This window comes from Malus domestica, chromosome 13, assembly GCF_042453785.1.
Source record: "Malus domestica chromosome 13, GDT2T_hap1".
Taxonomy (NCBI): Eukaryota; Viridiplantae; Streptophyta; class Magnoliopsida; order Rosales; family Rosaceae; genus Malus; species Malus domestica.
This window is the reverse complement of record NC_091673.1, coordinates 8,167,694-8,307,923: the sequence shown is the minus strand read 5'-3', so window position 1 is coordinate 8,307,923 and position 140,230 is coordinate 8,167,694. Positions and strand designations below refer to the sequence as shown.

The 140,230-nt window shown below is 38.4% G+C and overlaps 14 protein-coding genes, 1 long non-coding RNA gene and 4 other non-coding genes across 24 annotated transcripts in view; 12 read left to right on the top strand and 7 right to left on the bottom strand.

Annotated features, from left to right (window-relative positions):
* Positions 1 to 173, bottom strand: part of LOC103452136 (flavonoid 3',5'-methyltransferase-like) — a 2,927-nt gene extending 2,754 nt beyond the window's left edge. For both annotated transcript variants that reach the window (XM_008391631.4, XM_008391632.4), the window contains exon 1: positions 1 to 173. This exon is cut by the window's left edge and continues 96 nt beyond it. The gene's annotated coding sequence lies outside the window, so the exon portion shown is untranslated.
* A 16,689-nt stretch (positions 174 to 16,862) lies between these two features.
* LOC139190775 (uncharacterized) lies at positions 16,863 to 19,895 on the top strand. Its single transcript, XM_070811247.1, has 5 exons — positions 16,863 to 17,364; positions 17,447 to 17,853; positions 18,286 to 18,341; positions 18,446 to 18,642; positions 19,276 to 19,895. Exons 1-5 carry the CDS (start codon positions 16,863 to 16,865, stop codon positions 19,893 to 19,895), a joined length of 1,782 nt encoding a protein of 593 aa, XP_070667348.1.
* Positions 19,896 to 32,240: 12,345 nt separating this feature from the next.
* LOC103452132 (probable arabinosyltransferase ARAD1) lies at positions 32,241 to 35,779 on the bottom strand. The gene is made up of 4 exons (XM_008391625.4): positions 35,056 to 35,779; positions 34,111 to 34,407; positions 33,918 to 34,013; positions 32,241 to 33,370 (listed from the first exon to the last, which is right to left on the bottom strand). Exons 1-4 carry the CDS (start codon positions 35,566 to 35,568, stop codon positions 32,945 to 32,947), a joined length of 1,332 nt encoding a protein of 443 aa, XP_008389847.1. The 5' UTR covers positions 35,569 to 35,779; the 3' UTR covers positions 32,241 to 32,944.
* A 584-nt stretch (positions 35,780 to 36,363) lies between these two features.
* LOC103452131 (uncharacterized) lies at positions 36,364 to 44,145 on the top strand. The gene is made up of 21 exons (XM_008391624.4): positions 36,364 to 36,838; positions 37,025 to 37,110; positions 37,203 to 37,304; positions 37,512 to 37,618; positions 37,701 to 37,801; positions 37,961 to 38,048; positions 38,461 to 38,549; positions 38,896 to 39,035; positions 39,137 to 39,293; positions 39,403 to 39,538; positions 39,732 to 39,828; positions 40,270 to 40,399; positions 40,748 to 40,807; positions 40,955 to 41,073; positions 41,223 to 41,347; positions 41,638 to 41,862; positions 42,658 to 42,818; positions 43,265 to 43,428; positions 43,560 to 43,642; positions 43,734 to 43,819; positions 43,899 to 44,145. The coding sequence occupies exons 1-21, from the start codon at positions 36,626 to 36,628 to the stop codon at positions 44,040 to 44,042; spliced, it is 2,613 nt and encodes an 870-aa protein (XP_008389846.1). The 5' UTR covers positions 36,364 to 36,625; the 3' UTR covers positions 44,043 to 44,145.
* Positions 44,146 to 44,774: 629 nt separating this feature from the next.
* LOC103452130 (putative F-box protein At4g17565) lies at positions 44,775 to 46,117 on the bottom strand. The gene has a single exon (XM_029091326.2). It carries the CDS (start codon positions 46,017 to 46,019, stop codon positions 44,802 to 44,804), a length of 1,218 nt encoding a protein of 405 aa, XP_028947159.1. The 5' UTR covers positions 46,020 to 46,117; the 3' UTR covers positions 44,775 to 44,801.
* A 2,282-nt stretch (positions 46,118 to 48,399) lies between these two features.
* LOC103452128 (large ribosomal subunit protein uL22y) lies at positions 48,400 to 51,121 on the top strand. The gene is made up of 7 exons (XM_008391622.4): positions 48,400 to 48,508; positions 48,643 to 48,679; positions 48,806 to 48,846; positions 50,110 to 50,340; positions 50,432 to 50,534; positions 50,623 to 50,690; positions 50,815 to 51,121. Exons 1-7 carry the CDS (start codon positions 48,506 to 48,508, stop codon positions 50,878 to 50,880), a joined length of 549 nt encoding a protein of 182 aa, XP_008389844.1. The 5' UTR covers positions 48,400 to 48,505; the 3' UTR covers positions 50,881 to 51,121.
* LOC114820814 (small nucleolar RNA snoR74) lies at positions 49,272 to 49,413 on the top strand. Its single transcript, XR_003768291.1, has one exon. It is a non-coding gene; the product is annotated as a small nucleolar RNA snoR74 (small nucleolar RNA).
* LOC114820813 (small nucleolar RNA snoR74) lies at positions 49,455 to 49,597 on the top strand. The gene has a single exon (XR_003768290.1). It is a non-coding gene; the product is annotated as a small nucleolar RNA snoR74 (small nucleolar RNA).
* Positions 49,637 to 49,779, top strand: LOC114820812 (small nucleolar RNA snoR74). Its single transcript, XR_003768289.1, has one exon. It is a non-coding gene; the product is annotated as a small nucleolar RNA snoR74 (small nucleolar RNA).
* Positions 51,122 to 52,278: 1,157 nt separating the features above from the next.
* On the top strand, positions 52,279 to 53,229 carry LOC139190591 (signal peptidase complex subunit 1-like). Its single transcript, XM_070810966.1, has 3 exons — positions 52,279 to 52,433; positions 52,676 to 52,716; positions 52,839 to 53,229. The coding sequence occupies exon 3, from the start codon at positions 52,839 to 52,841 to the stop codon at positions 53,124 to 53,126; it is 288 nt and encodes a 95-aa protein (XP_070667067.1). The 5' UTR covers positions 52,279 to 52,433; positions 52,676 to 52,716; the 3' UTR covers positions 53,127 to 53,229.
* Positions 53,230 to 53,344: 115 nt separating this feature from the next.
* Positions 53,345 to 56,358, bottom strand: LOC103452126 (small ribosomal subunit biogenesis GTPase RsgA 1, mitochondrial). Its single transcript, XM_070810961.1, has 5 exons — positions 55,519 to 56,358; positions 54,826 to 55,047; positions 54,528 to 54,722; positions 54,216 to 54,409; positions 53,345 to 53,674 (listed from the first exon to the last, which is right to left on the bottom strand). The coding sequence occupies exons 1-5, from the start codon at positions 56,176 to 56,178 to the stop codon at positions 53,488 to 53,490; spliced, it is 1,458 nt and encodes a 485-aa protein (XP_070667062.1). The 5' UTR covers positions 56,179 to 56,358; the 3' UTR covers positions 53,345 to 53,487.
* A 20,619-nt stretch (positions 56,359 to 76,977) lies between these two features.
* LOC103414469 (F-box/kelch-repeat protein At1g67480-like) lies at positions 76,978 to 80,694 on the top strand. Of its 4 annotated transcripts, none has more exons than XM_070810963.1 (4): positions 76,978 to 77,218; positions 78,374 to 78,444; positions 78,562 to 79,403; positions 79,625 to 80,694. In XM_070810963.1, exons 3-4 carry the CDS (start codon positions 78,919 to 78,921, stop codon positions 80,253 to 80,255), a joined length of 1,116 nt encoding a protein of 371 aa, XP_070667064.1. In that variant the 5' UTR covers positions 76,978 to 77,218; positions 78,374 to 78,444; positions 78,562 to 78,918; the 3' UTR covers positions 80,256 to 80,694. The 4 variants fall into 4 exon arrangements, with proteins under 4 accessions (XP_070667064.1, XP_017182047.3, XP_070667066.1 ...); XM_017326558.3 differs by having other exon boundaries at positions 77,118 to 77,438; XM_070810965.1 differs by lacking the exon at positions 76,978 to 77,218 and adding an exon at positions 77,260 to 77,308.
* Positions 80,695 to 80,990: 296 nt separating this feature from the next.
* On the top strand, positions 80,991 to 84,232 carry LOC103414336 (nuclear pore complex protein NUP54-like). Of its 2 annotated transcripts, XM_070810962.1 has the most exons (10): positions 80,991 to 81,135; positions 81,190 to 81,547; positions 81,647 to 81,700; positions 81,958 to 82,017; positions 82,124 to 82,234; positions 82,728 to 82,793; positions 82,871 to 82,957; positions 83,343 to 83,444; positions 83,538 to 83,687; positions 83,872 to 84,232. In XM_070810962.1, the coding sequence occupies exons 1-10, from the start codon at positions 81,053 to 81,055 to the stop codon at positions 83,986 to 83,988; spliced, it is 1,188 nt and encodes a 395-aa protein (XP_070667063.1). In that variant the 5' UTR covers positions 80,991 to 81,052; the 3' UTR covers positions 83,989 to 84,232. The 2 variants fall into 2 exon arrangements, with proteins under 2 accessions (XP_070667063.1, XP_008350955.2); XM_008352733.4 differs by having other exon boundaries at positions 81,053 to 81,547.
* LOC103414334 (mannosyl-oligosaccharide glucosidase GCS1-like) lies at positions 84,177 to 92,048 on the bottom strand. Its single transcript, XM_008352732.4, has 22 exons — positions 91,645 to 92,048; positions 91,495 to 91,568; positions 90,922 to 91,173; positions 90,460 to 90,625; positions 89,828 to 89,914; positions 89,650 to 89,718; positions 89,437 to 89,533; positions 88,970 to 89,052; positions 88,371 to 88,478; positions 87,738 to 87,859; positions 87,447 to 87,554; positions 87,287 to 87,360; positions 86,874 to 86,999; positions 86,542 to 86,609; positions 86,196 to 86,345; positions 86,071 to 86,121; positions 85,819 to 85,875; positions 85,321 to 85,470; positions 85,139 to 85,230; positions 84,908 to 85,017; positions 84,761 to 84,824; positions 84,177 to 84,681 (listed from the first exon to the last, which is right to left on the bottom strand). Exons 1-22 carry the CDS (start codon positions 91,945 to 91,947, stop codon positions 84,540 to 84,542), a joined length of 2,553 nt encoding a protein of 850 aa, XP_008350954.1. The 5' UTR covers positions 91,948 to 92,048; the 3' UTR covers positions 84,177 to 84,539.
* Positions 92,049 to 92,972: 924 nt separating this feature from the next.
* On the bottom strand, positions 92,973 to 97,495 carry LOC103414337 (receptor protein kinase-like protein ZAR1). Its single transcript, XM_008352734.4, has 2 exons — positions 95,754 to 97,495; positions 92,973 to 94,010 (listed from the first exon to the last, which is right to left on the bottom strand). The coding sequence occupies exons 1-2, from the start codon at positions 97,264 to 97,266 to the stop codon at positions 93,376 to 93,378; spliced, it is 2,148 nt and encodes a 715-aa protein (XP_008350956.1). The 5' UTR covers positions 97,267 to 97,495; the 3' UTR covers positions 92,973 to 93,375.
* Positions 97,496 to 102,673: 5,178 nt separating this feature from the next.
* Positions 102,674 to 102,756, bottom strand: TRNAL-UAA (transfer RNA leucine (anticodon UAA)). The gene has a single exon. It is a non-coding gene; the product is annotated as a tRNA-Leu (tRNA).
* A 16,758-nt stretch (positions 102,757 to 119,514) lies between these two features.
* Positions 119,515 to 124,221, top strand: LOC103403146 (U-box domain-containing protein 6). Its single transcript, XM_008341973.4, has 6 exons — positions 119,515 to 120,082; positions 120,719 to 120,811; positions 121,010 to 121,195; positions 121,393 to 121,500; positions 121,665 to 122,854; positions 123,265 to 124,221. The coding sequence occupies exons 2-6, from the start codon at positions 120,761 to 120,763 to the stop codon at positions 124,055 to 124,057; spliced, it is 2,328 nt and encodes a 775-aa protein (XP_008340195.3). The 5' UTR covers positions 119,515 to 120,082; positions 120,719 to 120,760; the 3' UTR covers positions 124,058 to 124,221.
* Positions 124,222 to 130,748: 6,527 nt separating this feature from the next.
* LOC139190349 (geraniol 8-hydroxylase-like) lies at positions 130,749 to 132,889 on the top strand. Its single transcript, XM_070810462.1, has 2 exons — positions 130,749 to 131,957; positions 132,091 to 132,889. The coding sequence occupies exons 1-2, from the start codon at positions 131,061 to 131,063 to the stop codon at positions 132,694 to 132,696; spliced, it is 1,503 nt and encodes a 500-aa protein (XP_070666563.1). The 5' UTR covers positions 130,749 to 131,060; the 3' UTR covers positions 132,697 to 132,889.
* Positions 132,890 to 138,163: 5,274 nt separating this feature from the next.
* Positions 138,164 to 140,230, top strand: part of LOC139190746 (uncharacterized) — a 3,651-nt gene continuing 1,584 nt past the window's right edge. The window contains exons 1-2 of the long non-coding RNA XR_011575110.1: positions 138,164 to 138,690; positions 139,388 to 139,446. This is a non-coding gene — a long non-coding RNA (uncharacterized lncRNA). The remainder of the gene's footprint in view (positions 138,691 to 139,387; positions 139,447 to 140,230) is intronic.

The window sequence follows — 140,230 nt, the reverse complement described above, 5'->3', positions numbered from 1 at the left end:
CTTCAGTTTCTAGTTTTCTATAGCTGTGAAATATGAAGTTGGGTGCGTTGTGCATTTTATATTGGGAATTTGGGAGAGGAAAGGCGTAGGTGGCAGCTTGGCCAAAAAAGTAAAGGGAGTAGGATTCTTTTTTTTTTTTTTTTTCCTCTCCTTCCATTCATTCCTATTTGAACGATCACGGTTAAATCATATCAACATCTTATAGTAATTTTTTTATAATAAGAGAAAGATAAAATAAGAGAATATGAGACGAGAAAATGAAAGGGAATGGAAAGAGAAAGTAAGAGAATCATAGTCTAAAGAAAAGAGCATGTCAGACTTTTGGGTGGATTGGGCCTCACTTCTTTATTTGGAGAGATTTTTTTAGTGACCGTTACTCGAGGTGGTACATCATGTATTCTTATATAAATGATGTGTTATGTGTGTTAAAAGATTAATAACTTAAAAATTAAAAATTTTCATCACTTACATAAAAACACGTGATGTATCATCTGTGTTCTTCCGTTATAAGTCAAAATAAATTTCTCCTTTATTTGATGGGTGTGGCTGGTTAGGCTGTTTCACATTTATGGCTCACAGTCTTTGCATGTGTGTGTGTAGTTTTTTTGTCTTATTTATTTATTTATTTTTGAAAAATATATGGCTGGTAGAGAATGACGGTTCAAAGTCGTGTATAAATATATCGTTGTTGTATATATGTTAATTTATGCTCGCCAAACCTCACTCTTTGTGTGTGAAGCAATTTTTTACTAGTTTTTTAGAATTGGAGAGGAGAGAAACTGTGGGAATGGAGAGAGGTTTATGTTTTTACTTTGGGATGTGATATCTACACACCATTTTTTACTTCTCTCACACCCTTTTAATTTTCGATCGTTGGATCAAATGAATTGAAGAAGATCAAATGACATAAATTAACAAGAAGTGTGAGAGAAGTAAAAATGAATGTGTGAATAGCACACCTCTTTACTTTTTATATTTTAGAATTCGAGACACGATATAGTGACATGTGGACGAGAGAGTAAAAAGAATAAAATTGATTTATATGAAAGTACATCGTATTTTTATCATCTTTTGATTTACAAATTTTTTTTTATTAGTATGTAGGATAGGGTTTAATCCATCCATCTTCTCTTCGAGACTATTCTCCAAGTTTATTTTACTCTGTTAATAGGGACCATTGTAATTTGAATATATACTTATTGAGGAAGTAATATATACTTAATGAGGTAGTTAGGTAATATAATGGAACTACCTAATCTGAGTAGTCATCTGGTTACGCCATTAGCATATTAATGCAGACTATTCGCCAGCATATTTTTAGTTGGGATGTATAATTTGCTTGTGGAATTTAGTGTTAGTAGTACACCCACCCTCCCACCCCCCCCCAAAAAAAAAAAGAAAAAAGATTATCCCAAATAACAACCAGGTGCATTTTCATTTTCACCACAATTCATCATCTTTGTCCGAAAATTAAAATACAAAATATTCCAAAAAGGAATTAAAATAATAATTCTAGACTCCTCTCCATGCACGTAGAAGACTTGTATAGTATAATGCACTGTTATAATAGCATTTCGTGCAAATAATATAAAAATATATTTTAAAAATTTTAACGTATTCTTGTATTATTGGCTAGAAATTGTTAATTCTAATTTGCTCTATATCTGTTTTGAGTAGTGCAGGAGCATTTTCATGAAGAACCCACCACGTGCGGCGTTAGAGCAAGTCCACCCACGCGCGTCGCCCGACTAGATTTCAGGGCACGGGCCCGTGCGAGGTAGAAAACCCAGTGACTGTTGGGAAGCCGTGGCTTCCCATGGTCCGTTCGATCCCAACGGCTCTTTAATACGAGCCGTCCGATTTGCAATGGTAATATAAAAAAAAAGCTGATTTTATATCAACCGTTCGATCTGAGATCAACGGTTGATATTAATCTGCTTTATAAATTAAAAAAAATAGTTTTAAAATTAAGAAAAGTTACCGTTGTGACACGTGGCACAATCTGGAGTTTTGGAATTCAAAATTTTTAAAATCCAACGGTAGAGATTAATTATTTAAATAAAAATTTAAAAAATTGTAAAAAATCCGAAAAAAAATTTGTAAAAAATTGTTTTTACTTTTCTATGAATACCACTTCTTCTCCATCTACCTTACACGACAATTTCATATTTTCTCAACTACTTTCAATCAAATTCCTATCTTTCTCTCAAAGTTTCAATCTAATTTTTTTTCCACAAAATGACTACTGATGTCACAGCCCGTCCCGAAAATTTTATATCGGGAGCGTGAAATGACGGATTTACCCTTAGCGGGTATTAAGGTGTGTGTGTGTGACGTTATTTGGTTTAACTTATTATACGTTTTGGATTAAAATTTTGGCTTTTGTTAATTTTGTGGTTAGGGAATTAGATGAAATGGATGGTGAGGATTGGTGTTGGACACCTCACACACTCCCTGTCCTCTCCCTCTTTCCCGTAACTCTCTCTCTCCTCCCTCACGATTCTCTCACTCTCTCTCACCTATATCGTACGGACCTCACCCAAAACCCTCCAAAACTCCGTGGATCGACGCAAACAAGGTAAGATTCTTTATCCTTGTGATGTTCTGAGTTGATTGGTACTAATTTTAGGAAGTGAAACCCTCGGAATCGTCGTGAAACCCTAACCCCGAAAATGTGCACTGTTCATGCACACGTGAAATGTTGTGTTTCAGGGAATTCTAAGCTTATAGTGAGCTTAGTGAGGTCCCAAGGAAGCTCGGAGTGCTTCGTTTGAAGGTTTTGGACGTCGGGATCACTAGGTTCGAGTTTGGCCGGTTTTTCTTGGATTTTCCCGGTGAGATTTAGTTGTTTTTAGAGCTTTAAAGTAGTATATCGTGAATCTGCATGTGTGGGGCTTCATTTTGATATAAAATACGAAGAAAATGGTTGAGAAACGAAGGAGAACAAGAAGTTTCAAATTTGGTCGAAAACCGGCCACCGGAAAGTTCAGTCCGGCGAGCCGAGGTTAGGGATGATGTGCGTGGGGGCGCGTGTCCCCGTGCCTATCCCGACGCGTGGGGGCGCGTGCAGCTTCCAAAAATTTTTCTAAAAATTTCTCGACGTCCGTGACGTCGAGTAGGTCGATGTGGTATATTCATATACCTAAATTGAACATCGTATGAGAAGTTATTTCGAATTGTTGGTTATGTGTTTAAATTAACGTTTTTATAGTTGTTTCGCAATAGGTGACACCTATCCCGAGGAAGAGCGCATCCAGGGACGTCACGGGGGTTACGATCCATCGACTTATCAGTGAGTGGGCAGTTTTGTTTTCGTGTTACCGATATACTACTGTTTTCCCAGAAAATGCGTTTATATGAAATTATAATTCTAAAATGCCATGCATGCATATTATGAGTTATGAATTGATAATTGATGCATATATATGTGTGAATTGGTGCCGTGGACGCACAGGTGAGTATCAGGTGAGTTTATATGGTTTATATGAATGAATGATGATGTGATTGCGTTGTGAGCTCATAAACTGCACCTTTGGTATTAGTGCTTATAGTATTCACCACACCGCACGCTCGCCTTGGATCCAAGTAGGTGGATGTCGTACAGACCACTAGAGGTGGTTCCGACATGCCAGTCGTACAGACCATTAGATGGGTTCCGACTGGTGGGTGACTTTAGATTATGTGCACAGATGATTGATGAGAGAAGCACTAGAGCGTATTATTTTACCATCTTAGTCGTACAGACTACTTTAGGTAGTTTCGACTTATGTGCAGTGTAGTGCCGTACAGGTCACAGTTGGTGACTCCGGCAGGGCCGTACATGTCACAGTTGGTGACTTCGGCTTGATGGGATATTGAGCTATAGAATCAGCCGTACAGGACCACTGCAGGGTCTCCGGTTGATTTATTATTTCACCTGAGTTATATTGATGCATTCATATTATATTTTGGCATGGCATGACATATTCTTTCTGAGAGGTTATGTTGATAGATGGTAAGCTGAGTTTTGATGATATATATATATATATATATATATATATGTTTATATACTATTTTTCTGGGAAAGTATATAGGTTTTACGGTGAGGGGTTAGAAACGTTTTAAATAAATGTTTTTTTGGAAAATCTTTGGTTTTACTGACCCACTCACCTTTGTTTTGCGCCCCTCCAGGTTCTAGTTAGCAGTTGGTGGCTCACGAGGTCTTTTTCGGCATTCTGACAGACGTTCTGCATGTAGGACTCACCTGCGGGTGTTGTACTTTAATTATGGTCCTACTTGACTGCACTTATACCTACGCTCTGAATTCGTGTGTTTTACTTTATAACTCTCTCTTGTATGCTAGTAGGTTATGCTGCTAGTGGTTGGTTTAAATTCCTTCATATTTCTATTATATCTTGCTTCCGTGTCGCACTTTTGGCTACGTCACACTCACGTGACGGCCAACATGCCTTGATTCTAGGATCGGGGTGTGTCAACTGATGCAGGTACGAATTGGTCGCTTCTTGAAGATGTTGCGTTGTGCACTAGTTGGGTTGAAGTTACTTATAATTCCCTTACGGGTAATGAGATGCATTTGCGAGAAATGTGGAGTTTAATTCATACCAAATTTCTTAAGCAAATAGGTGGGAAAAGAACCAAAGAATCGATGTCCAGTCGTTGGAAAATACTTTGCCATTCCTTTAGTACGTGGAGAGATGCCTTGACACAAGCTAGTAGTAATGTTCGAAGTGGGGCAAATAATGCGGATGAGGTAAGAATATATTATAATTATTTGTTTGTATTATTATTTTGTTACCTAATTTGATTATAATTATTTGTTTGTATTATTTATTTGTTACCTAATTTCATTATTATTATTTGTGACCTAATTTCATTATTATTATTTGTTACCTAATAATTTCATTAGTATTATTTGTTTGTATTATTTATTTGTTACCTAATAATTTCATTAGTATTATTTGTTTTTGTTATTTATTTGTGACCTAATTTCATTAGTATTATTTATTTGTGACCTAATTTCATTATTATTATTTGTTTGTATTATTTATTTGTTACCTAATAATTTCATTATTATTCATTTGTAGCAACTTCAAGTACAAGCATGGTATGCTGCCAAAATCAAATCAAGAAACAAATCATTCAACCGGTGGGAATGTTGGAATATTGTTAAAGATTGTCCTAAATTCAAAGTTGTGCCTGTTGGTCCAGAAGTATGCATGAACAACACCCCTCTACACAGCACCCTTCCACACTCTACACCCGATCATGGCTTCCATGTTGATGAAGAAGAATGAGAATAAGTGCCTGAAATGCCCATTCCTGAACAAGCGTCGGGGTCGACCCGTTATCCAATTAGGCCTCAAGGTAAGAAGGCTTCAAAGAGGAAAATGAGTGCTTCCAAGAATGATTATGGAAAGTACATGCAAGAACTTGCTCGTCAAGGTGAATTGACGTTGGCGCGGGAATTGGCGAAATATGAGGCTGAAAAGGCTAGAGATGAGGCAAAAGCTGCAACTATTCAACAAGCATTTCAAGCTAAACAGAGGGAAAGAGAGCTACTTAGGCAAGAAAGGGAGTTGCTTAGAGAAGAAAGAATTGCACAACGAGATCGTGACATTATGAACACGCGTTTAGAAGGGATTTCTCCAAATTCTAAATATTTTTGGTAGTCGGAGAAAGCAGATATGGTGCAAAGGAGGCGTGCAAGAGAAGCGAGATCAAGACAAGATGGTCCTAGCACAACAAGACAAGATGATCCTAGCACCACAGATTGGTTAAGTGATGATGAATAGGGTACTTTTTGTAATCGGAGCCCATAATTTTCCAATCACTTTGGGTTGTAATTTATTATTTATGTTGTTTCCAATTTATTGAAGTTAGTACTTTATTTAAAGTAAGAGTACATTTATTTAATTTCGTAATATATTTATCCTAATAATAGAATCTTTATTCATCAAATTGTTCACGTATAATGAAATTATAAAACACACCAAATAAAAGTAAAAAACTCACCAAATGGAATTACATAAACACACCAAATAAAATTATATAAACATACCAAATAATAAAAAACTCACTACAAAAAACACACCAAATAAAATTACATAAACATATCAAATAATTCACACCAAATAAAATTACATAAACATAGCAAATAATAAAAAACCAACTACAAAAAACACACCAAATAAAATTAAATAAACACACCAAATAAAATTAAATAAACACACCAAATACAAACAAACATACTAAATAAACTTAAGTATCTTCAGCTTGTTTCAATGCCCACTGGTGCTCTATCAAGTCAATTTGCCGATCATTGTGTATAGATGACCTTTGAAGTGCAGTATATCGTTGAATGACCCTTTCATTGTAACATCCATCCCTTTCTAATGGCTCGTGTTGCATGGGTTATTCGGTGGCATCATGCGCACAATATATCCGTGTTCTTGAATTGTTCATCGTGTCTGGCTCTGGCTTATATTTATCAACCGCATCATAATCGAACTCATCTTCCACAATCATGTTGTGAAGAATGACACACATCATCATGATGGATCGAAGTGACTCTACATCGAACATTCTGGCAGCACCCCTGACGATCGCCCAACGAGCTTGAAGGATACCAAAACAACGCTCCACATCCTTCCTGCACCCCTCTTGACATCTTGCAAAGTGTTTTTCCTTTGCACTTTGCAGACGTGGCACTGTTTTGACAAATGTTTCCCACCGTGGGTAAATGCCGTCAGCTAGGTAGTATGGCCCGTCGTACCTACGTCCGTTGATGACGTACGTGACTTTTGGTGCCTTTCCTTGCAGGATGTCGTTGAACACTGGGGATTGGGCAAGGACGTTGAGATCATTTTGAGCCTTCGGAACCCCGAAAAAGGCATGCCATATCCATATATCAAAAGATGCCACTGCCTCCAAAATGATAGATTTTGCTCATTTTCTGTCCCCATATGCGCCTTGCCATGCACTTGGACAGTTTTTCCATGTCCAGTGCATACAATCGATGCTTCCTATCATCCTAGGAAAACCTCGCATCTCGCCCTTCTTCAGAAGCCTTTGCAAGTCCATGTGAGTAGGTTTTCGGAAGTACTCTGCGGTGTACAAAGATTCGACTGCTCCGTAAAACCTCATCAGGGCCTCAAGAATGGTTGATTTCCTTATCCTCGTTATCTCATCCACTTGGTCTACAGATGCTCCATACGCAAGCATCCGCAACGCAGCAGTGATTTTTTGCTGAGGCAGGAGACCCATAACACCACAAGCATCATTCTTTTGCACAAAGTAAGAATCATGGTTGCAAACATCAGTCATGATTCTGTTGAACAAATGTCGTTCCATTCTAAAACGGCGTCTGAAGTACGTATCAGGAAATGCACTGTTATGGACAAAGTAATCGTCCAACAGCTCTTTACCTCGTCGTTGCCTGCTTCTATTAAGGTTTCTTGAACGGCTGGGCCTGCATATCTGAGCAACAGTCTAGATGACTCGACGGGAATGTGAGGCTCTGGCCATTCTTGTTTCGTCATCTCTCATTCTACGCTCCTCATCCTCTTTCATCTCATTTTCGGCTATCTGAAGGTTGAACATTCTTTCAGATTGGTTAAACAATTCTTCCTCTTGTTGATCGATTTCCCACATCATCCTTGATGAAGAAGAAGACATTGCAAAGATGGATGGTGAAAAAGAAGCATAAACTATGAATAATGAGATAGAGATGTTGAGAAAATTGGTGTGAGATTTGTGAGGATGGATGGTGGATTATATGGACGATTCAGAAAGGATTGGATTGTAGATAAGGCCACGTGGCATGCCGTCATTCGTTAAAAATCTGATCGAAATCTATCCTCAAAGATTCTGAAAAGATAATGACTTGTGGCACGATCGTATTGGATAAAAATCTTATCGAAATCGATCTCCAATAATTATCTTTTCGGATAATGACACGTGTCACAATTTTGAACGAGTTAAAATATGATCGAAATCTTTAGACAAGATTCTCAAAAGATAACGACATGTGGCACGATGACATTGGATAAAAATCTTATCGAAATCCATCGCTAAATAATTGTTTTTTTTATAAAATGACACGTGACGCAACGAGAACAATTTAAAAAATCTTATCCGAAATTACAAATAATTTTATTTTGTATTATTTAAACAAACAAAAAAAAAACTAATATTTTATTGCCTATTTCCAGGGGGAGGGCTCCAAGGATGGAGATGCAAATGGCAATTACTGTTCATTAAGGGCAGTTACTATTCATTAAAGACAGTTACTGTTCAATAGTGGATTGCCAGGGGAGGGCTCCATGGGTGGAGTTGCTCTTAGTAGAGTCATACGTGATACTGGTGGATTTGTTCTACAAGCGAAACAATGGCCCTATTCCTGTCCTCCGTGACATTGAAAGGTTAACAAACACTTGCCCTTTTAACAAATAAAATAAAATAAGTAAAATAAATAAAATAAGACCGAGTCATTGATATATGGAGGACCACTCGTCCGGATTGCCCCCCTTGGCGACTTCGCCCTTCTCTTCCAAGTTCTAGCCTTTAAGCCAAGCCAGTGCCCAGCTTCAAAGCCAACTTTCATAGCTTACCTGAATTCCTCCAAAACTTGATAGCAACAATATATTAGCACAGAGCTTAGCTGAATTCCTCGAAGTTGCTCCTTAATCTCAATTGAACCTCCAAATGACACGATTGAAGTCAAGAACACTTGAAACATGAGATTACAAGCTAGTTTCTAAAAATTCCCGAATTAAAAAATAAAATTCAAAAAATCTGATTGCATGCCCAATTTAGCTGAGCTTTGCGGAGAAGAAGAGATTGAAGAGAATATGAAGAACTAGATTGCATTCTAGTTTAAAAACCCACGTGGCTTACTACACTCTGTATTTTTGGACTTTGTAATGTGGTGCAACTAGATTGCGCCATGTGTATCCCACAACTCTCATCTATCTCGAGTCTAATGAAACATAAATAACCTTTACTAGGGTATTTTGGTGGATAAAGAAACACAGCAAACTGTTTCACATAGAGTAGTCTGATTTGATTATTTTTTCTCTCATACTATACAATGAACCAACGTAACATAAATGTCTTAACTGGTTCGATTGAGACCTTAAACTAGTAGTAACTAAACTACATTTCATTAGTTTTATCATTTCCCCTCAAAACCAATTTTGAAGATGCATAGTAATTTTTCTTCATTAAAAGAATTAGTCATCTTTTAAAGGAATTCGTGAATACGAGAGGTGTGAAAGTTGTAAGTTAGTGTATAAGCTTCATATCTGCCTTTAGAGTTACCGATTGCAACCACTTCGGTGTATAGAGTATTTTCTACTATAACTATTGTGAAAACAACACTACATATCAATGGTTAATGGATATCATAGTTGTTTACATTGAGAGATATGTTTTTGCTTTTATTGATAATGAGCATATTTTGTGACATTTTTATAGCATAAAATCTCGTTGACAACAATTATAATTTATTTGTATTGATAAATTATGAGCGACATTAATATTGTCTAATATATATCTAAAAGAATTGAGTAATGCTAGGGAGACCAAAATTTTTAAACCAAATTGCAAACCAAACGATGTGTCACCAATAAGAAACAAGCACATTAATTGATACTTAATTAATAATTCAATCATCTATAACCATATCATTTAGTTTACGAATTTGGTTTAAATTTTTTTATCTCCTTAGCATTACTCAAAAGGATTTAGTTGTCTACATTTTTTTATGACCTTTTGCCCTTTTATATCTTGCCCCTCCCCTCAAGGATTCCTGGCTTCGCCACTGGGTGAGGGAAGAAAAAAAAAAGAAAAATTTGGTCTGTGTGAAATTATATTATTACCCGTGACTTTATTTTGTGATATGACCATATTATGTTCTCACCCTCTTTTGATTGACAACAAATTTTTTGTTAATAGGTAGTTTAGATTAGAAAGAATATTGTATATAAAGTTTGATGAATTTTCATAGGGGTAATGAATATATCAATATAGAGGGAGTTTAATTGATTTTGTAAATTCACGTGGATCTGATTTGAATTTTTCATAGATTTTAAGGAAGTTTGTGAGACTTCTCTCATGAATTTTGGGGCCCTTATCAGTAACGAAGCCAGGAATCCTTGAGGGCAGGGGCAAAATATAAAAGGGCAAAAGGTCGTAAAAAATGTAGACAACTAAATCCTTTTGAGTAATGCTAAGGAGATCAAATTTTTTAAACCAAATTCGCAAACTAAATGATGTGGTTGTAGATGATTGAATTATTAATTAAGTATCAATTAATGTGCTTGTTTCTTATTGGTGACACATCGTTTGGTTTAAAATTTTTGGTTTCCCTAGCATTACTCAATCCTTTTAGATATATATTAGACAATATTAACGTCGCTCATAATTTATCAATACAAATAAATTATAATTGTTGTCGACGATATTTTATGCTATAAAAACGTTGCAAAATATGCTCATTATAAATAAAAGCAAAAATATATCTCTCAATGTAAACAACTATGATATCCATTAACCATTGATATGTAGTGCTATTTTCACAATAGTTATAGTAGAAAACACTATATACACCGAATTGGTTGTAATCGGTAACTCTAAAGGCATGTAAGAAGCTTATACACTAACTTACAACTTTCACACCTCTCGTATTCACGAATTCCTTTAAAAGATGACTAATTCTTTTAATGAAGAAAAATTACTATGCATCTTCAAAATTGGTTTTGAGGGGAAATGATAAAACCACACTAGTAATGAAATGTAGTTTAGTTACTACTAGTTTAAGGTCTCAATCGAACCAGTTGAGACATTTATGTTACGTTGGTTCATTGTATAGTTTGAGAGCAAAAATAATCAAATCAGACTACTCTATGTGAAACAGTTTGTTGTGTTTCTTTATCCACCAAAATACCCTAGTAAAGGTTATTTATGTTTCATTAGACTCGAGATAGATGAGAGTTGAGGGATACACATGGCGTAATCTAGTTGCACCACATTACAAAGTCCAAAAATACAGAGAGTAGTAAGCCACGTGGGTTTTTTAACCAGAATGCAATCTAGTTTTTCATTTTCTCTTCAATCTCTTTTTCTCCGCAAAGCTCAGCTAAATTGGGCATGCAATCATATTTTTTGAATTTTATTTTTTAATTCGGGAATTTTTAGAAACTAGCTTGTAATCTCATGTTTCAAGTGTTATTGACTTCAATCGTGTCATTTGGAGGTTCAATTAAGATCATTTGGAGGTTTAATTGAGATTAAGGAGCAACTTCGAGGAATTCAGTTAAGCTATGTGCTCATATATTGTTGCTGTCAAGTTTTGGAGGAATTCAGGTAAGCTATGAAAGTAGGCTTTGAAGCTAGGCACTGGCTTGGCTTGAAGGCTAGAACTTGGAAGAGAAGGGCGAAGTCGTCAAGGGGGGCAATTCGGACGAGTGGTCCTCCATATATCAATGACTCGATCTTATTTTATTTATTTTTCAATGAAAGCAAACGACGCCGTTCTACTTAAGGGGTTTTTCATTTTCCCAAGGTCCAAAATGACTATGTTTTGGCTTGAGTTTTACAAAAGATGAACCACTGCTCGCAGCGCCCACGCATCAACAAAAATCAAGGCTTCATTTTTGGCGAAAGGAGGGGCGGATACTCGCTCCTGGGCTTCATTTCCGGCTAGGGGAGGGGCGACCGCCACTCCTTGCCCCTCTGTAGCTTCGCCACTGGCCCTTATTGTATATAAAATTTGATGCACTTTCATAAAGTCTTGCTTCTCTCAAATTCAGGTCTATCCTATATAATCTTGTGGTATTCAATTAAGATTTTTTGAGCCTCACAAACATTGATAAGATTTTAAAGACCTTAAGTGCATTTATAAAAAAAATAAATAATAAAAAAAATTATCATTGCAAATCCAATCAATATCTATAAGATTTTGTTGGATTTTATCTTTCCCACTTCTAATTATATAAAGTAATGCTACACTTACAATATTTTTCTACCACATTTGTGCCACCTCTTTAATAGAGGTAGGGCCTACCAACAATCTCACCTCTTTTAGAGATATAGTACAAATGTGGTATGAAAATGATGGTAAGACCATGAAAGTAGCATTTTTGTAATCATATACTCCACCATTCAGCATAATTAAGACAAAGAGTTTCACTAGTTACCACAACAACTTCCTCCACCACCTTACCATGACTATCTCTACTACCTCCACTGCCACAAATGTCAGTATTGCCACTACCGTCGTCATTGCCATCATCATCATCATCACCACCCTATAGCCATCACCACACGTCATAATCACCATTCATAATAAAAATTTGAAAAATATCAATATTTATTAATAAATTAGTAATTAAAAAAAATTCATTCACAAACTTCTATTGTGAGTGTCTTAATAACATCACATAACAGTATTTTGTCACCTATACTATTTTATTTGGAGTTACCATCCAACTTCTCTTGGAGACCATCCTCCATGTTTACTTTACTCTATTAATAGGGACCATTGCAACTTGAATATTGTCGATGCAAATTTCTGCCGTCTTCAGTATTGACAAAAATGCACCTGCAAAACAATCAACACCTTTGATCAAAGACCTAAGCCTCACACGCCCACGAGGTGTGAGGGGGGGTTAGGTTAACGGATCTCCGATGCCTAAGTTAGTTTCTCTGAGAGAGTAAAGTGTTTAAGGCTTTTTAGGGTTGCAAAAACCCTGAAAATTTGGTAGAATATGAGGTATTTATAGGCATAGGGCCGGCCATATAGTGTTTAATGGAGAGATATTATTCTCAAGATATTTAATAGGAAATAATATTTTGAGATAATGGAGTAATTATCCCTAATTGATTTAAATTATGATTACTTACTTGATTGAAGTCAATCTTCAATTGAGAATGTATTAAAGATAGGATTTGGGTAATTAATCTTTATCTTTAATTTCATGTCAATGGCAGGTGAGTTGTGGGCAATTGTGTTCAGCTGCTGAGTCCTCCAGGGATGTGAGCTGTGCGTGAGAGCATCTGAGAAGTCTGCTCATTTATTGAGGGCAATCTTGTCTTTCTTGAATAAAAGTTCACATGTCACCTCTAGAATTTTTGAGATTATTTTAAGCTCCACAAATATATAATTATTGAGGAAGTTAGGTAATTCAATGGAATAACTTAATCTAAATATTCATCTGGTTACGCCTTTACCATATCAATGGAGATTATTCGCATGCATATTTTTGGTTGGGATGTATAATTTGCTTGTGGAATTTAGTGTTAGTGGTACACCTAAACCCCGACTCCCATTATCCCAAATAACAACCCGGTGCATTTTCATCACAATTCATCATCTTTGTCCGAGAAATTAAAAACACAAAATATTCCAAAAGGAAAATTAAAATAATAAGCATTTTTAGTCAAAATGGTATATGAGATTTGAAATCCATAGAAATGGTTCCTAAAATTGTCCATTATCAATCATTTTGGTCATTCGGTGAAAAATTATGTTTAGACAAAATGATTAGACAAAGATATCCTCAATTTAATAAACAATAGGCCAAAATGATTAGACAAAAAAAATGAGGGAATTTTGTATTTTAATTTCTCGGGGAAAGATGATGGTGAGGGGTTATTGGGATCATATTTGAAATCAGCAAATTAACCCCCCACCATCATATTCGATGAATTTTCGTCCACTTTAGCGTAAAATACTAGCACGTGATTCACTTTTGAAAGTAAAGTCGTGTCAGTATTGACAGCGAAGTGAATAAAGCTTTATTGAATTTGACGGTGGGGGGTTAACTGACTGATTTTAAATAATTCAAAGGGTTAATTTGTCAAAAAAATAATTCAAGCGGTAAACTTTAATTGAGATAATAGTTTAGGAAATCAAATGACATATTACACATCTAGAGGCTTGTTTATGAAGAAACCGTTTATCTTTGGCGGAGCAGGTATAAGGCCTCGTTTGACAGTTCGGACTATACTGACTATTTTAGTCGGATATGATAAATAGTCATCGGATAGTACTAACTAAATTAGTTTGGCGTTTAGTGCAATATCAGACTAATGATTGTATTATTTATATTGTATTTGGTACTATATCAAATAAGAGGAATTCAAAGTATTATTACTTTTAAATTGATGATTAATAGAAAAAAAAAAGGAATTTTTTTTACAGTTAATAAATTCACAACCACCAAATGGATCAAATTAAAAAGAGAAATTTTATTTAAACCCATGTAATTGCTTTATACACCCAACTTAAATTTTAGATGTTAAATGTCTATTTTACCATATTGCATAATTACCATTATGTCACAGCCCGTCCCGAAATTACATTTATCGTTGATGTGAATTGACGGAATTGCCCTTAAAGGTTGCTAAGGTATGTGTGACATGTTTATTTGAATATAGCATACCTTCCTAAATTCTTGGAAAAAGTTAAGTTGGATTAAAAATTGTGCGCATTTTGTGTGGTTAGGGACTTAAGAGGACCACACATACACAATTAGATTTCTCTCTCTCTCCCACACGTTCTCTCTCTCCTTTCTCTCAGTTCATTCTCTCTCTCCCTTCGAACTCGTACGGACCACACCCAAAGACCATCAAAACATCACAGATCGTCGTGTTTGAGACCATCATCATGCTCTTGGAGACCACACGAACTCTCTGGTACCCATTTCAGGTAAGGAATCGTTCAATATCACGTTGAAAACTCAAACTCCGAGTTGAGCACTATTCATGAACTTTTGAATGGTTACGTTATAGGACAATCCAAGTTCACAATGAGCTCTAGAAGGTTCTCACAAAGCTCGGAGTGCTTCGTTTGAAGGTTTTGAACGTCGGGATCACGAGGTTCGAAGGTGGCCGGTTTTGGTAGAAATTTCGCGACATGATTTCGAAGGTTTTGAGGCTCCAAAGAGGTATAACCTTCTTCCTCTCATGATTTGTGACATTTTGGTGAAAATTTCATGAAAAATGGTGCAAAATCGAGCAAGAAAAGGGCATGTATAGGTTTGCCCAGTTTTCGGCGCCGACGAGATTTTCCGGCGTCTGGAGGTAGGGGATGACGCGCGTGGGGGCGCGTGCGGCGATGAAAAATTATTTTAAAAATATCTTGACGTCCGCGACGTCGAGTAGGTCACTGTGGTATATTCATATACCCAAATTGAGCAATGTATGAGAAGTTATTAGCTAGTTTTGCCTATATGTTTTAAAATAACGTTTTTATAATTGTTTCGCATATAGGTGAGACCTATCTCGAGGACGAGCGCATTCAAGGGCATCACGGGGGTTACGATCCTTCGACATACCAATGAGTGGGCAGTTATTTTCTATATATGCCTATATACTACTGACTTTTCCCAGAAATTGAATTTAAATGAAAGTATTTTTTAAAATGCCATGCATACATATTATATGAAATATATGAACTAGTATTTGATGCATATATGTGAAATGGTGCCGTGGACGCACAGGTGAGTATCAGGTGAGTTAGTTATTGTTTATTGTTTGATGTGATTTATGTTGAGAGCTCATAACGTGCACCCCCGGTGTCAGTGCTTGTATTATTCACCCCGCACCACACGCTCACCTTGGATCCAAGTATGTGCATGTCGTATAGGCAACTAGAGGTGGTTCCGGCGTGTCGTACATACCATTAAAGGTAGTTCCGACTTGTAGGTGACTTTAGATTGTTATACAGTTGTTGATGAGAGAAGCACTAGAGCGTATTCTTACACCACTCTTGTCGTACAAACTACTTTAGGTAGTTCCGATTTGTGTGCAGAGTAGTGTCGTACAGGTCACAGTCGGTGACTCCGGCTGGATTGGATATTGAGATATAAAATTAGCCGTACAGGACAGCTGCAGGGTCTCCGGTTGATTCCATATTTCCCTTGTTATATTGATGCATCCTTATTATGTTTTGAAGCATAGCATGGCATATTTTCCTGAAAAATGTTAAAGACTTGTGATTCGAATTATTTGTTGTTATATATATACTATTTTTTCTGGGAAAGTATACAGGCTTTACAGTGAGGGGTTAGAAGTGTTATTAAATGAAATATTTCCAAAAAGCTTTGTTTTACTGACCCACTCAATCTTGTTTTGCGCCCGTCCAGGTTCTAGTTAGCAGTGTTGGTGGCTCACGAGGATTTCCACGGTGTTCTGACAGACTACTTAAATGTAGGACTCACCTTTGGGTGTTGTAATTTAGGAATGGTCCTACTTGACTGCACCTAATACTTATGCTCTGATTATGTGTGTTTCACACTTAAACTCACTCTAGCATGTTATTCAGATATTATTGCTAGTAGATGGTTTTTATTCCTTTGTATTTCTTTTACCTTTTTGCTTCCGCGTCGCACTTTTGGTTACGTCACGCCCACGTGACGGCCATCATGCCCTGATTTTAGGATCGGGGTGTGTCAGTTTGGTATCAGAGCCTAGGTTTGCAGTCCTGTATAAATTGTGAATGCTCTAATGATCTTTTGGTGTCTACTGTCAGAACTATGCCGCCTCGTAGGGAATAACGTCGTGCTTCTGAGCCTAATCTCCCTGACATAACTCAATTAGGGGAAGCGATGGCCCATGCCTTTCAGACTGCAATCCGTCCTCCTCAGAGAACACCCCTGGAGACTGTGTATAATATGAAATTAAACCACTTCATTGGTAATGAGGGTCATGAAGGAGCAGAAAAGTGGTTAGACCGTATTAAGAAGACCTTTCAGGTGATGCAGAGTCAAGGGAATATTTCTGCTAGTAGATGGGTTGAGACCACTACTTGGTTTTTAGGACGAGAGCCTGCAGCTTGATGGGAAAATCAAACTCAGTTTATGTCACCTGAAGCGGTAGTTGATTGGGAAATATTCAAAGAGAATTTTAAGAAAAGATTTGTTCCCCCGGAGTACATTGATCATAAGAAGCAGGAGTTCACTCAATTGAAGCAAAAGAAAATGTCGGCGAATGAGTATTATAGGAAGTTTACAGACTTATCCTGCTATGATCCAGATACAACTGGTAATCATGTAGAGATGCTTCGCCGTTTTAAGCAGGGAACTAAGAGGAAATGGCGGACGTTTGCTAGTGCGATTCCTTGCTCCACTTACCATGAGTTTTCTGAGATTTTGGTTCGGATGGAGGATTCCGAAAACCTTTATAGTAATAGTGAGGAAGATGAAGATAAGAATGATAATCAGAGGAAAGATGACATGGGTAAATGTATCTCCACTCAGGGACCCCGTAAGACAGAGAATTTCAAGAGAAGTGGAGTGAGCTCGAGTTCTTCCAGCGGAGGATTTAGTGTCACAGGCCCGAGGAGAGGTGGAAGATTTACTGGTGGACCCAGGTTTCAGAGACAGAGAGACTTTGGTGGTGCTGGTGGTTCAGGTCCTCCGTTGTGTCGCCGTTGTAATTTCAGACATCATGGAGAGTGTAAGAGAAGTGGCGGTGGTTGCTACACTTGTGGACAGTTGGGACATAGAGCTGCACAATGTCCCTAGAGTCAACAGAGGCCTCAGCAGTCTCCTATGCCACCTCCAGCGCCGATTCAGCAGAACTTTGGATCAGGCAGTTATGGTCAGACAGGTCGTGGTGGTGCTTACCACTATTAGGGTGATGTTGCTCCCTATGCTTCCGGACAGTATCAGTATTCCCAGGATTCTTATTTTCAGATTGGGTATTCCCAAGATCCTAGAGGTTATACTTCATATCCTTCCATGCCAGCTAGCGGATCTCAGTGGTATCAGGAAGGTTAGCCCCGACATGGAGAGGTTGTTGCTAACAGTGCAGGACCGTCTAGGCAGTCTAGCCAGACAGGACAGGGACGTACTTCTCAGGGGCTAGGTAATCAAGGTAATAGAGGTCGTGAAGGACGATAGCAAGCTCATGGACGTGTTAATCACATCTCACTGCAAGATGCTCAGAACCAGCCGGACTTGATTATGGGTAATTTAAATACCCTTGGTCATTTTGCTAGAGTTTTGATTGATTGTGGTGCTACACATTATGTGATTTCTCATACATTTGCTCAAATGACACAACCTCATCTTACACCTCTAGGATTTGATTTAGAGTTTGTTATGCCTAGAGGGGACAAATGTTATGTTGATAGTGTTTATCCAGGGTGTCCAGTGATGGTAGATGATGTAGTTATGCCAGCTAATCTTATTTCATTAGATATTGTGGATTTTGATGTAATTTTAAGGGCAGATTGGTTACATTATAATCGTGCCCATATAGATTGTTACGGGAAATTAGTTACTTTTCATCGTCCTGGACTACCAGAGGTTACTTTTGTGGGTGAAAGAAGTGGGGTGAGACATGGTGTTATTTCTGCCACGAGAGCAAAGAAGTTGTTATAAAAAAGTTGTCAAGGATACTAAGCACATTTGGTGTTAAATGATGTTGTTCCTAGTAGTGTGGAGGAAGTTGGAGTAGTTAGGCACTATCCTGATGTATTCCCAGATGATTTGCATGGATTGCCGCCAGACAGAGATGTGGAGTTTTCGATTGATTTGCTTCCAGGTACGGATCCTATATCTTTGACTCCATATAGAATGACACCAGCTGAATTGAGAGAGTTGAAAATTCAGTTACAGGAATTAACTGATAAAGGTTTCATTCAACCTAGTACTTCACCTTGGGGGAGCTCCGGTGTTGTTTGTAAGAAAGAAAGATAGAACTTTGAGATTATGTATTGATTATAGGCAATTGAATCGGGTAACGATTAAAAACCGTTATCCATTGCCTCGTATAGATGATTTGTTTGATCAGCTTAAAGGTGCATGTGTGTTCTCTAAGATTAATTTGAGATCTGGCTATTATCAGTTGAAGATTAAAGATGAAGATGTACATAAAACGACTTTCAGGACCCGTTATGGACATTATGAGTTTTTGGTGATGCCATTTGGTTGACTAATGCACCTGCAGCTTTCATGAGGTTAATGAATGAAGTATTCCAGCAATATCTTGATAGGTTTGTCATTGTTTTTATTGATGATATTCTGGTATACTCTAAGTCGAAAGCAGATCATATTCAACATCTTAACTTGGTATTAAAGAAATTGAGGGAACATCGGTTGTATTCCAAGTTTAGCAAATGCCAGTTTTGCTTGACTCAAGTGGCATTTTTGGGACATGTAGTATCGGTACAAGGAATTCAAGTAGATCCTCAAAAGATAGCAGCAATGGAGAATTGGGAACAACCACGAACTGTCACTGAGGTACGGAGTTTTCTTGGTCTAGCAGGTTATTATCGACGGTTCGTTAAGGATTTTTCTATGATTGCTTTACCACTAACGAAGTTAACCAGGAATGATGTTAAGTTCGAGTGGGACAAGAATTTTGAGCAAAGATTCCAGCAGCTGAAATATTGCCTCACTCATGCTCCAGTATTGGTACTTTCTGACGATAGTGGTAACTTTGAGATTTACAGTGATGCTTCCTTGAATGGTTTGGGATGTGTCTTGATGCAGCATAATAGAGTGATCGCCTATGCTTCTCGACAGTTGAAGATCCATCAAAGGAATTATCCTACTCACGATCTTGAGTTGGCAGCCATTGTTTTTGCTTTGAAGATTTGGAGGTATTATCTCTATGGTGAGAAATGTAAGATCTTCACAGATTACAAGAGTCTACAGTACCTTTTTACTCAGCATGATCTTAATCTTCGTCAGCGAAGGTGGATGGAGTTACTAAGTGATTGTGACTGCACTATTGAGTATCACCCGGGTTGTGCAAATGTGGTAGCTGATGCACTGAGTATGAAACCTCAAGGTCGACTTAATGCTTTGTATGCTTGTCGTGTTCCTCTTCTTGCAGATTTAAGAGCTATTGGAGTAAAATTGGAGATAAAAGAACGAAGATAAGCTTTTCTTGCTAGTTTCCAAGTCAAGCCAATTTTGGTCGATCGTGTACTTGAAGCTCAGATGGTTGATGAAGAGATCCAAGAAATGATCCGATTGAGAAATGAAGGGAAAAAGAAAGACCTCAGGATTCAAGAATCGGATGGCATGCTTATGCAAAAGAGCAGAATGTATGTGCCGAATAACGAGGAACTAAAGAAGGAAATTTTGGATGAAGCACATTGTTCGGCTTATGCGATGTATCCAGGAGGAACTAAGATGTACCATACCATTCGACCATTTTATTATTGGCCGGGTATGAAAAGGGAAATTACAGAATATGTAAGTAGGTGTATTGTTTGTCTGCAAGTCAAAGCAGAAAGAAAGAAGCCTTTTGGACGGATGCAACCACTTCCCGTTCCTCAGTGGAAATGGGAAAATATAACTATGGATTTTGTGTATAAGCTTCCACGTATACAGAATGGATTTGATGGCATTTGGGTGGTTGTAGATCAGCTTACCAAGTCAGCACACTTCATTCCAGTAAGGGAAAAGTATCCCCTGAATAAATTGGCTAAGTTGTTCATCACGAAAATTGTGAAGTATCATGGAGTTCCAGTGAATATTATTTCTGATCGAGATCCAAGATTTACTTCTAAGTTTTGGATAGCTTTTCAGGAAGCTCTTGGTACGAAATTGCTTTACAGCACTGCTTATCATCCTTAAACAGATGGACAATCAAATAGGACTATTCAGACGTTAGAGGATATGCTGAGATCTTCAGTGTTGGAATTTGGTGATTCTTGGCATGATCGCCTAGACTTGATGGAATTTGCCTACAATAATAGTTTTCATTCGAGCATTAGTATGTCACCATTTGAGGCACTTTATGGTAAAGCTTGTCGTACGCCATTGCGTTGGTCAGAGGTTGGCAAAAGAGTGCTAGAGGGCCCAGAAATTGTGGATGAGACTACTCAAAATGTTCAGCTGATTAAGTCTAACCTGAAAGTGGCATAGGATCGACAAAAGAGTTTAGCAGATAGACATGCCACTGATCGAGTATATGATGTGGGTAATTTGGTATTCTTAAAATTGTCACCTTGGAGAGGTGTAGTGCGGTTTGGAAAGAAAGGCAAGCTAAGTCCTAGGTACATAGGACCTTATGAGATCACTAAAAAGATTGGTGAAGTTGCTTACAGATTGGAGTTGCCTCCGGAGTTATCTAAGGTACATAATATGTTTCATGTCTCGATGCTTCAACATTATGTTTCAAATCCTTCACATGTGATTCCTCCTCAACCTTTGGAGATTAATCCGGATTTGACGTATGATGAGGAACCAATGACTATCTTAGATTGGAAAGACAAGGTTCTAAGGAATAAAACAGTGAGCTTGGTAAAAGTATTGTGGAGGAACCACTCAGTAGAAGAAGCTACTTGGGAGACAGAAGATCGAATGAGAGAGATGTATCCGAGGTTATTTTATGAGTATTAGTTGATTGATTGGTTGTATGAATTTTGAGGATGAAATTCTATAAGGAGGGTAAATTGTCACAGCCCATCCCGAAATTACATTTATCGTTGATGTGAATTGACGGAATTGCCCTTAAAGGTTGCTAAGGTATGTGTGACATGTTTATTTGGATAAAGCATACCTTCCTAAATTCTTGGAAAAAGTTAAGTTGGATTAAAAATTGTGTGTATTTTGTGTGGTTAGGGACTTAGAAGGACCACACATACACAATCAGATTTCTCTATCTCTCCCGCACGTTCTCTCTCTCATCTCTCTCCCTTCGAACTCGTATGGACCACACCCAAAGACCATCAAAACATCACAGATCGTCGTGTTTGAGACCATCATCGTGCTCCTGGAGACCACACGAACTCTCTGGTACCCATTTCAGGTAAGGAATCGTTCAATATCACGTTGAAAACTTAAACTCCGAGTTGAGCACTATTCATGAACTTTTGAATGGTTACATTATAGGACAATCCAAGTTCACAATGAGCTCTAGGAGGTTCTCACAAAGCTCGGAGTGCTTCGTTTGAAGGTTTTGAACGTCGGGATCACGAAGTTCGAAGGTGGCCGGTTTTGGTAGAAATTTCCCGACGTGATTTCGAAGGTTTTAAGGCTCCAAAGAGGTATAACCTTCTTCCTCTCGTGATTTGTGACATTTTGGTGAAAATTTCATGGAACAACAACAACAACAACAAAGCCTTTTCCCACTAAGTGGGGTCGGCTATATGAATCCTAGAACGCCATTGCGCTCGATTTTGTGTCATATCCTCCGTCAGATCCAAGTACTCTAAGTCTTTTCTTAGGGTCTCTTCCAAAGTTATCCTAGGTCTTCCTCTACCCCTTCGGCCCTGAACCTCTATCCCGTAGTCACATCTTCGAACCGAAGTGTCAGTAGGCCTTCTTTGCACATGTCCAAACCACCGTAACCGAGTTTCTCTCCTCTTTCCTTCAATTTCAGCTACTCCTACTTTACCTCGGATATCCTCATTCTTAATCTTATCCTTTCTCGTGTGCCCACACATCCAACGAAGCATCCTCATCTCCACTACACCTACATGTTGATGCTTCACCGCCCAACATTCTGTGCCATACAGCATCGCCGGCCTTATTGCCGTCCTATAAAATTTTCCATTGAGCTTCAGTGGCCTGCGACGGTCACACAACACACCGGATGCACTCTTCCACTTTATCCATCCAGCTTGTATTCTATGGGTGAGATCTCTATCAAATTCTTCGTTCTTTTGCAAGATAGATCCTAGGTAGCGAAAATGGTCGCTCTTTGGTATTTCATGATCTCCGATCCTCACCCCTAACTCATTTTGGCCTCCGTTTGCACTGAACTTGCACTCCATAGATTCTGTCTTTGATCGGCTTAGGCGAAGACCTTTAGATTCCAACATTTCTCTCCAAAGGTTAAGCTTCGCGTTTACCCCTTCCTGCGTTTCATCTATCAACACTATATCGTTTGCGAAAAGCATACACCAAAGAATATCATCTTAAATATTAAGTTTGTGATCTTCGCTAGATTGCTCCGGTCATTAGTGTGGATAAGTATGTAAATGGATAGAGACAGGAAGCAACCACAAGATGTACGTGGTTCACCCAGATTGGCTACGTCCACGGAGTAAAGGAGTTCTCATTAATTGTGAAGGGTTTACACAGTACATAGGTTCAAGCTCTCCTTTAGTGAGTACAAGTGAATGATTTAGTACAAATGACATTAGGAAATATTGTGGGAGAATGATCTCGTAATCACGAAACTTTTAAGTACCGAAGTGTGGTATCGTCTTCACTTGCTTTATTTGTCTCATAGGTAGATGTGGCATCTTCTTTGGAAGTACTCTTCCTCCCTCTAGGGGTGGTATCTTTAACTGGTGGAGATGCACAAGGTAATGTATCAATTTCACTTGACGCTTACTTGTAGTTTCAGGCTTGATCAAGCGCGATACAAACCATGTAGTAGGAGTCCCCCAAGTCGCTGAGCTAGGGGATCTGCTGAAAGAGGTGACAAACAAGGTAAGCAATCAGAGCTCCAAGCAATCAGTCCCAGATCAGAAGTTTGATTTCGAGTTCCGGCTGATTGTTATCCTTCTCCTTATCTTGCAGGCAGCATGAAGGATAAAGAGAAGAAAAGGAGAAAATGTGATATGAGATACTTTTGCTTTTGAAGAAGTAACTTTCCACAGGCTTATTCTTGAACTGGGCTGGAGGGTTTTTTGGTTTCCGTCAGAGTATAAGGCCGACTTAAGAATTTGAGGGTCAAAACAAGTCCATCAAATCTAGAGTATGTTCGACCCTGCTGATATGGGATACTTTTGCTGTTGACAAAGTAGTGGATGTATCGGCACGTGTTCTGTTGCGCTTGTCTCCACATGCTTCCTTGTATCCTTCTCACTTTCCCTATTTGTTCCTCAGGCAGATGTGGTATCTTCTCGGGGAGCATAAGATGCTGAAGATGAGTACTCGAGAGCAATGCCAGGTAAGTAATCAGGTAAGGGGTTCCAGGCAGTCAGTTCCAAACTGGAAGCTTGATTCCAAGTGCTGACTGATTGCTCTCTTTCTCCTTGTCTTGCAGGTAAGAACAAGGCCAAAGGAAAAGACATGGAAAAAGCATGATATGGGATACTCTTGCTTTTAACCCTGATGATATGAGATATTCTTGCTCTGGTGTAGCTTGTTTGCAGAGGTATTCTCGGGGGGAAAGAAAGTTGAGTATTTCGAGAGACTTCGTTGGGAGTGCCCTCTCAGATATGAGGAAGGGTTGAGCATTTTTGCAAGTCTGCCTGTCCATTGAGGATGGAGGTCGACATATATAGGAGTCTCCCTAACAACAAGGAGTAATGCTATTCCTTTACCCTGCTTAGTCATAGCACGGTAGTGGGAGCTGCTAGCTTCACGTGTTTTAACTCTGTCAGAGCACTTTGAAAAAGTGGTCTGTGGTATCTGGAAAGCTGATGTTACGTGTGAAGATTACAGACAAGCTTTATCCAAGGAGATCTGGCTCTCGAAGTTGAGAAAGTGGTGTGAGGATTACAGACAAGCTTTATCTAAGGGGCTCTCGAAGTTGAGAAAGCGGTGCCTCTTCGGTTTTCGAACAAGCAATCCTGTTGGGGATTTGTCTCTCAAGATTCGGAGAACGGTGCCTCTTCAATTTTTGAGAAAGCAATCCTGCTAGGAGTCTGGCTCTCGAGATTCGGAGAGCGGTGTCTCGTCGCTTTTTGAGAAAGTAATCATGTTGGGAGTCTGGCTCTCGAGATTCGGAGGACAGTGCCTCTTCGATCTTGAAGCAAGCAATCTTGTTGGGAGTGTATTCTCGAATGTGAGTAAAGGTTAGGCCTGTTTGCTAGTCTACCTTGCCACGGAGCACAAAGGTTGACACACAGGGACTTTCCAATTATCTAGCAGTGGTCCTATTCCTTTACCCTTGTGGGTAATAATATGGTAGCTAGACCTTCAAAATTTATGTGTCTAAACTTTGTTAGTGCTGTTTCTTTGCTATTCTTTTACCCTTCTTGGTCATAGCGATATAATGGGAGCTGCAAGCTTCACGTGTCTAAACTTTGTCAGAGATTTTTGGCAAAGTTATATGTGGTACCCGTGAGCTAATGTTGCATGTGGAAAGTGGATGATTGAACAGTAACATTCACATGCTTTCTACTTCACCAGAAATCTTCGACAGAATGCCCGTAATTTCTGCAAAGTTGAGTATGCATGTGACAGGTGCTGACAAGGTTGAAAAAGCAGGTGCCTCTTTGATTTCTGAGATTGGCCCTCGTGGTCTCTAGCCCAGCTTTTGAAAAAGCAAGCGCCTCTTCGATTTCTGCGATCGACCTTCGTGGTCTTTGAGCAGCCCAGCCTTTGGGAAAGCAAACGCCTATTCGATTCCTGAGATCGGCCCTCGTGGTCTCTAAGCAGCCCAGATTTTGAGAAAGCAAACCCTTTTCGATTTCTGAGCAGGCGCCTCTTCGATTTCTGAAGCTCCGTCGAGTGCAGATTTTTATAGAGGCTGGTATTAAGTTCCAAAGCACACTTGAATCTCCACCAGTAGAAGCTCCCTTCTTACATTTCTAAGATCTTGATTTGTCCGACCTTTTCTCTCTTCAACACATTTGAAAATGTATGGCCCCTCCGACCGTCGTTTTGACTTGAACCTTGTTGAAGAGGCAGCCACGCCTTCTCCAGACAACATATGGCGCCCATCCTTCTTATCCCCTACTGGTCCTCTTACCGTTGGGGATTCCGTGATGAAGAATGATATGACCGCTGCGGTGGTGGCCAGGAACCTTCTCACTCCCAAAGATAACAGACTACTTTCCAAACGGTCTGATGAGTTGGCTGTTAAGGATTCTCTTGCTCTCAGTGTTCAGTGTGCAGGTTATGTGTCTAATATGGCCCAACGCCTATTTGCTCGAACCCGCCAAGTTGAATCATTGGCGGCTGAAGTGATGAGTCTCAAACAGGAGATTAGAGGGCTCAAGCATGAGAATAAACAGTTGCACCGGTTCGCACATGACTATGCTACAAACATGAAGAGGAAGCTTGACCAGATGAAGGAATCTGATGGTCAGATTTTACATGATCATCAGAGGTTTGTGGGTTTGTTTCAAAGGCATTTATTGCCTTCGTCTTCTGGAGCTGTACCGTGTAATGAAGCTCCAAATGATCAACCTCCGATGCCTCCTCCTTCTAGGGTGCTGTCCAGTACTGAGGCTCCGAATGATCCCCCTCCGGTGCCTTCTCTTTCTGGGGCTCTACCGACTGCTGAGACTTCTCCTAAGCAACCTTTGTGAAGGCTCCCTTTTGTTTGTTTATTTTGACTCATGTATATGTACATATTTGTAACTTATTGGAGATATCAATAAATAAGCTTTGTTTCATTTCAACGTATTGTGTTAAATACACCAAAGTCTTCTTCACTAAGTTCTTTGAATTTTTCTTTTGTTGAAGCTTGTATGTTGAAGCTTTGTGAGTGGAGCATGTAGGTTGAGGTAGTGTTCCCTTAATTTCCCGAGTGGGGAAAACTTCTCGATTGGAGACTTGAAAAATCCAAGTCACTGAGTGGGGTCGGCTCTATAAATCTTAGAACGCCATTGTGCTCGATCCTGTGTCATGTCCTCCGTTAAATCCAAGTACTCTAAGTCTTTTCTTAGAGTCTCTTCCAAAGTTTTCCTAGGTCTTCCTCTACCCCTTCGGTCCTGAACCTCTGTCCCGTAGTCGCATCTTCTAACCGGAGCGTCAGTATGCCTTTTTTGCACATGTCCAAACCACCGTAACCGATTTTCTCCCAGCTTTCCTTCAATTTTGGCTACTCCTACTTTACCTCGGATATCCTCATTCCTAATCTTATCCTTTCTCGTGTGCCCACACATCCAATGAAGCATTCTCATCTCCGCTACACCCATTTTATGTATGTGTTGATGCTTCACCGCCCAACATTTTGTGCCATACAGCATCGCCGGCCTTATTGCCGTCCTATAAAATTTTCCCTTAAGCTTCAGTGGCATACGACGATCACACAACACGCCAGATGCACTCTTCCACTTCATCCATCCAGCTTGTATTCTATGGTTGAGATCTCCATCTAATTCTCCGTTCTTTTGCAAGATAGATCCTAGGTAGTGAAAACGGTCGCTCTTTGGTATTTCCTGATCTCCGATCCTCACCCCTAACTCATTTTGGCCTCCATTTGCACTGAACTTACACTCCATATATTCTGTCTTTGATCGGCTTAGGCGAAGACCTTTAGATTCCAACACTTCTCTCCAAAGGTTAAGCTTCGCATTTACCCCTTCCTAAGTTTCATCTATCAACACTATATCGTCTGCGAAAAACATACACCAAGGAATATCATCTTGAATATGTCCTGTTAACTCATCCATTACCAACGCAAAAAGGTAAGGACTTAAGGATGAGCCTTGATGTAATCCTACAGTTATAAGGAAGCTTTCGATTTGTCCTTCATGAGTTCTTACGGCAGTCTTTGCTCCTTCATACATATCCTTTATAGCTTGAATATATGCTACTCGTACTCCTTTCTTCTCTAAAATCCTCCAAAGAATGTCTCTTGGGACCCTATCATACGCTTTTTCCAAATCTATAAAGACCATGTGTAAATCCTTTTTCCCATCTCTATATATTTCCATCAATCTTCGTAAGAGATAGATTGTCTCCATGGTTGAGCGCCCTGGCATGAACCCGAATTGGTTGTCCGAAACCCGTGTCTCTTGCCTCAATCTTCGTTTTCAAAATCCTATTGAAAAGGTCAGTGAGCCATGTTATACCTGTCTCTCCCAAGGCTTTCCACACTTCAATCGGTATATCGTCTGGGCCCACTGCTTTTCTATGCTTCATCTTCTTCAAAGCTACAACCACTTCTTCCTTCCTGATTCGACGATAAAAGGAGTAATTTCTACACTCTTCTGAGTTACTCAACTCCCCTAAAGAAGTACTCATTTCATGTCCTTCATTGAAAAGATTATGAAAATAACCTCTCCATCTGTCTTTGACCGCGTTCTCTGTAGCAAGAACCTTTCCATCCTCATCCTTAATGCACCTCACTTGGTTTAGGTCCCTTGTCTTCTTTTCCCTTGCTCTAGCTAGTTTATAGATATCCAACTCTCCTTCTTTGGTATCTAGTCGCTTATACATATCGTCGTAAGCCGCTAACTTAGCTTCTCTCACAGCTTTCTTCGCCTCTTGCTTCGCTCTTCTATACCTTTCACCATTTTCATCAGTCCTATCCTTGTATAAGGCTTTACAACATTCCTTCTTAGCCTTCACCCTTGTTTGTACCTCCTCATTCCACCACCAAGATTCCTTTTGGTATGGAGCAAAGCCTTTGGACTCTCCTAATACCTCTTTTGCTACTTTTCGGATACAACTAGCCATGAAATCCCACCTTTGGCTAGCTTCCCCCTCTCTATCCCACACACACTGGAGGTAGGGGATGACGCGCGTGGGGGCGCGTAGCACCGTGCCCTTCTCGGCGCGTGGGGGCGCGTGCGGCGATGAAAAATTATTTTTAAAATATCTTGACGTCCATGACGTCGAGTAGGTCACTATGGTATATTCATATACCCAAATTGAGCAATGTATGAGAAGTTATTAGCTAGTTTTGCCTATATGTTTTAAAATAACGTTTTTATAGTTGTTTCACATATATGTAAGACCTATCCTGAGGACGAGTGCATTCAAGGGCGTCACGGGGGTTACGACCCTTCGACATACCAGTGATTGGGCAGTTATTTTTTGTATATGCCTATATACTACTGACTTTTCCCAGAAATTGAATTTAAATGAAAGTATGTTTTAAAATGCCATGCATACATATTATATGAAATATTTGAACTAGTATTTGATGCATATATGTGAAATGGTGTTGTAGACGCACATGTGAGTATCAGGTGAGTTAGTTATTGTTTATTGTTTGATGTGATTTATGTTGAGAGCTCATAACCTGCACCCCCGGTGTCAGTGCTTGTATTATTCACCCCGCACCACACGCTCACCTTGGATCCAAGTAGGTGCATGTCGTATAGACCACTAGAGGTGGTTTCGGCATGTCGTACAGACCTTTAGGGGTGGTTCCGACTTGTAGGTGACTTTAGATTGTTATACAGCTGTTGATGAGAGAAGCACTAGAGCGTATTCTTACACCACTCTTGTCGTACAGACTACTTTAGGTAGTTCCGATTTGTGTGCAGAGTAGTGCCGTACAGGTCACAGTTTGTGACTCCGGCTGGATTCGATATTGAGCTATAGAATTAGCCGTACAGGACAGCTGCAGGGTCTCCGATTGATTCCATATTTCACCTGTTATATTGATGCATCCTTATTATGTTTTGAAGCATAGCATGGCATATTTTCCTGAAAAATTTTAAAGACTTGTGATTCGAATTATTTGTTGTTATATATATACTATTTTTTTATGGGAAAGTATACAGGTTTTACAGTGAGGGATTAGAAGTGTTATTAAATGAAATATTTCCGAAAAGCTTTGTTTTACTGACCCACTCAATCTTGTTTTACGCCCCTCCAGGTTCTAGTTAGCAGTGTTGGTGGCTCACGAGGATTCCCACGGCGTTCTGACAGACTACTTAAATGTAGGACTCACCTTTGGGTGTTGTAATTTAGGAATGGTCCTACTTGACTGCACCTAGTACTTATGCTCTGATTATGTGTGTTTCACACTTAAACTCACTCTAGCATGTTATTCAGATATTATTGCTAGTAGATGGTTTTTATTCCTTTGTATTTTTTTTACCTTTTTACTTCCGCGTCGCACTTTTGGTTACGTCACACCCACGTGACGGCCAGCACGCTCTGATTTTAGGATCGGGATGTGTCACATTAAGTACCAAATAAAATTAATAATAAAACTCAAATTTATCAATAAACTCACACACTATAATTAAACCCTAGCATCACTTTTTGTTCATCCTACATAACCCTAATAGCTGTTATAGAGAAAAACAAGTTTTTTTTTTTAATTTATTTTATTGATAGATGGTGATTTTGAAGTTTTAAATCCTCCAATTAAGGTATGACTCGATTTATGGATATTTTATTTGTTTGATTTAACTTTTTTTAGAGTTTAGAAGATGAGCATTTGGGTTTCAATTTTTTTTCTTCAATCTCTCAAAGTACCCTTTGTTACACTTTCTGCAACAACAAATTGTTGCAGACACTCTCCCGGTGTCTGTCTGCACCCCAAAACACACTCCAATACGATTTCTGCTACTGCTGCTGGTACATGTATGGATGCTGCTGTCCTGTGTCCACATGCCTTCCAATACGATTTACATTTTTCTTGTAACTAATCAATGTTTGAAGACACTGATTTAGGAAATGAATCATCTACAATCACTCCAGATAAAGAATTAAATAGCTAACAAATCCACCTTACCTGATACCTGATACCTTTTCAAAAGCTAAAATCATTGGATGGTTGCACAAGTCATTAATAAAGTTAAGAGTCAAATGAGTGTAAAGATAAATTTGCATATTGAATTAGGTTTGTAAGGGTATTTTAGGTAGTAAATTTGGGTTTAAAGATATATTAATAGTTTAGTTAAAAATCAAATAGGTGCAAAAAGTAAGTTGGATGTAGAAAAAGGTTACATGGCTTTAAATAAAATTTCCCAATTAAAAAAGAACAAAATATTGGTTGGCATTTTTAACTTTGATATTTCACTTTGTATTTGTCCCCTGTTTAAATCAAATTACTAAAAATAAATTTAAAAAAAATTGAACTATATATGTTTGGGCTTTTTAGGGTCAACAATATCTCTTCCTCAGATCCCTCTGTCGCACCACCCCCACAAACACCCTCACTCATTTCCTTACCTGTTCTTGGCCCAAAGAGGCTTGAAAACACCGTCAAGCAGATGGAATTTTAAAACCCAGAAACTAAAGAAATTAAAAACCTAGATGAAATCTTTTCGAATTTTCAAATCCTATCATCGATTCCCAATCAAGGTTCTAAAACCCAGATGAAATTGTTCCAAATTTGTGCGTTGGTGGTGCGAGTCGTCTCTTTATGGGCATCACCAATTATCAGATAACAAAGGTGACATGGAGAATAGAGATGGGGAGAACAAAGTTTGCCAGAGGAGACCGGAAGAACACAGCGAGAGAAGGAGACGAAGCAAACGGCGGGGACGACGTGAGAGAGTGCCCAGGTAGGGCGAGAGAGAAGAAAGGGAGCCGACTAATTAATACGCCCATTTTGGACTGGTTTACTAAGAGGGTATATGCCATATAAAATAAATGGATCGGATTAAATTAGTCCAGTCCAATTTAATACGGGAGGGTGCTAAACATCCGACTTTGTATTAATAATTATATCCGGTGTTATTAAACGGCGTACCGGCCTAAGTGTCTAGATGCGGTTTGGTGGAGAAGTCCTTGGAACTATCAATAGGCGACATTAGGTAACTACTCCTACATTTTTACAGATTAGCGGACTTACAATTTCTTTTTAATCTCTGCATCGTACATTTTGATTACGCGAAACAGGAAACTACCGAGGCACATTGTGACAGCCACTTTACAAGTAAGTTAATTAACTGTCCTCTTATCAACATTGATTTTTCCAACTAAAAGGCGACTCAAAATCAACAAGGTTCTTCGCTTTGTGAGAGTTGTGGGGAATGTCTGTGGTACACAGCCTTATTCTTGCTTTCCAAAGAGGTTGTTTACACGACTCGAACCCATGGTCTTTTATCACAAAGGAGCAACATTTCGGTTGAACCAAGGCTCGCCCTCCTCAGATTAATTCATTACTGTAAGGAACACTGTATAATTTAGCTACAGGCTCAATAGTAATTTGATTCGGTTTGTTTCAAGCTAAGCAGTGTGCAGGTAACAGAAGTACTGCAATGAGCAAAGTAAAAATAGTGAAAGGTGTTGGCTGGGAAGTTTCCGCCGTTGGAACATGTTAATTTGATTCGGTTTGACTCTAAACGTGCTGATGTTCTCGAACTCGTGGGAATCGCCAAGTTAACATCAGTTTCCCCGTTAGGAGGAAAGCACGTCGAGTCCGTAAGCGTTGGCATGTGCAAGGTGAGCTTCAATTTTGTGCTACACGTTAATCGCTGTACTCGACAATGTTTTATATAGTACAACGATTACTCTAGGAGGAAAAAGGAGGATTGTACAAGGCATCGATTCCGTTAATTCAAGCAAAACCTTGAATTAACGGAATTGATGAATGGAGAGGACAAGCTCTGTATGCAATTTAAGCACCAGGATTCCAAGCCTACTACAAAAGTAGGGGATTTCAGTTCCACCTTATCACTTTGTTTCCAGTTTGACATGTTTGTATCACCTGATTGGTTTTCAAATACAAGATTTAAGTTAGAAAACTATTAATTTGCCACAAATTTACAAGCTGCCTTCAACAAATCTACTTTAATTAAGCAAATTTTACATAGACATCGATCTGATTAACCAGATTGGAAACCACATTTCTTTGGAGGGCCATCAATTTGTTTAGCCATCTCAACGGCAACATCTGTCGTTCCGACGAAAAAATCAACCGGACGACTACCCAAGAATACTATACATCTGTCGTTCAATGCGAACAGTCCCGTGTTATTACAACATTAGAACTCAAATTTAGTGTTCGTAGGTCAGACAACCAGCAATTGTAGGAAAATTAGTGACCCAGTGCAATCTCATCATCAAGAGAGAATACCTCCCAATATGTGACTTGAAGAACGCTACCGAATCTCTCAACTGGCACAAAAAATTGGCAGGGTGAATGAATAGACAAGCCGCATGCTATGAAGAACGCTATTGAATCTCTCAAACATTACCCGCAGAATCTGTGGGTGTTGTGGGTACCTATATTTCTTTACCCCTTTAAGGGTTGTCACTATAAAAAAAAAGGTCGTACCCAGTGCACAAGGCTCCCGCTTTACAGGGTCTGGGAGAAGTGAATGTCGGCTAACCTTACCCCCATTTATGGAGAGGCTGCTCCCAAGTCTCGAACCCGAGACCTACCGCTCATGGGCGAAGGCACTTGCCATCGCACCAAGTGCAAGCTCCTGAAATCACTTTCTCCTCCGCCACCAGTCTGGTATTTTCAACCTCCGGCTTCTATGTACAGAAAGTTTGACGGCAGGGAGCTTGTTCTTCACCTGTCTCCACAGCATATTGACTGCATCCTCTTTCTCTGGGGGGTAATGGAATTCAAAATGGTTGGAAATATTCTGTAGTGTCCCCCACATTTCAATCCATCTCTCCTTTGAAACATTACGAAGCTGATTAACCATGTAATCAGGTTCCAAAGCCTCTTTGAATGAGAAGAATAGTGAGAATTTGGTGTAGTCAATTTCATCCTCAAACGGGAGCTCAATTTCATCGCTCACAATGACGGGAACACAGTGGCTCACAATAGCATCAAATAGGCGACAAGAAGACGGAGTGTCTCCAGCCGGATGCAGACAAAATTTTGATAAACGCATCCGTTGCGTAGACTGATATAACAGAAAGAAAAAAGAATGAGATACATTAGAAGATACACTAATATATGAATCATTACTCAAACTTATGATGGCTACCAATAAAATCCTCACATGCAAAGGGAAAATTAACCCTCTGAAGGACAAAGCAGATCACATGAAATGAATGTAAGTTTCCATGCGCCTCCAACCTGCCCGTCGTCTTTAAGAGAGGGTAAAAGGTTTCAACTATGAGCATAATTTTAAAACTCATTTGCTTTGAGTCCCTCCAATGATTACCTTCCTCATCCATTTTTCTTTAATAAAATGAAATTAAGGAATTTATGTTTGCAATCATTGCATGGAGATATCCAGGTTGAGACTACAAGTAGAAGGAGTACGGTATGCACAGAAATAGTTTTAATAAGAAGGCGAAAGACCATAAAGAAACGAAAATGATGTCAAGGAAGACAAATAATCATTTCCAGTGACTAGTGTGTAAAATCCATACTTTCCAGGACCAAGAAATGCACAAAACAGTAATATTTATGAACCATTATAAGAATCCATACTCCATACATACCGATTTTATGTTATCTCCTGTTGCAACACTCCGCTCATAGTGAACATCATTGTAACCAGCTAAGACTTTAGCCAATTTAACACGAACAATGCCTTCCTGCATATAATGAGACCAAAGACAATCAACTACAGATCAAAATACAAGGTTTTAGGACAGGATGATTTTATTTCAAGCAACTTTTAAGCTAACATACATCTTTCCTGTATGTCCTTCCCTGGAAGAAAAGAAGTGTAGTGCGGGACTCAAATGGATCTGGACGGTTATCGTCTGTAAAGGAATCCACAACGTGCACATATGGAGTAACCACATCTTTGCTCAGATTTGACATGACATGAGGATACCTTCCAAAATCTACAACAATCTGAATTGATGCATTGACCTGTGGCCGAAGAAATCTGAAAGCATTCGGATGTGTCATAGGGATAACATGGTCTCTCCCTCCAGATCTTTGCCAGTACTTTGATTCCCCCAAGATTTTCAATAAATCTACCTGAAAACACAAGAAACTAAAAATTAGTCATAACAAGAATATTATAGCACACACGAAAAAAGGTCAATTGGACACACAACTAAGACCTATATGACATTGACTTTTAAAATAGCTAGCACTAGAGGCAGGACTTGTATAATTTCAGAAGCTGGTTGATGAAGACCAAATAAAGATTAAAAAGTTGACAGTAGAACCAGGACTACCATTCTACACAAAAAGCCGCAGAATTAACTAAGCAGCCATCTAATTGGCGAAGCCATCATCCAAACACATTCTAAGTTCTTTCGACAATTCGTTCTACCTTTTTTTTTTGTACAAATGTCATAAATCAAACAAGTCCCGGGCTGTGAATTCGATATGTCAGCTACAAAATAAAACCCTAGTTGTTAATCTCTCTTCTATATTCAGAAAAACCACATCTTTCTCAATTTTCAGCAGAAGACCATGCTCAATTGCCTATATAACTATAACGTAGAAATGAAACTTCAATTTCCAAATATATGGGACAAACAAGCTCGATCAAGGCATCAAAATTCGATGTTTTCGACGACTCAATTCAACACAAAACTATCAAATTGCTCCAGAAGAATTGAATTGACTAATCCACAGATGAACATGAACACCAAGAAACAAAACGCAATTGATTACCTGCAATTGGCGATCAATCTGAGTAGCCGGGTCGGTCATGTTGTGCCCATGAGTATTGAAGCTCAACGAAGAGAAAAACGGCACAAAGAAGGCATCGGCCAATTCCGGATCAGAAACCCTAACCGCCTCTCTCCCATCACCGCCATTACCGTCGGACAAAAGAGAGCCCATCATCCAGTACTCAACACTATGCTGCCTCTTGAGCCCGGAATTCTTGGGCCACGGAGGCCAAGTCCGGGCGGTCACCGGAGTCTGATCGGTGTTCCGGCGGTTCATAATTCCGACGTTGAAGCGGCGCGGGAGATCGTACATGTAGACTTTGAGAGGCGGGGAGGTGGTGGCGCAGAGAGACTGGGCGGCCGGCGACGGCGGCGATGTTGGGAGGAGCGGGAGGAAGTAGGATCGGACGTCGACGGTGCCGATGAAGATTGAGTAGGTGATGAGGAGGAGGAAGGCGACGATGAGAGCGAAGGCGGCTTTTCCGTACATTTTGTGAGATCTTGTGTTTGGCATTACTGATTGGGCGGGCAGTCTAATAGTACCGGGACTGACTAAACTATGCGTTTGATTTGGTTGAGGAGGCAAAACCGATGGGAACAAAAAGCACTTTTCAGGCCTTGGGCCTGAAGCAAAGTAACCATTAAATTTGGGAGGAACGAAAGAAAAGAATTTCTAAAGCGAACAGACTCAACACTGAGTAACACCTTTGTGTCTCTGTCCAAGCCTGAATTAATCATTAATCCCATCATTTGCATTAAATGAAAATCTTGCTCGAGCAAATTAAATGTGTTTATCCATTTATTCTGTGTCAAATACCGTTTATGGGAGACTTATTTAACATTATGGTTTAATGAGTATTCTTTTTTACTTGTAAGTAAAGAGATTTTAAATTCGATTCTTGCTGAAAACGAATTTGAATCACATTATTATTGCTAGTTTATTGTGAGACTTAGGGGAGTATATTCAATTGAGAATGTGAGAAACTTTAATAGATTTATCGAAATCTCATGGAAAGAGATAAAATTTGTGGATGCTTAAAATATATTACAAAATCTTTCCAATTCCCTCTAATTCCTCAACTTTCTCAAATTCTTTAAACTCAATTTTTAATTGTATACATCTATAATGTTATAATTTTTTTTAAATCTTAATTGAATATATTCAGATTTCTAAAAATTTTAATAAATTATTTTAAAATTCTAATTGAATACATCTTAAATTCCTAATTAAATACTCTTAAATTCATTAAAAAAATTATAAACTATCAAAATCTCAATTAAATACACCATAATTAGTACCCTTACTTTTATGAACTCCTTTAAAATCCCACAGATTTTCTTAAAATCTTTCAAAAGGTCCCAAAACGTCCAAACAGCCCGCAATTTCCAGAATTTCGTATTAGTGGCCCGCCTCGAGACAATCACGTCGTCCCTTAGCGGGGAAGGTAGTTCTTTTCGTACGCACTTCTCCATTCTCCGACTTCCTTCACCTCTCCAAACCAAAACCCACCATCTCCAGTGGTTACCCCGCAAATCCGCAGACTCACCGACTGCAGAGAGATCGGGAAAAAATGGCTTTGGGTTTCAGCCCAGGCGACGCAGCCGGCTTCAAGTTCCTGCTCATTTTGGTGGTGACGTACGGCCTCATGGCGGCGCTGGTTCACTCCATACTCTACATGCGCTTCATCAAGCCGCTCGAGATCGACGCTCCTCTCGATCGCTTCTCGGAAGCCAGAGCTGTCGAGCACGTTCGAGTCTTGACCCAAGAGATCGACGGCCGCCAGGTGTGCTCATTTTTCAATGCCTCACTGCATTTTTCTCCGTTTTTTGTCCAAATTGAAGAAAAAACAATTTGAGATTTTTTCTGGGTTTGATTTGAATTCGCCATTGTTATTGCTATTGGAGAGATTGGGTACACTTTTTGGTTATGGGTTGAGGTACTTATTTGCAATTTCATAATTTGTTGATAGGAAGGGCGTCCTGGCTTGACAGAAGCTGCTCGATACATTACAGGGCAGTTGGAAATGATAAAGGAGCGAGCTGGGTCCAACGTTAGGTCTGTATAAACTATAAAGATTGCTTCTTTATTATTTAGTCATTGTTCTTTGGAGTTCCGTGATGATGGTGCCTAAATTTTTATACGTGCAGAATTGAGATAGAAGAGTCCGTTGTTAATGGAACCTTTAATATGATGTTTCTGGGCCATAGCATTTCTCTTGGTTACAGAAACCACACAAATATTGTGATGAGGTAACTATACACATTTTCAATTACTTTAATTTCTTATCAATATGCTGCCGGTCTCAGTTTTGTCACAACTTATTGCCGTTGTGATAAGTATCTATGTTTTGTTTGTCAAAGTTATAGGAATATAATGAGTAATGTAGTGGCGTTGATGTTTTCATCATGCTGCAGTTAAGAAAATGTCACTGCACATTAAGTTTTATTCAATGGCAGGATATCATCGAAATATTCACAAGACAATGAACCGTCAGTTTTGTTAAATGGACATTTTGACAGTCCACTTGCTTCCCCAGGTGCTGCTGATTGCGGTTCGTGTGTAGGTGGGTAGAAACAAACTTTCATTTTTTTTAATCATTTCATGCATGTTCATGCCATTTTCTTTATTTTCCTATTCTTTTGCAGCATCAATGCTTGAAATAGCGAGGCTAATGGTGGATTCTGGATGGATTCCTCCTCGGCCTGTTATTTTTCTTTTTAATGGTGCTGAAGAGCTTTTCTTGTTGGTAAGTTGTTTCCATAATATTTAGTCTGGAAATTGAATCATTTGCTACCAATTCAGGTTTTATATAGTTTAAAAAATAAATAAATAAAGACAAATTTTGAGCTTTTTATTGGCATCTGATATGTTTAAGCTCACTGGAGGTGATTTCTTACCCTATTAGGGTTCTCATGGCTTCATGAAGACACATCAATGGCGTGATACCATTGGGGCTTTTATAAATGTGGAGGCATCAGGGACAGGCGGTCCTGGTAGGATATCATCACTTGTCAATATTATCTTCTGCAACATGTTTAGGTGTTTGTTTGACTTGTTGCTGCTATTCCGGAGTGTCACTAGTTGATGGCTATTGCTTTTCCTTTCCCTTGATAAATTAGGAGCAGTTTTTCACCTAGAGGCCAGAATACTCAAACTACCTTGCTTGGATGACTGAATTATTGTTTAAGTTGTCTTGAACAGATGGGATGCATTTGCTTTGGGAAATATCTTTTCCAGATGATCTCTTGATGTGACTTTATTGGCATAAATATTGATTACAATCTGGAATTGTCATCTTTACTACAGAAAACATGAATTTCATTTTCATTTTCATGGATTTGTCAAACTGGAATTTTTTGGTGCTGCAACATTCTCTGTTGATTTCTGTAATCTTGATTTTTGCAGATTTAGTTTGTCAATCAGGACCTGGTTCCTGGCCCTCTCAGGTCTATGCTGAATCAGCCATATATCCCATGGCACATAGCGCAGCTCAGGTTAATATTTGTCTTTTCCAGTACTTTTTATCACTTTTCATTTTGATGGGTGCAGTTTATTCTCACTTGCTCATTCATTTGATATACATTGTTGTGTTTTTAAAGTGATTAGTTTTGCCTACTGATAAATGCATCAGCTAAATTTTTCTGTAACTCCAGTTTCATATTGATAATGAAAATGGATAGGTGTGATATTTTTTACTCACTTGATTCTACCCATTATAACGCTATGATCTTCTAGTACCTTTAGAATATTTAGTGGCAATACTAATTCAGATAATATAGTGTTTTTATTTTTTTAGTTTGTCTTATTTTATAAGTTGACATGATTATGTGCCATCTGCAGGATGTTTTTCCTGTTATTCCTGGAGATACAGATTTCCGGATATTTTCTCAAGATTATGGCGACATTCCAGGCTTGGATATTATCTTTCTTCTTGGTGGTTATTTTTATCATACATCCTATGATACAGTGGAGAGACTATTGTACGCATTACATCTGCTATTTTGGTACATATTTACTTAATTTGATTTTTCGAACCACTTTGTCCCTAAGCACTTCCTCTGATACATTCCAATGCCTCCAGACCTGGAAGTATGCAAGCTCGTGGAGAGAATTTGGTTAGCATAATTAAGGCCTTCACCAATTCTTCTAAGCTACAAGTTGTACATGAAAGAGAGTCTAACGGATATCAGTACGACGGAGAGCATGCTGTTTTCTTTGATTATTTATCATTGTTTATGGTACGGTACAAAGCTGGTGATTTGTGGTATTTTCATGATACTGTTAATTTGACATGTCCTCAGCTGATATGTGATACTCGTCCTCACTCTCTAATGATGAATATTTCAGATATACTATACACGGAAGGTAGCCATGCTACTTCACAGTATTCCTATTGCCATCTTCTTAGCCATGCCCATTTTTTCACACAAGCAGAATCGTGGGCTCCTTTCTTGTTTTTCAACTTTCTGCGATTTTACGAAAGGTAAATCCGCTACTTTTCAATTTGAATACCTTCATGCAACCTTATTGCTAAGAGTCCTAGTTGTTGCACCCGAAAATTTTGGTTATTTACTTGGTGGGCTGGATTCATTATTTACCTCACGTCTGTCTTATTGTAAACTTTGACATCTTATCAAGAATTTTCAACATTGTTGTCCAATTTGTTAATTTTGCAGGAACGATTTTCCATGCCACTGGGATTCTTCTGGCAATTGTATTTCCAGTTATCTTTGCCATCCTGAGATTGCTGTTCACTAGTTGTGCTATGAACTGGTGGGTTCATATTTTGTTGAGTTTAACCTTATAAATTATAACCCTGTTGTTTTTTGAAATAGCATTGTGCTTTTCCGTAAGGATTTTTGTATGAGTAGCTTTTTATCAAAATTGAACTTTTCAGTAGAATTTAATTACGCTCATTGATCAGACACATCAGTTAAGCACATACCATTGATGAAAGGGCTGCCCATTTTAGTCAATGGTTTATAGTGATTACGGATAAAGTTCTTTCCAACTCAATTGAATTAGTGTGCCTTTCTTGGTTGAAGTTCTGGATCATATTGTATTCGTAAATGAAGTTAAAGTATGATTTCTAGTCGACTAGTTGTAGGTCCTACAAAAAGAAGAGAAAAGAACTCTTATCTAAGCTCCTGATGTGTATTTTGAAGATGCACTTTATACCTTGAAACTCTCACTGACCTTTTTGGTCAAATGCAGGTTTGCTCGTCCATATTTGGCTTACTTGATGTTCATTCCCTGCTCACTTGTTGGTATGTTGATTCCCAGAATTATTTGGAGTAGCTTTCCCCTCTCGCAAGATGCATCAGGTCTCAAATCTTTAAAGGAGGTACTCTTATGCACCAGACAAGACCAAGTTTATCTTTATTTTTCAATAGAAGACGGTTGTGGAGAAATGTTTTTTCTTTTTCTATGTATTGGTTGAAAACTTATAGATTTCTTTTAATTCTCATTTATTACATTCTCTTGTCTGTCAATCAGCTTGCATTTACTAAGAAAAGATTTTGAAGCTATGACCTGTAAAGTTTGCATGGGCTTATATTTCTACCTTATAGATTAATTTGGTGGTATCATGTCTCTAATTCAGTCTGTAGACCTATTGGGTAATGCCTGTGTATATCAGTAATCCCAGTATGTTAAGTTAGCAAATAAATTATCATACGCTTGAACCTTGCAGGCTTTATCTGATGAAGCGAGGTTTTGGGGAGCATTTGGATTCTACGCTATATTAACGATGGTAAGTGGCATGGTTACCTTTTACTTCAGATGGTTTCACTTAAAAGTTTTACTGATCACTTAAAATGGATGAATCATGAACTTAAGTTGCGTAACTCATATTTGTTTAGTTAACCCTGAGACAGCTAAAACTATTTAGTGAAAGCAGGCTTACCTTTTAGGTGGGCTCAGTGGAGGCTTCTTGACTTTTTCAATGTCCGTATCTATGCTTCCTGGATGGATTTCATATTGCTTATCAGTCAAGTTATTTGGTCGCCAGTCACTCAGGTACTGGTTTCCACAGTTCTTAAAGTTATAATGTTACTGGTGTGTTTGTGTGTTTCCTTCCTTACAGTTCTCATTAACATTTTAGTCCTGTTCTCACAGTTCGAAAAGACATTACAGTTCTTTAACTGAACATATATCATTTCTCTCAGGTCAACATTGTTTTACATGTTACCTATAGTTCCATGCCTTGCATACTCTGTATATTTTGGTGGATTTCTTTTACAATTTCTGGTCGAAAAGCTGGGTATGATGGGTGCTTTGCCACCTCCATATGGTTAGTATTTTTGAAATTTCATTCTTTAATGCTGGTATGTGTTACCTTCACATTTAATTTATTGTACTGTTCAAGGTTTTTTGTGCTTGAATCAATATATGGTCTTCATTTGGATCATAATTCTCTATGATACTTTGTGGTTTGTGCTTGTAATAGAACAAGATCATTAAGATTTTGTTGTTAAATATGGTTCATTCTGATACTTCGAATTATGCTGCAAGTACTTTGGATTCCCGTTATGCAAAAATTCAACGAAAATCTTCTTTTAATCTTCAGTTATATTCTTGCAGGTTATTTTATTCCCGATGTTGTGATGGCAGCAATAGTTGGAGTTGTGACTGGTTGGTGTGTAGGCCCTCTGATACCTATTTCTGGTCGCTGGTTAGCTAGGTCATCCGTTTTGCAAGTTTTGCTGCACATTAGTGTGCTAGGCTTGGCTTTGTCATCTCAGTTCTTTCCCTACAGTGTGGACGCTCCTAAGAGGATTGTTTTCCAGCATACGTTTCTTACTGCAGGTATCCAAGCTAGCGAAAGCTAACGTGTTATGTGATAGTTATGATAGATGATGCAGGCCATGGTTTTTAAAATGTTTGCAAATCCATCCAACTAATATTAGTTTCAACTAGTAGTTATTTATTTCTTTACTTTTCATCTTTGCTTTCCTTTATGTTGGATTTGTTAGGTTTTTCCAACCCATGATAAGTTGTCCTAAGTCTATAAGGAATTATAGTCTTAGAGGATTAAATTGTTTTCCCAATTGGAGTTAGTTTCTCAATTGGAGTAGGTTTTATAACTAGTTTCCAATTAGGATTAATAATCCTTATTGAAGAAGACCTTTATTATGTCTATATAAAGGGGCTATTGTACTAGTTTTTGATTTAAGGGGCAAGTTGTGTGCAAGAGAAAAGAAAAGAGATAGTGTATTTCTTGTTCTTGTTCTTTCAGGTTTTTCGTCAAGTCCTAGTTCTAGAGATTTGGTTTGATTTAAGGGGCAAGGTGTGTGCAAGAGAAAAGAAAAGAGATAGTGTATTTCTTGTTCTTGTTCTTTCAGGTTTTTTGTCAAGTCCTAGTTCTAGAGATTTGGCAAGATTATTGGTTGTACTCATTATTGATATAGTGAAAGATTGTTGTTGCTGTCCTGTGGACGTAGGCACATATTGCCGAACCACGTAAATTCATGGTGTTATTTATCTTGGTTATTTGTTTTTTTATTTCCGGAGTTTGTTCTAGTTTTTCCCATTCTTAAACGCGATATTCTCAACAAGATTTATCCTACACCCTATGCAAACAGTTTTTCTTCTGTGTGACAGATGCAAATCAGGTTGTGGAGTCCAGCTATGATTTTTCTGTCGTAGATTCCAATTCTTTACTTTTCCTATTCAAAAATGCACCGGAGGCGGCAAAGGAATTGCACATTAGTTCAGAGTTATCTTTTAAAACTGCAAATTTATCTCAGCGGGAGAATTTTATGGTATGTAAGATTGTAATGAGTTTACGTCAATTTACTATTAAAGACAGCCTTCTATGACCTTTTTAATCACTAGTGCTTATCCTTGAGATTGGATCACTCATCCTAGAGTATTACCCGTGGTCCTCGTGTCCTGCAATCATTGTTCTTTGTATCTATGATCTATTACCTGAATGATCTTCTTACCGATGTTATCTCAGCAAAAATATGTTTATACTCTCTCACTAAAAAATCAAATATAAGTCCTCATTCCAAATTCTTCCATTCAAACTAGCCTAAGATGTACTCGAGATTCAAGAGCAACCCTACAGCCTTACTGTAATCCATGGATAACTTGTTCATGCACGTCAATTGCTATGTTCAGTTAATTGTTGAATATTAATTTGAAACATGGGCACCATGGATGAAAAATTATCTGATGGCCTTTTGTATATATGTTATATGTTTAGGGACTTTTTCCTGTGTCGTTTTTGTTCTCAAGAAGCTTGAAGTTCCCTGCAAAAAGTGATAGTATTTTGAAGCAATACAAACAGTTCCCCCATCTGTCTACTTATGAGCCACATAAGGTTTTCAGCGAGGGATCTCGGAGAGTATACTTGCAACTGTCTTTAGGGTGAGTAAAACAAACCACCACATTCATGACCTACTATTGGATACAGAATAGGCTTTCTATATGGTTTTTCTGGATTATTCTTTTAATTTTGGTTGCAAGTTTTAAAGCTTTTTGTGATACCTTCATATCAGTTCCTTGGAGGAGGTTTGGGTTACCGTCCTCAATATAACAGGCCCTTTATCGAGCTGGTCATTTGCAGACAATACACTTCCAGGTAACGGAAAGTCTTCTGCATTTTTATTTTTTGATAGACACCTTTACCTTTTCACACAGTGTACGCTTATGCTTGAGAAAAATTGGAACAGCTACTGAAACAAATGATGGAGGTCCACCGTCATATATATGCCGGCTTAGTGGAGCTAGCTCTGAGAATTGGAACTTCTGGTTAGAGGTAAAGCTCTTTCAACTGGTGTTGGTTTATTTTCTTCCAGCTCTGTCCGTTTCTAAAATTTTGCTTTCGATATTTGCAGGCTAGCGGTTTTGAAGATTTGAGGGTTGATGTTGCTGTCATAGACCAATATATGGTTGACGAAACAAAGAAGCTGAGAGGCCTTTTTCCGGAGTGGGTGGATGTCGTTGCTTACTCGAGCTTCTTGTCGAGTTATATCTTCTAGTTTTATTTTACCACCAGCAATTCCAGAAATGCTAAATACAAGTTTGAAATATTCATTCATACATTCTGCAATAAGATTCTTAGCTTCTGGTCGCATTACAAAATTCGAGTGCTTTAAAAACACGTATATCAAATCATTAACGCGACATAACATAGAAACACAAAAGCGATCAATCCGCTAAGGGCGCGTTTACATACATTTTCGGGAATGAGACGTGGAAAATATGGTACTTGGACGCTGCACACTAATTGTGCAGCTATCACCATCGGTTGGGAACAAACCATACGAGTGGTGAACGAGTTCGTGAAGTAAATCGAAGAACTCGATTTCTGGAAAATCCCGAGTTGATTGCGACATTGCTGCTCTATTTTCGCCGAAACATGGCGCCCGGCAACCCAAGCGTTCCACGTTCTCCCACTTCTCATCAACAAAATTCAACCTATATACAAGAAAGCGCAAGGTAAAATCTTCGAGACTTGGTGGGTTATTAATCTTATAATCGTCATCATCATAAACTTTGTTTTTGTAGTCTTTACCATTTTCAAATTTTACCTCTTTACTGTTATCAAATCATGCTTACGTTCCTCTCATCAGCAAAATAATGTGATTATTTTCTATTGGTGACAATCACATAGTTGGCAAATTTAGTCCGAAAAATTGGTCGACCTTACGTTATTCTTTGTTATAACTAATCTAAGCTGTGTACTGTACAGTGTAGACGAAAACAAAACATATTTAGAAGCTTCCACTTTATTCAACTCACTGTGGATTGGGAACAATCCAAACGGGTTCCGAATTATCATTTCTGTTCCCAGGCAGTCCAGATTTATAGAGCGACTTAACAACTTTGGTTTCTAAATTGTATACTCCAAGATGAAATTCAAAAAAATCACAAGACCGCTCATCGCGCACCGAGTCACTCACCTCAGCTGTGAAGTAAATCGAGTTTTCTTCGAGCTCTGGCAATTTATGGGTGGATAATGACATAGCTGATAGATTTTCGACCAGAAATATAGCACGATCGCCCAAAGAGTCAACCTTCTCCCACCTTTTGGCATCAAAGTTTAACTTGTAGACATAAAAAGGCACTGATATTTCATCCCAACTAGGGTAGAGCAACGGTCCGTGCTCCACAAGCAAAATCTCACCCATCGACTCCACCAACCGATGCCTTATGCCGTCGCCATCACCGTAAACCATTTGCGCCATCAAAGGTTGTAACTCCATGGTTTTCTTGGGATGATTGTAGGTTTCACCGAAGTCCCAAACATGAACTGAGTGGTCGCTGCATAATGCAAACAAATGGCAATTGTGGAACACAATCTCACAGTACTTATGTTCTCTAACGAAGTCTAGCTTGGTCCACGCAGTGTTACCTCCGCCATGCTTATAGAATGCTAGACGTCCTACACCCCCGCCGTGACTCGCCACCACAACGACAAAGTTGTGGTTGCGAGAGGGGTTGCAGGATAGGACAACTTTGGAAATGAAAGGAACGTGCAACGGAGGAAGCGTCCGACTTTCACCACAAATTGGATTAGCAAGGTAAATGATTTCTTTGAATATCTCCCCGGCTTTCGGATTCCAAATAGCTAGCCACCCATGTGATGATCCCACACACTGAGACCAATAAAAGTCGTCACGTAAGCCTCTAAACACATTCCTCTTGATCCTGTAAACCTTTTCCTCAGCAAGGCTAAAGAAGCAGCCCTCCTCCTCCTCCACATCAGGATCACTTGGGAGGCGCTTCTTCCGGCGTTGAGCGGGGAGCATGAGCCATGGAGATTGAGGCAGTGGTGTGTAAGATGGGCCGGAGACATACGATTTTGCAGCGTGATTCCAAGAAGGACAAACAGCTTTGAATCGAAGGGTGTGGACGAAATATGAGGGAAGCTTTTCCAGGAGCAACTGCAGTAATTCTGGTGGGATCTCAGACCACCTTGGTAATTTAGTAGAATTTGTGTTACTTGATCTCATCCTCCTCCGTGCAATGGTGGAGTGGTTTCTCAGACACCTTTCCGATGTTTTTTGTTTGTGGCTGCATCATTTGCATTTGTTAATTAGGGTTTTTATCTGTTCGGAGGTTGGTGGTTTGCTTTAGGCTTAGGGTTTACTTTTATTGGGCTTCCATTGGTGCTTATATTTTGGTATTTGGGCCTACCTTTTTTTTTATTGAGAATTAATATTGTATGCGGGTCCTCTTCACACATTCATTTTTCCTTCACACATATTATTGTTAATTTTTGTCTATTGATTTTGTTCAATTCATTCGATTCGACCACCGAAAATTAAGAAGAGTGTGTGAGAGGTAAAATTGAGTGTTTGAATAACACCACTGCACCACCCTAAATTAATAATTTCTATTTCTCTTTCGTTTATAACTGCTGCTCATGAAAAATGCTAGAGACATCACATTTTTGCACTAACATCTTATGTGTACATGTCATATCAATTAATGAATTTATTTAATTAGATATTGTGAATCACTTGCCACAATATATGGTACCCTAATATCGTATAATTACGTGGCAACCAAGAAATGTGGAATTTTTTCTTACGTTGTAATTATATATCTCAATTCTCAAACCATGAAACTAGCAGGCCTGAATAGAAAGTAAAAATGGATAGATTAAATAAGAAAGGAGTACAGAAAGGAGCATGTGTGGTACATTAGTGGGAGGAGAACTCCCTCTCCTCTTACTTTTCTCACCTCCCCCCATCTTCCTCTCCTGTAATCTAGACAACTCAAAAAAAATTATGGTGGTTGGAGTTACTCCACATATTTAATGACCCCCCCTTTTTTTTTTTTTTTATTCCGTGAGATACAGTTAGGGATTTTGGATCCTCTCCGAGGCAATTGGTCGGGATCCTTCTGATCGATGTCTGTGGGCCGTTGAATTTTTATCTAACAGATACGATTATTATAACTTTTAGAGGACCTCCTATTTGTGGTTGTTAGATAAAAATTTAACGGTCCAATACCGGTTAAGAGGATCCCGACCAATTATCTCAGAGAGAATCCAAATTCAAACAGGATAGCAAAGGGTGAATTATTCTATTTGTGGGACTTTTTTTTCTATAAAATATTTGTACTGCCATCTCCCTCTCTTTCCTCAATCCCCGTTTTTATTATTCGACTTTTAGATGTTTTGTGTGTGTGTTCTTCATGATCTGAAATTTTATTAGCATTTTTCCCCTTCTTTATGTATCTTTTTGGAAGAATTTAAAATTTTCAAAATTGCTTGGGATTTCGTTTGAAACTATTTTTAACGGGAAAATTGTGGGTTTTTTTTTTTCAAATGATAGATTTTGTGAAATTTGATGTTAAATTGGTCACAATAGGGTTCGAGCCCATGCAGTCATGTAAATGCTCAACACCTTTCGATCACTGTGATAAATGACCACTTAAAAGAAAGTTGTGGTTGAGTCATCGGAATTGATTACGATGGCGGTAGGTGGGTTTAGCTAGTGTATTGGCTATCATCAAAAGATTTGCATAAATTATTTGATATCATCGATGGTATTGGACTAACTTACTTCTCACAAATGCAAGAAAATTGTAGCTCAACTTGGTGAGAGGAGAGCATTCACCTGATATTTGAGACCTGAGTTCAATTGGCCTCCTACATGTAAGCTAGAGTAGTGGAATTTCCTAGCCACTAAATACTACGGTTTTGTGGTATTCTTTTTTACTTGTAAGTAAAAGGTCTTAGATTAAAATCTCGTAGATGGGAATTCGATACCAAATTAGGTTGCCTATTGTGTGGCTTAGCCGAACTCCCTCTCCCCTTAGTATAAAATATATCGTTATACTAAAAAAAAATAATAAATTGAGGAAGATCACTCATGGAACTAGCTACCTTCTCAATCAACTATTTTTTAGTAGAACAACAAATGTTAGTGAGTTATATGGTTAGTTGTTTAGAGGAGAAAAATCAGTGAGAATCGAACCTACAATAAGGTACATAAATATGATTACTTTCTGTTACTGCCGTGAAACACTAACTACTACGTACTTAATTTTATTGTTGGTATGGCTATGCATGTAGGACAACGGTGTTTTTTTTTTTTTTGATGTGTGATATCCACACACCCTTTTTTACTTCTCTCACACCTTTTTGGTTTTCGGTCGTCGGATCGGATGAATTGAAGAAGATCATTGGACATAAATTAACAAAGGGTGTGTGAAAAGTAAAAATGGGTGTGGATAACACACCCTTTTTTTTTTTTTTTTTTATCTCTTTACATTAAGGGGGGTGGGCTAAAACCCACTTAACAAACACTTAGTGGTTGCCAATATGAAGCCCAAAGCAGCCCAAGTGAGGGTCCATTAGCCTATTAGGTCTGGTAGGGTTTCATATCCATTTGTTTATATACGCACGAGTCCCACACGAACCCTCCTCCTCTGCTAATATAAGCAAGGCGTAAACCCTTTCGCTGAGGCAGAAGCCCCGTCAGCCGCCATGGTAACCCTATTCACCTCCTTCCTCTCTCTCTCTCTCTCTCTCTCCCTCCCTCCCTCGCGAAATCTAGTCCGTTTCTGAATCTCCGCGCCTTCAAATGCACTGACAGTGATTTTGTTTTTTATTTTATTTTTCAGGTGAAGTACTCAAGAGAGCCCGACAATATCACCAAGTGTATGTCCTCTTTATCGTTTTACTGTTACAGATTTGATGGGTTTTTGTTTACGAATCTTGGTTTCGTTTCTCTGGGAAAATTGTTATGATCTGAATGTGGGGTTTCATTGTTTTCGTTTGTTTCAGCTTGCAAAGCAAGAGGCTCTGACCTGAGGGTTCATTTCAAGGTATTGTTATTATTATTTGTTGATCGTAGAGTTTAATGTTTCGAAGTTACATGCTTTTGGGTTTTTGTTCTACCTTGTTTCGTTCAGGTATGTGGTGATTTGGTTGTGCAATGTGGCATTTTGTTTCGGTTTCTGTTGCTTATTTGAATGAATCTACTCTGTTTTTCGTTGTTGAGTAGAGATTAAGTAATACATGTAGCATTTTGAATTGGTGGTGTTGTTCTGCTTGTTTTTATATGTGTGTGCCATTTAGTCAGAAAACATTTGGTTTCTAGTTTTACGGGTTTTGTGAGTTAGGAGTAGTCGGGCTTTTTAAGTTTGGACAATTTGGTCAAGATTGACACAAACTTGGTGGTTTTATACGCATATACGTACACGCACACGCACATATATACGTGCATTTAATTTCTTGAATCCTGTCAGACAAACAATCAGCGCTTTGTTGCCTTATGTGAACCAAGCTCTTGTATGCTTCAGGTAGATAACTAGCATTGTTCTTGGGTGAACCTCTGTGCTTTGCATTTGTTGCATTTTGTGACTGAAGGCTCAGTTAATGATGCCACATTTTTGTCATTTATGAATTTTTTCAAGTTTTTGAAACCTGATTCATAAAAGCAGGGCTTAGTTACCTTTTGTGAACTTGGCCCCCCTAAACTTCAGGAAAATCAGCTGCATTGTTTTTGGGTGAACCTCTGTACTTTGCATCTGTTGCATTTTTGTGAATTAAGGTTCAGTTAATGATGCTACATTTGGTCATGTTTAAGTTTTTTCAATTTTTGAAACCTGATTTAAAAAAGCAGGGCTTAGTTACCTTCTGTGTACTTGGCTCCCGTAAACTTCAGGAAAATCAATTGCATTGTTTTTGGGTGAACCTCTGTACTTTGCATCTGTTGCATTTTTGTGACTGAAGGTTCAGTTAATGACGCCACATTTGTGCGTGAATTATATATGTTTATTTTCAAACCTTCTTGAATTGAGGACCTTGTGACGTTTTTCATAGCTCTACTATATTAAGAAGACATAGTAATTAATGAATCATGTCTATCATCAGTGGATAGTACTTGTGTTTGCATCCAACTGCCCTTAGTAATTAATGAATCAAGTCTATCACTGGTGGATAGCACCATGATTTTGCTCCCTTGTATGTTGTATGTGAGTGTTGACACTTGTAAAAACAATTTTGTACTTTTGTTTTTAAAATTTTAGGTTTTTTTCAACAACTATTTTTGAGGTTTGGACTTGCGTTGCTATTTTGCTTAACAGAACACAAGGGAAACTGCATTTGCTATCAGAAAGTTGCCCTTGGTCAAGGCAAAGCGATATTTGGAGGATGTTCTGGCTCACAAGCAGGCCATTCCCTTCCGTCGTTTCTGCCGTGGTGTTGGGCGTACTGCCCAGGCAAAGAACAGGCATTCCAATGGGCAAGGACGCTGGCCTGTCAAGTCTGCCAAGTTCATATTAGATTTGCTTAAGAATGCTGAGAGCAATGCTGAAGTATGTTGCATCATCTTACACTCTGCTTATTACTTTGGTATTGTGATCTCTATTTGCCGTGAAGACTAATAATTTCTATTCTTTCTTTCAGGTGAAGGGTTTGGATGTTGATTCCCTGATCGTATCTCATATCCAGGTCAACCAAGCACAGAAGCAAAGGCGCCGAACCTACAGGGCTCACGGAAGAATCAACCGTAAGTGCCTAGCGGTTAACCCCCTATCTTATTTTATTGTTGAGAATCTTTGTTTTGATATTGATTTATATTGCTAAACCTATTGCAGCATATATGTCATCTCCCTGCCATATTGAGCTGATCCTGTCTGAGAAGGAAGAACCCGTCAAGAAAGAGGTATTTTGAAAATTATACACCAAGTCGACAAAAAAAAAGAAAATTATACATCAAGTACCTCTAATGACGTTGAAAATGTGTGTTTCAAGTTATGAATTAATTTGATCATCTGTTATCGTTGCAGCCTGAGAGCCAGTTGACAACTAGCAAATCGAAGAAGTCTGCTCTCAGAAGTGGTGCTTCCTCTTAGAGCGCATCTTTCGATGAATCAAAGAGTTGCTGATTTCCTGTGATGAGGGTTTTGTGCTCTACTTTTTATATAGTTTGAGATGTTACATAGACAGTTTTGCGGCCTCGTGTTGTTTTAGTAGCAAGTTATGTTTTGGTTGGGGAATGTGCTTGAAAGCTAATGCTAGAGATAGTTTCACAATATAACCGACTTTATCATGTCCTATTATTTGATTCAATGTCATTTTGTTGTACCTTGCAAAGGGTCTTAAACATAAATTTTGGAACGGATCGGAAACTTGAACTGTGATCATTGTGTGACCCAGGAAAGCATGATCGCTCGCCCTTGATTTGATATCAAGGGTTGAATTGAGCTTCTATAACTGGCAATGCGTTAACCGCAAGTGCTTTTGTTAGAAGCGGAAACATGATTCAAACCGGGTAGGTAACTTGGAAATGCTTCTAGTTTAGTAAATGCCCTCAGGCAAACTTTTATCCGTATTAGTACTGGTTTGGTACTGAGGTGCTTTTATTAAAAGTAGGTATAAAAAAAACTGAGTTCAAAAATGTGTGGTAAACATTTATAAATAGTTTATTTTCACAGTTTTGAATGAAAAAAAGTTGAAAATGTGAAGCAACAAAAATGAGCTTATTCTCATAGCATAGCACAACAATACCGAACCAGTCCTTAGTAAGGAGGAGCTTTTTCTTAATATCCCACCTCTTAAGGAAAATGGGATTGAATAGAATTTTAATATAAAGTTAACCAAAAATCCCCTCAATAAGAGAACAACTTATATATGGCAACAGTTATACCTCCAAGTGGTGTCCGATACCAAGGGAGCGAGAACATATGAATAAAATCTAGGGAACTTTAATAAAAAGCTTTTGCTACTATTCACTTTAACGAAAAACCATATTTTTACACTAAAAAGTCAATTCTAGTACTATTCACTTTACCCTTTATTTTATCCTTATTCGTTAGCTTCCTTAAAATCTACACGTCTTTATTTATCGATACTGAACGCCTTGCGATGTGTGTAAAATAGACGGATTTGCAGAGACCAAAACGTGGGCTGATGCTGTTGGTAGGAGGTAGCATTGGTTCGTCATTATAAATTTGGAAGTAGAATTCTCTTTCCTTCAAAAAATTTCCCCTTGCCTTCTTTCTTCTCTCACTTCCCTTTTTTATCTCTCTATAAAATTAACACAAGATGTTGACATGGCTGGATCGTTGACAGATCAAATAGTAAGGGACTGGAAAAGAAAATTTGGAGGAGAAAGGATCCTAACCATAAATTTGTCCATGGGTTTGAAATCGCAGGCCTGGTGGGGGAGCCATCAATTGGGCTAGGTAAACCCAGAACTGAATCGACCCAAAAATAATCCAATGACTAGAGCAAACCACGTATGTGCCGTACTTCTCTACCGTCAGATACAAAATCAACGTCTCTGATCTCTTGCCGAAGATTCAGCGAGCGCCTCGATTTTTATTTTTTGTAATTTCGTCCTCTCACAAATTCTCAGCGTCTCAGTTTCTCACTTCCGTGCCTTCGTACGTTGGTCTGTTCGCAGGTAAAAACTCTCTCCTTTCCGTCCTCTTGTGCAATTTCAGTTTCAATTTCTATCGATTGGTTGAAGGTCTAGGGTTTCCGATCCCAATTTTTTTATCGAATTTTCTCCATTTCAACCCTGCCATTGATTTGTATGAATTTGGTTGTTGGGCAGCTGAAGGATTTCATAGCCAATCAAATTATTCTCATGACTTACAAGATCTCGTTAATTTTGTTTTCAAATTATGTTTCCTATTTTTCCAGGTTGCAGAGGAAGGAGTTGTTACCTAAGAGTTCATTTCAAGGTATTGTTTCTAGGGTTTTCCCGGTGCAGTTTGAAATGTTGAGAATTTGCTTCACTTTATTTAATCTTTTAATTAATTAGGTTAATCGTAATAAGTTGTTTAATTTTCTGTTTAATTTGCAGATGGATTGGCAAGGGCAGAAGCTAGCCGAGCAGCTGATGCAGATACTGCTACTGGTCTTCGCCGTTGTGGGTTTCGCCACCGGTTACATAACCGGATCGTTCCAGATGATGACTCTGACTTACGCTGGTGGCGTGGTTCTCACGACATTGGTCACCGTCCCCAATTGGCCCTTCTTCAATCGCCACCCCCTCAAGTGGTTGGACCCGAGCGAAGCCGAGAAGCATCCCAAGCCGCAGCCGCAGCCGCAGCAGCACTCGACCTCGAAGAAGAAATCCTCCAAGAAGTAAGAAGTAGGTCATCACATCAATGGATTTAATGAGATATTAACATTGTTCTGAGACTGATAGTTTCAGCAGTTATACAATGAGACTAAAAGAGATTTTCTTGGTATTTGCTGCTGCGTTTATGTGATCTCGTTTTAATTGTTTGGTTTTCTGATTCAGAAATAGGAAACCCTTTGATTTTCTTTTGATAGTTCATTAGGTAAACATTGATTCAAGCATGATTACAAGTGCAAAGATCTCTGAGATTGAATCGGTTGCCAATTACAAACGTTGCTTGCGTTTCACTACGGAAGACTCCGGTAAGTTGTTGTCAAGATCAGGGCTCAAGCTCAACTATTTACAATGCACGATAAGATTGAACTTTCTACTGGTTTTCATCCCTCGTTGCCTTGAGAAACGCATCATTTTCCTCATCTAGTAAGTTGTCATCATCCAGCTCGTCTAATTCATCGAGTAAAGATTGGTTCATACTCTTGCGAGATACTCTCCTGTGCTTCTTCAGCTCCAACCGTGGTTCAGCTTGTTGAACGCCCTTATCTCCCGCCTTGTACCTGCAAACAATGTGATACGTTCAGGTTCAGAAGCAGGACGTACGAAATGTGCGAGGTATTAGGAACTTCGTGCTAGAGAAACATCTGTACTACATTTGTGTGAGTAATGAGACTAAACCAGAACGTGATGTATGAGAACGATATGCCAGCAATCCAATTGAACTATGATATGGCAGATATTACGTCTGCACAAGCACCACAAGTGCCAGGGCAAAGTTAAACTGGGATAAAAATTATGATAACAATTATTTTTTCTGTGCACATCAGTGTGACGGATGCATAGATTCTCATTTTTTTTAAACACAGCAAACAAAGAATTTACAAACATTTCAAGCCATATGGACGGTGAAATGGTAGCTGCTTTCAATCTACCACTAGGTTTCGGTAGGGCATAACATTCCTTATGTTACACCGCAAGTTCGTAACAACCATGGTAATGCGTATTATCCGCATTCAAGTACTTAAAACCACAGTAATTGAACTATTCTGTCAACAAGCATGCAGAACTGGGAATAAAAACCTATATGTAGTTCGAACATACCTTACATCACCCTCCTTTTTGGTTCCGTACGTCCTCAACTGAAATTCCTCTCTGATTCTGATCTCATCAAGAAGTTGGAAATAGTATGGATATCTTTCCCAATCAGCACTAACCACGCACCCCGGCTCACCAAGATGCAGGCAATCATTGAACGAGCATTTTGCAGGCTCACTGTCACTGAGCATCTTCCTGATCTGATAGGATAAACGCATAAGTACCAGTAGAAAGTAACACCAAGTGCCAGCAATGTGATGGGAAAGGAACTTATGTACATGAATCAAGTGAAAGGCATCAAATAAAAAGCACACATACCTCTGGGAATGTTTGTGCTAGAGATTGCTTGGTGACTTTCGTTAAACTAGGCTGGTTGAAGCCAGGAGTGTCAGCAAGATAACCCCCGTTAGACAATGGAAGCAACGAGACATTGCGTGTAGTGTGCTTCCCTCTGCCACTTCTTGTTGAAACCTGTCCAACAAGCTGGTCCCCATACCACTTGCTGCCTGAAATCTGAAATAAGTACAGAAAACAACGGAGATATGAGCACAAAACTCACCCTAACGAAATCATAGAAACAAAAGAAAAAAGAACGAAGGGAATGATTGAAACCCACTGGATCAAACAAACTTTCCCCTTCTGCAGCATCAGAAGCATGGTGGTTGCTCCTCAAAGCATTAATCAGACTAGACTTGCCAACTCCACTTGGACCGACAATGACACTCGTTTGATCTCTCAATATAAATGCAAGAGAATCAAGTCCATGTTTCGATTCAACACTGCAAAAAAGGGGCTTGTAGCCCCACTTACGCAGCCGAAACTTCCACGCAGCCTTTGCCTGCATATTTAATCGAAGGCTAGCACGCTTAGGAATCAATACTACCAGAAATGAATATACTGAAGACGGACAAAGATTACATAGCAACTTCTAAAAGTAAACCACATTTAGCATACCAAAAAGAATAGTTCCAGTTAAAGTGCTAAATTTGAACTGAATTAGAACTCTTGCGCACTACCGTACCATGAGAAATTCGAAAGATTCATCACCAATATCAAAAACTCAGAGCCAGTTTGATATTCCTTTGAACTATTATACGAAAACCATACAGCATCAGACGAAAAATTCAGAAACATTTTGATGCTGCATTGAATTATTATTTTGATGCTGCATTGAATTATTATACATAGAACTTACTTATCTAATCAAGATAAGTAAGTTTACTCACATAACACAAGAGATTAACAACAATTAGAGCTAAGCAGCCAAACTAATCACCAAAATTAAAGTCAATGAAGAATCGAATCCAACCTCTTCGTCAACAAGCTCAGACTTGTTGAGAGCGAGTGTGAGCGGAATTCCGGTGGACTCGGCCTCGATCAAGAACCTGGTGAGCGCGAACGGCTCGAGCTTGGGCTGCTCCATGGAGAAGAGCACGAGCAGATGGTCCACATTCGCAACCGGAGGGTCAAGAATCTCGGAGCTCCGCTGGTACACATTCTCGATCATGCCCCGGCGGTCCACCCAATCAATCGACCGTACCAGCACCTTGTCCCCAACCAGCACTCTCCTCTTAATTTTCTTCAGCACCGCCTTCACGACGCACAGCAGCTCCACTTTGCTGTCTTCGATGCTTCTGGGAGGCTCCACGATGACGCGCATGAAGTTGGCTTGGGCAGCGGCGACCGTGCCGACGGTCTGGGACTCGTAGAGCGGGGGCTTGTCCTGGGGAGAGAGGACCGGGGCGAGGGAGGAGTAGTCCTTGAAGGTGTGTTTGGCTCTGAGGAGCTTCTTGTTCGGAGGCTGGGATTTCCTGGAGACGTTAGGGTTCTGGTGCTGTTTGGCTGCGGCGACGGAGACGCACCGGAGAGTTGAGATTTGGCGGATGATTTTGGCGACGGTTGGGAGGGCGGCGGCGGTGGTGGGGATGATGGTGCGGTGGCGGAGGATGGACATGGAGGAAATTGGCATGAGATTGTGGGGGTGTTTGGTTACGGAGATCAATTTGGATTGGTTGCGGATAATCTGTTTGGGAATTTGGTTCGGTTGGAAAGGGGATTATGGTTATGGAGACTCTTCATTTCTGTTATCGGCAGATGGGAGACTCCGAGACTGGACAGGCAATTTGCAATTCTCAGCTGAGTCGAGACTGATTATTAAAACGACGTCGTGTTGCGACTTCATGGTTTGGACCAACACTGGCACGAACTTGGACTAAAAGCCCAATATCAAAAGGGAAGAAGGGGGAAGTAACCCAATTTTGTTCAGAGGACTTTATAGCTGGATTTAGCCTAAAGTTTGGCCTCATAAAATGTAGCCTTTCTTTGGGCCTTATAATATGTAGCCTCTTATTTACCCAACAAACAAGTCGTGTTTGTGTTGTTTTTGTATCACACAAGTTCGACTTGCAAGTATACCAGAATGATGTGTACTTGTAGTTATAAAGTGGTTCGTTAATCATGACCTCAAGTTTGATGTAACGATAAAAAGCTTTTAAGTCGTTTTGTCATAAATATAAAGTATTTCCCTTCTTCCTTCTCAATTCTTCATTACTCTCATATACACTCTTCCTCCATCACAAGCACAAAAAATAAAAAATAAAAACGAAAGAGTTATCAAACAGCTCTTAGCTTTCATAAAACACGAAACGAAAGCGATCGTTTCAATATAAATAAATAAATAAAAATGTCAAATGTGTAAGTTGGTTACATATAATATGACCTTGTGATTTGGTCATACCACATAGTGTTTTGGCAATCTTATCCAACGTATGGGTGGAGTGAATGGTATTATTTTATCCTGGATATGAACACAACCTCATTTTATACACTGGCAGAGGAAAGAGATGTACGAACTCGTATCCCTTCTTCTATGCAATACAGCAACAACTTACGTTTCATGATAAACATAAGACTCAACGATTATCCCTAAACCAAAATTTAAGACTAATTCAAAACCTCCCACAGGAGAAACAGCATGTTTATTAAAGGTATAAACCTGCCTACCCATAAAAACAAAAGCACTATTATAATAACCAGTGTACGTGTATATATATATATATATATATATATATATATATATATATATATAAACTCGTTTAGAAGTGTTTTTAAAATAACTAAAAGCAATATTTTAGCCAATCTTTAGTGAAAATACAAGTGAATTCTATAAAAAAACACTTAAAGTGGTTTCTATAAGAGTTGGTTTGATATTATTGTGCTTTGAAAAAAAAAATTGATTATGCTGTGCTGTGAGAATAAGTTCATTTTTTGCTGCTTCACGTTTTCAGCTTTTTTCATCAAAAACCATGAAAATAAGCTGTTTTAAGTGTTTATCAAACACATTTTTGAGCTCATATTTTTTTAATACTCATTTTTTATAAAAACATATCAGTACCAAACCAGTACTAAGAAGCACGTAATTAATGCTTATTGAATAAACACTTTAAGCATTTTTGAAATTCAAAAACATTTCATTAAAAACCGTTTTTAATTATTTTAAAACAGAAGATAGGCAAGCATAGCCATCAGATCATAGCCTTATTGACAAGTTGCATGAGATTCTCCACCAAGCCGAAGCAGATCTTTTCCCACGAATAGGTGTTTCAACTAAACAAGAGAGGATCCTCGTTTGTGAGGATTATAGAAATCTTTTAATTACATTCGTTTATTGCATATTGTGCGGTCAATTTTTGTTAGATACTGTTTATATTTAATTTTAAGTAAAAATTTTACAATAATTTATGACCGCAAATGTACAATAAACGAATATAATTTAAAGACCGTCGGATCTTCATCCAAGCAAACACGAGCTGTTGAGGCAGAAGAGCCTCCCATATTATTAATAATAATTGCTGTAAAGAGTAAAGTGTAAACCTGTATAGTTTTTTTTTGGTAAACAAACCTGTATAGTTTTGGGCGGCAGAATAATGTACAGACGCATATATGTTTAGTTGCATAATTCTCATATTTGGTACGCTAAACATCTATTGCTTTAAGATTTTTAGAACATCTTTAAAGAAAATATCAAATGCAAAGTATCAAATTTGATTTTGATGCCACATGAGTCATCATATAAAACTTCTTAGTCCACCCGATATGTCAGAATGTTTCATTTTTTTTTTTGTAATACTTACAAGTTTTTTTTTTAACGAATGATATTATCTATACTAATTTTCATAGTTAGCTAACAATAATGTGAAATGCTTATGAGTTAATTATTAAAGAAGGTGGAAGGTAACAATTTCAAAGAAACAAAATGGGTTGTATTTAATGTGGGTCGTACTGTTTATCAAATTAAAAATAATCTGACATTAACTTCTCTTGCTGTCATTTGTTACGCAGGGAACACTTCCTTCAATCCAAGTTAGCATTTGGTTCATTGGTTGGAAAATATCCATTTTTTGTCCATTTGATATTTTTGATATCTTCTTTAAAGATGCTCTAATTGAATCAGGTGATCCCATGTATTTGGTTCCATATTATCAAATGTTCATGGGTAGAACTCTAGCTCCCTTTTATTCCTCGAGGACCACAACTGAATTTTGACTCTACCTACCAAATTAAAAGTTTAAGATATTTTGGGCTTTCTTCGAAGAATCGAGAAGCTTAATTATGGATAAGGATTGTCTGCCCTCCATTTTTTCATGCCCTTTTATTTTGTGTGGTCACGGTTAAGCCATGTTAACATTTTATATTTTTTTTTTATAAAGATAATAAAACAAAAATGAATAGTAATATAAAATATTGATGTGGTTTAACAGTAACCATACAAATAAGAGGGCATGAAAAAATGAAGGACAGACAATCCTTATGCCTTAATTATTAACGTTGAAATTAAAAAAAATTAAATCCAAATGAAAATATTTTTGGTGGTTGAGGAGAAAGTTTTCATCTATTTCCACGAAGATGCGGACTTATGAATGCCCCCAAACAAGTGTTACCGAGTTTCAAATCGAGTTGATTCGCAAGTTGATAATTATATTGGAACACTTTGTTTGGAGGCATGATTAGTGTCGTTTTTTTTTTCTGACCCAATCACAGTTAAGTTGACTTATTAGCTCAATGCATTGAATTCAAAACTTCTTATATTTATTTATTTATTGTAGAGCCACAGTTCTCGTCCCAATCAAGTATAAAATATCGATGATATCGGAAATATGGGTAATCCAAAAACACAAAAATTTCGATAGAAATATCAGAATATTATCGATATCAATAAAATTTGAATAAAAGCCACGAAAATTGTAAGAAAAACTTGGAAATTTTTATTGAAACTTTGCAGGATGTTTATTTAGTCAAGTATCTATTAGTTTATCACAAAAAATTAGAAGGAAATGCATTGCATGATAGATATAACTTATTTAAGTTGATTATATAACGAGCTGGCAAACATTATGAGTGTAGAAAATATGTAGTAATTAATGAAAGAAGTTTAAACACACCATAATCATTTATATATAATGAATTAGTACAATATTTTACACTTTATACATTGCATAGTAAGATACATGAATAACTTAGCAAGGTCTAAAATATCGATGATATCAAAAATATCAGTAATAAAAAAACATGAAAATTTCGATGAAAATATCGAGATATTATAGATATTTTAGACCATGGTCCAATAAAAAAAAACTAACCATAAGAAGGTGACGTTCTGTTCTGCTCATAACTGAAAGGCCAAGCACTGCTCCCACCACACCCATCCAATGACCCATCCGCCGTCGACTTGGACCCATAGTTCTCAGTCTACGCTTGACCTATCTAATCACACCCACAACAACACTAGATAACGGATGAGGATCCTGTTTAGGGATTCTAACATTTTATCTGTTATTGTATATCGTGCTTAATTTTTGATAAGTACAGTTTGTATTTAATTTTAAATAAAAAAATAAAAAAATTTATGATCGCACAATGTACAATTAACAAATAAGATGTAAGAATCCGGATATGATCCATATCCCTAAACAACGACCTTAGTTATCCTGCCATAACACAATGCAGCAAATCCAAACATAAATTACATCAATGCCACGGAGTATTTTTCGTGTGATTGTTACACGGTCCATGACATATGTAAGTTGTTTCACGTAGTGCTAAAAAGATACTCTATTTCATAGCATAGTCCTACTATAATATATCAGACCGACCTATGCTATCTATATAAAAAAGGAACACAAAAAAGAAAGAATGGTACAAAAATCACTGTGAAGATGTCGATTTTCAACCCATTGCACGAGCATCACAAAAATTGGGGGAATTATTGTTAAAAGTATTAACCTACCAAGTGGCATAATGTAAAGGAATGTTATAGATTATGTTGAAATTGAGCGTTTAATAGATAAGATAAGACCACACATTTTCTATTGGCTCCCTTACACGCTTAGAATCTCTTGGCCCATCTTCAAGCTAGATGCTTAAAAATCAACAATCTTTCATATATTTTTCTTTGGTAATGTCAAAGAGATCAACATACTTTTTTTTAAACAAGTACGATATTTATTGATACGAAAAAGAATGCTTATCTAAAGAATGATATGATTCATATTAATGCTCATCGATAAAAATCTTATCAGGAATTTCAACATGATCAAAAAGAAAATAATATTCTGTATTAACAAATTACAAAGTTGTACAATCCTAAAAAATCAGATTTATAATTACATTAGAAATTTTCTCAAACCAAATCAATAGATACTCTAAAGTCAAACCCAGTTTCGCCAGTTTATGTGCCCTCCTCAAATTTTTGGATTGGAAAAAAACATGCAATGAAGTGATATGTTTGAGTGGCATTTTTGTGATTCGTGCATGGTAAGAGTAACTGGTTATCAACCATAGATTGACATACCCCGATCGAGATCAAGGCATGTTGGCCGTCATGTGGGAGTGACATAACCATGTGTACAGTGCGGAAGCAATAAAGATAAGAATTATACGAATAATTAAAAACCGAAATAGTAGAGTTCACTACTAAACATGAAGAGATAGGAGTTAGTTACAATAGTAAACACTCATAATCAGAGCATATTAAGTTTAGGTGCAGTCCAGGAAGACAAGTACTAATTATACAGTACCAGGAATGTCCTTCCATTATTTAGATAAGTCAGAACCGCCGACGTCCTCAAGCCACTAACAACAAGCTTACTTAAAACCTGCAGGGGCGTAAAATAGAAAACGTGAGTGGGCAAAAACAAATGTTTTACAAAATCGTTTTCTTTATTAACATATCTAACCCCTTATTGTAAAACATGTATAATTTTTCCCAGAATCAGAATATAAACATATACATAATATATAAATATATATGAATTCTATTGATGCACAAAACCAGAGGTCTTGAAATAACGTAAATCCGACCATGAATCTGCAAAAAATGTAAATAACACAAGATGTATTGTGGTTCACCCTAATATTTGGGCTACGTCCACACTGATTATTGTATTTCTCTGAGAAGTGAGGGGAGTGAGGGAGAGAGCTTCTGAGGGTGAGAGAACTCTTCCCATGGCCTAAGAAATGGCCTCTCCTAATTGTGAGGGTGATGAGTCCTTTTATAGAATAAGAGATCATCACTTATTACATATTTGCCCATTCCTTTATTACATAATTACATTTAAGTCTCCCGAGTATTTGTACGAGATCTAAATACGGAGGCCCTAAATATGATATAAGCAGTAGTCTTCCAAGTCTTCAGTCAAAAGAGTCTTTTAGCTGGAGACTTGAAATTCAATCCATGTGTGGGCCGAAGTAACTAGATGTTGTCTTGAACTGATGTTCGATATGAGGCGGTGCTCAATCTGAAATGATGCTCAACTAGAAGTAGCACATGCTGCGAAGCTGCTCGGCTCGTGGCTTATGTTGCCTTGGTTGGCTCGGCTTGTGGCTTTGAATGTGAGGAAGTCCCTTTTATAGAATAAGGGCTCGCTTCTCGATACATGAATGATGGGCTAGAGTTGATGCTCTTTAATGATGGTGAGGGAGTCCCTTTTATAGAATAAGGGTTCGCTCTTCAATACATAGGTGATGGGCTAGAGTCCCCCCAAGTATTTTTCATGAGTGCTTTATAATGAAAGTGATGGAGTCCCTTTTATAAAATAAGGGATCGCTCCTCAATACATAAGCGATAGGTTAAGTCCCCCAATTATTTTGTATTTTTCATGAGGCCCAGTTGAGGCCCAATATATGGTGCATAATGTAGTCCCCCAAGTCTTCGGTCAATAGAGTCTGTTGGCTGGAGACTTCAAATTGAATCTATGTATTGGCCGAAGTGGCGGTTGTTCGGAGACGGTATTTGTATACCTTGCACTGAAGCTTTATAGGTGAAGCTTTGCAAGTGAAGCTTTAAAGCTAGAGCTCTGTAAATGAAGTTTTTGATGCTAGAGCTTTTGTAAATGAAGCTTTTGAAGCTAAAGCTCTATAAATGAAGTTTTTAAAGCTAGAGCTTTTGTAAATGAAGCTTTTGAAGCTGATTGACATGAGTGATGCTCATGAATGTTTATGTTAATTGACATGAGTGATGCTCATGGATGTTGTCACGAATGATGCTCATGAATGTTGACATGAGTGATTCTCATGAATGTTTATGTATGATTGATATGAGTGATGTTCATGAATGTTTATGTATGATTGACATGAATGATGTTCATGAATGTTTATGTATAATTGACATGAGTAGTGCTCATGTATAATTTTGAAGTACTGGGCATACTTTTGATCACCTGGTTGGTGGTAATAGCAGCAGGCTGCTAAATAAATTTGGAGTACTGGGCGTACTTTTAATCACCTGGTTGGTGGTAATAGCGGTAGATTGCCGAATAAATTTAGAGTATTGTGCATACTTTTGATCGCATGGTTGGTGATAATAGCGGTATGCTACCGAATAATTTTGGGGCCATAGGGCCTAGTTCTTTTGGGCATATGGGCCTTTGCCCTCCACATAACATTCCAGCCCATTATTTTGGGCTTGCCTTTTTTTTTTTAATTAATTACCCTCTGATGGGGTTTATACAGATAACTCCGAAAGATACGAAAAATAAATTACATCATTCAAAAATAAGGAAAGTAAACCACATCACTCTGGTGGAGTGTTTATTCCTTGCTTTTGTTTGTGTTTTTCTGCTGCACTATCTCTGTCTCTTCATCTGGCAGACAGAAGGAATCATAATAATACGAAGATCTTTTGCTTTTCTTCTTTTCTCTCCACTGCGTCTCTGTATTTTGCTTTTATGCCGCAACTCACTTGATTGTTTTTCTTTCTGCTTTCTTCTTTTGCTTTTCTTTCTCTTTTCCATTTCCTACATGTTCTCCTATAAAACGTAACAGGACAGCTTTGATACCACCCACTTGCTTTCTTTTGCTTTTCTCTAAAGTGACAACTGGTTGGACATTAATATTTCCGTGGTAATAATTGCAGCCAAAGTGACAGTTGCTTTCTGCTTTTCTTGTTGCTGAATGTGTCAAGAACGATGAGGTTTTGAAAGGCTGAGACTCCGACGGGGAAGTGGCCGAAGGAGTTGTTTCTGCTGATGTCTAATGTTTTAAGGTTGGTGAGGTTTGAAAATTCCAGCGGGGAAGTGACCAGAGAACGAGTTGTAACTGAGGTTGAGTGACATAAGGTCGATGGATATGCTCACCGAGGACGAACTCGAGAGTCTGGGATTCAAGGGAGAGGGACTTGGCCTCGGAGAGAATGAAATCCGCTGCTTCACGGTACTGGGGATTTGTGTGGGCCGTGTTGATTTTAATAAGAGCAGTATCAGAGAGATTATGCAGAGATTGAGACGAAGCTCTTTCTTCTCTGGACGCTGTTACTCAAACCCTTTTTCCTCAATGTCGGAATGGAATGGACCTCAATATACCCCAACATGACCTTTGGGACTTGGTGCAGAACTGATGTTGGAAGAACTCCCTCACCATCTTGCTTCTCCTTGTCACGTAACAACATGGTAAGTTTCCGTTCCCATTCATTATCAGATGAGTAAGGACTATGTGTCGGATGCGACGATAACTCAACTTTACGATCGGAGCCTTCCTCGGAAACACCATCGTCGTAAGCAGAAGATCACTAAAGCTTGGGCTTCTGAAAATGCCGCTGATGCTGAGTCTAGTAGTAAGAGATCGTCTTCGTTGTGGCGTCTCCACCTGCGACTCCGACTGGTAGCACCTCGAAATCTCCGCGAACCATTCTGCCTCAACTTGGATCTTACCCGTGCTCTGCAGCTTTCTCCTCTTTGATCTTCTTGCGGGTCATTGGGTCGGGTTTTGTCGGATCTCGCTGGCGTCGTCAGAGATGGAGATATCAGGTCGGGTCGGAAGCGAGAACCAGGATGTCCCCGTTCGACGCTCCAATGACTATACCCAAGCTGGTGTTCGCCAGGGCTTTGATTATGGCCGGGTCGGAACCGTAAAGCTGAACCTTCTAGATTGAAGTTGACTGGAGCAACTTTGTGGTGGACAGCGGTAGAGGTTGGGGTATATGGGAATGGGAAACCATTTCACTGTGGCTCTTCAGTCTTTACACTTGAAAATGACCAACCTTTTGGAGTTTTTTTCATTTCTTTTTTGTTTTGGTCAGCACATGGCGAATTGGGTCAAACTCATGTTGTCGAAAAATTGAATCAAATTCCAAGAATTTCTCAGTCAGAGACTCTGTAAAGAAAGCGAAAGAGTCTAGAGATAGAGATAGAGAGACAGAAAGAGAGAGAGAGAGACAGAAACTCTCTCCTCGTTGAGATTTGCTTCAAGGGCGGTGTGTGTTTGGTCGTAGGTTCGAGAGACTGGCCTTGGAGGAAGGTAGATTTGATGGGAATCAGATAGTTGCTGCTTGTGAGCAACTTTTTTAGAAATGTACCAAGTACAACACCAATAAATAAAATCCATAGAGAGAGAGATAGAGGGTTTTCTGGAAAAAATCCAAAAGTGAGGTTTTGGGCTCTTAGGTTTTGTAGATTCATGGCGGAGGTGAAAAATTGAAAGAGAACCGACATAGCTTTTCGTGTCGATTCCCACAGACGGCGCCAAATGTTGATGCACAAAACCGAAGGTCTTGGAACAACGTAAATCCGACCATGAATCTGCAAAAAATGTAAATAACACAAGATGTATCGTGGTTCACCCCAATGTTTGGGCTACGTCCATACTGATTATTGTATTTCTCTGAGAAGTGAAGGGAGTGAGGGAGAAAGCTTTTGAGGGTGAGAGAACTCTTCCCATGGCCTAAGAAATGGCCTCTCCTAATTGTGAGGGTGAGGAGTCATTTTATAGAATAAGAGCTCATCATTTATTACATATTTTCTCATTCCTTTATTACATAATTACATTTAAGTCCCCCGAGTATTTGTACGAGATCTAAATATGGTATAAACAAATTCATATCAATTCAATTCATGCTTCACATAATCATATTCTAATATATAACAGAGTGAGCAATTCAGGTAAGAATACATTCATAGAATATGATATGTTAGCCGGAACCCCTGTGGTAGCCTGTACGGCTGAATTTATAGCTCAAAGTCAATCTAGCTGGAGTCACTACCATGACCTATACGACAATATACTGCACAGAAGTCGGAACCTCTAAAAAGGTCTGTACGACAAGATTGGGTGTAATATAGTTATGCTCAGTTTTACTCTCTCATAATAGTTGGGCGATAAATCGCTAGTCACCTACGAGTCAGAACCATAAATAAGGTATGTACGACAAGACTGTGCACGTAAGTTGGATCCAATATGAGCATATAGTGTGGGAGGTGACATAAATAAACAGGCGTGTACTTCATATCTCTGGCTAAATCACAATCACCCTAGGTGCAGTTTTATGAGCTCAACATTATTCAATCACATATCACATCATCGATGATTCACATAACCAAACATAACGTACCTGAACTTACCTGTGCCTCCACAACACCACATTTATATCCACATTTATATATATATATATATATATATATATATATATAAGTTATCACACACCAATTCACACACGAAACATAATAGTATATGCATGGCATGTATGGCATATTATCATTTAGACATATTTTTCTGAGAAAATATCAAGTATATAAACATATACTAAAAACAAAAGCCCACTCGCTGGTATGTCGACGGGTCGTAACCCCCGAGTCGCCCGTGGATACGCTCGTCCTCGGGATAAGTCTCACCTATATTAACTATAAAAACGTTATTTTAAAGCACATAGACAAAACTAGCTAATAACTTCTCATGCATTGCTCAAAATGGGTATATGAATATACTATAGTGACCTACATAACCTCAGGATCATCCCCAAATTTTTACATAAATTTTTAAGGGCACGGCGAAACACGCCCCCATGCGCGGCCAAACCTGACGGATTCCCTAACCACCGTTAGGGAATATTCCGTTAAAACTGACTAACGGTGTCAACATATTTCGTCCAAACTGACGGAATATGTCGTCATCTTCTCCGGCGAGTCGCCGGTCGCTTGGAAACTAGGTAAAACTTTAAACCTACTATTCTCACTCGTTTTTCAACCATTTTTCATGAAATTTGAACCATTGGAAAGCTAACAACATGTAGAATCACGTTATACCATTTTTAAGCTTTAAAATCTACTAGATTTTACCTGAGAAAGCTCGATAATCCGGTCAACTTTGAAAACCTTCGATCTCGGCCCTCTGACGTCCAAACTTTTCCAACGAACTACCCCGAGCTTCCTTAGGACCTCCTAAAGCTCCCTGTGAGCTTGAAATCTTCTGAAACACAAGGTTTTATGTCCATATGAATAGTGCATGAAAAATGAGTTTCGGGTTCTCGAGATTTCGAATGAATCCTTACCTGAAATGGGTACCAACCAACTCGAAATGGCACGAGGAATGCAATGGTGCCTTTAGAATCTTCGATTTGTGACTGGGAAGCTCACTTTAAGCTTGGTCCATACGAGGAAGAAGAGAGAGAGTGTGAGTCCGAGAGAGATGAGGGCACGGGAAGGAAGATAGAGGGAGTGAGTATGGTGTGTGTGTGTGGTCCACGTGGTCACAAATCTCAAAACCACACAATAAACTCTAAGTCTCAATATGTCACACATACACACTACAATTTCCCGTCCAATGATAAAACTATCATTTGACCTCACTGATAAATGAATTTCGGGACGGGCTGTGACATATATGGTAACTTTTATTATGTTAAAAGTTGGAATCAAATCAATTTTATAACTTTAAAAGAGGTTATTACTTAATATAGGTATAATTAAATAGGATTCTTGAGATGACAGTACGGAAGTTATTTTTTAAGATGTACTTGTGAACATGGAAAATTCCTGAACGAAAGAGACAAGAACAACGTGCACAAACAAATATTTGTATTTGATGATTTTGGGTTACAATCTCTCTCTATTTTGATCCTCTGATTCAATCTCCGTAAGGTGTGTATTTATGGATGTGTGATTGATCCAAAGGGCCGTTGGGCTTGATCTAAGGATGAACGTTCTTCAAGGGCCGCGGACTTGATCTTGAAGGTGGATTTGAGCGGATCTTCAAAGGGGCTTTTGGGCTTGATCTTTGAAGAACAGTGATGAACGGATCTCCAAGGGCTTTTGGGCTTGATCTTGAAGAACAGTGATGAACGGATCTTCAAGGGCTTTTGGGCTTGATCTTGAAGAAACGGTTGGATGTGTGGATTTGTCGACGTTTGTTGATCCAAAGGGCCGTTGGGGCTTGATCTTGGAAGGACGATGAACGAAGAACACTTTCTTCAAGGGCCGTCGGGGCTTGATCTTGAAGGTGGATAATTGTTGATCCAAAGGGTCGTTGGGGCTTGATCTTGGATAAACGGATGATGAACGATGGTGCTTTCTTCAAGGGCCGTCGGGGCTTGATCTTGAAAGAGCGATGGACGAAGAACGAAGAACGAAGAGAGCTTTCTTGATTCTTCGGGAACCTGGATGCTTGAGAGCTTCCGAGTTTCAGAGCTTCAAAGCTTCAAGGTGTAATATGAATTGGTTCCCCCAAATGAATGAAATGGGCTTGTATTTATAGAATTTTCCAAGGCCTAATTTTGAATATAATATCCCAGATGAAATAAGTCGTTTCTGCCAGGTGTTGACACGTGTCCTATTTGATGACTTTTCCAACTCATTTCAATTTTTCGTTGAGTCACACGCTACGTGTAAAATTTATGTAATACATGAGCGTTGACACTTTGATTTATCGGTCAACATTTATTTACCGAAATTTCGATGTCTACAAATGCCCCCACTTCAAGGCACGTCGTATACATGTGCTTGTCACGTGTAGGAGATGCGTTTTGAAGTCCCTTATTGTAGATGTCGATCCAAGGGCCATCGAGGCTTGATCTTGAATTGGGCTGGAGATTTCTTCAAGGGCCGTTGAGGCTTGATCTTGAATTGGGCTTGAGATTTCTTCAAGGGCCGTTGAGGCTTGATCTTGAATTGGGCTTGAGATTTCTTCAAGGGCCGTTGAGGCTTGTTCTTGAACTTTTGTTTGAAATTTCTTCAAGGATCGTTGAGGCTTGATCTTGAAGGTTGAAATTGGGCCACAAGGAGCTTCATGTGGTAGATGATTTTTGGCTTTGGTAGTGGATGAATCAGCACGTATTTTGTTGCGCTTGTTGACTTTCCACAGCTTTGATCTTGAACTGGGTTGGAGGATTTTCTGGATTCCTCCAATTGTTGATTTTCCACAGCTTATTCTTGAACTAGGTTTTGATTCAAGGGTGGTAGACACTTGATCTTGAATCAGACTTGTGATTTCTTCCAGGGCCGTCGAGGCTTGATTTCGAATTTGGCTGAAAGCTTCTTCAAGGGCCGTTGAGGCTTGATTCTTGAAGGTTGACTCGAACACATGACAAGCAGGCACGAGGTAAAGGTGACAACCTGTTTCTTTGTTCAATCTTTCTAATTCACACCTGAGCAGTTTGGTCAACGGTATGATCTTCAAGATTGATGAACTCTTCTTCCAGTTGGTGACTTGATCTTTAAGGATTCGATTCAAGGGTGGTGAATCGGCACGTGCAGCCCACAACGCCTAGTAAGTCGACCCAAGAATTTGAGGGTCAAAACAAGTTCACTGTCCTCAGGCAGATGCGACATCTTCTCGAGTTCTTCATCTCGGACTCTTTCTGCTGAGTTGACTGTGCATGCTGCATTCTTCTCTGCTTGTTTCTTCAGGCAGATATGGCAGCTTCTCGAGTTCCTCAGTTCGGACTCCTTCTGCTGAGTTGACCGTGCAGACCGCATTCTTCTCTGCTTGTTCCTTCTGCACCTTGTCTCCACATGCTGCAAGGTATCATTTTCACTTGCCTTATCTGTTCTTCAGGCAGATGCGGCAGCTTCTTTGAAAGTACAACAGCAGTGGAAGGCGAGTACTCGAGAGCAGTGCTAGGTAGGCAATCAGGGAAGGGTTCCAAGCAGTCGGTTCCTTACCCGAGTTTGAGTGGAAGTATCTCATATCACCAGGGTAGAAAGCAAGAGTATCTCATATCATGCGTTCTCCCTGTCCTTTCCTTTATCCTTGTTCTTACCTACAAAGACAAGGATAATTTGTGAGGATGAGGTCGGTATGGTGGGCGTGCCAGAGTATGAGGGAGGTGCGGCAGACTCGGGCCTTCTCCTTCTGCTTGTCCTTGTCGGCCGTGAAAGCGCACCCGCCACCGGACGAGTCGGCAGCGTCGGAGCTCATCAGTGAAGAGCGGATCGGAGTTTGGAGTTTGGAATGGACGAATACGGGTCAGGATCCGAAGAACCTTCCTCTTCGGCTTGTACTAGCAGCTTTTGGAAAATGGGCCGAGGCCTGATTTGGCCAATAGGCTTGGGCCTGGTCACTGCCACTTGGGTTTGGACGACCTCCTTCTGATAGGCTGGCTGGATAGTAGATGACATATATATATATTATTTCTTTTTCCTTTCTTTTGTTTTTTTTGTTTTTTTGTTTTGTTTTTTTTTTTTTGGTTGTTTTTTTTTTTTTTTTTGTAAATACATAATAACATATGTATTTATTTTTTTTTGTAATAAAATTGACTTTCTTTAATAAAACATTTTTTTTTTTATTTTGATGTGACTGAACTCGAAATTTTGGAATATTCAAGCTGCCTACGTACCCCTCCAAAGAAGAGATCAAGTCGTAACGTAGTTCAAATACATACATATATTTATTTATTTTTTTTTTTGGTATTTTCTTTTGGTGCCGTTTGCAGTTTCAACTCGTGCAGACAAGGAGTGTTGGTGTCGTTTGCAGTTTCAACTCGTGCAGACAAGGAGCATTTGGTGCCGTGTTGCAGTTTCAGCTCATGCAGGCGAGGAGCCTCGTGTCCTACAGTTTAGGCTCGTGCGGACAAGGAGCTTTGTGCCGTGTTGCAGTTTCAGCTCATGCAGGCGAGGAGCCGTGTGTCTTGCAGTTTAGGCTCTTACAGACAAGGAGGTTAGTGTCCTACAGTTTAGGCTCGTGCGGACAAGGAGCTTTGGTTCGTGCAGTTTAGGCTCGTGCGAACAAGGAGCATTGGTTCGTCAAGCAATCTGAGATAGTCGTTCCTCGCAATCTTCATAGCAAGGAGCCTTGACTGAGTAGTTGAAGAAGTCTTCTGGAAAGATGTCACGCATCGTGATAGGGATGGATGATCTTCGTGTCAAAGTTTCATTATCTCCAACACTTTCACATTGTTCTGGAGGTGAACAGGAGCTGTTTTGCCCCCTTTCCCATTGGTGAACTTGTGGAGAAGACATATGCTTCTTGTGCAGTTTCTTCGGAGTGACATAAGTCCATCTTTCAACTTCACTCGGCTTAACTGGCATGTTTTTGGAGCATGCCCCCAGCGATTGAGGTGAAAATTTTGAGTTGACAGAGCCGGAAGTGACGTCTTCTTCCAGGATTTCGTCTTCTTTGTCTTCTTGGGCCTTCTCTTTAGTGCGGTCCTCTTGGGTTTGTTGCCGTGAAGATTGGCCGGTGTAGATGATGGTGCGCCTCCTTACCTTCAGTGGTCCTTTTGTGTCGACTTCCAAAGTTGCTTGGCGCTTCATCCTTGAAGGAATCAAGCTTTGAACATCGTCTTTTCCTGCTAGACTGTCGAGCTTCTCTTCCTTTGGCGTTGTCTTCCTGTTTCTAGAAGGCTTCTTAGTTTCTTCAAGTCTGTCCAAAGCCGACCGTTGCGGAGGAGATCTAGCTGTGCCGCTTTGTTTCTTGGGTTTTGATAACCTTTCAAAGACTGATATTTGCGGTGTTGGCGTCTCAAGCCTTTTGAAGACGGAATTTTGGTCTCGACCACTGATGCGATCAAGTGCTGCAATTCTAGGTTTTGAATAATTCAGCCTTTCGAATACTGAAGTTCGAGGGGCGGGTTTAGGCTCCTCTTTTGGCCTTGTGGCTTGTGGTCTTGGCTTCCTCGTTTTCTTGTAGGTCACCGATGTCCACCATTTCTTATCACCAGTAGATGCATCTTGGTTGCTTGCCCCCGGTGATGGTTGTGTAGGAGGTGCCATATGACTTGAACATTGACGGGAATGGTCATGCATGCTTCGGAGATGCACAGGATCGAATGATTCAAACACAATAGTAGTAGTGTGTGCCGCGGCCGTGTCTTCGAGGTCAAGCTCGATTTCCCCTTGTTGTGCTAGCTTCAGGATGAGATCTTTCAGTACGAAGCACTTTTCCGTTGGATGACTGATGAAGCGGTGGAATTTACAGTATCTTGGGTTGTCGGTACGATTCATCTCTTCCGGCCATCTGCACTCAGGCAAACTGATCACCTTCTTGTCCAACAAGTCATCCAGCATGGCAACTACATCAGAGTCGGGGAATGGATAAATCTTCTCCTCAAGCTCCTTCAAAGTGCGTCTACGCATCTCTTGATCACGAAAAGCTTTGGTTTGAACCGCCTTGCCTCGTGTGGAGATTATGACGGGAGCTGTGTTGACCGTCATCGCTTCCTTGGTGGGTTTCCATGCAGCCTTTTCCACCTTTGTCTCAAGAACTTTGTCGTTCTTGTAGTTGGCGATCGGTTCCTTCTTCCCATGATGGGCGATGCTTACCTCCATGTCATGGGCGCGAGTGGCTAGCTCTTCGAAGGTCCGTGGTTTGATGCCTTGAAGAATGTATTGCAAACCCCATTGCATGCCCTGGATGCACATCTCAATTGAAGAGGTCTCCGAGAGCCTATCTTTGCAGTCGAGGCTTAGAGTGCGCCATCTGTTGATGTAGTCAATGACTGGCTCGTCCTTCCACTGCTTTGTGCTCGTTAGCTCTAGCATGCTCACAGTGCGGCGGGTGCTATAGAAGCGGTTGAGGAATTCTCGCTCTAACTGTTCCCAGCTGTTGATGGACTCGGGCTCCAGGTCCGTGTACCACTCAAAGGCGTTTCCTTTTAACGAGCGCACAAACTGCTTGGCGAGGTAATCTCCCTCCGTCCCTGCATTGTTGCAGGTTTCCACGAAATGTGCGACATGTTGCTTCGGGTTTCCCTTTCCGTCAAATTGCATAAACTTCGGCGGTTGATAGCCCCTCGGCATCCTTAAGGCGTCGATCTTCTTGGAGTAGGGCTTCGAGTAGAACAAAGAGGTATGTGAGCTCCCTTCGTACTGTGACTTGATGGTGTTGGTGATCATCTCCTGCAGTTGCTGGATAGAAAGAGATCCCATGAGTGCCGCTGCTTGGTCTGGCTTCGGCTTCGCATCGTTTTTCTCCATCTGAGGCTCATCTTCTTCGTCATCTCTTCTCTTTAGTGGATCATTCTCTGGGTCGGGTTTATCGCCGTCCTGCACCTCTAGTCGATTAACGAGTGCTGCAATTTGCAAGTCTTTTTCTTCCACAGTTCGGGTTAGCCTTGCGATCGCTTCATTCATTTGAGCTAGTTGTTCTTCGATGGAGGTAACGCCGATGGTCATGACTTGTGCAACCAATAAACGTGACTTTCCTTTAGACATCCAGGATGCTGACGAAGAACGTTGTTGGCTGTTTTGGGGTGTCATCTTGTGTGCCTCACCAGCATGCTTCGGTGCCCCCAGTGAGGTCAGGTTGATGACAGACTCACACCTTTGATGCTCCCCTTGCTCTTTTAGCGGCACCAACTTTAAAGTGGCATGTTGAGGAGCGGTTGTGGCGTCAATGGATTGTCCGTTTATGGCAAAAGTGCTTAGGATCCTTCCCTCAGTGGTTGCGAGAATGGCTTGTCCCTTACTTGATGCCATTGACTTTGAGGTGTGCTTGGATTCCTTGAACGGAGAAAGAGATGAGAGGTAGAGATTGTCCCACTGGGCGTGCCAATTTGTGAACACGGAAAATTCCTGAATGAAAGAGACAAGAACAACGTGCACAAACAAATATTTGTATTTGATGATTTTGGGTTACAATCTCTCTCTATTTTGATCCTCTGATTCAATCTCCGTAAGGTGTGTATTTATGGATGTGTGATTGATCCAAAGGGCCGTTGGGCTTGATCTAAGGATGAACGTTCTTCAAGGGCCGCGGACTTGATCTTGAAGGTGGATTTGAGCGGATCTTCAAAGGGGCTTTTGGGCTTGATCTTTGAAGAACAGTGATGAACGGATCTCCAAGGGCTTTTGGGCTTGATCTTGAAGAACAGTGATGAACGGATCTTCAAGGGCTTTTGGGCTTGATCTTGAAGAAACGGTTGGATGTGTGGATTTGTCGACGTTTGTTGATCCAAAGGGCCGTTGGGGCTTGATCTTGGAAGGACGATGAACGAAGAACACTTTCTTCAAGGGCCTTCGGGGCTTGATCTTGAAGGTGGATGATTGTTGATCCAAAGGGTCGTTGGGGCTTGATCTTGAAAGAGCGATGGACGAAGAACGAAGAACGAAGAGAGCTTTCTTGATTCTTCGGGAACCTGGATGCTTGAGAGCTTCCGAGTTTCAGAGCTTCAAAGCTTCAAGGTGTAATATGAATTGGTTCCCCCAAATGAATGAAATGGGCTTGTATTTATAGAATTTTCCAAGGCCTAATTTTGAATATAATATCCCAGATGAAATAAGTCGTTTCTGCCAGGTGTTGACACGTGTCCTATTTGATGACTTTTCCAACTCATTTCAATTTTTCGTTGAGTCACACGCTACGTGTAAAATTTATGTAATACATGAGCGTTGACACTTTGATTTATCGGTCAACATTTATTTACCGAAATTTCGATGTCTACAGTACTATCCTAAAAAATAAGATTTATAATTACATTAGAAAATTTCTCAAACCAAATCAGTAGATACTCTAAAGTCAAACCCAGTTTCGCCAGTCAATGTGCCCTCCTCAAATTTTTGGACTGGAAAAAAACATGCGATGAAGTGATATGTTTGAGTGGCATTTTGTGATTCGTGCATGGTAAGAGTAACTGGTTATCAACCATATATGGTAACTTTTATTAAGTTAAAAGTTGGAATCAAATCAATTTTATAACTTTAAAAGAGGTTATTACTTAATAGAGGTATAATTAAATAGGATTCCTGAGATGATAGTACGAAAGTTATTTTTTAAGATGTACTATCCTAAAAAATAAGATTTATAATTACATTAGAAAATTTCTCAAACCAAATAAGTAGATACTCTAAAGTCAAACCCAGTTTCGCCAATCAATGTGCCTTCCTCAAATTTTTGGACTGGAAAAAAACATGCGATGAAGTGATATGTTTGAGTGGCATTTTGTGATTCGTGCATGGTAAGGGTAACTGGTTATCAACCATATATGGTAACTTTTATTAAGTTAAAAGTTGGAATCAAATCAATTTTATAACTTTAAAAGAGGTTATTACTTAATAGAGGTATAATTAAATAGGATTCCTGAGATAACAGTACAAGTTATTTTTTAAGATGGGACCAAGAAAATGGAGTTATTCCTATAAAAAACTGGTCCCAAGTTGAGATCGAAATCTTTTTAAAACTTTAAGGAAGTTATTTTTTTTATAGAGTGTTACTCTAGAAGTTTTATTGTATCTTTTATTTTGTTTATCATCAATGAGAGGGAGAATTCGAAGTTGAAATGTCCAAAATTTGAGCATAGTCACTAATAAGAAACGTAAAGATGGTAACCATGATTACTAAGTGAGTGTTCTTGATTACCTACCAATGAAAATCTGTCAAAGTACTTAACTTCACACGTTTAAGACATGAAGTTAGTGACCTTTTGTAGAAGGCTTATATAATTAATCAACATTTTCTCTCCAATTTATGTGGTAGCTATGATTTTTATGATGTGATAAACACGTTTGTTTTGAATGAAATAATGATGATATGGGGTCATATTAATTAGGTGTCATGCATTTTCAAAGATTTGTTCACATTAGGTCTTTGATTTACGGGATTTTTCCAGTAAAACATTGGATTATTGACCGTACATCTAACATTTCATTCATTCGATGAATGTCGCACAACAAAGCATACTAGAATCTTCATTGATTTATATATAGGTTTGAGTTTTTGTACATACTTAGCATTATGTTGAATCCAATATACTTATAAATAAGAGCTGTTTAAGAGTGATTTTGAGAAGGCATGGTTACTGAATTATGACAAATACTTTCAAAGTGCTTCCAAGAATCACTCCCAAAAAAAGCAGTGGCCCGATTAGTCATCATATTTGCCATCCAAAACAAACAGTGGGGAAGTACTCATCGGTTGGACTGAAATAAATACCTCTTTCTTCAGGAAAAAAAAGAGGAGGGAAAATTGAAAAAATACAAAACACAAGGTCAAGAGTATAAATCACAAGAAACGCATAAGAAGGAAAAAAGAAATAACAAAATAATACAAGCCACAAAAATACGAGATAAACTTATGGCAACGTAAGTGCAACTTACAATTCAACACCACTATTACATGTACACAAGAAAACCTTAACTACGTTAAGGATTCTCGTTGTATGGACGTTCTTCTTCAATTACACTGCTAATACTAGTAGATAGTATGTTTTTAGGGGTTCTATAACAAACAACCCTTGGAATTGACCTATCCCAATCAAGAGAGTTTCTGAAATTGAAAATCGATTATTTGTAAAAGGATATTGCAAATCAATGTAATAATTCTATCATAAATCTGTGAAAAAAATCTGTTATGTGCTAATGTAACTAGGTTCCAAAAATTTAATTAAATATTAATATATAAATTAAAATTGTAAAAAAAAAAAAATATTTTTATGTAATTATATTTTATTTCAATTCTAATTGGTATATCAACAAGGTCAGATTGCCCCATCTTTCCTCTTGAACTTTACCGTTCCATCCCATCTTCCCACAAATGTCCACACATTTTTGTCTTCTGAAATAATTCACAAAAACGAAGGAAAATCCAAAAAATTAAATATTGTATAGATTATCCTTTTTCTCGTATCAATCCAAAAGTGCTTCTGAGCATACGAGTCGTCCATCACTTATCTTCACGACTGACTGCGTTGACCTTTAAAGTTCCGACTCCGTTGACCTCGGTACTTCTCCGCTCAGATCATTCACACACAAACCAATCTCCGAGTCAATACGCCTTAGAATTACCCCACTCCATTCCCGACAATCAAATAAAACTAAATAAAAAGATTACGCGATAAATAATAAATAATTTTTTTTTTATTTTCCCCCTTTGTTTTGAGTTCGGAACCTCATTGGATTCTATTCGTGAGGATTCCAGAAATTTGTGAATTGTATCATTTCATCGTACATCATGCAATCATAAATTATTTTAAATATATTTATTTAAAAATAAAAATAAATAATATTTGACAAAAAATTAATCGCAAGATATACGATAAACGAACACACTTCATAAATCTTCAGAATCCACACCAAAAGAATCCTCCTGTTGGGTCTGTTTCCGAACCCTGGCGTGGTCGGGGCCTTTTTGTCAGTTCAAACTTTAATCCTTTTCCCGTGCATTTCGGGTCCTATAAAACTCCTCTTCTTCCGCTCTCTCAATCACCTAGTAAAAAATTCTGATTGTTTCTAATTTTAGCCTCCTCCTCCACACGTTCTAATTTCTCTCCAATTTTCCGCAATACTTTTTTGGATAATCCCCTTCTATTTTAGGTAATCTTCGTTAATCCTTTCTGTTAATCTCAGATTTACATTCCTACTTTTGCTCTATATATGCTCTTGTTTTCGACATTTCCTAATCAGGTTCACCTTCCATTTTCTCTTTTGGATTAAGTTTATGTTGTTTTCAATTCGAGCGTTATTCTAATCTAATCTAAATTACGAGAGAAGATTTGGGAGAGCATACTGGTTTAGCCAATATGATTACTGCCAGGTCTGCATATAGTTTATGCTTTAATTATGCATGATTATGTTTCACTAATCGCAGCTTAGCTTAGCCAACCCAAACCAACATATTTATTTGTTGATTTGGTGTATTAAGATTTCATTCAGATTTTTGTTGAGAGTGTGAATCTTAAACCCTTGGCTTATAGCTTTTATGATGTAATTAGAGCGGTTTAAGCTTCCAGGAGCAGAAATTTGTGCAGATGTGCACACATTTCTTGGCTATATCTTCTTTGTTGGTGTGAGATTTCAGTTGTTGGTTTTTATATAGATCTGGTTATCTGTGATCCATTTTTGTTGTATCCGGGCAAGGATGTTAGATCTGGCGGAACCACTAGCTTTCACTATAAATTTGATTTTGGTTTAACAACTTTTGAATCTAATTAGCTAAACAACGCGGATGGGTAGGTTTCTTCGTTGGCCGGTCTGAAATATTTCCGCTGCCGGCCTTTACTATGAAGACCGGTAATTGATCTGCTCATCACTCGTATCAATCTTAGGTGTTCATGTCTTTGTTCTACAAGTTTTTGCAAAGTTAAAGTGACAAATGGTTAATTTTGGTCTTGTTCTTACATTCCCCGGAAAGTGATGCTGTTAGAGTAACTGTAGAATTATGGAGAATAATCCGAAGGATCACTTTGAGGTACCACTTGAATCGTTTCCTTAAAGTGTTATTTGCCCCCACTTGAATGAGTTTGCTAAAGGGTTATTTGGCAAATCACTTCCAGGATACAACAAAGTATGAAATATTCGATTAGGAAAACCGAATTGTATTCCCTTAATGCGTAATTGTGTAGTATAGTTTGTTTAATTGAATTTTCGGTTGCAGCTATCTGAATCCCCGATCACTGCCTTATTGTTTGAAGTGCTTGTATGGTGTTTATCTTTGAGTTGAATTTTTTGACTCATTTGTGATTCATTCAGGTGATTCTCAACCTGGACATGTTATGGAAGTTACTGGGGGCTAAAACCTGCCTAGTATATGGCATTGACTGGTATGATTTCTTCCGACCTATCTTACTCGGTTATTCCTCAACTGCAGATAGAATGTTTATCGTTTTTGTTCCTTTACTTAAAACGAGGATCCACTAAGTTTGCTCGACGATATGCAGATACTTGGGCAATGTGTGGAGCAAGAAATAAGTTAGGGAGCAACTACTTTGGGAGCAGAACTATTGTTATGGAATTTGGACCCGACTGGACAAAACACAGAAAATTGCCAGCGTATACTGCTTGTGTGGTGCGTTCTGCGACATATTTTATGCCTTGGTCTTGTAAAATTCCTATAGGTGACGGATATCATGAATTCCTTTACTCAAAAGTCTGCTGTTAAAGAAGAATACGCATTTTTGGGAGATACCTAAGTGATCATAGGTGAGATAACCTGCATCTCCCCTGACGTAACTAGCTTCTCAATCTACAAAATTCTGGCTTTTGTGACTGAAAAGAGGAGATTTATAGATCCAAATATGTGCCGATCGAATTTGGTCAAGCAAGATGCACCAATTGGTGCAAAAAGCTATCGCAGTTTGACTTCTCTGGAGGTAGATGATTCTGAGAGCCCCATCCTGCCGGGACTGCCAGATGACGTAGCAAAATATTGTCTAGCGCTTGTTCCTCATTCAGACTTCCCTGCTATGGGTGGCGTGTGTAAGAAATGGAGGTATTTTCTTCAAAGCAAAGAACTTATCACTGTGCGGCAATTAGCTGGGTTGCTTGAGGAGTGGCTCTATGTTTTGACAACCGATTCCGAAGGAAAGGAAAACCACTGGGAGGTTTTAGATTGCCATGGACATAAGCACCATGTTCTTCCTCCCATGCCTGGTCCAACAAGATTTGGATTTGGGGTGGCGGTTCTTAATGGAAAGCTTCTTGTCGTTGGTGGATATTCTGCGATTCCCGGGACCACCGTTGCATCAGAAGATGTGTACCAATACGATTCTTGCCTCAACAGGTTTGTTTTGTGTCCATTTTCAGTGATTAGTCTCTTCCTTTAATTTCCTTTCTGCTAACCCTTCATAAAGTATAAGAATGTCCCGTATTTTTCCTTACATTGGCTACTTAATTTCACCGGCATGATTGGAATTTAACAAATGCTGTATGTTAAATGGTTCCTCGCACAAGCTTAACTTCGTAATATATAAATGCAATCTTATAGTTCTTTCGTAATTGTAGGTGGGGCAAATTGGCAAACATGAATGTTGCTCGACATGACTTTGCTTGTGCAGAACTAAGTGGTATGATTTACGCTGTTGGGGGATATGGTATAGATGGCAGCAGTCTATCCAGTGCCGAGGTGTACAATCCTGACACCGATACTTGGACCCTGATAAGCAGTATTCGCCGTCCTCGATATGGTTGCTTTGCCTGTGGATTTGAAGGAAAGCTGTATGTTATGGGCGGAAGGTCAAGCTTCAGTATTGGAAATTCAAAGTTTGTTGATGTCTACGACCCTGAGAGTCACACTTGGGGTGAGATGAAGAAGAATGGTTGTGTCATGGTCACTGCTCATGCTGTGCTGGAAAAGAAGCTGTTCTGTTTGGAGTGGAGGAACCAGCGGAAACTTTCAATTTACAACCCTGACGACAATTCTTGGGAGATGGTGCAGATTCCGTTGACAGGAAGCACAAGCATCAAGCTCCGATTTGGGATACTGGATGACAAACTTCTGTTGTTTTCACTCGAGGAGGATCCTGGTTATCGTACTTTGTTGTACGATCCAAATGCAGCACCAGGATCCGAGTGGCTGACTTCTGAGGTAAAGCTGTCCGGTCCCTGCTTGTGCTGTGTTACCATCAAGGTGTGAAACTGTAAGGTGTGCCCGAAAGTTGGAGGACCTTCGTAAGGCTCTAAAAACAGTTGCTGAACTTCAAGCATTGAATGGATTTTAGGACTCGTGTGTAGGTGCATTTGTTTGTTCTGTTGCCCGGACTAGTACTTTAGGGTTAACGCATTTTGTTACGAACTTCATCAATGCACGAAGCTCAGCTTCGTGCATTGATCGGAGTTCAGTCTACTTTTATAATGTATTTGATTTGGGGCTTCGTGCATTGATAGGAGTTCAATCTACTTTTATCATGTACTTGATTTGGGATTTATTGCTCTCTGTTGTTAATTAACTTGATTGCATTTGATTAATCCGCATCGGATCACTTTGAGAGAGATAGTCTGGCCAAGGCAGAATATAGACTACACCTTTAAACCACGGCCAGTGGTCTCATGGAAATGATAGAATTTTAAGTCAAGTATTCTCTCTGTTTTAGATTCGTGCTTAAACATAAGTAATTTCCACGTTGAAAGCTTTACGAGGACGTGTGTTATGTAAATCTGTTAATCGGAGTGAACTGAAACTTTTTTAGCCATTCCGGACTCCGTTGAAGTTTTAATTCAACTCTTTGGGAATTGAGATACGTCACGCTTCGGAATAAAAACCAAGAATCTCCAAAATTATGAAATTAATCTTTTCACAAAATCTAGTGAGAGAAAAAGCGGAGACAAAGAAACCAAAAAGCAGGCAGAGGCAAAACGTTGAACTGCTGAGCTACACCACTCTCTCTCTCTCTACATTCAACAGCGAGAGAGAAGCAGCATCAGCCAGCGACAATGTTCGGAGCTCAATCTTCGTCGTCACCTTTTGGTACGCCGTCGTCAACCCCCGCCTTCGGGACGCCGTCGTCGACCCCCGCCTTCGGGACGCCGTCGTCGACCCCCGCCTTCGGGACGCCGTCGTCGACCCCCGCCTTCGGGACGCCGTCGTCGACCCCAGCCTTCGGCACCCCGTCGTCGACCCCGACCTTTGGGATGCCCTCATCGACCCCGTCGTTCTTTACTCCTTCGGCTCCGGCTCCGGCCTTTGGAACTCCGTCGACGTCTGCATTTTCCACCGGTGGCTTCGGCTCCTTATTCAACACTCCATTCTCTTCTCAAACTCAGCAGCAAACGCAGTCGTTTCAGCAGCCTCAGTCTGCTGGCGGCTTTGGGTTTCAGAGCCCGTTCACTACGCCGCAGCAGCCGACGCCCTTCCCTAACTCTCAATTGACGACTCAGATGGCTCCCGTCGCTCCTCTCCCTTTCTCTCTCGCCGATCGCGATATTCAAGTATTGTTTTCCTTTTTGTTATTGATTATTCAGTGCAGAAACCCTAACCCTAGCTTTCAATTTCGTTTTGATTTGACGGATTATGGTTTTTTGCGTTAGGCAATTGTTGACGCTTACAAGGACGAGCCTGGAAACCCTAAATATGCTTTTAAGGTTTGTCTTCTAGTTTATTTTTATTGATTTTGTTACAATTTCGAATGCATTGCCTTCCCGCCCATGATATCTATACCTGTCTGTTTGGTTGCTGAGAAAATGGAAGTAAGGTTGCAAAATTATGCTTGTTTTAGAAGGTGCCAAGTGGTGACGTTCATGTTTGATTTAAAACTCTAGATTTTAATATCTGTCTGCCTTTGACGAGCTTAGTTGTGGACTTCCGTATGAGAAATGAATGACTGTCTTGATTTTTGCAGCATTTGCTGTTTAGCGTAACTGATCCGCAGTTCAGGGTGAAGCCTGCTGGTGTATCGGATGTGAGTATATTGTTCCCCTTTTTTATTTACTAGGTGTTACGGGCATTATCAGGTTTAATTTCTTTCTTTTTTCCGGCTAAGTTTGGAGAATAGTTTGCATTGCCAGATTATGTGGGCAGAGGCTATGGCGAAGCTCGAAGGTCTGGAAAGTACTGACAGGGAACGCCTGTGGCCTCAGCTTGTTCAGGGATTTAAAGATCTCTCTCAACGCCTGAAGGTAATTGTTATTAGTTTGAAGCGTAGCGATATTGTTTGGAGTATTGTTGGCTGTTTCTTATATTGTTACTACTTGGAAATAGTACATTTAAGTATTATTTTGAGGGTTTCTTTTAGTTAAAACTTAAAATTCACTAGTTGGTGTTCGTGAATGCAAATTTTGGAGATGTTACAGTCCAGGGGTATTTATGACTCTATGAGTTCTGTGATGGCAGTTACTGACTGAGATTTGGCGAACAATTCTGTAAAATTGTTGATTACCCACCAGAGTTGTTGTCCCATATGTCTATAGTTGGATCATTGCTATGATGCAAGTATTGAACTAATATGGGGTTTGAGTAGAAAAAAAAATTGCGAGAACCAGTTTTGATAGCTGATGAGATGGAGAAAAGGAAAAATTAATTTTTGTTCTTGCATGGTGACACCAACTTATGTATTTGGAGAAATTTGTTATCGTTTAGTAATGTGTGATGTTTCAAACTGAGTTCATGCAGCTCCAAGATGAAGTCCTTCTTTCAGATGCTGAGAGATTGCAAATGACCCAAAGCAATGTCAAGATGGTATCACTTATTGTTCAAATGCCCATCTACTTTTACCACAAATTTGAAAATGGTTTCATGCCTTGTATCATTTGCAGCTTCAAAGGCATTTTCAAGCTGATACTCTTCCTTGGATCGAGAGAATGAGACAAAAAGAACAAGGTCTTCAAAGGCGCCTTTTGAGGGTGAGTACACTTTCTGCTATATATATATGAGAAACTGTAAATATTGAGTAAGATGAGTTCTGTAAATATTGAGTAACATGAGTTTCATCATTAGCTTCAAATTTCTAGTCTACCTTGAGCTAAAAACGTCATTTAATGATGAAGGAAAATAAGGTTCACACCTCATTGTCCCTTATTGCCTCTGTTATTTTTAAAGTTGGCTTAGAATAAAATACCGTCCTCGCAATGTGGCGTTGTGACTGACAGTGCTTAACCAACAACCAGAGGTCTGGGTATATGATTGTTGTTTGCTTGGAGGGTTTAAACCGTTCTTGTGCAGGTAGCTTATGCGTTTTGTATTGGCCAAGTGTTTTGACATCTTTGTTTTCTTTTGCTATTCTGAAAGGTGATGAGAATACTGGAGGCACTAGAGGGCAAGGGTTTCCGACTGCCCTTAATGAAAGGTGAAGTAGAATTGGCCGAGAAGTTAGCTGCAGTTACTAGACAGGTACTTCATTACTATGCCCTTCATCCCTTTTCTATGCATCCTACTTGTCATCTGTCATTCGGTGAAGATACTAACAAGCAAATGGATTTGCAGTTGAAAGGATCCGGAGCTGAGCTTACTAGGAGGGTACAAAACCTGCTAACCATATCCCGTGTCCAAGAGAATTCTATTGGTGCGGGTGCTTTAGGTTATCTTCCAGGATCAACCAAAATCCATGAACAGAGTCTCGCTGCTATGCAAGAGGTGAGAGTGGACTAGTTTGGAAAATTTCTTTTTCATCTCACCTCCTGAATATTTCAACCCTATCTTATGCACAATATTTGATTTCGGAAAAGAAAACTGTACATATTATCGGCGTTTAAAGGCACACTCCTTTATATAATAACACCAGAATTGGGTAAATGAATTGGTCGTTTTTGTGGAGCAGGTGTTACAACAGCAGACGGAAGCTATTGCGAGACTAGGCAATGTTTTGAAGCGAGATATCCGGGATATGGAGATTATAATGGCAGAGGATACAGAAACAACAGAGAACGGAAGCTAAGACGGAAAGTTTGTTGGTTTGTTAATTGTAATTTGTTTATATTTAAATTATTGCGTTTGATTTAGCTATCAGTGGCAGTGGCCGGCGATAACCCTTGAACCGTTAACAGAGGCTTTGAGTTAAACCATCCAAATCATTTTAGCTGACCACCAGAGAGAGAGATGAGACTCATTTTTCTACCTGCATCATTTGCAACGAACATTAACTCTTATTTGGTAATGGGTATACGTTCCTTGGTCTCTCATCTTGTCAGGCTCCAAATATATCATTAGTACTGTTTGAGACTGCTTAAAAGAACCTGAACCGGCTAAAAGTGTTTTCTAACAACCAAAATCGCTTCTAAGCTCTCTTGTATCAGTACAAGTAGTAACGGTAGGGTTCAAGAAACGAAAATTGAAGACTCCACCGGTATCACTACGGTATCACCATTCTTTTCGGACTAGATTAGACCACATTGCTCATTCTGGCATTTTCGACGTTATCGCTTTTAAAGAGCCTTGCGCCTTGTACGTATCAGAATCCAACTATCAATTTTTCCTATGATGCGCTCACTAACTAGAGTAAGCTTCTGCCATGATTAACAACACGATAGATGTCCAGCCATGGAATACGCGTGCGCCTTTTCCCTTGCCGTTCCTCTGATCATATTGTTCCCAGAAGAACCCGGTTTTGTGATAATTTTTCACGACGTTTCTGCAACATACGGGAAACATGTTTAAATCCATTGAACATAGCAGATTCAGCATTACATGGACAGAATGGCTTAACATACCTAATCAAATTGCCTCTCAAGTCGTCGTAGATGGTTCTCGCTTTTTCTTTATATGGTCCATCCACTGAAACAATTCAAACAATACGACAGTTATAAAAGAAAGAATAATGCTTCAATCTTCATAGCGGGAGGCGGTAAGCTGTGTACCTCTAGAGTAATGATGGAGCGATGATAGAATCATGTAGTTCATGTTCATCCATATTGGACCCCTCCAGTAAGGGGCATCATGCTCTGTGTTGCGTTTCATGTACACGGAACTGTCGCATAAAAGATGAAAATATTTAGTGCTTCCGAATTAACATGGTCCTCAGACGTCAGGGGAAAATTAATTCTACCATGAAAACCAATTCAGTTTACATAATCTGTATACTTGATCACCTTGTTTTGGCAAGAGAGCGGAGTCCATAATCTGTCCATAAGATGCTCCGATTTGATATAAGGTCTAGCTGTTTTTCCAAAATCCTTGAATCCTATATCAAACAAGAGAGAAGTGGTCTTATGGTTACATGACAATAATGATACATAATCGGTAGAGTATTCAATCAGATGACACAACTTACAGCTGGTATAATCCTTCCAATGAATGGGAAAAGACTAATAGGGCCGATGTGAGGAACGAGTCTCAACTTGGGGCTTTCTAATACCTCCCGCACGAGCTCTCTGGTTGCATAATTGTGTCCTGTTATCACTTCTTTCCAAACTAAACGAACCTAGTAAAATCAAACCAATGCCCAATTTTAGCATGCAACTATTGTAACCGAAAAGCTAAAAGGCTATCCACCTGTAGATGTTTATGTAACGGATAATTAGACACATCAGGAAACCATCTGTTCGGCGATAAAATTTATCTAACTCAATTATGACATGACAGCCCATGGTATAAGAAACTTTAAGTCCCCACATCAACATCATTATTCACTTATAAGCAGTCTTGACTCTTGTGAGTATATTTACCCACATATCAAGATATTAACTAGAATTGTGAAAAGAAAAAAAAACCATGTACCATGTGAAAATATCACAAAAAAGAAGAAAAAGGGATTAAGCAAGTAGCATACCTTTTCCGTATGATTTCCAAAATCAAAATATGTTCCATATGTATCGTCATAGTGCATCTGTCCAAGAGGAGCGTATAAGATATAATTGTAAATACAATGAACCAAACAGTGAAAAAGTAATTAACCAAGAAGATGTAGTTATTAGACACAAACACAAAATGATGGCGTGGAAATATATATTGTAGTAAAATGCATCAAGAAGAATATGCTGCAACAAACTATAGATATGATAATGACAATTGACAAACGAACCTGATTCAGAGTTTCAAAATCCGAGAGTAACTTAACTGTAGCACCGTATTTCTGCATTATTTAATTTATATGTTAACTAATTGATAAATCACAGTTGTGTTTCCATACGTATTTGTTTGCCTTACCTTTGCAGATTTATTTTCCTTCTCAAACAGTTCTGCAATGGAATGCAAGCAATCTGCCGCAAGTAGCATCCAGCATCTAAGATCTACGTGACGCTCATCCTCACTTGGATGGGAAGCACGTGGATAATCATCCAATCCAGAAGACAGCGTCTGGACATGCAATAATACAATCTCAGTTTACTAGCAGTGTTTTAAACAGGAAGTTTTACTTAAATTTGTTCCAAAGCTGAGCAACTCAGGCATATGATGCCCCATATCATACCACATTTCTTGCAAGTTAAAACAAAAGGTAACAGATTTTGTTTAATACACGTCTAAAAGAGTAAGAAATTCTGTAAAGCGGAACCTTTGGGTTTAGTTCCCTATTTGTTGTGCTGTCTCTCCCATGCCAATAGTAGCTTCCCACTTCCTTCCCTTTGTTCATACAATCATAGTCAGTAACACAAACACATGGCTACAGTCCACCACGCACATACAAGCACAAGTATGCATGCACATACACATTTCACGTACTCAGTACAATAACAGACGATAAACATACCAAAGATTTGCCCTTGAGTAAACATATTGCTCAGTAAAACTAAAACAGCAGACCATAAACACATGCATCACGACCCTTGCCCTCCTATAAAGAAAAACCCCATGGCAGAGACTAAAGATTGACAAACCCTTCTATACCTGATTGGGTAGTGTTGAACCATTGAAACCATGCTTCTAGGCGAACAAAAGCCCGTTCTACGAACGAAGATATCGCATCGCTTTCAGCAGCAGTAAACTTGTTTATCTTTAAGCCATGAACTAAGTCTGGAAGAAGCAAACTTTCAGATCACATCGTAAATAATATATACAGCAAACCAACAAAATTTTCAAGTAGACAATATGCATTCTGAGGGATATGGGAAGAAACTAGGAAGTCAAAAGTTCAGACATATGTCTCACGACATAATGTTTCTTGAACAACTAAAGTTAACACTTTTGGGGGCATGGATGACAAAATAGTCTTTCCTTAGCTTAAAATCACACAAAACAACTACATTTTCAATTTTCCATGGACAGAAAGGTTTAAGTGAAGAAAAAAAAAATTCAGTTACCACGCAACGCCAAAAGCAGAGCTGGTGGATTTCCATTTGTTGGAAGCTGAGTAACAAATTCACTTGGGACTTTACTGCAGGTACACACAAAAAATATCACAAACTACTTACACTGACAAAATCTTAGCTGAGGTATACACATATTTGAACAAGAATGTACCTTAGAGCTTCAGCACCTAAAATTTGCTCACGTGGAATCCATCCATCAATATTCATTAGATCTAACCAGTGTCCTATGATGTCCAAGGAAATATGTTTATCCCAACGCCTGCTCAATATTAAGGATGCATATATGAAAGAGTTTCCATTTTCCAGAAGTAGACCGATAGCACACTAACATAAGGTACTTAACTTTTTATATCTTTATAATTCTTCAAGAAATTACAAAGGCAGCAGCTGAACTGAGACAAATTGGAGTAACATGCATACTGAAAAACATGAGGCAACTCACCAGATCAAAAGTTGATGAAAACCTTCATCCCATAAAAATCCCCTTGGAAAAAAGGGACGACTTGGAACAGCTGTGTAAAGCTCAGCAGGCCAATATGAAATAGAATTATCATGACTTCCCGACTGCAAGAGGAAATGGCCAACTGCATGATTTTGTCAGATGTCCACACTGATATCTTCACCAAGCATAATAAATAAATCCATGGCTTTATTTTTTCAGATGTCCACACAGATATGACCATAAATTTTCATAAATTTGGTCACTTCCAATTAACTATTCTGTTAAGGCCCATTCAGAAAATAGTTATTGTGATCAAAACCCACTGATATCATATTCTAATAATGTTATGAACGTCATGGTTTTTTCTTCTAACACTAGCTCATATTTGGAAGCAAAAGAGGTGGATTTCACGAACACTTAGTTAAGCAGCAACCATTAGCATCTAATTTTGTGTGACCATACAATTAGTCATATGATGCTTTAAGAGATCTTATTTTCCCTAAATTACGGGGGAAAAGAGGGAAATGGAAAATGAAGTCTTTTTCTTTTAAGAAACAAAATTGTGAAAACAGAGGAAAAGTATAAACTTTTAAAAGGAGGACCAGTAGCACATAGAGGTAACCAATAACTTACGAACGTATCCCCGGAGACAGCAATTTTTGACTGGCCAAAGAAGTAGCCGATGCCACCCAACAAGTTTCCTATGGCAGCCTTACCAGCAACAATAGATTCAGGATCAAGCTGAAAGCATAGTAACAACGAGTTTAGAAGTCTTTTGTTGCACAATTATATCTAAGCACATTAGATGAAGCTTCAATTCTCATAATGCACACATAACTATCTCAGTTTCGTGAAATTTTTAATGCCATTGTTTGTAACTGCATATGTAGAGCATCAGCAACTATCCTACTGAAATGCAAGACATGCCATAAAGGCTTTTCCTTGTGTAGCCAAAATACAGTAAAGACTCCCAAACATTCCATAGAGATACAACATAAAACTGAAAATGGCAGACTAGGTCATCAGATTAAGCTACCAGGATGGACTGGCTCAATCTTTTTCACCATGTCATCCAAAATCAAAAGTATTATCATAGAGCAATACTCAGTGTAAATTCATGTAAATGTGTGACTACATAAATATTTCACTTTCAACAAGACATTCAAATAGCAGGTCCGATTCAATAGTTTGTAACAAAATGCATTATCCTGGGAAACTGATTTCCAAAGTACCTTGTCAACCAGACTAAAGCTCTTCTCAAATTTTGTGTCAAATTCTCTTTGCTTCTCCTTCAGTTGATTGGTCAGTGAGGTACCTTGATCATAGAGTAACTAATAAAAGTTAAGGGCAATATAACATTTAATTGGAAGTCACTCATGAAATCAGGAAATGCACACACAGTTATTAAAGAATAGCAGAAAGCAAGATTCTAATTTCTGGTTCTTGACAAAACCCAAAATTGTAGGAAGTATAAGCATTAAGACTTGGAAGAATGGCCAATGGGTTCAACATTTGAGTTCTTGATTGTGAAACATCAATTATTCGGTCCTCATGGTCCCTTAATGGAAGTCTGACACAGAGCTCGGTTAATTTATAGTCTTTCACATTTTCAAGCTTCTCTTATATGCTTTTGTGTACTCAGTGGAACCCTCTTATGCTTCTATTATTATTACCTATCATGATTAAATGGAAGACGAACCTGTAAGGCTGCTGACACGTTCTTTTACTCTTGAACTTTCCAAACCAGTTCCAGATATGAATGCAACATCTGTCCTGAAAGGTGCCCTAGCAGAAATCTGGATAACAATGGGAAACCACAGGAGAAGGTGGATGAGAAAGAAAAATCAAGAGTGAAAACTAATGACTAATGATTAGTTAGACTAAAAAAGTAGCACACTTTACCACAATGTACCTGAAAAACTAGAATATTTGGAGAATCTTCAGATGTGTCAGGTAGCTGCAGTCGACCAAACTTCCTTACCTAAAAACATGGAAGTGAAATCGAGGCATTCAAGGCAAGAATTGTAGATATTAAAAAGCTGATTCATTTTTTTTGGATAATAAAATGATGTCATGAAACTGTGATATACTTGTAGTCCAAGATTTTCCTGAACAAGATCTGATAAGTTGTGAATATGAGGCGTCTTAAAACCAGCATAATGAACTTCCAAATCCTCCTGAAAAGAAAACACAGAGAAGTAATGGATCAGTATTGGAGCCTTCAATACATCAACTCAGAAATGAGTAAGAACACAGATAATGCGGAACAAGTGACAGAGCAAGTCATAAGTTTGGGGTGCACTGTGACCTTGTGGTGGGGATAAGTTAGGATGGGGTGGGCTGGGTGGGTTGGATGAGTAAGTTATTAGAGGGTTTTCCATTTTTCCCCCTGATGTTCTAAAGCTTTTCCTACTTTTTTCTATTTATTCCTAATTTTGATGTTGGCTCTAGCACATGTGAACCCTATCTTTGCTCTGTCCTTGGTCGGAGCGGACATTGAATTGTTTGGATTATTAATTATTTTTTAGCTAATAACACGAATACCACAAAGACCATGATACTCTATGGCAGCATTCAACGGATCTTAAGTTAGCGAGGTAGACCAAGAATGCTTAATGGTTCACGGAAATATATTTCCTCATCATAATTCATATGACATTTTCTTTCAATATAAAAGATATTATTATTTTTCTGTGCTGTAACAATATCTTCATAACATTACCAGTGATTTTAAATGTAGCTGCCAACTTCCAACGTCCATCCGTGAACCAGATGCAAGGAGAGAGTTCTCATGAATGTCCAAGGTATCTCCACCTAAATTTAGAGTATTTCCATCTTCATCGGCCAAATAGAAAAAGATATGTGAAGCTTCCTCGTTCCCTTTAGATCTGAGCATGAGGCATGATGAAAAGAGTCAATAAAAGATTCATGTATAAAGAATGCATGCGCAAATCCATCTACTATTAGAAACAAAAAATGCCACAACCCTCACACCTCCTTGGAAGGGTCTCAACTCCCAACAGAAAATTAAGAGAAACTCTACGCATTTCTCTTCACCACATCAACATACTTGTAAGTATTATCTTCACACCTTCCATTAAATCCTAAATTCACTTCACATTATGCCAATACCCTGTTCATTTCATAAAGAAAAAGCGTTACAGATTTAGGTCAGGCTTTTTACTTGTGGTTCTGCACATCAATTTGAACTGCCCAATCTCCGCCATAGCCACTGTCTTCACCCTTGGATTTCAAGAAACTTGTTGCCAAGTTCATGTCATGGTCAACAATGACTTGATGTCCAAAACTGCGTCCATCATGTTGTGCCCAACCATATTTACTCAGATCATCAGAATCTTGGCAAACATGCCGCATGAAATATCTCCCATCCTTTATACCAATCCACATTAACCCGGCAATTAAAGACCGAGGAGTCCTGCAAGGTGCAACAACTAGAATCACAACCACATCATTCGCAAAGTCTAAATACACACAAGGAAAAAACAATGCATCCGTCAATGTTAGTGAAATGAGATAAAGTGCAAGACCGAGCACATCAAGAAACAAATATTGATCAACAATTTGATCAAGTGCCTAGTTATACAGACAAGAGTAACAAAACTTACTACCAAAACGTAAATTTATGCTCAAAATCCCCGAAAATACACAACCGATACGATGTCAACTAAATGAACATGAATTCTAAACAAAACATTCAAGAAAAAGATTATTATGATCGGCAATGAAAAAGGCATACCTAGCCCGGATTCCGAGATACACGTTCGGCCGATAAGTTCCCCAATACAAGCTCTCTTTGTGCTCACCTTGAAACTGCCACAACCCGAAAAATGCACAATCAACTCACAGAATACACGCATTACATAGTCAACGAAGAAAAATCGAATACCTGAGGGAGGTCCATGAGCTTTGGAGCCGGGAAGGGCGTGACGACCCTCGGCGTCGGAGCTTGTTCGACATGCTTCATGAGGTTGTTAATCAAATACAAGATGGCGAAGAAGGCGATCGCGCTGAGCCCTAGCAGGACTTTGAGATTAACGTTGAAAATTCCGATTGAAGTTTGACTTCTGCCTCTGCCACCTCTCTGAGTCCGCAAATTGGGAGGTGGTCGGAGAGGAACTGTGTCTCCGTCATTGCCGTCTCTGGAGGAGCTGGCTCTGCTCCGAGAGCTTCTTCTTCCAGTTCCGGCCATTTTAGACTTCACTGTCTGTTCTCTGTTTCAAGTATTGGCTGAGACAGAGAGAGAAAGTGAAAATGGAAAATAATAGGCCCAACTGCTCGGCCCACTAATTTGGAGCGGAAGCCAACGCGCAACTTCGCTCCATTTTTCTGCATCTGCCTCTCCGGCCACGTGGTCAATACTGATGGTAGTTTCGAGTAATGTTATTCATAGCATGTTTTTGTATCACATTTTCATACCATTTTAGGTGTCATTTGACGTGGACAACCACATCATTTGAATTAATCAGATTTTAAATTTAGTTCATGATTTAATAAACTAATAATTAAGAAAAACTAGTTAATTAAATTATGATTGTGGTATACGAGGAGTCTTTCTCCTACCTTTCCTTGGGTTTTGCAAATTTTTCAAATGATATGACTATCCACATCAGATACCATGTTTTCCTAAGGTGGTATAGAAATGTGGTATAAAAACATGGTACGAATAACATTACTCGGTAGTTTCAGGGAAGTATTTTTGCTCACAACTGTAAACTCTAGTGTATGGTCATTCTGGTATACTCACAATACATATAATCATCTGTCACGTGTCATTTTACTTAATCTTGGTTAATGTTTTTTACAAAATTGAATTAGGACTAGGAGTGAAATTAGCTTCATGTGTAAGTTAAAACCCAAATAAATTAGTAGCTGAGTTTTTTCGTGGTTTCCATATAGAATTAGGGGGAGCTTGAACCCAAAAAGGGGGTTGAAGAGGATATTCTACGCTGCGAGTAGGGAGAGAATTTTGAATTCGAAACACAATGAGTTGAAGAGAAATTTTTTATCCATTAAGACAATTCACCGCTTGTTATCTCAATCCAATATTTTAAGTTGAATAAAATCAGCTAGGTCTGGATCAGGTGGTGAATGAGGAGAAAAAATGACGGTAGGCAAAAATTGTTGAATTAAGAACTTATGAATCTACATTATACATTGCATTAATTGAGGGGGAAAATGGAGAAAAGGTCCATTATTATTACAAGCAAATAGAAATTGGCAAAAACTAAACATTTTAAATTAGCGAATTCTTAATTATCAATTTTACACAAAAGGAAAATAAATATTGTATAACAAAATTATGCTGGGGATTTGCTTGACTTCCAAAAAATAAATGGGGTTCTTCCTGAACGAATTGATTCTTCAAAATAAATACAGCACAACTTACCAAAATGCACCATCTGACAAAACTAAATCTTCAAATCCGTCGGACGAACGTCGAACTTCATGATTATATTTGGAGAAATGATTTTCACCCGCTGCATTATTCTTTTCATTTTTATCTCTTGATTCTTTTTTAATTTATATTCAATATAGAAGCTCGAAACACAAGGAGAAATGCAGCGGGACAAAAAGAAAGTGCGGAAATTATCTCCCGACTATGTATACGTATCGATCCTCATGTTCCAACCCTTTCAAGATTTTCAGAGACGGTTTTCATCCTTGGTCTAACCTCAGGGTCCAGCTCAGTGCATGCAAGAGCTACATGGAAAGCTGCAAGCACCTCCTTTTTGGCATGCACTTCTTGCATCAACACATGGTCTACCATATCCGACAAAGGGTTTTCATCCTCAAACCCTTTCCTCACAGAGCTCACTAGGTCTGAGACTTCGGCCGAAGTTGACGTGGTCGGAGAGAGCTCCGGGGACTTCCCTGTGAGCAATTCAAGCAACACAACACCGAACGAGTACACGTCCCATTTTTGGGTGGGTTTGCTGCCCGTCACACGGGCCTCCGGGGCACGGTAGCTGTTTGATCGCTCTGTTTGGACTGGTTTCATGTAAGGGAGAGCCCCGCCCATGAGGCCACCGGAGGAGGGGTTGTTGCCTGTGATTGTGATCAGCCTGTTGAGTCCGAAATCGGAAATGTAGGCTTGATATTCGTTGTCGAGGAGAATGTTGGAGGGTTTGATGTCACCGTGGACAAACTTTCTGGGGCTGCATTCGTGCAGGTAGGCGAGACCTCGGGCTGTTCCCTTGGCGATCTTTAGCCTCGTTGTCCATGAGGGGCTTGATGATGACTGACCGATTCTCCCTGCACATTTGTATTTCAAAATTTTCAGTTTCAATAGCGTTCAGCTTACGTTATCGACTCGAATTATGACATGGTAGTTGCGGTGGCTCCATGACACCAAGGAAAATTAAAAAGAAAGGCAGAAAATAGGATAATCATTTCCCGCAGAGGACAAAGGAAGTAAATCTACCCTTTACGTTTCCCCTGCACAAAAGATATAATCTATCCTATCCATACCAAGCAATCAAATTAAAAACGGAGGTTCACTTTTCTGCTTCAAAAGTTCTAATTTCATTAACATTGAACATATATTTGATCGACAAACGAGAATGATTTTCGCACATTCTTTTTCACTTTCTGTGCATCCAGTCTTAATTCTGACCCTTGATTCCCCTTCGATGCTCAATTGAGTAGGTAAAAAGGATTAGGGGGTCCATGAAGTTATAAATGGTGCGGAAATCATTTCCCATCAAATTATTCTTACAACTAGCAAGGCCAAAAAGCTGTAATGGTCTGCACCAAGTATGAAATGATTGTCCTGACCTACCACGTAGTGAATTGTGATTGAGCTCACGGAAATGCGCACATACTCACTAGTCATTTTCCATGTCTCCACTAGTCCAATATAAGGCAAGGTAAATATAGTGCCATCAAAATATCAAATAAATTGAAATCCTCTCCGGATCTCTGTGTTCGGAGTTGACGGATACAGAAATCTGCACCGCTCAATTTAAATTTTGCAGTCTCCACTAGCCCATCTCACATAAAATCAAGCCCCTTAAACGGCCCGGATCTTCGAATCCGCCGTTCTTGGACACAGAAATCCTAAGAGGATCTCAACTCCCATCAAATAGCATGCGTACACCTACTTGCCCATATATGATAAAACAATGTGACATCTAATCATGTCATTTTTCTTGCCAAGTTGGCAAATATTTCGACAGATTTGATCTTCACAGAACCTCCGTCTTTCTATAAAGAATGGATATGCATCGAGGACATGTTTGTAAGTTTTGTTCGGGAATGATTTGTAAATTCTTTCTTTCAATGGATATCCGTTTCATAACTGAACTATAATTGGTTTCATCCCATCTTATGGGTTTATTTTTATACTCTTTACTAAACAATACTTTCTAAATAAATTATATTGCGATACCCAATTTGCTACCTTGAAGAAATATTTATAAGGTTAGTTGCTAATTCTTTATTTTGCTAATTGAGTTGCCTACTTCCGCTAAGATGCGTTTTTCTTGCAGGCCATAGCAATTTATCTGCTACTTCCCTTGGAGATGCTCTAAGAAAATAAATTAATATCATTAACCGTAACATTTAAACTAAGACTCTCATTTATAAGCGAAGATATTGAAATCTTCCGTATGAAGACCTTTCACTCACCAATTAGACGCAAATAGTGTTATTGTGGAGAAAATTTTCATTGTGACAGGAATATGGGTGATACACCACGTGCTTTTATGTAAGTGGTAAAAAAATTTATTTTCTAAGTTATTAACTTTTTAACACACATATCTCAAAATTTATATACTGATACGTGGTGTACCACTTCTTGTACATGTCACACTGAAAAATCTTTCGTTACTGTAAAAAGAATTCACGAAAAGACTACAAGTCAACGAAAGGGCGCCAAACAAAATACGACACATCAGATTCGAAGTCACAAAACGACACAATAACGTAATTCACAACAGCATACAAATAAAACAAAAACAAACCAAAATAGAAAGAAAAAAAAAAAAAAAAACTTACCGCGAAGTGCAGTGGCCAAGTTGCCATTAGAAATGAAGTCGCTGATGAGAAGCTTCTCGTCGGGCGCCCAATAGTACGCCCTCAGCTTCACCACATTCGGATGCTTAACCCGCCCGATCGCCTGAATCTCCGCCGCGAACTCCTTATACCTCTGATCCCCGCCCTCCCCCAACCTCCTCACCGCCACCGGGATTCCATTCCCGAGCACCACTTTGTACACGATCCCCAGTCCGCTCTTCCCCAGCACGTACGCCGACGCCCTCAACAGCTCGTCCAGCTCGAATGTGAACCCTTTGTCGATCGCGACGAGATCCCCCTCCCCTTTTCCCCTCTCTGCCTTTTCCGGGTCGCCCGAATCCGAATCCTGGTTCCCGAACCCGCCATTGATGCAAGCGCAAGAACAGAGATTACAGAGGTGGCGCTTCTCGTTGCCGCCAAATTTGCTCTTTCCGGTACAACTGCATCCGTTCTCGTCGCCTTTCTTTTTCCAGTAAATGTAAACGACGACTAATCCGATAAACGCCACTACGGCGGCGTCCGCCACCGAGATTAGGATAATCAGACCCGGACTCAGACCCTTTACCGGACTATTTTCCGATCCTGATCCCGAATTCGGACTATCCGCGGAGCTCTGTTCCGGGGTTTTACAAGTTTTCTGAAGCGGAAACCCGCATAACAGAGGGTTGTCCAGAAACGCGGTGGGGCCTTGGTTCGAAAACGACCCCGTTTGAGGAATCTCGCCGCTGAAATTATTGTTTCGGAGATCCAAGCTCACCGTCACGGGTAAATCGCCGAGGGATTTCGGAATCTTTCCCGATAAGTGATTGTACGATAGGTTGAGCGCGCCGGACAGAGACTTCAACTCCAGGAAATCATCCGGCACCGATCCGGTTAACTCGTTTGAGGAGAGATCCAATTGGTTTAGATTGTCCATGCCGGACCAAATTCCCGCCGGAATTTCTCCGTCGAATCTGTTTCTCGCGAGGATCAGCCGCTGCAATTGCTTGCAGTTCTCTAAGTAGTCTTTCTGGAGCGGACCGGAGAGGGAGTTGTTGGAGAGGTCGAGGTTCTGGAGACGCGGGGGGTTGCAGATCGACGGTGGAAGCGGGCCGGAGAGGTTATTGCCGTAGAGGAAGATGCTGTGGAGGAGTGAGGTGGCGTTGAAGAGTTGGGAAGGGATTGAGCCGTGGAAGTTGTTGTCGTGGAGGTTGAGGCGGCGGAGGTTTACTAGGTTGCTGAGCTCGGAGGGAATGTAGCCGCGGAGATTCTTCCCGGATAGGGCGATTCCGACGACGCGGGGGTCAGGGAAGCCGGAGATGTTCATGCAGGAAATGCCGGTCCAGCGGCATGGGGTGGGGTCGGTGTCGAGCCAGTCGGAGAAGGCGGAGCCGTCGGCGGGCTGGTCAACGGCGGATTTTAGAGAGAGGAGGGAGAGGCCGTCGGAGTTGAGTGAGAGTGTGGTGTCGACGAGGAGGAGGAGTACGAGGAGGGCGTAGAAACTGGAAGGTTCCATAATTTGGCCGGAGAAATGGGAGGAGATGGAGATTGCGGGTTTTAATTGAAGTACATGTTTAGAGAGAGAGAGAGGGTGGTTGGAGGTGTGGGTGGGGTGGTGCTGCGGGTATTTATGAGAAAGAGACCGGCGGAAGGAGGAAATTTGATTGGCGGGGTCCACTTCCCGCCAAAAAGAGAAGGAAGAAGGAGGGGAGTAGAAGAGAAGCAAAGGAAGGAGAAGGGAGTGGTGGCATTTTAACAGTTAGGCAAATGAGTCGCCAATTTTTTTGACGGAAATTTTATTTCAACCCTGTAACTTTTTTTAACATCCAACTTATTCTTAACATCTATCTAATGTTAAGATAAACTAACAATATCTCTTTAAACTTAAATTTACTACCTTAACTATCCTCATAAACCCAATTCAATATGTGAATTTATCTTTACACCCATTTAGAAAATAAAAATCCAAAATAAGTGTTCTATAACTCATTCAATGTGCAAAGAGAGCAGTCAAATGAACGATGTTTAAAAACTTTACTGTGAGTGTCATGTCAATACATGTCTGGAGTTGTGTTTGATGAATTGATCAAAAAAGCAATCTAAAGTCGGAAAATTATGTGAGCAGACAAGATTAGATGAAGTAATTAAATCATATGTTACTATCTTTTGTGCTGACAAGATTTCTCTTACAATGGAAATCGAGTTGGGTTTTAATCCTTGTGTGCTTTGTCTGAATTGGATTCTCATTGTTTTTTTCTCCATTTGATAAACAAATGTATTCAAACTTTTTCTTTCTGGACATCTCTCTGGAACTGGAGAATGTAGTAGCGTTTTTCAATTGCCTTAATCTCAATTTTTAACCTTGGTTTTAGGATTATGCGTATTTTGGGGGGGGTGGAATTGTAATCTGTAAATCCATATTCCAATCTACATGAATTACAGAACTCAAAATCATCTTATACATGTACACACAATAGTAATACTAATGATATAAATGCATGAATTGTGTAGAATGCATTCTTTTGTCTGTTTATTTCATATTCCTCAATTCGAATGAGCCTCAGTCCCACAGTTGTCATTCGAATCGGTAGTGGGATATTGATTAATGGGTTTATTAATAAATTTTAGTTTTATAGTTGATTTCATCATGTATTTGATGGTAACTGTACAATAGGATAAAAATGACAATTCACATTTTAAATTTAAGTTAAGTGTAGAGTAAAATTATATAGGTTCAAATACAATTTTCCTTTCTTTTAACGACCCGTATAGGCAAAATTGAGCTCTAGTTGAATAGTCAATTGATTAGGCAAATTTTGTCTTGTCTACTTTACGAAGTAGGTAACATTGCCTAGTTCTATGTGGAATGACATTTTTGTATAAGGATTTGGATCTTCTCCGAGACAATGCCTCGGGATCCTCTTGACCGGATAACATGGATCGTTGAATTTTAATCAACGACTACAATTATTATAACTTTTAGAGGGACCCCCTGTTTATAGCCGTTGGATCAAAATTCAACGGCTTGTATTGTCCGGTCAGGAGGATGCCTCGAAGAGGATCCAAATCCTTTCTATAAAACAATTAAATAAACAAATTGTCACGTCAGCTATTTTAATATAGTTTTGCTCATTAAGAGATGGTCGTATCATTGTCTTGAAGGGAGGCAAATTCTCTGCCCTCCCACTTTCCGTGCCCTCTCGTACCCTCCTATTTGTGTAGTCATGGTTAAGCCACATCAACATTTTATATTACTATTCATTTTTATCTTATTATCTCTATAAATAAATATATATATATATATATAATGCTAATTTTGCTTAACCGTGATCATATAAAACAAAAAGGGACAGGAGGGCACGGAAAGTGAGAGGGCTGAGAATTGCCTGTCTTGAAGGCATATGATTGTGATGACATAGTGTAGGTAGGTCAGGTCTATTTCGTTATAATTAACATTCCCTCATTTTCTGGACTCTTACCTGAAAGTTGGAACTATCCACTTCATCCGGGTAAATTGACGTTGTTTCTTATGCTGTCGATATGTCATCTATATTATTATTACAATATTGACTCGCGTTTATTTTTAATGAATAAATAATGTTATTCATACCATATTTCTATATCATCTGATGTAGCATCTGATGCAGACAGCCACATCATTTGAAAAATTTGCAAAACCCAAGGAAATGAAGGAAAAAAACTCTTCGTATACCACAATTATCATTTAATTAACTATTTTTTCTTAATTATTAGTTTATTAAATAATGAACTAAATTTAAAAATCTAATTAATTCAAATGATGTGACTGTCCACATCAAATATCACCTAAAATGGTATGAAAATGTAGTACAAAAACATGGTATGAATATTATTACTCTTAATGAATAGCCCACATTTTTGGTCAAAGATTTTTTGTCGTTTACTTATTTTTAATCACTTGAGTTATAAATTTTTAATATATTTTCTTTTAATTATGGTAAAGTAATAGTGTAGTTTTAATTATAATGCTTAATGAGCACATTTGCTTTTGGGATGAATGTCTGCAAAGAATCATTTGTTTATAAACAATCGGATCAATTTGGTTTTTTATGAACAATCGAATCAAATTAGTTTTGATTATATTACTGTGAAGGGATATTGTTGATTTATTTACTTACTACGTGATGGATATGTGGTATGATAATTGGTTAAAGCAAGGTACTTGCATGTAAACAATGTACAACATAACTCCGCGATGGTATTACTAATGAATCAATCAAATTAACGAAGGCAATTTCTTTAGATATGGAAAATTTAGAGTGCTAAATAAGAATTTTGGGTTATTTAGTACTACAGTCAAGTTATATTCTTTTTCACTTGTAAGTGAGATGTATTAGGTTCGATTATTGTTAATAGCGAATTTGAACCATATTAATGCTAACTCATTGTGATTTGTGAGGCTAAACTCACTTATCTTCCTGTTAGTGTAGATAATATCGTTTGTTAAAAAAAATATTTGGAGCTAACAACTTTTTTTTACTAGTCATGTAAATTTAATTATCCTTTAGTGGGATTTGCACAATGATTATATCTCATTGTTAATCATGAAAACATGCTTGGAAGCCAACAAAATAGAGAGAGAGTATTGTTTGGGATCTAGACATCATTTATTTCGGTGGATATTTAAAATAATAATGTATTTATTGTTATGGGAATAATAATGTATTTATTATGTGAATGATTGTACCCTCTTTTTTTATTGTGCACTAATTTATTGGCAATTAAAATGGGAGGATCTGTGAAATTATGAATAAAAGAAATTTTCAATGTGCTGGGAATGTCACTCGATATATCATCATCGAGTATCATACAATAAGTGGTTAAATTTTTTTTTTCAAGTCTCAGACTACTTGTATTATAACATATAGTGTACCAAATCATGTTAACACATGAAAAATCTCGCATTACTCAAAGCTTCTCCAACTGGAGATGCAAATGCCTTTTGAATGGACCCTTTATATTTTGTGTTGGCCAAAAAGCTTTTCAATAGATTGGATGCAAAATACTCACATTTTCTTGTTTTTCACATCTTTAGAAAACGTCCTGCCAATTTAAGACACAAAAATAAATGAAATTCATAAATTAACATCTTTTTTGACGGTGTACAACTCATACATCTCCCACAAATATAAAATGAGATGTAAATAATTAAATATGATTTTTGCACCTGCCCTCAACATATAGTAATTAAATTTACATAAAAAAGGCATGCCTATTTTATTTGCTTTTTTTTTTATGAAATATATATATATATATATAAATATAACTTGGATCAAATTCTAGCGCGTAGTAGTGATGACATCGTGTGCAATAAAAAATACATCCACATACAGGCAACAACTAAAAATGTATATAATCATTATATTTACATGCTTCGTGCTCAAGGGATCTCATTAATTTGGCATGAACCAATCTAACTCTCAAGTTCTCAACCCTAATTAATCGCCGTTTGGTTGTTCTACAAGTTCATAATGATGGTGGGACCCGGTTCCCTCAACTAAAATTGGTTCTCGATGATACATTTCTCAGAATCGGGATCCTCTTCCAGTCTCTGTGTTTAGAGCGCAAAGACCGGAAGATCCAAGCCTTCTATTCTCCCAAAGAATAGATAATAAATTAACAACGAACTCGTCATTCATAAAATTTTAATATAAGATCTCTCATTACAAGTAAAAAAATACAACTAGATTGTAGTTATCGCTTATCGGTAGCATTTGCATCATTTAATCTAGCGTTTTTATAAGTGGTCCAAAAGCCCACATCCACGAGGAATTGTAATGAAAGAACATCAACGACAACAGATCAAATTAATCGTTTAAAGGAAAAGGTAACAAAGACTAGAAGGTCGACTTAAAAATCCCAATACAAGAAATCAGGCTTTTACATATAAACCTAGAAACGGTCATGAAATCCTACAGCTTGTATTTTTAGTTTCCATCAGACTTCAACCATTTCTTGTTCAACATGTCCCGAAAATATGTGCGTAAAGCCGTTGCAACTCCGTATTCATGCAGCTCATATAATAAAGGGATCTTTTGTTATGAGTCCAATTGGATTAAAAATTGGACCTATTTCAAAAGTTAAAAGTCAAAAGTTACTAAAAATTGGACCTATTTAAAAAAATGAGTTATAAAATTGGACCTCTTTCAAATTTTCCCTATAATAAACCTAAAGTGGTATAATAATGTAATTTGGAATGTTTGCCTACGATACTATCAGCAAATAAAAATTCGGAATTTTCAGAATAAATATTAAATTTTGCACTTCCTTTCAAAATAAATGATAAATTCAACGTTCTTTTCATTCTATGACAAAGTATTTTAGATCATGCACTAATTGAAAAGGAATGAGGATCGCCTGCTTGTATTAAATAATTTGGAGCATTCTAACAACATTTCTGTCATTCATGTCGTGACCTTGTTAAAGGATGAACGAAATTCACAAACATGATCTCTCAACTTTCTGATATCAGACCAAACATAATATAATATATACACATTCATTTTCATAGCAGTCAACATTCACGAAAACCCTTCATATGTTACAAGACCTTATATAGTATATATACATCGAAAATGCACGAAGTTGATAAGCATGCAAACCAAAACGGAGATGTGAATGGGAGACGAAGATCGATGAGGAGTTTAACGGAAAGAATGCTTGATGGAGTGGCTTTCTTGTGATTTAGGAAAAGAAAGTGGACCAGGTGATGGGCTTAAGCTGGGGTCGACTCGAAACACGGTAGGCCCAATTCAGATTTATATAATTTAATTGGGCTTATAATTTTTTGAATAAAAATAAATAAATGGGCTATTTGTTTTGGTCAAAGAAATAAAAATGGACTTAAAGGATACATCAAGAAAAATAATTATTTTTAAAATTTTTGCTGGCTATGGGGTTCGAACCCATGCGCACTTGTGTGCAGAAGATCTTAAGTCTTCCCCCTTAACCTCTCGGGCAAACCAGCTGATGATGAATTACATACTGTTTAACCATATATATTTTTATTATTTTTAGTCATTTGTTGAAGTAGTTTTCATGCATTGAAAGTGGACAGTAACAACACTTTGCAGATCACGTGTAACCTATGACCCAGTAATACAACCCCATAAATAGAAGTTGGTTCCGTATCTAATCAAATTTATGCAACCAAATGATTAAAAGAAAAATGAACAATACTTATGTGTTCTCAGTGACATAGATGACATACTAAGTAATAGTGCAACATATATTTTCTTGTTTGTAATGCCTTAAGAAGAGCCTTTTTACGTGTTTAGTAGATGAAAACTCGAGTTTTAAAAACGCAACAACATTTGTTATATTATTGTTGTTTCATGTCATTGAATTGTAATAGAAAATCCTAGACGGTCAAAACCAAGTAAACATATTCTCCTAGAGAGTATATACTTTTTCTTTGAGATAGTTAGATGTAAGAGCAATTATGTAGACAATTATTAGGATTAATTCTTGAAATTTTGTTTTGAGTTTAGGTCCATTGACTTTGGATCCAGCTAAGTAACTTTTTAAATTTTAATGATGAGTCAACATATTTTAAGGGTGTGATTTCACAAACTTATTGAAAGGTCCTTAACATAGGTTCGTTAACGTTACAAACCACATGGATATGTTCGATAAATCATCTAATTTAACCTGCATAAGAGGTTTACTAGTATTATAAACAACTAGTTCTACTCTTCTAAGATTCTCATTTTGAAGACTTGTGAAGATCAAAGTATATTAGTCCCAAGATCGTCTCTCCAAATAGCAATAAAGTCCAAATGATTTATGAAATTAAGATAGTAGAAATGTCTGCATACTTGTGTGGTAATTCAAAAGTGGGGCTGCTCATATGAAATGATGGCATATGATTTAAAATTGGTCAAACCTCAAACCCCATTGGTAGTCTACATGGCACGTGTCTCACCCTAGTGGACCGTTGGTTGGATTTTTGCTCGTTACTTTATTTATCAACATTTAAATTTTTAGATTTTTTTATCTCTAATTACTTGCATATATATATATATATATATATATATCGGAGTAGGATTCTCTTCTCTCATTTTTTTCTTTTCTTTCCATCATCTCATATTTAAACGGTCACGATTATACCATATCGATATTTTACATTAATTTTATATAAAAAGAAAATGACAAAATAGAGAATGTGAGAAGATGAGAATGAAGGGAATGAAAAGAGAAGGCCATGCGTATCATGCTTTTCAAGTGGCACTTGCCGACATGCATTTTTTCACCTTTCATTTTACCTCTTAGGTAGAAGTTAAACAAACTAATATCATGAATCATGATTCATTCCCAACAAGTCAACAACTCGTGGCGACTCTATTATATTACCCAAAATGCTAGGTATTATGAATACAAGTTTTGGATTTTATTCTTTTAACATAAGGCTGGTTTGGAATTATTTTTAAAATAATTAAAAATGTTTTTTTTTTAAATAAAATCAATCTTTAGTAAAATGCAAGTTAAACATGAAGAAAATATATGAAGTACATAACTGATTTTTTTTAAGTAAACAGTTATGTACTTTTGAACTCAGAAACATTTTTTTCTAAAAACGGTTTCAATAATTTGAAAAGCACTTTCATACGAGTCCATACACATAAAGAAATATGACAGTAGATGGCTGGCAAACTTAAACATTATTATGATGTTTTAATCGCCTAATTTCAAGAGAGAAAAAAAAAACTATAGACCCTGTCATTATTGCAAAATAGGTGACGAGTTCTCTAGTTCGATTTAAAGCAAATGATTTACGCCTGTTTTTTTTATCTTTTCCTCATTGTCCACACTTTTATTTATGTTCATTGATTTTTCTTTGATTTATTCAATACAAACATCAGTATAAAACACACATGTAAGGGGAAATGATGTTCATATATTTTTTCCCTTTCTCAAGTATTCTTTGTTACCGTTAGTAGTTGCCAGAGGTACACCCGAAATAATTTAAAAATATTATCTACCTAGCATTTTTATTAGTTAATGATTGAAAGACGAACTTGTGAGTGAGGAAAGCTAATCACTCGCCATCATGGAAGGAGCTGCAAGTTGTTTTAGATGCAAAGTTCGAACAAATTCTGAAATTTGACTTGGAGATGCGAACTTTTTGTTGTTATGCTCATCATCCCCGGAAGCAAGGGGATGGTTTCAATCTTTCAATTTCAGTCATAGCTTGCTCAACAGTGTTCGGCCCCATATCCTTAATTTGGGCACCAACCTTATCCATTCTTTGACTATTATTTCAATCATTCCTCGAGTATTTTCCTCCATTTTTTGTTCTATTATATGCTTTAATTATTACTAAAGTATTAAGCACTCTCCCAAAATAGTGTTAAGATAATCTTCGGATCTCACTGTCTGAAGTTTAAAGACTAAGAAGTCATGATATTACAAGAGAAAGAAAGAGAGTGTAATACCCTGAAAGTTTAAAATATATAATTATGTGGAATTTTTTTAATTGGGAAGTAAAATGACAAAAATGTCCCTAGTTGACGAAACGTAAGTTTATGAGGATGTATTTTATCCTCATATGTGTTATCGTATTTCTTGGCATATTTGGATAGAGCTCAACCCTACGAAGCTCATAAGCGAAAACCGTTTGCGAGTCCGAATTATAACGGTATAGTTACAGATATTTGAAGTCGTGTTACTAAACTAAAGTTATTAAATAAATTAAACTCCCACTAGGTGGGAAGGAGAACGAAGGAAGGGCTTGGTTTTTGGCCCAATCAGTTAATGGGAAAGGAAAAAAAGAAAGAGAAATAAAAGGGGGAGGAGGGAAGAAACCCCAATCCCGTCGACCTGTGCACCCACGACAACCTGGTTTTGAACCGATGAAATTTCGGGGGATTCTCAGCTGTTTTTCAGACGATTTTCACCCCACCTTCACCTGCAATCTCTTCCATAACATCTCCTCTATTATTTTAGCCCTAGATTGAGGGGTATAGGGCCCAAATTTGTGAAGGAAGACACACTACATCATGGGGGTTCGACGGTGATTCCTCTGATCCGACGAGTTTCACCATCCTTAATCAACTCCCCTTGGATCCAGGAACAAGACCCGACTGGTTGTTGGGGCGTTGGAACATCGAGGAGGTCGAATCGAACAACACCTACCTTAGGGTTTCTGGCGGGTTCGAATCAATTTGGAGCTTTTCCAGGTCAAATTGGACTTGGCCACATGTATAAAGTTTGTTCTACTCTTTGAGATCTATATTTCTATAATTTTTGAGAATTTTTAAGAATAGTTGAAATTTTCCTGCAAGTCGGGGTGGCTGACCGCGCATGAGGCGGCGCGTGGACAGAGGGCCGTCAATGTTATTTTTATGCTAAATTAGATGTTTTGAATTCAGTTTTGATATTCGTATGACGTAGGTTGATCGTTTGAACCTAAATTCACTATGATACGTTACTTGGTCAATATAGGAATCGATGATCCGACCGTTGGATCGTCACCAAACTTTGAGACATTATAATACGTAATATTTGAAGACCTTGGGAACTTACGGATAGGGAATCCGATGTACAGATCTTCTCGAATTAGATTTCTAAATTCGTAAAATAAAACATCGACCGCCACTTGAATTGTGATTGGCGGATATCCGACTGTTGAATCGTAATGAAATTTTAGTATGTTGTTCTAGAAGCGTAATGTGAACTACGAATGGCTTGATCCCTTCGTAGGGTACGTAGGTAGTCTAATGAGAATGTTAGATGCAACCATAAAATAATCAAATTTATTATTGTGCTAGATTTCTTCTAGGAAAGAAATTATTATGGTTAATAGCGTGGAAATTGATCATGAATTTATTTTGGCCCATCACCGGATTTTGGCTTTTGAATTAGAAATTTTTGGGTCGTTACAAATTGGTATCAGAGCGAATGATCCTACTTTCAATTTGTTATACTCTTGAATTCTTCTCGTGGTGAATTATGAAGTGCAATGTGAATGCATTATTTCATAATTTTTGTGAATAAAGTGTTATGGAAATTATGAGTTGCATTGTTAGTGCATTATTCATAATTTATGGGATTAATGTGGCATTAATGTGAAATACATATGTTTTATGAATCTCGCACTTACAGGAGAGTGAATATATATTTATATTCTCTTGTTTTGATAATGTGAAATATGATTGTGGTGATATGCATTTATGTGAAATGCATTATTTCAAAATTTTGTGAATAAAGTGGCATCCAGGTGACATATATATGGAGGACCACTCGCATATGTGGCATGTGCAATTTCCATGGCAACTATGGAGTTTTGTGAGTGGAAATTATGATTTGCATTGTGGTTGCACTATTTCATAATTTCTATGAATATGTGAGATACCTATATGTATTGTGGATTACTCACGTGTTATGTTGTGAGTACAGGTTCCTGTGGATTGTAAATGCAGGTTCCCTTGATGATTTTGATGACCTGAGAGTGAAAGGACTGTGAGGTTCCCCTGGGTTTCGATCCCCTAAACCTCTGGAGGCCTACATGGCTAGACTTGTACCATATCCTGTGGGAAGGGTACTTGGTTATGGGGTGTGGGATTAAATGGACATTCTCGTTACCCTACTTCGTGCTGTTGTGGTCTAATTGAAGTGAAGGTAATCGACCGTGGGACCAGTCATCAGGTTGGATTATGTTTGCACACGAATTATGAAGGTGAATCGTGGTGACGGTTGTATATAGCCAATAATGGTAAGTGATTCTACCAGTGATAATGATTTGGTGGGAATTTCTTATATTTGATTGCCAATTTAAATGGTTTGGCTTGAAACTGTGATCTTTGCCTAGACACAGATGATTATGGTTTGAATTTCGATGTTTATTTGGCCGATGATGGTTACGGCTTGAATTTATGATATTTATTTTGCCAAGGATGAATGTGGCAAAATTTTCTGATGTTTGGTATCGCCGGTGATTGTGGTTAGGAATTTTGAGGAAGAATCGTGGTAACGGCTGCGTATAACCAATGATGGTAAGTGGTTTACCAATGATTGTGATATTTGTTTTGCCAATGCGAATTCTGACTTGGTGTGATATTTATTTTGCCAATGTATATGGCTAGAATTTCTAATATTTATTTTGCCAATGAATGTGGCTGGGAATATGAGAATGTGGATGAGGATCACGATTATTTATTCGTTGATTTACTTATTTTTTGGAACTTGAATAAAATCATAGACTGAGGTTATGATTTTATTCACTATAAATGGAATGGTGGACTTAGCTCTAATTCATTTTTTTGTTATTTGAGGGTAGAAATCTCGAGGACGAGATTTATTTTAATGGGGGTCGAATGTAATACCCTGAAAATTTAAAATATATGATTATGTGGAATTTTTTTAATTGGGAAGTAAAATGATGAAAATGTCCCTCGTTGACGAAACGTAAGTTTATGAGGACGTATTTTATCCTCATATGTGTTATCGTATTTCTTGGCATATTTGGATAGAGCTCAACCCTACGAAGCTCATAGGTGAAAACCGTTTGCGAGTTCGGATTATAACAGTATAGTTATAGATATTTGAAGTCGTGTTACTAAACTAAAGTTATTAAAGAAATTAAACTCCTACAAGGTGGGAAGGAGAACGAAGGAAGGGCTTGGTTTTTTGCCCAATTAGTTAATGGGAAAGTTAAAAAAAAAAAAAAATAAATAAAAGGGGGAGGAGGGACCCGTGCACCCACGACAACTCAGTTTTGAACCGGTGAAATTTTAGGGGATTCTCAGCGTTTTTTAGAGGATTTCCACCCCACCTTCACCTGCAATCTTTTCCATAACCTTTCCTCTATCAATTTAGCCATAGATTGAAGGGTTTAGGGCCCAAATTCGTGAAGGAAGACGCACGGCGTCATAGGGGTTCAACGGTGATTCCTCCAATCTAACGAGTTTCACCACCCTTAATCAACTCCCCTTGGATCCAGGAATAAGACCCGACTGGTTGTTGGGGCGTTGGAACACCAACAAGGTCGAATCGAACAACACCTATCTTAGGGTTTCCGGCGGGTTCGAATCAATTTGGAGCTTTTCCAGGTCAAATTGGACTTGGCCGCAGGTATAAAGTTTGTTCTAATCTTTGAGATCTTTATTTCTGTAATTTTTTAGAACTTTTAAGAATAGTTGAAATTTTCCTGCAAGTTGGGGTGGCCGACCGCATGTAATATTTAGGCTAAATTAGATATTCTGAATTCAGTTTTAATATTTGTATGACGTTGGTTGATTGTTTGAACCTAAATTCACTACGATAAGTTACTTGGTCAATATAGGAATCGATGATCCGATTGTTGGATCGTCACCAAACTTTGAGACATTATAATACATAATATTTGAGGACCTTGGGAACTTACGGATCGGGAATCCGACGTACAGATCTTCCCGAATTAGATTTCTAAGTTCGTAAAATAAAATGTCGACTGCCACTTGAATTGTGATTGGCAGAGATCCGGCCGTTGGATTGTAATAAAATTTTAGTATGTTGTTCTAGAAACATAATGTGAAATCCCGACCCCGGAATTTCACTATTCATTACGTATCTCGTTATTTAAATCCGTATTTCACGATTACGTTATTTCTATTAGTTAATTTTAATTCTGTTAATTTTGGGCATTAAATCGAATAGTTTTGGGTTTGAACTTTAATAATTAGTCTTTAACTTCGTTGACCTTTCGAGGTCACAAGTAACGTTTTCAAATAGGTCTCGAAGCCATGAGCGCTTAGGTGAAAGACGTTTGCAAGTTCGAATTATAACAGTATAGTTACAGACGTTTGAAGTTGTGAAACTATAGATTGTAGGAATTATTTAACTTCCACTTGTGGGTAAAAGGCTCAAACACATATTGGGTGAAGGGACCGATTAATTAGAAGGGGGAAAGGGACCAATTAAAGGTGGAAAAGATTAGGCAACAACAATCGAAAAGGGGAAAAAGAAAAGGAGATGAGGGGGAGGTCTCGGCCAAGGAGGAAGGATGGAAAAGAAGGGGGGACGAATCGGAGAAGGGTGTGGACAAGTGTAGGGGGGACCTGCGGTCTTCTACCCTTTTCTTATTTACCTACCTAAACTTAACTTCTCTAACCACTATCATTTTCGATCTGCTTTGTTTTGTTCACTGACAATGTGATAGTGATACCCCCATCATTTATCAAGTCTCAGCCTTGGGTTTTTGGTTTCAAAAGGAAACCAAACGAGTTCTTGATCCAGCTTTAGCATCATAGTATCTAAAGTTTCTAGCTTTCTGAGTTCAGATTATTGGGATAAGGTATTCCACTTTGGTTTCTTGTCATCAGTTGGATTTGGAATGCTTTGGTTCTGTTATTTTGATTTTTTTTTTCAATGAGTTTTGTTATTTCAAATTGGCATGCTTCAATATGGATGAGAGGTAGTTTTTGAATTAAAGAATTAGAATTCCAATAATTAAGTAAAGATTGGAAACAATATTTCTTGAGATACTATATATCTGCAGATTTAGGATTATTAATTTATTGTGAGAACATACATTTGGTTGAAGTGTTTTGGTTGATTATCCTGCTATCTTGGGGAGATTAGTGAAGCAATAAGGGAGGTGCTCTCTATTTAGTTGTCACTAGATCGCAATGTCTTTATAGATTATAGAATTTGTGAGACATGAGCTGAAGTCTTTGCACCATGTTGATGCACATATGGTAGTATTGAATTAACTCTTTTACACTATTGGGAAGTGGTTATTAGTTTTATCTCCTTGGAGTTAGACCACGTCAAATAACTTCTCTACTTTCTTTGCACCGAGCCCTAGTGGCTGTAAATGCTTGTGTTATGTGGTAATCTAATAGTACATTAGTGCATGCTGAAAAGTCCCTTATAGCTTTAGTTTAACTATACATCTTCATTTCCAACCCTCAAAGATGTATATTGGTCTTGATTATGTTTTCCGGATGATTTCAACTGTGGTACGTTAGCTAGCTATTCTATAAGTCATGTGGGTTTAAAAGTGGGATCAAGTTTTATTCTCATGCTACTTCCAAGGTTGTCTTGCTTTCTTGTAATTGCTATGCAAGAATGTGCTACAAATAATATGGAATTTTTTTTATGATCTGGTTGCTATTAATGAAGTCCAAACATTTATGTTTAAGAAAAATGTTGTGCAGTTGGCATGGTTTCACATCTCAGTGATAGCTCTGATGGATCACTACTTATATCATGATAAATATTGTTCCACAAAGGAACAAGATGTGTGATTACCAATAGGTGGCATTTTACCATTTATGAAGACAAACTTCGTGCACAAGATTTGGTTATTTCTAGTTTTGCAATGTTACATCGTAGATGGTTTGATTTGATATAGGTTTATCATTTCTATGAGTGACTTTAATATAACTGATATTGGCGATTATCCTATTTTTGTAATTATTATCCTATGTAGATATGATTTGGTTTTATAAATATGGTTTATGTTAAATTGTTATTTTTAATATTTAGCTATCGATTTATTTTTATGAAATGTGATTTGAGGTGTATATTGGAAATGTGGTTTGAATTGCATGATTGGTATGATGTGATGAAATGTGAGGGCTTGTAGTGGACTATTAACCCAATATCATGGGGTTTGTTGCTTCGAGACTTATTTCACATATCGTATCATTGTTCCATTTCTTGTTTCGTTAAGCTTTTGTATCTTAAGTACTTGGTTCTTGTATTGTTTCTTCAAGCCGTTGTTGTATCCCTTGGTCTTCCACTTGATTTCGTTGAGTGATGGTCCTGAATCGTATCATGGTTCGGATTCCGTTGAGTGATGTTCCGGAATCCCTTCGATTCTGCGATTTCGTTGAGTGCTGGTCTGGAATCGTACCTTGAGTTTAATTCCATTGAGTGGTCTGAGTGATGGTCCATAATCCTTTTGGTGACTTGGTTCCTTGGATTTGATTTCAGCTTCAGAGATATAAGCTTCGGCCGAACTGTGTCACTCTAGCCCTGCATGTCAGTGTGTTGTATGGGTTATTATTGGGTGTGATTATTGGATGTAATTGTTATGATCATGATATACCGTTGACCAATATGGTTATAGATTATTATTGCGCCTCGTCGATTGTTCCTTGAGATGTTGCAAGCTCTGAATTATGCATTATGTTGAAATATGGCAGTTTATGTGATGAATATTCGAGTGTAGTGAAAAGTTGAACTACAAATGGCTTGATCCCTATTGAGGGTACGTAGGCAGTCTAACGAAGAGGTTAGATGTAGTCATAAAGTATACGCAAAATTATTATGCATCAGGATCTTGAATTATAATTTGTACATATCCAAAAGGCGGGGTACGTTGAGTTACGGCATTTAGTGATGTCATGTGTCGATCTTGGACGTATGTCGGGATCGGGGCGTGACACATGATGTGAACTATGAATGACTTGATCCTTTCGTAAGGTACGTAAGCAGTCTAATGAGGATGTTAGATGCAGCCATAAAATAATCCAAATTTATTATTGTGCTAGATTTCTTCTAGGAAAAAAATTATTATGGTTAATAGCGTGGAAATTGGTCATTAATTTATTTTGGCCTATCACCGGATTTTAGCTTCTGAATTAGAAATTTTAGGGTCGTTACAGGGAGATCTAGGCCCTTAGTTTGTGTAAGGTAGGCCTGTGGAATAGGTTAAGGATCACATAATTCAATTTGAGTGATTCGTATTTCTTGATTTTTGGACTCCGAACAATGAGATATGAAGAGAATCTCAACTTACCCAAAATAGTACATTCTTGTTTGTTTGCTGAGAAGAATATGATAAATACTCTTGTTATTATTGAACAATATTGCTAGCACCTTGTTGTATATTATTGTGTATGGGGTATACGTTTTCCATTTTAATAAAGAGCCATTTTGGAAATATAAAAAAATAACTAATGAGTCTTAATTTTATAAGTGCATTGAAATTCTTTGGTGTGACTGCTTGCTTATCTGTTTGTATCAAAAATACCTATGGTTGGCACTTCATCATTTTGTATTAATATTAGTTTACTTAGGTTGTACTACATGTGAAAATGCCGACGTTGATATAATTAGGACTAAGGAAGTAGTACTAATACTAAAAAGTAATAAGAGTGTATCACATAGTCACATGTTATCGTCACAATAAAAAACTAATTAACAAATAATTTCTTTTACAAATATATATATATATGGATAATTCCCTCTAAAAATAACTCCCTTAAACTTCTTAAACATGTAGGGTGTGGCAACGATGCTGCGTGGCATTGAATGTCTCGTATTTGTAGCACTATGAGCTATCTTTTCTACAGCAATTAGATCTTAGGGATCTTAGGGCGCGTTTACTAATCCGTAATCAAATTAAGAGGAATTGAATTGAGGAGGAATAGAAATGAGATGGAATCATAATCAGATTCCTTTTGAAGTTGTTTACTAAAACTGGCAGGAATCGGAGTAGGAATGACATTGATTTACATAACTGTTTACTAATTCACATGAATCGGAATGAAAACTATTGTGATTACTAAAATACCCCTAGTTTAATTAATCAATTTTATATGCTAATTATTTTTAGTAAATCTTTTATTCTTTCAATTTTTTTTTCAGATGAGAGAACAATTATTACTTTTTATTTTTTAGTAAAACTTTTATTATTTTATTTTTGGATTTTTTTTAGTTGAAGTCCTGTGCTTATCTACTAACCCAGATAAGAGAACCCATTGTTGTCCTCATCCAAATTGGCATCATCTACAACCCACGGCTCATAGCCTCATCCCGGCGGAGAGATCACCTTCCTCGACGACGTGCGAGTGTCGGGGCCTGTGCCTCACCGTGGGACTCCACAAACCTGAGCGCCAATTCGGTTCTTGCTCGGGTCTCTCTCACCTGAACCCGCTCCTCTCCCTCGACCTCTCTGGTACCGCTCTCTTCTCCGTCATTTCCATTTCCTTTTGTTGCTGAATTTTCTGTTATTATTGGCAACTGGGTTCGGATTTTTTGAAGATTTGATTTTTGCTTTGGGTATGCTTTGCTATTTTTGGGTTGATTTTATTTTGCCGAATCCTATGGAGGAGGATTTTGAGATGGTAGAGCGAGAGGAGGTGGCGGATGAGTAGAGAACTACTGGAGAGGATGGCGAAGGACTGAAGGTGCAGGGCATTTTGGGAAGGAAAATTTGATTCCGGATGGAGCCTTCTCCCCGGAATCCAAATACTACCTCCTTCTAGGTAATCCAATTCCGACAATATTAGGAATTGAATTCCTGATTTTACGTGGGACCCGCAGAACTGTTCATTCCTCTTAGGTTGGTAAACAGAGCAATAATCAGGAATGGGGAATGATTCCCATTCCGCCATATCCTTTCCGCCTATGTAAACACGCCATTAATGTTTAAATCTGGCCATTCATTTTATGGGATATTCAATCTTTCGTTATATTTGTAGGAAAATATGTATATGTATTCAAATGATAGCATTAAATAGATTCTAGTTTGGTAAATAACAACGTTGAATCTGCATACCATTCAACTCAAATCCAAACATGACAAATTAAACTGCCCATGAATATAAATGCAAATCCCTAATTTTGTCCTTACATGTTCATGAATCCTGCATGCATGCATGGGCAAGTGACTTTGGCGGATACGGACAAAGTTTCGCTTCGGCGGTCCAAAAAGATTGAAAATCTTGGATTTTAGCTCGAAAAATCAAACCATGCGACCATCAATTCTGCTGCCACGAGTAGACTTTTGAGCATACCAAGAATGTCAAGCAAATTGTCGCCACGTGTAACTCACAGAATCCATTGACATGTCTCTGTTCAGTACTTGAACTTCTCACGACTTTTCTCCGCCGGTGAAATAAAGTAACTGAGCATTGTATTAAGATATTTCGGGATCTTGCCACTCGATTTTAATGGATCATAGGCCAGGTACTGTTTTTTAGGAATTTAGACATACTGATGGAGAGATGAATTACCAAAAAATTAGTTTGATTATAATAAAAATACGACATATTATAAATGTATTATATGAGCATTATGTGGAAGACACATGGAAATGGCTATTTAGAAATTGACTAGACTTTGTAACGTAGACTTGTAACTAAACAAAACATTAAAGTGATTGATTGTATAAAAAATTAAGTTAAAAGGGGAGGCTTTCATTATCATCTCATGATGAGGTCACATTAGGTACGACCCGAGCCCTAAGATTAGTATGACACCTAAAGAAAGTTGACATTCTACCACAAAAGCAATTTGCAATATGGAAAGTAGTCTAATCTCTTATAAACTCTTACAAGGTTTCTCCTTTGACCAATGTAGGACTCTTTTACCTTCACATTCTCACACGCCCTCTCATATGTATCGAATTTTCAAGTTAAACACATGGACAACACGAATTGAATGACATGGAGCACGTGTGGCAATCAGACTTCATAAGTAGGCCAACCTGTTTTGATATCATGAAGAAAATTAGGATTCTATTATAAAACCAATTGGCAATATAAACAGTAGCCAAACTTACTCATAAGCTCTTGCAAGGTTTATTCTTTCACCAATACGTGACTTTTTTACCTTCAACATTCTCATACCATCTCTTGTACATGTGCAGCAAACTTGAAGAAAAGACTTCTTAGGAATTACATTTCAAAAGGCAAAAATATGAAATCTAGCATACTTAAAAAGAAAAATACTGCTTATAAATTACTCTTTTACCTTTACATTCTCACACCACCTACAAAAATTCCTTTTGGTTCCTTTTGGACCTTGTTTAGTTGGAGGTTTGAGGTGACCAACTCAATTAGCTTACTAAAGAGTAGAGAGTCAGCTATGATGCTGACTAATGAGTAGTTTTACACTCACGATCACAGCTTTCTTCTTCCCTTTTATTTTCTTCTTTCTATTTTTGTTGTACAAAATATCTCAAGAGAACACTAAGCTAGGTTGCCGTGATATTCTTCTGGATTTCCGTATCACAAAATCAATTAGTTTGACTTTGCAAGATAGTGATATATGAAGACGTGTGATCCTCTAATTTTTCCTCCATCCACTTTAGGCTCACTGACAATAAACCGGGATTTTTATCATAATATAGGGCACTGTCTTCCATGACGTTATAACCGATACGGAAGATTAGACGATGGTAAACAGATTGATTGAAAATGAAGAATCAAATACTGATACGTCAAACGATAAAATAAATTTTATTAATGATCAAATTCGAACAAAAACATTAACATCAACATTAAGAATCGGCTCAACATCATCTTATTGATACATCCATTAAGTATGATGTCTTGTTAAATCACCGAGGAGACAAAGCAAACACAATGGATCTCAAGTGAGAAGTTAGGATACGAATATCATGAATAATTCTTCCATCGATAATACGTTGATCTACAAATATAAGGGTCTGTTTGATATTTTATTTGAATCCAACTTTTTAAACTTAAAAATATTTTTCAAGTTTTAAGTGTTGAAAACATATTTGATAAGAATCTTTTAAAAAAATAGACTCAAAATTAACTTAAAAATGAGTCTATCTTTAAAAAACACCAAGAGTATTTTTAGAATTTTAAACTTAAACTACCCTCGTTCTCTCTTCACTTTCCTCTCACACCAAACTCCTTTCTCTTCTCTCTATCATTTGTATCTCTCCTCCAATCTTCTCTCTCCTGTCGCTTTCCTTCTTTTTTCTCTATCTCTCCTTTCTCATCTTACACTATGTTGAATTTAGAAGTTTTTAGTGTAGAATGAGATTTTTCTCTTTAAAAACAATTGTGAATTTCATACTAAACAATTTTTACAATTTTAAAGAAAATTGTTTTGAATAAATATTCTTAAAAAATAGTTTGAAAATGATGAATTTTTTTTCAAAAATACGATACCAAACATTCCTTAATTTTTTGTTTTGTTTTTAACTAGTAAATAGTAATACAGAAGAGCAAGAATCTAACCTATTAATTTCAGGAACAAGAATAACTGTCGTTAACTACTTGAGCTAGCTTATAGCTACAAACCCTCGCAATGTTATCAGATATTTTTCAAAAATAAAACGATGAGGGTAAATGTGTGAAAATGCACATGAATCACGTGACCCGAGTGAGGAAATACTTTAAAGTTTAAACCTTTTTAACCACTGACGGAGGGAAGACAAAAAGTTAAATCCGTGAATTACGGATCTACCGGAGGCGTTAACAGCGTGGAGATACTGTCAAAATTGGTGGTGAAGAACGCTACCACGTGGACGGATGGTCAGCTCATATTTTTATAACCACACGGAATTGAGGATTCCTGTTCCCGTACCCCTGCTTGGAGACATCTGCTGCCACTGGAAATAATGGAGTCGGTTCGAGTTGAATTTACCTAACTACCCTCCAACTACATATCTGTATTCTCATTTTTCCCGACCAAAACAAGAAAAATGCATTGGTTGGTATATTATTGTAGTTATGTTTATACATGCAAGATTTGAAAAGTTAAACAATGGGAATAGAAAAGGATTAATTTGAAAGGGATTCTAACACAATTGTGACATGAGCGATTTTTAATTTTTGAAATTTTTTTTTCAGTATGTTGGGATTACGGTTCAGATAATAAGTGTAATAATTAATTGGTTGAAATTTTTCTTTTTAAATTTTCAATCAATTGTATTATTAAACTTGATATACTGAGCCATGTTTAACAAAATTATTACCATTGTATAATAAATATGTCACATGGGATGGGAGTTCCAAAAAAAAAAAAAAATATTGGTTTTAGGGTTCCAACAAGCTAGCTTCAATTTTGTTGGTATATTTTAATTTTGGAAAGGAGGGACCATGGATCAAATAATTCATAACTTTTGGAGGCGACAACGTTCAATCTAATGCTAATTGTGGCTATTCCTTCCTAAGCTTTTAAAGAAAAGGAAATCATAAAAGAAAATGCATTTGCATATTTGTTTTCTTTTTTGTTTTTTTTTATTTAAAAAATGTTTACTAGTATTGGAAAAGGGGAGAGGGTTTGAAACTATTACATAAATTATGAGAGAGGGAGTTTCGAACCTGAGATGTATGGGTAGAATCCCAACACTTTATCACTAGAATATTTGACCAAATGCAAAAATGGAAACGTGTAAAAAAAAATGAGAAAAGAGCAAGTTAAAACAATGCAAAATCCAGACTTGCGGGCATGGGAGGCTGAAATGCCTCCGTGAGTCTTCCTGGCCCCGAAAGGGGCGGATTACCGTGGTTTGCCACCAGTTATCTCCCTTAAAAAAATTATCATTAATAAAATCTTTTTTATCAACAAAAAAGAGTTTGAAGTATTATTGTGTCCATTTCAAGTTAGAATAATTTAATAAAAGTTTAATGCCACTTAATATTACTGTTTAGTAATATTCATTTTCACTTGTAAATTATATTATTATGACAAGCCTATTATAAGCTTAGCTTACTCCTTCACCCCTTTAATAATATATACTATTGTTTGGTGGTTATTAAAATTAAAACCAACAATTTTATACACTAGTATGCAATGAAAACAATGTTTCGTGATGAGTAACAACATTTATTGATCTAAAAAAGATCGGGTATTGCACATGTAGGCATATATTTCCTCTAATTAAAGTATTGGACATGATTAGGCATTAGATTAGATTAATAAGTGTAACTAACATTGATCACGATATATCCATAATCTAGTAATTTGGGGTCGTATTGGAATGTCACATAAATGCAAATGGGAAATTAGGAACCAATGGTTTTCACTCGGGGTGGCATAAGTGGGCACAAAGTCACTCCATTTTCTATTTGCCACCAAAATTTTCAATTGACGAGGCAATTTCGTCATTCGCGCACATTTATGACAGATCCGCAAATCGACAAACGAGAAGGTCGGCAACTGTCGGCCGCTGAACCAGGGAGACAAATGCGGCATATTTAATTATATCAATTAATATTAATAATTTATGTATATGGTATTTGTAGGATCTATTTAAAAAAAAAATCAATTAAAATAAAATTTCAAGATCTAAAATTGATGTATTAATGGGATCTACATAATAAAATAATTAAAAATTATTTGACATCATATTTTCTCATATGTCAATCCACATAGGATTGATATATCAGTTAGATTCTGCTCTTACCTTCAAATTTGATTACATGACATTCCATTTAAGATTTGACATCTCATTTGGAGATAGTCTAAATTGAGATTTTTAAGTGCTAAAAACAGTTTCCAATATATTCATACAAACATTAACATTTGAAAAATCGAAAAACCAAAATACACACATCCACTACGTATGTGAGCCTGATTCATCTACTCAGTTGTAATTAGCGTATTTAATTGCATAACTCATAAATAGATTATCTATTCAATTCACTACAATTTTACTTCAAACACTCCATCCTTTTAACCGTCACATTATTGTTCCATATGAAAAAAAAAGAACCATTAGGCTTTGTAAATATCAAGTTATTCATTTATTTGACAAATATAATAAATCGACGGTCAATTTAAGTAATTTTTTCAGACACAATATTTGAAAAATTGAAAATTGAAATATTATCAATTATTAAATATGCAAATTTTCACAGAAAATTTGTAGGACCTTTTACATTTTATTTTAATCATGACTAAGCGAAACAAATTTAAACAATTAATAGGAAAGAGACACCATAAATAAACTCCCAAGTCCCAATTAGTTTTCAAACAATTTCTAATTATTTCTTTAAACAGATATATATATTTTTTTAAAATTAAACAGCATAAATAAACTCCTGAGTGCGGAACACATGTCACAACCACAGTGCGGTTGTCAGCAGATCTCCACTCCTCAGAACACCAAAAAAAATCCAATCTCCCTTCCCTTCTGTCCCTCCCCAAAACTCCGACAAATTCGCTCCTCAATTTTTGATTCTTTTTACAGACCTAAACTCTAATGAAATGGGAATGTACAGATCATCGACGAAACCCTAATTTTCAACTCGGTTGCTGGAATTTTTCCAAATGCTCGTTTATGAAGCCTCCATAGTCCCCCCCCCCCCGGTTTCATTTTTCCGGTACTCAGCTCCCTCCCACAAACCCTAGCTGCTCGGAAGGATTTTTAATTTTTCGATTTTGTCAGCGGCATTGAGCTGTAAATTCCCAATCTGTTATCCGAAATCCCTCGTTTTGGGTGCTTCTGTTCCGCATCTGAATCGTAAGAAATTGCCGGGTTGTGGTGGTAAACTCTTCAAGTTTAGTGCAGCGAGCTTCTCCTCCATTTCTCATCTATCTCTCTCTGCTCGCGCAAGTTTGGAGTTTTGTGATTGGCCATGGTGGTTTCGTAGAAGGTCGTTTTTCGATTCTGTTCTTTTTTTCGGTGTCTGAAAAAGTTGGGAGTTTTTGGAGGAATGGGTGGAATATCCCAATAGAATTGTGTGGGTTTGCTTTTCGACATTGCTGTCTGAGATTCTGTATCTTTCGCCATTGGATGAAATGTCCAAATCAATTCGTTTTTGTTTTATTTTGATTTTTTTTTTGTTCTTCTGAAGATAATTTATTGTCTGAATCAACTGTGAATTCTTCTTTTTTTTGCCTATTTGATTCATTTTTTTTTTCTGGGGCCTGTTGATTTTCGAATGCTCTGTTTGGTTTCCGAGAAAATAAGTGTTTCGAATACGGGTTCATTTGATAAGTATTCCAATGTCAAGGAATGAATGAGTGGGCATAATGTTATGATTGGATTTTCAGTGGAATGATTGGAAGATGTTATATTCATGTGCTTATTTTGTTTTCTGCTTAATCCTCAGTTTTCAAAGAAACCCAACAGTGCACATGTTGTATTTTCACTGCCATACCTATTTAGTCTACGCAGTATTAGTTGTAGCAATTCGATATATTTCTATCTTAACGCTCTAGATGTTTAATTGTGAAGCTTCCTTTATGCCATGGCTAATTCTGGTTTACGATCTTTCCTAACAATGCAGGTGTTTAAAGTTGCATCATAGTCTTTCAAGTGAGTTTGAATCATGGATATTACTGAGGTTGAAGAAAGCTTATTCGCGGCCAGCGATGCCAAGGTATTAATAAGTTATGGGGAACAATCAATACAGTTATGTTTACTAGCGAACTAGAATGTGTTTATATGCATTTTGAAGTGTCCTGCATTTTTTTTGGGATCACTGTCACCATGGGTCCTCTGAATATCACCTTTTGATTTTGTCTTATGGTTTTATCATCGTAGATCATTGGTTGACTCTCTTTGTTTTCTTCTGCAGTTGCATGGAGAGCTGTGCAAGACACTCTCTGCAGTTTATTGCAAAATAACGTCGATATTTCCTTCTTTGGAAGCAGCTCGACCTAGGAGCAAGTCTGGTATCCAAGCTTTATGTTCGTTGCATGTGGCACTTGAAAAGGCTAAGAATGTTCTTCAGCATTGCTCCGAAAGTAGTAAACTTTACTTGGTAGGTATTCCCTCAATATTGCATTTGTAATTTATGCAGTTATTACTACTCCAACTTTTCGAGTAAACAATTATTTCCCCGCTTCTACCGTGGAGGAATAGATTTCTCTTCTGGTGTTTAAATTTGTTTCATTCATGATGAGGTTGTGTAGAAATTGTGTTGTGTGTATAATGGCCTAATTATTTTTTATCATTCAGGCTATAACTGGGGATTCTGTGCTCTCAAAGTTTGAGAAGGCTAGATGTGCTCTCATGGATAGTCTTAGGCGTGTTGAAGACATTGTTCCACAATCTATTGGTTGTCAGGTAATTATTCTTTAAGGCCCTTTTGCAGTTTCTTTTCCTGGTTGGTGGTAATTGCATTTGAAGTTTTTGAATTAACTTGTGATGCTAGCATTCCGTGGTCATGTTGCTTTGTGTACATCACTTAGATGTGTTCTTAACACAGTATATTGTTGATCTTGTTTCAGATTGAAGAGATTGTTAGTGAACTTGAGGGTAGTGTGCTCTCACTTGATCCCTTAGAGAAGAAGGTTGGCGATGAAATAATTGCACTACTCCAGCAAGGGAAAAAGTTCGACAATTGTAATGACAATAATGAGCTGGAATCTTTTCATCAGGCTGCTATCAAACTTGGTATTACCTCTTCCAGGGCAGCTCTTACTGAGAGAAGAGCTTTGAAGAAAGTCATCCAAAGAGCCCGTGCTGAGGAAGATAAGCGGAAAGAGTCAATTGTGGCTTATTTATTACATCTTATGCGAAAATACTCCAAGCTGTTTAGAAGTGAAATCTCAGATGACAATGATTCACAAGGTTCTGCTCCTTGTTCTCCCACTATTCAGGGTTCCATTGAGGATGCTGGGCCCGGTGGCAATGTTCAGGCATTTGATCGACAACTGTCAAAACTTAGTTCTTTTAATTTCAAAAGTTCTTTTAATTCCAAGCCATACAATCGGAAATCAGGTCACATGCCTCTTCCACCTGAAGAATTGAGGTGTCCGATATCTTTGCAGCTTATGTATGATCCGGTCATCATCGCTTCTGGTCAGACATATGAAAGGATTTGCATTGAGAAATGGTTCAGTGATGGGCACAATACCTGCCCAAAGACTCAACAGAAGCTGTCTCATCTTTTTTTAACCCCCAATTATTGTGTCAAAGGTCTCATTACTAGTTGGTGTGAACAGAATGGAATTTCTGTTCCTGATGGTCCCCCAGAGTCTCTTGACCTCAACTATTGGAGGCTTGCATTTGAGTCTGAGTCCACTGATTCAAAATCTATGGGTAGTGTTGGCTCTTGCAAGGTGAAGGGTGTCAAGGTGGTTCCCTTAGATGAGAGCCATACCATAAAGGAGGACGTTGGAAATGAAACAGAAGATGCGACTCCATTAGAGGAAGAGTCTGAGCTTGATGTTTTCGAAAGTTATCAGGATCTTTTAACCACCTTGAATGAAGAGGAAGACTTCAGGAAGAGGTGCAAGGTAGTGGAGCAAATAAGGCTCTTGCTGAAGGAGGATGAGGAGGCCAGGATGTATATGGGTGCTAATGGATTTGTTGAAGCACTTCTACATTTTCTGAGCTCAGCTTTGCGTGAAGCGGGTTGTTTGGCTCAGGAAAGTGGAGCCATGGCTCTCTTCAATCTTGCTGTCAACAATAACAGGTACAGTTGTTTAATAATTTTAAAAGAATCGAATGCAATAACTAGTTTATTTGACAATATTTTGATTCATTTTGTACTGAAAACTTCAGAGGTCTATTAAGCATCAAAATGCGGTGTCTTCAATAATAAAAAAAGCATCCGGGATAGGGTGAAGTGTATAAATAATTGTCTACAATGTGTTGACATTTCCTTGCGTCATGGGTGTAGAGAATGATGCATTGGCTTTCATGATTTGTTTTTTAATTATTAGATGTTGATTCTCCGTTTATCACTTGGAATGTGTTGAATGGTCTGTATCTATGCTGTGCAGCATTTTGAGTAACATGTCAGAATTTTTGGTTCTGTTCTATGCTTCTCTAAACCTTGGATACTTAAGAATAGTTTTAATTTCGTTGATTTTTTTTTTCCAGAAACAAGGAAGCAATGTTAGCATTAGGGGTGATTTCATTGCTGGAGGAAATGATCTCCAATCCCAGTTCTCATGGACCTGCAACAGCGCTCTATTTGAATCTCTCGTGCCTCGAAGAAGCCAAGCCTGTAATTGGAACAAGCCCTGCTGTCCCTTTCTTGACCCAGCTCCTTCAAGCGAATGTTGAAACCCAATGCAAGCTTGATGCCCTCCATGCCCTGTACAATCTATCGAGTGTCCCGTCAAATATTCCTACACTTATTTCAGCTGGTATTATCAGTGGTCTCCAATCCCTTCTTGCGGACTCTGGCGATCAGATGTGGACAGAAAAATGTATAGCTGTATTGATAAATTTGGGTTCAAGTAGTTCTGCCAGAGATGAAATGATGTCGAATTTGAGACTTATAAGTGCACTAGCAACAATTTTGGAGGCTGATCAACCCATTGAGCAGGAGCAAGCTGTCTCATGTCTCTATATGTTGTGTAACGGGAGCGAGAAATGCAGTCAGAAGGTCCTCAAGGAAGGAGTGATACCGGCATTGGTGTCTATTTCCGTTAATGGCACATCAACAGGAAAAGAGAAGGCTCAGAAGCTGTTAATGCTGTTCCGTGAGCAGAGACAGAGAGACCAACCACCTCCTGAGGCGGAGGTGCATCTGTCTGTTGAAAATAGTGACAACCCCATGACTGCACCGGAACCAAAGCCGCTATGCAAGTCCTTCTCAAGAAGAAAGATGAGCAAACCATTTAAGTTTTTATGGAAGAGCAAAAGCTATTCTGTTTACCAGTGTTAGCTCCCATGGTGCTGTAAATTTAAGTGTTGTATCATCTTTTTTTTCTTTTCTATTTTCTCACTCTTTGTTTCTTTTCAAATAGCGGAACGTACAGCCCCCTGTAATTTATGGATTTTGGTTTCGCATTTACCTTTTGAGGTAGGAAATATATATATGTATTATAATTGCTTTTTTTTTTTCTTATTACTTTTTTTTATTTTTTATTTTTTTAACAAACGATATTATCTACACTAAAATGGAGAGGGTGAGCCTAGCCTCACAATTAGTTAGTAATAATATGGTTCAAATCTGTCTTTGGCAAGAATTAAACCTAAGACATATCACTTACAAGTGAAAAAGAATATCACTCAACTGTGGTACTAAGCGAGTATACCTTCAATTTTTTTGGTTATGGTGTATACAATTGGATCATAGGGACTTAGCAAACTAGGGATTTTCACTTGTGTTTGTCAATGCATGGGCCATAGGCAGAGACCCTAGCAGTTGGGACAGTCCCAACTCATTTGAGTCGGAGACGTTCTTGGGGTCGGAAAATGATGTTTTAGGCCGGAATTTTGAGCGTATTCTTTTTGGTAGCAAGAGGAGAATATTCGTGGCTTCTGTTGGCAATGCAGCTGTTACACTTGATTTTGCGGTTACCTATTAATTCATTTGATTGGAAGCTTGAAGATAGAGTTGTACTAGAGGCTATGAACATAGAGGAGAAGTTTGGGCTCACCTTACAGATGGCTCAACCTCTAATAAGAGTTGTTCCCAACTAATTGGAGATTCTGTGGTTTCTATAATTTATCAACATTTTGTTAACTTTAAGAGATTAATATTATTGAAACATTGTATTAAAATGAGATGTTTTGTATATGTAGTGGGACAACATGTCCCACATTTTGTTTGTTTTTTTTGGTGAACTAATACGTCCCACACTGGAGAAGAGTGAGAGGAGGCAGGTTGAAGTGAGGATATGTAATAGGCGATCAGAATGGCCCATGTCCTAGGTTACTGACCTCCATTGCACTTTGGGAGGGGTGCTCACCTAAGGTCTGCCCCAGTGGTAGAACCTACGTCATATTTTGTTCCTGTGAGGGCCTGAGTGCGCGAAGCCCTTGTCCAAATAATAATTCCAAAGTTTTACTTTCCATAAGTGTTTAAATAATAATTTTCCAATTTTGAAATAAATAAATAAATAATAATTCGAAAATTTTATTTTTTCCGAAGTGTCTTCATACCATCAAGATTAAGTTCTGCAGCAAATGTCTAAACCCAACGAAAACAATTTGGGTTCTGCACCATTTTTTTTAAAATATAACGATATATGTAAATTGATCGAATGTGAGATGTCAAACAGATTGACTGGTGCACCAAATGTTTAAACCAATGAAATATGCAAATTGATTGAATATCCTAATGATGTTAAACATTACATTGTAATGTGAGAAACTTTCCAAATGTATAACCCAACAAAAGATGTAAATTGATCGAATACCCTAATAATGTTAAAGCACTGGATTGTAATATGAGAAAATTGACATATCTTTAGTTCTTCTTGTCTCATTTGTTTTTCTTTTATAACAAAGAAGTCATTATTTTTTTTTGGTACAGATAGAAGTCTCTCATTTTGCAGTAAAAATAAAGTGAGATCAAAATTGGAATTTCAATTTTTGTGTCCATAAAAATGTATTTTGCTAGTCTTTACCTATATAAGTGAAATAGTGGATGTGCAACTAAGATAAGAATTATAAGTAAACTTAACACCTAAACCTAGTTTAATCTCCTTTTACCTTTCCTTTTTCACTTGAATGAAGAACAAACTATTTAGTTTATATAGGATCTCTTGAGGATTTAAGAAGTTTGAGAATGAATTTCATATGACAGGGGGAGGGATTTTGCATGGAGTTACTAGTAAGTTAGGCTACTTTCTATATTGCTAATTGTTTTTATGGTGAAACTTCAACTTTCTTCATGGTATCGTAGCAGGTTATTCCACGTGTGAAAGCCTACGGCCACATGTGTTTCACGTCATCATGTTGTTGTGTTAGGCTTGAAAAGTCGCTACATATAAGAAACGTGTTGAGAATAAATCCCACATTAATAAGAGAAGAAACCTTGTATGAGTTTATAAGTAAGTTGAATTACTTCTCATATATTATTATTGAATTCACAGCGGAATCTCAACTTTCTTTAATAGGGATAAGAAATCTTAAGAGCACTTCTTATATCGATTTATATGTAAGATTCATTGTCCTCTCCACAGAGAGACCAAATGGACATTTTTGAGTTGTATACTATTAGGGTCACTGTTTGCGAGTGTCTCAATTTATACCCTCTATTATTGGATGATGATCCTCTTCGAAACCTCTTTGTGGGGATCCTAAGGATCCTCACATCGTAATCGTGTATCATACATCGTGCGGTCAGTTTTCGTCATGTACTATTTATGTTTAATTTTAAATAAAAAAGTTAAATGATTTCTGACTGTACAATATATGATGAATGACTAAGAATCCTCACTATTTGAATCCAGATGAAATCCAAATCCTCTATTATTCACTTTGAAGAAGATCATCAAATACCAAAAGGCTTCCACTTGAACCAAACCGACTTTCCTTCATTGGCAATCGCTTAGAGCCTGGCAAAAGCCCATCTCACACTCTCACCAAGCTTTCACAACGCTATGGCCCCATTAAGTTTTTACAACTCGGCCGAATAACAACCGTGGTAATTTCTTTGTCAACCGTCGCCAAAGATAATAATAATAATTCCAAAATTTTTAAGGGCCCTTTTATTATCCTGTTCAAAGTTTTTTTTGGGTGTTTTTATTAACACCCCATAATTTTATGAATACACCCTAACTTCAAAATTATTCTTTAAAATTCCAATATTAGCCATTTCATTGTTTAAGACCACCTTTTTGTAATAGTTAAGAAATTAAAACCTTCTAACATCCTATCTGAACGGCTCACCCTTCTGCCACCTTCCTTGTCGGTGTCGGCCAATGATAGCCACCCCCTTTCCCACCGTTTTTTCTCTCTCTCTCTCTCTAGAATTCTCACTTCTGCTAATATTTTGCAGGATATGTGTTGACCCTAAAAACTACCAAGCCTACGTGGCGCATAGGCCGAATAATTAATAAGTTAACTAAGTCATTCGGTTGTGTACGGGGCGTGCCAACTAGTCGCCCGAGGAGTAAAATGTGTTGATGTTGCTTTGAGCGCGCGGCTGACTTCTCGATCTTGCGACTGCAGCTGAGGAAGGAACATTCTCGGCCTTCGGGTTCTTGAGCTTGAAGACAAGGCTGTTAGTTTTGCGAAGTTCAATATCAAATTCGGCTTTCAATGTGCCGAATGTAATACCTTGTAACACCTCACTTCACCGAAAAAGCTAATGAGATGACCTCTGCCAATAAGGATTCGAAAATCCTTTTCGACCGAGACTTGGATAGATAACCAGTCGGCATCGACGCAGTGCTGTTTATCCAAACTGAAGGTGCTTCGCGGTCGGCTAATTCTACGGCAACAGTGCTGTTTATCCAAACTGAAGATGTTCGCCGGTTGCCTTCACAGTGCTGTTTATCCAAACTGAAGATATGTTGGCGAAAAAGAAAATAAAAAATCTCAAGATGTTTGAGAGGTTTTGCGTAGAGCGAGGGTTTGCGCATGGCAGTTTGTGTGTTGAGTTGGAGATCATTTTTCCGTTGCCATTGCATTTGTATTTATAGGACTGATGTACTTGCTTGGCACGACTAGATAATTGCGTAGAGTCCGATTGCAACTCTAAATAACTGATCCGCGACATAGGTGCTAAAGCCTATCTTTAAATAGTTGATTCCTCAAAGATAATAAAAACCAATCCTGACTTATCCCATCATAATTAAAAGCCTAGCTGGGCTAGGCTTCCTTTTCTTGCCATATGCAGGTCATCAATAAAAAAAAAAAATTATATATAATCATATATATATATATATGTATATAATTATATATATATGTATATAATTATATAGCAGGCAACCTTTCACACGGCATGCACAGGCCAAACCCATCATCAATTCAATTCATCTGACAACATCCATAAATAACCCAGCCTACTTAGGTCTCCTATCTCACCATTATCCAAGCCTTGCAAATCCCATACTATGCCACGTGATAAGAATCCAAGCCGAGTTGCTCTAACCCACACGGTACACTGCTAACAAATCCAAATTAAATCAGATTGTTCTACCTGTCTCTCCGTTGGGATATAATTCGAATCCTATTTATCTGGTTTAAGAAGATGCAGATAATTCGTATTAAAAGATTATTATGATAAAAACCATAATATTATCCTTTAACAAAAATATCTTCACTTTTCCATCTGACAGTTGAGAACTATGCTTACTCAACGACCTTGATTACACAGGCCGATGATGTAAATTTGGGTCCAAACAATATGAAATACCATAAAATTGAATTTTATAATGTCTATATCAACCTAATCAGGGATACCAACTTGATGGGCGTGAAAATTTTGAAAAATGCTACTTGTAGAGAAGCAATCCTTCTGGTTCAACTAGGAATTGACTTTCTATGAGACTATTGGCTAGTTTAATTGTAAGTCCGCATATATTTTGGTATACTTGAGAGATCATTTTGTTAATGGAGGTGCCATGGTGGGGGGCTATCGAAAAGGAGTAGGTTTTGGGATGATGAAGGTGGTGCTGGTTTTGTTTGTTTATTTTTATCTAATTTAAATTAGGGTTAAAAAGGAAATTCAGACTAAATAAAAAAAAATGGGGTGTATTCATAACATTGTGGGGTGCCAATAAAAAAGGCCTTTTTTTTGTTATCATTTTCAAAATATTATTTAAAACTATTTCTTAAGTTGATTTTTTAAAAATAATTGTACTACACAAGAATTATTGATTTCAGATTTAAAAATATTTTTGAGTTAAAAAAAATTGATTTAAATTGCATACCAAACATGCCTTAAGTTTTTTCATACCCTTAAGATTAATAGATTAATTTCTGCACCAAATGTTAAACTTAAGGAGAACAATTTGAGATCCGCACCAATTTCCTAACCGTAACGATAAATGTAAATGGATCGAATGTCATGTCAAACAGATTGAGTGCTGCACTGAATGTTTAACTCAACGAAAGATGTAAATTAATCGAATGCCGTAATAATGTAAAAAAATATAGAAGTCTCTATTTTTGTTATTTTTTTTTTTTTTACAAATAGAAGTCTCTAATTTCACAGTATTTTTTTTTTGCTCGGACACTAAAAATAAAGTGAAAGAGGTCAAAGTTGGAATTTACTTTTTATTTCTGTCATAAAAAAGTATCTTTCTAGTTTCACGAACATGGCGGAAAGAGATTATTTCCGGATCATTTCTTTCTAATTTACCAAGTTCGAGGATCCGAACCTTTGAAATTTGATCCAACGGTTACAAATAAGGGCCCACTCTAAAAGTTATAATAACTTTAATCGTTTGATCAAATTTTAACAATTCGAATTTTCGAACTTGATGAATTAGGAGGAAGAGAGATGGAGAAATTCATTTCCCTTTTCTGCTATTGCTTTTTGTCACTTTCGTCTACGTGATCTCTATGTCCTTTATCATGTGTCCACAATGATTGATGCAGTGGCGGAACTAGGATTTCTTGTGAGGAGGGGCCTCACACAAGTACAGAAGAAGAAAAAATGAGTGATTATAAAATTACAAATGCAAAACATCATAATATATATCCAAATAATTAAATAGTCAAAATTAACATATCCATAGATAATATAAATTTCATATTTTGAGACCATTGCGCATGATGTCATCTATACTATTGAAAGAATTATTAAACTCAATAGAGAGAATTACTAAAAATTTGCAAACCCTAAAACTCAAAGTAAGAGGTAGGATAGAATAGAAACAAATGTTTTATAGAGGATAATAGAGTTTTACAAACCTTATTGTTCTTTATTCAATAAATTTGGAATTTGAAATGGTTAAATTTATGAAATTCAAGAAGAATAGGGAAATAGCTCTGACAGTGCATAAGTGAAAAACAATTTTTGTTAATTAAAAGTGAATGATGAGTTTAATTTGAATGTTATTGATTTGTGATAAATGACGATTCAAAATATTATACTTAATTTAGGGATGAAATTTGTTAGATTAAAAATAGACAATGATTGGATTTGTTTCACGTGTTGAGAAGGGTTGCAAAGTAAGGTGTAATTATTTTTACAAGTGAGGGTAGGCCTAGGACTACTCTAGTCCTAATATGCCTCCGCCAGTGGATTGATGGAAACGGCACTTTATTTTGTTTGTATTATCTAATTTGTCTTTCGATGGATTTTGTAGTGAGATTCATAGCACCAAAGTAGGTGCACTTAATGTGAAGGCTACATATGTTCTTTCTATGCGTTGGATTTGAAAATTCTGCATATATGATGAGACATGTTAAGAATGGGTGCATATTGATAAGAAAAGAGATTTTTGCATGATTTATAAATAAATTAGACTACTTCTGTATATATATTTTCAAATGGTTTTATAAGTAAATTAGAGCAGTTGCAGTACCTTTTTTATATTTAAATAAGAGATGTGATATTCACACACTTTATTTTACTTTTTATACACCTTTTTAATTTTCGGCAGTCGGATCAGATGAATTGAAGAAAATTAACAGACATAAATTGTCAAAGAATGTGTAAGAAGTAAAATGAGATGTGTGGATAGCACACCCCTTAAATAAATGATATTATTTACACACTACGGGAGGGAAGTGAGTTTAGCCTCACAATAGACTAACAATAATGTTGTTCAAATTCGTTTTTGACGAGAATCGAATCTAAAATTTCTTATTTACAAGTGAAGAGAAATACTATGGGACCGTAATACTAAATGAAACTTTTAAGAATGGCAAGAAAAATGAAGGCCACATGCGCCCTGTCACTTCTCATATCGATTTAAACGTAAGATTCATCGTCTCTCTCAACAGAGAGAGAGAGAGAGAGAGAGAGAGAGATCGATCAAATGGACATTTTGAGTTGCATAATATTAGGGTTACTGGTTGCAGTGATCTCAATTTGCCCCCTCTATTATTCACTCGGAAGAAGATCATCAAATACCACAAGGCTTCCACCTGGACCAAACCCACTTCCCTTCATAGGCAATCTGTTAGAGCTTGGCAATAAACCCCATCTCTCTCTCACCAAGCTTTCACAACGCTATGGCCCAATTATGTCTTTGCAACTCGGCCGAATAACAACCGTGGTAATTTCTTCGTCAACCGTCGCCAAAGAAGTCCTCCGAACCCATGACCAACTCTTTTGCCACCGTAGCATCCCAGATTCGCTCCAAGCTTGTAAACATTCCAAGTACAGCATGGCTTGGATACCTGTTTCACCTGCATGGAGAAACCTTCGCAAAACATGCAACTCTCAACTGTTCACCAGTAAAATTCTCGACGCCAATCAAGCCAATCGTCACCTAAAAGTGCAAGAGCTCATATGGGACGTCAACAAAAGCGCTGTAAAAGGTGATGCGATTGATATCGGAAGGGCTGCTTTCAAAACTTCGCTCAATCTTCTATCGCGTACCGTCTTCTCTGTGGACTTAGTGGACACAAGCAGTGCGAGGGCGAGGGAGTTCAAGGAGTTGGTGTGGAGTATTATGGAAGAGGCTGGCAAACCTAACTTGGCTGACTATTTTCCCGTGCTTAAGAAGATTGATCCACTAGGGATACGACGCCGTATGAGCAATAGCATGCGCAAGATGCTTGACCTCTTTGACCGATTGATGATTCAGCGGTTTGAATCAAGGAAAAAGCTTGATTATATCATGACTAATGATATGTTAGATACCTTAATAAACATTAGTGAAGAGAAAAATGAGAATATGGACATGGATGAAATTCAACATCTGTTCCTGGTTAGTTGCTACTATATATTTACTCTCTAATTTTGTTGATCTGGATTAATCTCGAATAGCTAGCGTATATATACTTACTGCTTGCTTAGAGGCTATATCGATGACTAGGGTCGCTTGTGTGGGTTCATTGCAGGATCTATTTGCTGCGGGAACAGATACAACGTCATCCACATTGGAATGGGCAATGGCTGAGCTACTCCGCAACCCGGAAAAATTGTCCAAAGCTCAAGCGGAGCTGAAGCAGATCATCGGAAAAGGAAAACCGGTTGGGGAATCCGACAAAGATAAACTCCCTTACTTACAAGCAATAATCAAAGAGACCTTCCGGTTGCACCCAGCATTGCCCTTACTACTTCCCCGAAAAGCTGATGCAGACGTAGAAATCTGCGGGTATACTGTACCAAAGGGTGCACAAGTGTTTGTCAATTCATGGGCCATCGGCAGAGACCCCGACATTTGGGACAACCCTGACTCATTCATCCCAGAGAGGTTTTTAGGATCGGAAATTGATGTTACTGGCAAGAACTTTGAGCTTATTCCGTTTGGTGGTGGGAGAAGAATATGTCCTGGCTTGGCAATGGCAGTGAGAATGGTGAACTTGATGTTGGGTTCACTTATTAACTGCTTTGATAACTGGAAGCTTGAAGACGGAATTGCACCGGAGACCATGGACATGGATGAGAAGTTTGGCATCACCTTACAAAAAGCTCAGCCTCTCAGAGCTGTGCCCATGTTATAGAAGAACCCATGCTCGATATATGTACTTCAAGTTTCAACCATATAATATTTAGAATACATAGGACAGGTGCGCCGAGTCTAGGCCTAGAGCTCTGACTGGAGTTTAAGAGCTAGTTTGTTATTACTGTGTTTAAAAAACAAAACTATTTCTGTGTTGTGAGAATAAACATTTCTAAATAAAGCATCTAACAGAATGGTGAAGTGTATAAATAATTGTCTGCAATGTGTTGATATTTCCTGGAGTCATGGGTGCAGAGAATGATGCATTGGCTTTCATGATTTGTTTTTAATTATTAGGTGTTGATTCTCCGTTTATCACTTGGAATGTGTTGAATGGTCTGTGTCAATGCGGTGCAGCATTTTGAGTAACATGTCAGAATTTTTGGTTCTGTTGTATGCTTCTCTATACCTTGGATACTTAAGAATAGTTTTAATTTCGTTGATTTTTTTTTATTTTTTCCAGACGCCAGGAAGCAATGTTAGCATCAGGGGTAATTTCGTTGCTGGAGGAAATGATCTCCAATCCCAGTTCTCATGGACCTGCAACAGCGCTCTATTTGAATCTCTCGTGCCTCGAAGAACCCAAGCCTATAATTGGAACAAGCCCTGATGTCCCTTTCTTGACCCAGCTCCTTCAAGCGAATGTTGAAACCCAATGCAAGCTTGATGCCCTCCATGCCCTGTACAATCTATCGAGTGTCCCGTCAAATATTCCTAAACTTATTTCAGCTGGTATTATCAGTGGTCTCCAATCCCTTCTTGCGGACTCTGGCGACCATATGTCGACAGAAAAATGTATAGCTGTATTGATAAATTTGGGTTCAAGTAGTTCCGCCAGAGACGAAATGATGTCGAATTCGAGTCTTATAAGTGCACTAGCAACAATTTTGGAGGCTGATCAACCCATTGAGCAGGAGCAAGCGGTCTCATGTCTCTATATGTTGTGTAACGGGAGCGAGAAATGCAGTTAGATGGTCCTCAAGGAAGGAGTGATTCCGGCATTGGTGTCTATTTCCGTCAATGGCACATCAGCAGGAAAAGGGAAGACTCAGAAGCTGTTAATGCTGTTCCGTGAGCAGAGACAGCGAGACCAACCACCTCCCGAGGCGGAGGTGCATCTGTCTGTTGAAAATAGTGACAACCCCATGACTGCACCGGAACCAAAGCCGCTTTGCAAATCCTTCTCAAGAAGAAAGATGAGCAAACCTTTTAGGTTTTTATGGAAGAGCTAAAGCTATTCTGTTTACCAGTGTTAACTCCCATGGTGCTGTAAATTTCAATGTTGCATCATTTTTTTATTCTTTTCTATTTTCTCACTTTTTTGTTTCTTTTCAAATAGCGGAATGTACAGGCTCCCCCTGTAATTTATGGATTTTGGTTTCACATTTACCTTTGAGGTAGGAAATATATATAACACGACATGTGTCGACATCAGAAGCCAATCATAGCGCAACACGTGTCAACATCAGAAGCCAATCACAACACGACATGTGTTAATGTCAGAACAAAGCTAAAAACTCTCTTCTATAAAAGAAGATCATTCTCCCACAATATTGCCTAATGTCATTTGTACTAAATCATTCACTAGTACTCACTAAAGGAGAGCTTGAACCTATGTACTTTTGTAACCCTTCACAATTAATGAGAACTCCTCTACTCCGTGGACGTAGCCAATCTGGGTGAACCACGTACATCTTGTGTTTGTTTCCCTGTCTCTATCCATTTACATACTTATCCACACTAGTGACCGGAACAATCTAGCGAATGTCACAAACTTGACACTTTCTATTGTACCAAAGTCCTCACCGATTTTGTGCATAAACATTTGGCGTCTTTTGTGGGAACGATATTTATTCCTACTCTCTTCAGCTTTGTCAAGCTGGTTTCCACCAGTCATACACTCTCTTTTGACCAGGCATCCCTCTTCAACATGGGGAGCCAAGGAAGCCACGACACACAGAATGACACCCCTCTTGCACCTAGTGCGAAGCAACGAAAGAAGGAAGGAAAGAAGCTCGCTCTTCAAGCTAAAGTCGATGAGCTGGAGGCTCAGAACAACAAGATAGCAATAAAGAATGAGATCTTCCAAGAACAATATGAGAAGTTCTTCGAGACATTCCACAAAACTAGGCGTACTCAAACACGCGAGTTTATTGCCCCTGTGGACATCAACCATCATCTGGGTGCCCCCAACACGGAGGGTCACCTTCATTTGACATGGGTATCCCTGATGAGGAGCGAGCTAATCATCAAAACATTGATCAATATGAGACTTCTCTCAACCTAGCTGCTTCGACCCGAAGCAAGAGAAGTGGAGGAAGACACCTCCTTGCAGAAAGGTTGGAAGGATCGAAAACTGTTTATCGTGACTGCTGAGACGTCATAAAGCAACGTCGAGAGAATCCTCTCCACATAAGCTCGAAGATCAATGACCCAATGATTTCTGAAAGACTCAGTCCCTTCCTACGACCCAGGCCAGCTGCCCATCTAAGGAAGGAACGACAGGTCCTAGAGGAACTTGAAGGTACAGGGGACTCGGAGGTATTTCGACATACTCGCCCTAGAAGTCAGTACGGCGAGTCCAAGGAAAAATCACACGCTCTTGCTCAAACTTTCCTACTTCCGAGAGACGATGGAGACTTACGGAAGAAAATTCTAGTGGTACATGACTCCACTCAGGACTCCCTTGTCCTACAGCTCCTTGAAGAAGTAAACAAGTTGAAGGTCGAACGTCATGCCGAGATACCTGACTGGAACCAACCCAGGCCTGGCCCTCTCACAAGGAGGATCTTCGACACCCTCTTCAAACGAAGACAAAACAAAAGCTTGGTTTACAACTCTATACTGGAAGGGAGGACCTGATAGAACACCTTAACCTCTTTGAGTCCACCATGGCATATCAGATGCACACCGACGAAGAGCGATGTCTTCTCTTCCCTTCCACCCTCTCTGGCAGAGCTCTAAACTGGTATTGTCGTCTTGCACCCGGGACAGTAGATTCATTTGAGGAACTAAGGAAACTGTTTATCTCTCAACATATCTTCCAAACCGATCGCTTACATTCTGCAGATGACTTGTACACTATTCACCAGAAACCGGATGAGTCACTACGAGAGTATGCCGGTCGCTTTAGTCATGAGTATTCTCGCTGCGCTGAGACAGATGACAAGACCGTCCTCAAAGCCTTCACGACAGGCCTACGTGATTGTTTCTTCAAGTACATGATCAATTTCAACACTTGGAAGACTTACTCTGAGGTGATGGCACATGCTTACAACCATGCCTCCGTTGAAGTAAGGACATACCAAGGGAACCCCCATATGGTTAACCCCTATTAACAAATGGGAAGTGGAAGTTAAGTTCTACCAAGTGAGAAGATCTTGGCCATTCAGTCACCCATTGCATCATCTCCTGCCTCATTTAGCTACTCGCTAAGTCACCAAACGTATTTGTCTCTTGGTAAGAGGTATGATTTTTACTCTCAGCAAGCCCATTACAGCAAGAGGGATCAAAGTTCGTATCAATACAACCAGGGGTGCACGTACCGTCGACTATTATGACTAGGGGGCCAAGCCTCACTCTTTCAAAGTGGAGGACTAGGTACTGAAGGAAATGATATTATAAGAAGGCATACACATTACAAATGTTTTGACCCTCAACCACTTGAGATCTTTTGTCACACAAGCCATTCGGCAAATATTTAAAGAAGAGGGAATTCAGACAACTGCTTCTGAGTCTTTTGCATTCCTAGCACTGGAACACTTGATTTACGCTGACCTACCTCTATACTTTAACTCAGACCTTCAACATGCGTGCTTTGACACAAAGTATGTGATACTAAGTGTTACAACCAACATGGTTCACATATCGAAAACATGGATCCCTTCATGCATAGCAAAACATTCATAAGCATCACTCATGTCAATCAACATAAACATCATACATTCCAACACATTCATACATAAACATTATACATTCCAACACATCCATACATAAGCTAACTGTGCTTCGAAAGGGTTCAACACACTTTGTGTCATTCGACACTTGCTACAATGTGCCTCGACACCTTGCCCTTATTCTCACCAACTAGGTGATGAAGGAACTCACATTCGTGCCACCAACTAGGTGATGAAATGTACAACCCGTACTCTCCTTCATGCCACCAACCAGGTGATGAAATGTACAATCCGTACTCTAATATTATTTGGCAACTTGCCACTCTTATCACCAACCAGGTGAAGAAGGAACTTACCTTTGTGCCACCAACTAGGTGATGAAATGTACAACCCGTACTCTAATATTATTTGGCAACTTGCCGCTCTTATCACCAACCAGGTGAAGAAGGAACTCATCTTCATGCTACCAACCAGGTGATGAAATGTACAACCCGTACTCTCCTTCCTACCACCAACTAGGTGATGAAATGTGAAGAATGAACTCATCTTCGTGCCACCAACCAGGTGATGAAATGTGATGAATGGTGATGAAGGAACTCACCTTCATACCACCAACCAAGTGATGAAAGCAACTCACCATTCATTCCACCAACCAGAAGACGAGTGGTACAACTTGTACATGTGAACTCCTAGCATTCACAAATAATAAAAAACCCTCAAGCTTTACAACTCAATTAGGGGAGCACTTATGCCTAACAAGAGTTATAGTCACCAACAAAGTCTTATTGCAAGCCAACAACGGCTTCAGTGCATGGTATATGAAGATCAAGCTCTTCAGCCCTCTTGCATCTGCTTCAGACATTTCTCCTCTGTAACAATGCAAACATTACAACTCGTAGAAAGCTTCACACATTCTTGATCAAGACTGTTCGAAGCAAATTCAATTTATATGGTTCATCCAAACCTTCGACTACTACAAGGTGTGGCTTGCATCACAATCTCTTGCTCAACAGTGTGGAAGCAAAATTTGTATATGTTGTCTCTCTATAAAATTGAACAAATTTCTAGTTTTACCAAAAAAAAAAAAAAAAAAAAAAAAAAGGAAATTGGGAAATCAACAAAGCTTCATCAATGGAGGACAACTAAAAATTCTCAAAAGCTTCACACACTCTTTGTGACAGCCCGTCCCGGAAAATATTAATTTCTATAATTTTTTTAAGTGATTTTACGAAATTGTCTTTCGAGACACGTGTGTTGGCGGAGAATATTGACGGTGTCGTGACACCTAAACATTTCTTTCTTAGCCTATCCTTGTAGTACTCGTCACTACGGACGCGTGGGCGCAAGCGGTTCGTGATTTGGAGCTATAGCGAAGAAGTTATTAAAGTTTGAAATTTGATTAATTTTATTAATTTCAGAAAATATAGATTTTTTTCCTTTATAAAATCTGGTGTATTTGGATGGCCCAGATTTAAAGAAGAAGAAATGGATGGTGCGGATGGAAAGGAAAGAAAGAAAAAGAAGAAGAAGAAGGGGATTGGGCAAACTGCCCAACCAGAGGGAGATGCAGTAGCTTCGGGAGAGAAAGGAGGGAGCTGCCGAATTGGGAGGAGAGAGAGAGAGAGAGACCAATCGGAACAGGGAAGGGAGGAAAGGAGAGAGGGCGAGAAGCAGAGGAACGAAGGAGAAACGGGTTGGGGGAACCCGCAACCTGTGTTCAACCAGGTCGGCACCCGTGTGCAATTTTGACGATTTCCACCCATTTTTCTGACGAATTGAACCACCTAACCACTTGGGAAACACTCTAGGACCTATCCTCTATCCTTCCCACCCCAAATTTGGTGATAATTGGCCTCCAAATTAGCAAAATCGCACCGGTGGGTGCGATGAACCCTAGCCTTCGATTCTCTCAATTTTGAAATGTTTTCTTTCAATTGCCACCACCCATGGCATTCTCTTGAGGCCTAGAACAAAGCCCAAGCAATGGTTGGGACGACGGAGTTGATTTGAGGACGGATTGAGCACACCCAAAACCTAGGGTTTCCGACAGGTTTTGTTGAAATTGGAGGCCTTAACGACCGAATTGGCCTTGGACACAGGTATAAAAGTTGCTCTACTCATTAAGATCTTCATTTCTATAAATTTTGGTAATTTTTGGAAATAGTTGGATTTTCCGGCGAGTCGGGGCGGCCGACCGCCACCCACGGCGGCGCGTGCGGTGGCATGTGGCCAGTGGATCGCCAATGTTAATTTTAGGTTATATTTGATGTCTTGAGTTCAGTTATGATAGTGGTTTAACGTTAGTTGATCATTTGGACTTAATTTCGATACGATTCATGGTTAGGCTAAAAGGTGAATTGACGATCCAACCGTCGGATCGTCACCAAACTTTGATACGTAATAGTACGTAATATTTGAGGATTACAGGAACTTACGGATCGGGAATCCAATTTACGGATCTTTCGGAATTGTAGTTATAAGTTCATAATATAAAAGGTTAACCACCACTCGGTTTTGGAAAATGGCGAAGATCCAACCGTCGGATCGTAACGAGATTTTAGTATGTTGTTCTAGAAGCTTAATGTGTATCTTGGGAAGTGACGGATCGGAAATCTGAGTTGTGGATCTTTCAGATTGAGTTACGTGGGGTTATGACCTTACCGTTGAACTTAGTTGACGGTTGACCTTCGATCAACGGGTCTCACATTATTCTTGAATGCCCTTGTGGATGTGTGTTATGTGAATTTCATATTCTATGGATAAGAGTTCTGAGACGTGGTTTGATAACTGTTTTAGGAGCCGAGCGTTTGGAACGCCTTGGTTATGATGTTTGGGAGTCGTAGCGCGAACCCCAGGTGAGTGGGCAGTTTTGTTTTCGTATTACCTATATACAACTGTTTTTCCCAGAAAATACGTTTATATGAAAATTATGAATTTATTTGCCATGCATGCAATTATTGAGATATTTAGTTTGATAATTGATATATACATATGTGAAATGACGCGGTGGACGCTCAGGTGAGTTTATTTATTTTCAGCTGAGTTATTTATCATGGATTGCATTGAAAGCTCATGATCTGCACCTAGGTGATAGTGCTTATATTGTTATTCACCACACCGCACGCTCGTCTTGGATCCAAGTAGGTGGATGTCGTACAGACCATGTGAGGGTTCCGACATGCTAGTCGTATAGATCACTAGATGTGATTCCGACTAGTGGGTGACCTTAGTTATGCGCGCTGATGATTGATGAGAGAAGCACTAGAGCGTATTTATTTCACCATCTTAGTCGTACAGACTACTTTAGGTAGTTCCGACTTATGTGCAGTGTAGTGCCGTACAGGTCACAGTTGGTGATTCCGGCAGGGCCGTACAGATCACAGTTGGTGACTCCGGCTGGATGGGATATTGAGCTATAGAATCAGCCGTACAGGACCACTGTAGGGTCTCCGGTTGATTTATTATTTCACCTGATTTATATTGATGCATTCATATAATATTTTGGCATATGGCATGGCATGGCATATCATTTCTGAAAAGCGTGAAAGATTGTGATTTGAGCTTTTGATGATATATATAAGTTTATATACGATTATATATTATTTTCTGGGAAAGTATACAGGTTTTTCAGAGAGGGGT

Excerpts from the sequence above, each read along its gene's own strand:
- LOC103414469 (XM_070810963.1), top strand. The coding sequence starts at position 78,919 with ATGTGCCGATCGAATTTGGTCAAGCAAGATGCACCAATTGGTGCAAAA. Across the intron at positions 79,404-79,624 it reads TACGATTCTTGCCTCAACAG|GTGGGGCAAATTGGCAAACA; the intron begins GTTTGTTTTGTG and ends TCGTAATTGTAG.
- LOC139190591 (XM_070810966.1), top strand. The coding sequence starts at position 52,839 with ATGGATTGGCAAGGGCAGAAGCTAGCCGAGCAGCTGATGCAGATACTG.
- LOC103414337 (XM_008352734.4), bottom strand. The coding sequence starts at position 97,266 with ATGGAACCTTCCAGTTTCTACGCCCTCCTCGTACTCCTCCTCCTCGTC. Across the intron at positions 94,011-95,753 it reads CTTGGCCACTGCACTTCGCG|GGAGAATCGGTCAGTCATCA; the intron begins GTAAGTTTTTTT and ends ACAAATGTGCAG.
- LOC103452132 (XM_008391625.4), bottom strand. The coding sequence starts at position 35,568 with ATGCCAAACACAAGATCTCACAAAATGTACGGAAAAGCCGCCTTCGCT. Across the intron at positions 34,408-35,055 it reads AGATTGATCGCCAATTGCAG|GTAGATTTATTGAAAATCTT; the intron begins GTAATCAATTGC and ends TTGTGTTTTCAG. Across the intron at positions 34,014-34,110 it reads GAAGGACATACAGGAAAGAT|GAAGGCATTGTTCGTGTTAA; the intron begins GTATGTTAGCTT and ends CATTATATGCAG.
- LOC139190349 (XM_070810462.1), top strand. The coding sequence starts at position 131,061 with ATGGACATTTTGAGTTGCATAATATTAGGGTTACTGGTTGCAGTGATC. Across the intron at positions 131,958-132,090 it reads AAATTCAACATCTGTTCCTG|GATCTATTTGCTGCGGGAAC; the intron begins GTTAGTTGCTAC and ends GGTTCATTGCAG.
- LOC103452131 (XM_008391624.4), top strand. The coding sequence starts at position 36,626 with ATGGCTTTGGGTTTCAGCCCAGGCGACGCAGCCGGCTTCAAGTTCCTG. Across the intron at positions 38,049-38,460 it reads ATCAGGGACAGGCGGTCCTG|ATTTAGTTTGTCAATCAGGA; the intron begins GTAGGATATCAT and ends TGATTTTTGCAG. Across the intron at positions 43,429-43,559 it reads TACTTGCAACTGTCTTTAGG|TTCCTTGGAGGAGGTTTGGG; the intron begins GTGAGTAAAACA and ends CCTTCATATCAG.
- LOC103403146 (XM_008341973.4), top strand. The coding sequence starts at position 120,761 with ATGGATATTACTGAGGTTGAAGAAAGCTTATTCGCGGCCAGCGATGCC. Across the intron at positions 120,812-121,009 it reads TCGCGGCCAGCGATGCCAAG|TTGCATGGAGAGCTGTGCAA; the intron begins GTATTAATAAGT and ends TTTCTTCTGCAG. Across the intron at positions 121,501-121,664 it reads CACAATCTATTGGTTGTCAG|ATTGAAGAGATTGTTAGTGA; the intron begins GTAATTATTCTT and ends ATCTTGTTTCAG.
- LOC103452126 (XM_070810961.1), bottom strand. The coding sequence starts at position 56,178 with ATGCCAATTTCCTCCATGTCCATCCTCCGCCACCGCACCATCATCCCC. Across the intron at positions 55,048-55,518 it reads CTGAGCTTGTTGACGAAGAG|GCAAAGGCTGCGTGGAAGTT; the intron begins GTTGGATTCGAT and ends TTAAATATGCAG. Across the intron at positions 53,675-54,215 it reads AAAAAGGAGGGTGATGTAAG|GTACAAGGCGGGAGATAAGG; the intron begins GTATGTTCGAAC and ends CATTGTTTGCAG.
- LOC103452128 (XM_008391622.4), top strand. Across the intron at positions 50,341-50,431 it reads ATGCTGAGAGCAATGCTGAA|GTGAAGGGTTTGGATGTTGA; the intron begins GTATGTTGCATC and ends TCTTTCTTTCAG. Across the intron at positions 50,535-50,622 it reads GGCTCACGGAAGAATCAACC|CATATATGTCATCTCCCTGC; the intron begins GTAAGTGCCTAG and ends AACCTATTGCAG.
- LOC103452130 (XM_029091326.2), bottom strand. The coding sequence starts at position 46,019 with ATGAGATCAAGTAACACAAATTCTACTAAATTACCAAGGTGGTCTGAG.
- LOC103414334 (XM_008352732.4), bottom strand. The coding sequence starts at position 91,947 with ATGGCCGGAACTGGAAGAAGAAGCTCTCGGAGCAGAGCCAGCTCCTCC. Across the intron at positions 89,719-89,827 it reads AGGAAAATCTTGGACTACAA|GTAAGGAAGTTTGGTCGACT; the intron begins GTATATCACAGT and ends CCATGTTTTTAG. Across the intron at positions 84,825-84,907 it reads GCTCCATCATTACTCTAGAG|TGGATGGACCATATAAAGAA; the intron begins GTACACAGCTTA and ends GAATTGTTTCAG.
- LOC139190775 (XM_070811247.1), top strand. The coding sequence starts at position 16,863 with ATGTCACCTGAAGCGGTAGTTGATTGGGAAATATTCAAAGAGAATTTT. Across the intron at positions 17,365-17,446 it reads GAGAGGTGGAAGATTTACTG|ACATCATGGAGAGTGTAAGA; the intron begins GTGGACCCAGGT and ends TTGTAATTTCAG. Across the intron at positions 17,854-18,285 it reads TAGCCAGACAGGACAGGGAC|TTACTTTTCATCGTCCTGGA; the intron begins GTACTTCTCAGG and ends ACGGGAAATTAG.
- LOC103414336 (XM_008352733.4), top strand. The coding sequence starts at position 81,053 with ATGTTCGGAGCTCAATCTTCGTCGTCACCTTTTGGTACGCCGTCGTCA. Across the intron at positions 82,794-82,870 it reads CCCAAAGCAATGTCAAGATG|CTTCAAAGGCATTTTCAAGC; the intron begins GTATCACTTATT and ends TATCATTTGCAG. Across the intron at positions 83,688-83,871 it reads GTCTCGCTGCTATGCAAGAG|GTGTTACAACAGCAGACGGA; the intron begins GTGAGAGTGGAC and ends TTTGTGGAGCAG.